Raw genomic sequence first — 144179 nt, forward strand, 5'->3', positions numbered from 1 at the left:
TAGTTTTATAGCCTGCAATATGGGCATTTTTACTCTGATGACGTCGCTTCATTTACTCACAAGAAAAACATCAGATTGAAGCTATATTTAACATCAGACAAACAGCCACATCATAACTATTATAATTAATTAGCAATGCTTTAGTGGATCCTCAAACTTTTAAGCTTTTGTTGGGGCTGGAGGGTTTAAAAATCCCTCCAGAAGGATAGAAGTCAATCTGCAGATCTACTAGTGGATATGCCATGAGCTAGAAATACGGGGATTACCTCAAGATTTTTGGTCTGTATAATTTGATGAGTTTTGTTTAGTTATGAAACAGTGTTATTGACAGGCCTATCAGTATGGAAATGTGCATTTTGAAGATTTGCTTGGTTGGACTTATTGGACTCCAAATCTGCACTACCACGAAATCCAGAAGACACGATAAGATAAGATAAGATAAGATAAGATAAGATAAGATAAGATAAGATAAGATAAGATAAGATAAGATAAGATGGCAGTGGGGATGAAGGACCTGCGGTAGCGCTCCTTCTTGCGCTGAGGGCGTCTGAGTCTCGTGCTAAAGGAGCTGCTCAGCTCCACTGCAGTCCGGTGCAGTGGGTGGGAGCTGTTGTCCATGATGGATGAGAGCTTGGTCAACATCCTCCTCTCACCCACATCCATCACAGAGTCCAGTGGGCAGCCCAGGACAGAGCTGGCCCTCTTGGTCAGCTTGTTCAGTCTCTAAAAACTATAAACACTAAAAAAAATCTAGAAACACTAAAACTAAAACTGCAAACACTATTCTGGTGGGAGGAATGATGTCATTTCTCAGGAGGTCATTCTGGCTCATAAACAAACACAAAACCAAATCCCTGCTTACTACAACAACAACCCAGTCAGCAGTGGGGAGAAATAAACAGACATTCAAGCCCAGAGGCAGACTGGGGGCTGTAGGTGTCAAATTAGTTTTCTTTATCATTTTTACTCTAGTACTAAATACTGGGGGCTGCACAGTGGATTGGTGGTTAGCACCATCGCCCTGCAGCTACAAGTTACCCGGTTCAATGTTCCTGCCTTCGCGGGAGTTTTCTGCACAGAGTTTGCATGTTCTCCCCTGAAATAAACGAGTGTGTCATTTCAGCAAACCAACAGCTCATCCCAGATTGAGGGCACATATCCATAAAACCAGAGTTCTGTCCTAAACACTGAATTTGAATTGTAATATTTCAAATGAAAGAGCTTGACTCAACTATTTAGATATTTTCATAAAAATGCTTATTTTATAGAAGTCTGAAACCACCTATAATTGTAATCTCTTCAGATTGAGTAAATCAGACAAAAATTGTCTAAATTCTTTTAAAAACAAGAAGAGGGGCTGGGACAGTAGCACAAGGTGAAATGGATGGAGTCCATAGCAGATGGATGTTACTTCGCGACCCCTAATGAGGATTAAGCTGTGTATAGATAATGGATGGATAGATGGAAAAATGCTTCCCTCTGCTGGACTGTTTGTTAATCACATTAAAAACCACTTATGTGCAGAATACATATGTACGCTGCAGGGTTTGTCAGTATTAATTCAGACAGAATTCAGGAAATATGTTTCTGTATCATTTCAAATTTTGTTCAGAGTTTAGTCAGTTGTTATTAAGGACCCCACACTAAATACTGTAAAATGAAAAAAAAAGAACAACAAGAAAAAGATGAAAATGTTTTTCACCTGGTAATATTTGTAATTTCACCCTAAAAGAAAAATGTTGTCTGGGAAAGGTTGTCTCCAAAACTTGTGAGGGCCCTGTTTCAAGCAGATCCAAATATTTCAGAGGGTCAATTTTCAATTATTTTGCCTTTGAAAATGGAAAAACAGAGCAAAATTGTCAAACAAGAGTGGTATAGGGATGCATCCACAATTCATGCTAAAAATAATATGTGGTCAACATTTCTCCCATGTTTATGACCTCGAACATCAGCAGAATTTGGTGTGTGCCAAGGTTTTGTTTTTTTGCTAATTTGACATGACAAAATGGTGATGTGGATTCAGGCACAGGGCTATGATAACTGGTGTGCAGAGCGATCTATATGTAGCCAGTTACAAGTTTCTTCCAAATTGTGTTCATGTCACAATTTAATAACATGACACTTCTTTTGTCATACTGCATGTTCCCCTACATAGGCCTACAATTTCTGCGCTAGAAATTAATGATAGTTTAACACACATAATAATAAATTTCATGTTTACTGAATCACATCATGACAAGTGCTAAAGCAGCAAGATAACTGAAACAGGAATTCAATGCTGAGCTAAAAGTGACAAAAGAAGACAATGCAAAAGAGTTATATTTCCTCAATAGATTTATATTTCATTTATTTGCAGAAAGTAAATTCTCAGAATACATTGTAGTGTTTCTTTTAATCTTAACCTCCAGTCTGTATTGTTTCCATTTCTCGTAGTAGTCAAAGACAAAATGGAGTGTCAGAACATGTATTATCGGCATACAAACATACAAACTTCTAAATGCAAGGTGTCTCCTAGTTACCGGAAAAGACATGTCTCTACTTTCAAGTATCCACATTATTCCTGTATAAGTCACATATTGGACCACAGTTAGTTTCCAAACTACAGACGGGTTACAAATGAAAGGAAACCTACATATGTGAAGCCTTTTGTGCCTTTTTCGATACGTAATATTGCTGAATTCAACATTTTGTTTACGTGACGACAGTCTGCTATTCAGAGGTCACTTTAACATGAATGTTCCGCATGGCTTTAATCAGACACAACCAAGACACTGACGGAAAGAGCCATGGCACGTATATTTGTCACACGTGTGAGACTGGACAGTATATCAAGTGACAGATGATGCATAAAGATGTTCTAATAAACAAAAATTTCAGCTAATAGCAAGCTTTTCAAACTGTCCATCTAACTAATAGCCTAGTTTATTTATACAATAAACACTGAAGAGTTTGTCCATGTGTGATGATAATCCAACATCTTTGGCAACAGTGAAATAAAAATATCCTGACAGCTGTGATGGAGCTGAGAACTCAACCTGAGGACGGTTGCTGTATAACAAATGATTTAACAGCAGTTTATAAACTCTGTAGGTGACAGCTCATCTGTTTGAAGTGAGGAAGAGTACATAGTAAGACATGTGGTTCGAACCTGACTAATCACGTCTCCATGTCGGGGATAATTTATTATTAGTAATTATTGAAGTTAGCTTGCTGTTCCATGTGAGGAAATGCTGCAGGTATTTGATGAACTCTGAGATAAGACTCCTAGAAACAGCTGGAAGCAACAAACTCAACTTCACTTCCTTTTTAATTCTGGTGAGGCACAATGCTGGCAGAAAACACTTCTTTCTGGTGGGCTCACCAGAAGAAAGCTCCTGAGAATTTTGGTGGCCAGGATTAGGCAGGAAACTGAAAAAGGTACGCAAACCAAACAATACAGAGCCTTGCTGATATGAGGACCGGCTGGAAGCTAGCAGGCTAAGGCTGGCTAACTCAGAGGTAGGAACAGGCAGCATGCTAGCAGGCTGATGCCATCTGATGCCATGCAGACCTTGGAGATGGGAGGAGATTAGCAGGCTAGTGATAAGCCATCTCAGTAGCTGCAGTTGACACAAGCCTACCAGAGCGGCTGATGACAATTTGGAAATCATGGCCTCCAATGGTCCTGTGGCTTGTAGTTCAAAGTCCTTTGTAACAGTGAAAGTGCTATTAGTATGAGATCAAAAATCTCTGTGTCAGCTGGCTAGATTTTTGGCCACTTACTGTTGGTTGCAATTGGCAGGTTGAGTGAAGAAAAGGTAACTTTAATGAAACTCACATGTGGGGGTGTATAACAAAAACTGACAGGGAGGAAAACTTTTACAGCTGGTCCAGGAATAAACTCAAACTAAGTCTAAAAATTAGGGAAGCAAAGCCAAGAGAAACGGAATCAAAAAGACACGAGGAGCAGAGTGGACTTAGGAAACACAGAAGCACAGACTGGAACTATGTCAAGTGAACAGGGAAGAAAACACAAGACCACATATACAGTACACAGAGAAATAATTAGGAAACAAGACACGGATGAAACTATTGACTGAGGAGCAAACAATCAAAAAAAGGTGGGTAAAAATGCAAAGGGAGCAGGTAAAATCACAAAAGACTAGGTATCTTAACAATAAAAGATCAAGTAACTGAAAACAGACATGGAGTTTACAATGACAAAAAGAGGAAGAAGCACAGAAAGAAACCAAAGGTATGAGGAAAAGGGAAACCGACAGAATGGATTATTGGGAAAATGTTTGCTCAAATCAGTTTTGAATGCTTGTGCAGAATTATTACACAGTCTAGATCAGATTAAAGTAGTAATGTTACATATGTAGTACATCTTGCTACATATGCAGCATTATTATCATTTAAGAAGAGCATCAGAAATGATTGGAGAAATTATTTAGGCTGAAGGTTGTTTATGAAAGCTAGGTCGCTGGAATCGATATGAGCTAGGGACCGAAATGTAAACAACAAAACAATGGAGGCACTGAGCTTACATTTAAATACAGATATTTAAATAACATCTATCAAACTACCATCATAACAATTATCAATGACACGACAATGATGCACATTGAGACAACAAGATAAAACAAACAAAACTGTAAGTGAGGAAACAAGAAAGGAAAGGAACACAATATTATGACATAATATTGTGGTCAATATCACAGTGTAATACAGTGTTCTGAGATGAATGGATTAATAGACCGCACCTGAAAGCAGCTGCTGATCTGCTGGTAGGCTGGTTAGGAATTTTAAAGGAATTTACTTTTTGGACTAAAGGAGAGAGATACACAAAGTTCTCAGTGGCTGAAAGTTACTTACGTACACATCGTGATGATGAGGCGGTGCTTCTGCTGATGGATGATCGGATCGGTCTGTGGAGGGTCGGAACAGTGATGGACAGAGTGGAGCCTCCTAGTTGGTCTTGAAGAATTTAGGAAGAACTTAGGTAGGACTCTTAGGAAGGAAGAATCAAAGTCATGCTTTCAGGTATGGCCTTCTATAGGGACCTTTGCATGACATTAACTCAAGAAGGGGGTCTGGCACAACCTCTGCCATGGAGGGCTGATGCCCAGACATCCCTCGTAGAATCCTACCTCTAAGATATTTTCTGATGGGTCACATAATTTCAAAATAGTCTAAAATGGAATACATCATGTACAGATGTGTACTTTTGGTAAACAGGGGATCAAAACAAGATTATACACATATATGACATAAAGTATTGTTAAACTTATAGTTTGACACACAAACAAGTGAAACAAAAGATGTAAGTGGAGAACATGGTATAAACTAATCGTAGTGAAATCAATGTCTAGCAGCTAATTTAAATTAGTAAACATGAAGAATGGTTGAGTCCAAGATGATAGAATAATTGTCCTTCTTATGAGGAGTTTAGTGTTCCTTGTGGCATTGTTCGTGGGAGTTAAAACATTTTGATGTTGTTATCAAGATTTCTGGCAGCCGTTTGGTCCTTTGTAGATCTGATAGTAAACGGGATGTGAGCCAATTCTCTGGCTAAACTGTAGATGTGTTTTTCATTGTGAATGTTCTTATCTGGAGGTGTGTCTTGTGGTATCCTCTGAATGTCTGCTTTCTTGTGGCCTCCTTCTGATAACACGTGTCATCCTGATAGACCTGCTCTTCAAGGTTCTCCAACTGAAGCCATGCCTTGGTGTGTTTGCTCCATTGATTACAATCAACCATGTCTCTTGTCATTGGAAATGGATGATAGATTGCTCTTTCTCTGCCTAAAAGTTGGTTATGGTTGGTTTGTGCTACAGGATCTTACATAAACAAAACTAAATAACCAAAACCTTAGCAAAATCTGGTGCCAGGAAGGACCACATCCTGTGATTCACATTCATTTCTAATCGCCCCATACAGTGATCCCTTGTGCTCTGTGAATGGGCCTTTTGTCATTCCGGAAAAGACCACTCTTATCAGGATCAAAATGTTTATCATACCCATCAAAATGCTCCTCACAAAGGGTTCAGCGTTTTTTTTAAATTTGTGACTCATTTCCACTTTCACAGTATCTTCATTGTTAGAGACTGAGCGCAACGTTTTCAGATAAATTATGGAATGTTAATTCCCTGTTAAAAGCATAGAAAAACAAACAACTAAGACTGCAGCCACAGCAGAATGTTAGAAAGAACTTGATTACATTACATTTTCACTATTTTTAAATGAAATATCTTGCAGGAAATTAGCTAGATGTGAGTGCACATACAATGTCTTTGCATTTTAAACATTATTAAAGTTTTTTTCATAGCTCTGGCCAGTTAATATGACATATATTCCAGTGGCAGCTATGAGAATGCCAAAAGAGGCCATGCACAAATACAGCTCCACAGGTAGAGAGAAAGTGACCTGTGACCAAAAATACCCCTCACATAGTTCACTTTTAGTTCTTTTGCATGTTGTATGTCAACTGAACAAGTTAAAAGCTCTGATAGGCTCTTTATGGGTTAAATAGGTTATCTGTATCATAACAAAGTTCAATTTCAATTCAGTTAAATTCAATTTTATTTGTATAGCGCCAATCACAATTCAAATTGTCTCAAGAAACATTACAGAACCCATGTGCCAAACCCTTGTATTGTAGATTACTGCAGGGTAAAAAGCTGCAGCTTTAAATGGTCTGTATTTATACAGTGCTCTACTATACCTGAAAGATACCCAAAGTGCTTTATGTTGTACATCACATTCACCCATTGATGGCGGAAGCTGCCATGCAAGGTGCTAACTACGACACAGCAGGAGCAATTAGGGGTTCAGTGTCTTACTCTGGGACACCTTGACACAAGGTCTCCAGGCCAAGGATTGAACTGGCAGCCCTCTGGTTGCAAGACAGCCACTCTACCCACTGATCCATGCTGCCACACACACACACACGCACGCACGCACGCACGCACCCACGCACGCACGCACGCACGCACGCACGCACGCACGCACGCACGCACGCACGCACGCACGCACGCACATATTATGTTTTTCTATCATTGTGGGGACTTACCATTGACTCCCATTCATATCTAACCCCTAACCCTAACCCTAACCCTAACCTTAACCAAACCCTAACCCTAACCAAAACAATGGCTAACCCTAAAGAAACGTTTTTGCATTTTTACTTTTTTCAGTAACAACAACATGGCCAAGAAAACACTGTTTAAACTTGTGGGGCCCGAAATGAGGTCCTCACAAATGTCATAGTTTTCGGTTTTCCTACCGTTGTGGGGACATTTGGTCCCCCACAATGTAGCAAAAGCTAAAACACACACACACACACACACACACACACACACACACACACACACACACACACACACACACACACACACACACACATTTATCAGTACAATTTTAACAGTATGTCCCTATGTACGTCCCTATGAGCTGGACAGGATCTTTAAAATTGATTATTTTTTCTCAGGAAAAATAGACTGCAAGTCCATCAGTGTTATGCACTGTCCTTTAAAGCAGCCAGCCTGTGCTTGTAATAGTTGATAGGATTTCCAAACTGACTTCCCAGGCTCTTGTAATACGCTGTAACAGTGAGTGTCTGTGTATGTGTGGAATGCTTCCAGGTGTGGGTCATTGGTTAGTCACCTGAGTGGGCACACCTGCAGCCGGAAGTGGTCTACTTGTCTACTCTTTATTCCTGCACCATAAGAGTCTGGCTCAGACCACTGCATGACGCAGGACCATTGAATAACTTTCACCCACGATCACTCCTGCCTGCTCTGCTTGCCTGCTCTGCATGACTATCCATCCCTGCTCGTGTTCTGGATCACCATGTGCATGCCATAGACCTCGGTTCTGTCGTACTTCCATGCCGAATACCCAATCAGTCCTGCATCTGCTGACGATGCCATTTCAGCTGCACCTGCCACGCCAACACCACACGCTGTTCACATTGTGTCCACATTCCCTTAGCCTCTCTCCCTCCGCAGTTGCCAACAAAGTTGCCCTCTTCTGTTATCTAGTCCTCATTGTTTTGTTATTTTTTTTAAATGTCTTTATTGAATTTTCAACAATAAAAAGTTATGTAACAGTCATGAAGGCAGTCAACAATGATCAGATAAAGTAGTCCTCATTGTTAGTATTCTGTGTGTAGTAATATTCCTGATTAGTGTTCCTCACCTTAGCTGGCTTGCACTTTCCTAGCTTGGTATTAAGTGTGGGTTAGTTGCTAAATTATATATGACCAATCTTGCTCGTAAGATTAAGACTGTCTGATCTGGTTTCTGTAACAGTATTTGTTCATAGTTGTTCTTGCAATTCAGTTTCTGTGTAATTCACCCACCAGCAGTGCCTCCCATGTCTTGGCCCTGATTAAGAAACTCAGAAGAAAGACTCCTACAAACAGCTGGAAGTCACACACTAAACTTCAGCTCCTGTAGATGTTTTGCCAAAAACATATGAACAACACAACACAATAATTTTTGGTGAACATCATTAAACTGTTTTATTTTGTTAAATTTGTATTATTATGGATATTTCAGTTTGTCCTCAAGCAGATGTGAAATTTGTGAACGAGAAAGGTCTCTCTGCTCTATGTGATGTTTTTAACTCAAATTGGTGGTGAAATGAGGAAAAAGTCTTTCTTATATCACTTCACACAACTTGAAGTACCATTGCTCATGTGTGTCATCCTGTTCATGTGACTACATGCTTTGTGTTACATGTGATACAAAATGTACTAGATCTGACCTAGTGAGTAAGATTCTTAGACATGAAGCTGATATGTTCAATTGATATCAGATTAACCCTCCTGTCGTCCTGCGGGTCAAATTGACCCGTTTTAAAGTTTTAAAAATGTGGGAAAATATATATATATATTTTCACAGTGAAAACTTCCACATTTTCAAATTATTTTTAGGAAATTTTTGAAAATTGTTTGGTGGAAAAAACAAATTTAAAAAAAGTTTAAGAACATTCCGAAAAAAAAAGCAACCAAAAACCAGTGAATTTCGCTGTCAAATTTGGGGATTTTTTATTTAAAAAAAAATAAAACTTTTGAGGGACACTTTTCAGGAATTTTCTTCCTGAAGATTTTGCAAATTTTTATAAATTTCGGGAAATTTTTTCTGAATTTTTGGACTTTTTTTCCAGACAAGGCAACAGCATTTTTTGGTAAGGACAACAGGAGGGTTAGCAGAAATAAGTGCATGTCTTAAAAGGGCTAATAGGTGTTCAACATTTATTATGCACTTTTATATTTTCTATACTCCAGTTTTAGGACTTCGAACATAAGTGTGTTTTATAATAATAGAAATTCAGGATTAATCATGATCATTTTTACATCACTAATTTTCCGTAACTTCTGTTCTGGAGCAGGGGTAGTGATGGTGGTATCTTTGCGCGTTTTCTTAACATAGAGCAGCAATAACTGCTGTTCAGCTCTAATTAAAGTATCAAATGATTATTTACTGCTAAACAGAGGGCATTTTTTTTATTTTTTTTGTAGATTAAACATTTTTATATCTGTACTGTTTTGTATTTTTGCGTTGCATTCAGTGGGGCCAAAGATGTGCAGGACACTGGCGGAGGGATACATCTGAGCACGCAGGCGTCGCTGGATTGAGGTTTCCGGGCAACTCTACTGCAACAGCAGGATACGGGCTGCACAGATTCACCGAAACGTTTGTTTTAGCAGAGACTGGTATCGTTTAATTGCTGTATTAACGTATTTGTCGGCTTAGTAAGTTGAATACAACACCTTAAACTGAGCCTTTTCGCATATTAACGGAGCTTTAAAAGTCAACGGGACAATGGTGAGTATAAGCAAGCTAACGTTGTGTAGCACTGCTAGCTAGTCTTAGCTAGACATCGCTAACATCGATTACTCTGCAATGGGAGAATTTACAGCCACCAAGTGCGCGTTATTGCATCTGCTCTCAAGCATTAAAGCATATAATTGGCTGTCAGTCTAAGAAGCCGACTTAAAACGAGCTAAAGCTAGCTACTGATAATAAAATCTGCAGAAAATCCTGCGGCAGTCGCGCATATGGTGTTACTTTACAGTCGTTTTGTCGTAAAATATAGGTCTTATTAGGGTTTCAGCTGCTCTGCATACTCTCCTTATTGTGAAGCGAAACAGGTTTATCTTATGCTCTATTGCAGTATTAGTCATTTGGCTGATTTGCTGAGTGTTTATAAATAAAGTGGTTTAAACCGCCGTGCCTCGATAAAGGTTTCCAGCATTTTTGTCGTTAGCTTCAGAGTCGGGAGTGGGCGTGGTGGTGTTGAAGGGGGTTGATGTGTAAAAATAGACCTTCCAGTGTGAACGTGAAACCCATCTCGTTAATCTTACAAGAAAGGCATCAGAACTCCGGCTAACTGTCTTGCTAACTACCATTTTGTGAAGCCACACAAGCCTGCTGCAGCAGCACCTCTTGTAGGCACATCAGCAGGGTGGTTTTCAATGTAGTTAGACATGCGCAACAAGCGAGAAAAAAAGCTTGTAATCGCCGCCGATTGGCATTACATAAGAATACAACTCACAGGTAGTAGTCTACTGCTCACCTCCAGCAACAATTGCTTGTCATATTGTGTGCTGTTCAACAAGGAGTTGCAACATGTATTTGCACTGTTTGTCTCGCAGTAGCATCATGACACCATCTCCTGCGTTACGTATTGCGCATAACGTTGAACCGCATTCTGCTTCTGCTGAATGATCCTCTTTGCCACCCCTCCTTTCTCGCCTCCCTTCCCCCCGCATTGAACCAAACCATGCTTGGTGCAGTAGGACCTGCAGTGCACCCTCCAAAATGGGAGCCAACTATTTTAAAAAGCCCTATTACGGCAGGACAAATGAATCCCAGCCTCTGTGCCTCATCCTTTATCTTCCACTGGTGTTCCTCTCTGCATTGCAAAAGAACAGACACATGGTCAGTTATTGTCTTTGCCAAGTGAGGAAACTTGGAAGACACTACAATAGGCCTATTCAGTCGCATGCTGTTCACACATCATTTGTAAATTCAAATTGATTTTCTGATGGAAACAAAACCCTGCAGACACTGTGTTTTTTATATTCTCAAGATGAGATTACATGACACGATCTCTGGTTTACCGATGAGATGGAAGGTAGCCATGCTGTTTTGCTGCACTTATTTCAGCAGCTGTATTAATCCTCAAACACTCACAGCACTGTGTTCTGCTCTGATTCAGAGACTGCTTGCTTCAGCACCACTGAATTGGTTGGCAGTGGACAGTGGGTACCCTGCAATCTGTCTTTCTCCCTTCTTCTTATCCCCCCACCTTTCTCCAAACTAACACGGTGACTCATTGAAATTGACTCGAAGAACACATGGCATTACCACCACCTTCAGCTACAGAAATGTTAGCTTCAATCTTTTTGATTTTGAAGAAGGCAAAAAGATTGTTAGAAACCCATTTTCCTTTATCTGTCCTGCACATGGATTTAATTACAACAAAATTTGTGTTTATGTAGCTCTAGAGCTACATTAGTTTAATTTCTACCTTTGATTGAACTTGAATAAATGAGTCATCAGGTTGCATGACAAATAGAGCATTATCATCTTATCCTCATCACTGAACTAATATCAGTGCAAAATTGTTGTAGACTTTACGAACTTATTGCATGCAGCAGTTACTTCCCAGTTATCTGACAATCAGACAAGGACTGCACAAAGAAGCAAGCACTGTCCAGCAACAGTTGTCACAGGGGTTAGTCTGTGATTTTAGAACTGAGCTGAACATCTGTTCAGTAAAAAAGATGCAAAGAAGTGGTTAGTTGCGGTGATATTCAGTGTGCTACATTGGCGACCCTGTTCGTGTCTCACTAATTATAGCAGGCATGTGTATTTCGGGCTGTGGAGTATTTATACTCGTCCCTCATCACACTTTCTCAGCCTGAAGTAGGCATGTTGACTGACTTAGACAGGTCTGGTAAGACCTCACGTGGAGGGCAGAATGACGTCTCAGAAGAAGTTGAGAAATGAAATGGGTGTATAAATGTAAATTCATGTTTTTGTTTTTTCAAGTAAAAGTGGTAAACACCTCTCTAAAACCAGCAGGGTTGAATGACATTGCCACACGTATGTCATCATAAATGCTTTTCTTTGTATTAAAAAAACGCACTAATAAACTAAATATGTAGCTCCACCCTCTACAAGCAACGCAAGTGTATCCTCATGACTTTACTCCAGTAATGCAACAAGTCCTACATTTTACAATAAATAGAATGCAAGTACTCAAATGTCACGCTTAATAGAATGGCAGAGCCAGCATTGATTTTGTACTAACATAAAAGGGCAGGAAGGTCTAATAGCATTTAAGTCATTAATTTTTGCTTTGCATCTATTAACATAGTCTTTGGCTGGGTCTCATGTAGATGATCTCTTGGTCCAGCTGCATCATGGTGTGTTATGAATTAGTTTGTCTAGAGTGGATTTGCGTCGGCAGATCTGTTCGGGTTTTGTCTACAGTGTAGCCTGCTGCAGGTGATCCACATTAGGCCTGTTTTCAAGTCTCATCCAGCTAAAATTAATCTTGGACAGGTGTCTTTCTGGTCCTTGTGCACATAAGTAGGAGAAACGGTTCCTTTCCTTTCCTTACAATTTCTCTAATTTTATTGTTCATACCATGATCTTTATTTATCTCTAGAGTTTGTTATGCTCCCTATCCACCTGGACTTGCACCACTTTTACTCTTTTTTTAAATTAACAACCACATTAGTTTGTTGCTCTGCCATCTTTGGAATTTTCCACATGTGTATTATTTTGCCCAATCATCATGTCAAATGAATGCATGTAGACCGCTATGTCTGTCTTGAACACATTCTACAATTTAACTGTTATTATTTAGCACTGGCAGGGCTGCAAATAATAATATTCATTATGGACTGTCAGGGTTTTATCAGTGTCTCCTTCTTTTGTCAACAGGCTGATCAGCTGACTGAGGAGCAGATTGCTGGTGAGTGCATACCTTAACCATGTTTGGTGCGTTTAGCTTTAGCAGCACCTTATTTCACCACCAAACCTAAAAAAAAAACAAAGGTGATGCTGGTTGTATGAACCGGAGGTTTTTGGGATTGTATTCTGTTAGTTCAGGTTTGGTCCTGATAATAATCCGATCCTGCTATAAGTAGTTAATGCTATTCACATGGCTTCTTGAGTTGTAAATCAGACACTTGTTGTATGTTTAAAATGAAAATCTGAACTAAACATGTAAGGTTCACACATGCATCCCTATTTTAGAAATTATGCAACATTATACACAAGTGCTTTTATGCAGACTATGCTGTTGTGTTGCTCAAAGGTCATCAGTCTACTGTCCTAACGGTTTTGTTCCCTCTTTGCATTGAACTAGTCACATACAAACCACATTAATACCATGTGTTTATTTTTGCTTCTCAGACTACTACACTAAATGTGAAGTGTTTTTATTGAAGTGAATACTCCTGGTAAACAACAGTGCTATTTGTGTAAATGCACAGAGTTCAAGGAGGCGTTCTCGCTGTTTGACAAGGACGGTGATGGTACAATTACTACCAAGGAGCTTGGGACTGTGATGCGCTCTCTGGGGCAGAACCCCACTGAGGCTGAGCTGCAGGACATGATCAATGAGGTGGATGCTGATGGTGAGGACGGATCTCCATGCCATATGTTTCCCTTGTCGGTAGTATTGTCATTGCAGATTTATTAGTTGGAGTTTATGCTAGACTATCTGTACTTGAAGACACGGCTGTTTTGGTTGTAAAAGAAGTAGTGCTATGTTACATCATCCTGGATCAGCAGTCTGCTTTCTTGTTAAAATTATTTCATGACCAAAATAACATAATTTCACCAACTTATTTCTGTTTGTATGACTATAGGTAACGGTACTATTGACTTCCCTGAGTTCCTGACCATGATGGCCAGGAAGATGAAAGATACAGACAGTGAGGAGGAGATCAGAGAAGCCTTCAGAGTCTTTGACAAGGTACAGTAGGACTGAGTAGACTGAGAACATTAACTAACAACACTCAACGAAACTAGAAAGTCTCTGAATTAGCCACAGATTACATTGTATATTCAGTATATCTATGTGATGACCTAGTGCAACTTTTATTATAATAAAATCCTGTATGTTTGGAGAGAACGTTTTCTAAAAAGATTTGTGCATGATATTGAGCTGTCGCATGTTTTCACATAATTTTTAAATGCCAGTTTTTGTCATGCTACCGTGCAAATGTAAAGCATTTAGCACAGTATAGTTAAAGCTAGAGAAGTGCATATAAATCAGGATTGTGATTTCACAGAGAACCGCAAATTCGTGTTTCTGACACTGCAGTAGCCAGGCAGTTTATCAAGTAACACTGTTCCAGCTGGAAATTCATTATGGAGGCGCTGGGTTCAGTGGTATTCCATTTACAGCTCTTGTATAGAATATATACAGTATCAGTAGTTGTTCTTTTGCCATCTGTAGGATGGTAACGGCTACATCAGTGCAGCAGAGCTACGGCACGTCATGACCAACTTGGGTGAGAAGCTCACTGATGAGGAGGTGGACGAGATGATCCGTGAGGCTGACATTGACGGCGACGGTCAGGTCAACTACGAGGGTGAGCTGTTGTTTGTTTATTAGCTTGCTGTCACTGCCACAAAGCTCTTTTAAGTTTGCTGATGTAAAATAACTGCAGCTGCTGTATTTGTTGCATTGTTTGATTTGTTTTGACTGTCCGACCGTATTATGTTCATCTGATAGCAGCACTGTCAAAAACAATATCTGTCCATTGTTGTCTGTCAGTTAAGTCTTGTTTTCTGCTCTTTTCTTACAGAGTTTGTCCAGATGATGACTGCCAAGTGAAGAGAAGACTGAAATTTCTCTCAACGTTGCTTGTCCTCCTAAAATCACTGTCTTTAAGAACCAAAAAAAGGAACAATTAATCAAATGATCAACTTCCCCCCCTAAAAGCATCACTTATCTGTAGAATTTTGCAATTTGTGCTTCAGAACATCCAACTACTTCTAAGGTATCTGTTTAGCAAACACCAACAGAATAATCCCTAGAGAAGTTAATGGACCAAGCTTTAAGAGGGCCGAAGCCCCCGTACTTCAGACCAAGATTCTGCTGAGTCACCCAGCTCCTGATTAATTTAGAGGAAAGAGCAACTCTGAAAAGGCAGAGGGATAGGAAATCTTGCTACAGTTCGTATAGAGAAGTTGGCTATTTAATTCTTTCCTGATAGTCTTCAACAACGAAAATTGACTCTCTTGCACCAGTGGTGATTCTCCAAATAACTGAATTGAGTACTCTTCTTGCATGCACCCTTTCTGTGGCCGTCTCTTGTGACAACAAGGAGGCTCTGATCCCATCAGAGGTAGTGGTCAGATTGTGTACACACTGGAGGTATATACATAAATATATAGCTATATATCTGTAAAATTTGTGTCACTATTGATTATTGCAAGAGCAAATAGTTGCGATGTAGGGTGTTCATTGGTGCTCGGCTGGAGATGAGCATTCTTTACTCGGAGACTGAAAAGTGCTGGAGGTTTTTCTCCCCAGTGGGATGTGATTTTGTCTTGTTTTGAGTCGTGGGCTTTACATTGCCCGCAGCACTGATTGGCAGCAGGAGTGTGTTGATTTGATTCAGGATGGTTATTGTGAAAAACACACTTGAGGACTGCAGTTAATACATTTGTTCTGCATACAGATATCCTGATGATACAATATTGATGTAACGCTTTATAAATGTGTTCTCAAATATTAATGTATTGATGACAAACTTTGGTCACAAAATATATCTCTATATATTAGTGTATCGTAAAGTTTGCATTTGCCTATTGTTGTAGTAAATGACCTGTGACATGTTTTCTCTTTGGTTTTGAAATGTGCCATAATACTCTAAAAACGCCTCAACCTTCTTGCAAGACTTGTAGTTCATTAGAATATAATAAATCTACTTAATATAATAACATATAAAAATACATGCAGTTGAACATATTTGCACTTTGGTATAAACCATCTGGATGTTAAAAAACGTTTTGTTCTGAAAGAAGAAAAAGAAACCAAATGTCACTGTTGCTGCTGCTATAACACATCATAGAGTTCACTCATTTCTTGTCCTTGTTGGTGTCTGATCTTCAATCTGTAGTCCGGTGATCAAACTTCAGTCTGCTTGCTGTTTTACTGAACAGAATACATATACTGTATATTCACAAATACTTCTTGTGGTGGGGGTGATGTGTTCCATTTGGACTATTAGAGTGGGACTTTGAGACGGGGATGAAGTGGGTTTATAGCAAAGAATTCAGCTTTAGATGTGGTTTCAGCGTTAGGTTTTTGAGCAGTTGGCTAAGTTTAAGAAGCAGGCTAGCTGGGGTATCTTATGATTTCCTCCAAGTGTGAAACCTAAAATACTTCTCTTGTTTGAGGTGTTTTAATTGGTTACCTTTGAGTCAGGTGTTTGGAAGTAACTGGTTGATGGGCTATTAACTTCTGAGGGTATCTCAAAAATGTAAAGATGTGATATATTTTCCATAAATCAATAAATTGACTGAGCTTTACTTCACCTGCGTTTCCTTGATGTGTTCAATCTGACACGAATGTCTACTTTACATGTTGTTTCTGTTTGTTGCAAGCTACAAAGTTGACTGCAAACCACACGTTTCTTTTTAATATTGCACCACATTCTTTTCTCTGGCAGGGTCCCTGTGCTAGAAAGGAGCACTAATCTCATTCAGACAGCCTCAGATTGGGTCAGGGCAGGTCACCCAAGCCCTTCACTGAAGAAACTATCCCAGGCACAGGCTATATTTAGAGGCTCATGAGATTGCTACTGGAGCCTGTGGTAATCCAGGTCAGCAGGGGTCATGACCTCTTGCTCACACAGTCTAAATGCAAACAAGGAACGCCTCCCGTCTCGCCGACGGGCAGCGGCAGAGGCCAATGGGACGGCGCTTTAACTGGGCCAGGTAGCCACGATAGGATGCGCGTTCTCGTGCTAATCGTGCCGTTAAGTAGATAAGGTGAATGAATTAGGAAACGGGAGCGCACTCAGCAGGACACGAAGAGCTGCAGCATCACAGGCCTGAGCAGGTGTGATTATCCCTCTGTTTGTGTAATGGCAGAGCTGGAGAGTGTTACTGCAGTGAGAATCCACACTAATTCATACAGAAGGCAGAATTACATCTTTATCAGCTGTACTTTGAATGTACATTATATGCTAGGAGGGTTTATTAGCTAAAGGTGAGTTATTTGGCCAATACATTTATTTTCCAGAAAGCCTACCATCGGCTTTGTCTCCACCTAAAAACAAGTACATTTAAGTATTATGAGTTTCTTCCACCTCAATGTAATTATGTGCTGCTTTGTCGTCTATGTTTCAGCACGATACTTTCATTCAAATATAACTTTACAGATTGCAACAGTACTGCCAAAAGTGATTATAGGAACAGTATGATGGAACGTTGCATATCAGTCTACCCAGGAGTACAAAAGTACATTAAAATTAGCTCCACTACAACCGTTTAATGCGCTGCTAAATACAGCAGTACATTAAATGTGATACAGCACTATGATAGTAACAGACTGCACTCTGCATCATAAGCACTCAATCATTGGTGCATTACTTACATTTGCTGCTAATGCTTTTTTGTTTTTACTTTGATGCATTTTGCCAGACTTGTGATTACTGTTGAACTATGTCTACATTGTGATAGTGCTGCATTTACTTAAATATAGAAACTAACATGTTGGTATTGAAGTACTGTATTTAAATTTTAATTTTGGAGTTCATTAGTAGTAGAATGTGTACTATAAATGAACGTTACTGTCGCTGGCCAAAGTAGTGCTAATTTAACATTGCATGGTTTAAAAACTTGAATTTTAAAAATATGATCACAGCATTTTATACAATATCATAATCAAAAACTATCTGTCAATTACATTTCAATGGACTTACAAAGTAAAGTATGTTGTAAGTTGAAAATAGCATAAAACACTCAAGTATTTTATACATAATACCTTGGATAATTACACAAATTCAGATTAGTTAAGTTCTGGGCAACATATAGACAGCAAGCTATAAAAATTTGCCTCTACAAGTATTATTTACAGTAGAAATTGGATTTTACTCGAACATCAACACTAGGTGGTGATGTTTCATCAAATTGTAGCTAAACTTGCAATTTCTAATGTGGGTCAAGAACTGCACATTCTGTACAGTGTGGTCCAGACAGAAAGGAGATAGGAAGCTGAAACCAGATGGATAATAAGCAAATTAGAAAGCTTAGTATCAAGACTAAACACAGTCACCTTCTGTCAGGTGGTCCCTAAAATGCAGATATTAAACTGTAATCAGTTTAAAGTGAATAAAGGTGTGTGTCCATGACCTGTAAGTCCTTCATATGTTTGCTTGGGTGCACCACACCCACTGTTGAATAATTGTGTGCACTTTGCAGTGGAACCTAATCACTTCTGTGCTTGAGAAACACTGAGTTCTCCTTTCTATTTTCATTATGCCTGAGGGGGGCGTGGAGAGTTATGTAAACTGCACTGCATGTGCACAGCAGACTCCTGAATAATGAAACTATTTTAGGAATATATGTGTGTTGCTTTAAATATATGTTACGCTCACAATATACTTCCTTTCCAAGATCTTCAAAGAATTTCCTTCCTTGTCCTCATCTCACATCTGCTGTTTTGCTTCGTGACATCCCATCTCACTTTGCATATGACTGAACACATTTGCTTTCGCCTGTAAAATGTATGTTCCTTTCGTCTTCTGAAAATCACAGGACATCCACCAACAATCAGTGCCGTGGCTGTAAAAATTTGGATTTTGAAAATCTTTTCTGTTTTGGAAAAATCACGAAGCCAGCGGTTCTGCTAGCTTCTACTGAAACAAATACGCTGCTTTTAAGATGTCTGTATACCTTGTTGCTGCCATATTTAAATCCACATCTCCAGCTTGATCATCTGCCCAACATGTCAGATATTTCTGTCACTAAACTAAACTGTGGTAACAATGTCCTCTACCAGCTGTTCCATATCCCTATCTTCTTCTTATAAATCCCACCTCAAGTACTTTGTGTTCTACTAAAGTGTCTTATGTCAATACTTTGATAAAGTCTGGAAAATAAGCTGTGTGTAAATTTGAGCAGCTGGATTGTGTTTTTCAGAATGTTAATCATCTCATGATTCCAGTTTAGAAACCACTACTGGAAACCTTCTACCAAGACCACCATCTACAGTACATCAGTCGTTCTCAGAGAAATGAATAAACTACAAGAACTCATCTCTGTGTAGCAGAGTTATATGTTTGGATCTTTTTTTAACAAAACGATCCTTTTACAATTTAAAGTAGCTGAGATGTCACATTTTTACACCACTGCTTCCTTTAGAATATTGTAATTATGAAGTCCTTGCCACTATCTTCACAAGCACAGCTCACCTACAACTCTGCTCACACACTGTGAAACCACTCTCCACTACTTAATGACAGGTTGTAATACTGAAAGAATTCAACCAGAAATTTAAACTCATTGCACCGAAACCAGATGTCCAAGTAATACATTCACCAGAGACTGAGTCTGATAACTCCAATCTGATCTTATCACATTCTTTCATTAAGTTGACCAAGAACATTAACCACTGACAAAAGGATGCAAAGACTGCTCTGCAGAATGCCTGATAAGAAATGTTCATTATGTGTTCGTAATGGTCATCGTGCTCTGCACACAAGTCATCATGTCAAGAGCATAAGCAGGAAACAACTCAGGAAAATGTGTGACATGTCAGCATGAAGTGATACGTTTTGTGAGATCTCGTATATTGCGTAAATACTTTTGCATATCATGAGCTGACGTGTTGTGTTATGACTGTAGGTCGCTATCGCACAGACAAATGCTTACTGAATACTTTAATTAACAATAATCTAATAGACAAAATGTTCTATCGGTTTTCAAGATTAAAGTGGCTCTCAGTTGGCAAAATCAAAAGTTAATAAATCGCAGTACAAGTATGATAGCCTGTGTTTATGAAATGGTGATGGTATCTAAAATGAGATTGTGATTAAAATGTGTGCTTTAATCAATAAGAGACACTGACATGGGACACTTCTGTTAACATCCTGGCTTGTCTTTAACTCTGTTAGACTATACTATCAATACATCAGTGCAGTGGTTTAGATTGAAGCCTCCCACCAGGACCCTTTACTAATTACAAGCAACAATGGATTTGTTTAGTTTTCTTGAATATATACAGCTGTGGTCTCCATCCAGTTGCTTCAAAACCAACCCAAATACTTTTATGGCTGATGAAGAATGTATTTAGAGAAAGGTAAACAGATACTGATGTTAAACATTCATATCACTCATTCATTCAAAGGCTTTCTGGATAGATGAAAAGCCATAGATATTTTGGAGGAGACAAAACAATCTCAAATCATAGCCCGCTGACTCACTTTTTCTGGTGAATTCAACCATATCTCACAATCACAGACTTTTCTTGTAGCCATTTTGATCTGGAATGACTGAATCATCAATCTTTAAGCCAGTGTTGACATGGCAATATCAAAAATACTGAACAAACAAAAACCATCCTCAGATAAGGTGAAGGTCCAAATATGCAGTTCAGTCGACCAAGATTGTTTTTGTCTGCTGTTGTTTTCCACGGATGAAGCTCAACAAACTGTTCACTGACAATTAGTAGATAGATAGATAAATACTTTATTAATCCCGAGGGAAATTAAGTACATTAGTACTAAATGTACAGGATCAATGCTAATTTAAAGACATGACTGATGTCATTTCTTGCAATTATGTTGTAGGAGCCCTTCTGAATTTCTTACTTCACTGATTAGCCACAACAATAAAACCTTCTGCCTAATATGGGAAATGTGTTCCATGATCCACCAAAGCAACTCTGGCCCATCATACCATGAACACAAGACCTCTACAGATGTCATGTGGTGTCTGGCACTGAGATGTTTGGGAGAAGATCCTTTGGGTTGCATTTTGAAACCACCATAAATTGGGTTTGTTCTGGTGCAACCAGAAGATAATAGAATCTGGGGAGTTTGGAGGTCCAGTCAAAGCTCTTTGTCATGTCTCTCAAGATGTTTCTGAACAGTTTTATGGCATTGTTGGGGGCATTGTTCTGCTGGAGGAGGACACTGACCTTTGGTGAATGCTGCCACGTCTCTCTCTTTGTACTGTTCTTTCTGTACTGTTTTTCTGGCTCCAGATTTTGTCTTCGCGTTCAAGGGCCTCACCAAACTACCCAGTCTGTACTGCTCCCTTGTTACCCCCGCCAAAGAGGTTATGTGATACCCGGCATTTGTGTGTCCGTCTGTCTGTCTGTCTGTCTGTCTGTTAGCAAGATAACTCAAAAACGCCTGGGCAGATTCACATGAAATTTTGAGGGGATGTAGACTATGGTAAGAGGAAGAGCTGATTTCATTTTGGTGGCAATCCGGAAAGGATCCTGGATTCTGGATCACTTTGAATTTTTTAGTATGTTTTAGTATGTGGTCCAAAATATGACAAAAACATCATAGGTTAGTATGTCGTCCAACAAATTGGACCAAGGTGTCCAGATAGCTCAACTGGTTAAGAAGGTGATTTGTAAACAGAGATGCAGGTTTGATTCCAGCTCATGATCCTTTACTGCATGGGTTTCCTGTTTTCCTCTCTATCCTTGGCAGAGGTCTGCACTCTCTGAGTGCATTTCTAGTTTGTTGTCTGTTTTTGACTGCTGTAATTTATTGCGCCCTTACCCCAACCGGTCCAGACAGATGGCTTCCCTTTCTGAGTCTGGTTCTGAGAGTTTTTTTTCCTGTTAGAATTGAGTTTTTTTTCTTCCCAGTTTTGCCAAGTGCTTGCTCAAAGGGATTCATTAGATTCTTTGGGTTTCTTCCCATTATCTTAACTATTTAATTGCAAGATGTTGACCTTACTATGTGAAGTGTCCAAGATAATGTTTGTCTGTGGTTTTCATGTTGTGGCTGATGGTCGGATACTTAAAAGCTTTGGAGTGTGTTATTTTGTGTTAATGTCTACACGATACAAGTCTGTCACAGAGATTTTCATCCAAACATGTAAGCTTGTAGGAGTTTAGAGCTGACATGAGGGCAGTGCCCCTGAACAAATCTTGGACTAGTTTCTGAACATCGGTAACTGTTTCTGGTAAGATAATGCCACAGAGAATGGAAAGGGAAGAGAAAACATCCTACTTTCAACAGTACTACAGAGGGGAACTACTGTCCAAGTATACCCGCCTTGTTTCTGTTTGAAAGAGTAAGGGAGGGCTGATATTTCACTTTAGGCTGTGAATGTAAATGTGGTTACCATGTGTTTCTGATGATGAGTTAAGGAGAAAAATGGTCTGGATTTTCCTGAGTATCATCTATTTACTTCTGACAGCGTACTTTAATGGCCTCAATGTGCTTCAAACAAACCAGATCAGTCAAAGTGTTGCGGCATCCCGCTGGCTGTGTTATCTCAATTGTCTCCCAAGAATTTGTTGTCTTTCCTGTGGCTTTTTTTGATGCAATGAATTTCACTAATGTGTACAGGAAAACACTTTTGGGAAGTCTCTCCTCAGAGGCACTCACAATGTAAATTAGCCTGTTCACATGAAAAGTGATAGAAGCAGTCGAATGAATAATGAAGAAGAGAAAATCTTGGCTGTTCTTGTACCTCTATGATTTTAATACTACATTTACATTAAATAGTATTCTTTCAATGTGTGCACTAAAGAGAGTAAAGCCTCAAATGTTCATTACTGTATACCTTGTTGACTCAGTTTGGCGTCATTTATTTCACTCAATGCCAGCCGAGGTCTGTTTATACAGAGGCTACAGAATGTGAAAGTCCTGAAAAGCAACCTCTGGCAGCAGAATTAACATTTTTAAATTCCATTATGGTTTGAATTACGTCCAACAAGGTAAGCTAGCACAGGCCTGGCTCGTTATTTGTGTACAATAGGTGCCTGTGTATTGTCTACTAGAGTGGAAAAGCCCCGTGTGTTTCTGTGTAAATTTCCACTGTACATCTGTACTAAATATGTACAAAATGTTTATTAGGATTCTGTTTGTATGATAATTTTCTATAGAGTTCAATAACAATCATGATGCTATTTTTCTTAAGTCTATTCTTCTCATGTTTGACTATTAGTGTGGACAGAAAGCTAAGAATATCGTTACACTTGAAAATTTGTTCGGTAGAATACTGCCAACCTTTAAATCTTGACTCTAGCAAACTCTTGAATTTTGATGGAAATCGTAATTTGTGCTTTATTCCAGTCAGGTTTGCTGGACAGGTCAAGATGTGCTGAATTGGAGAGATCAAGTTGTACTGCTGCGTATGTAGATATTAAGCGAGTGTGACAAATGCAAATTTATACTGTGACTTCTCAATCTTCAGATAAACATGCTGTCACAATTATAAATGGCACAGATATGGTGTGTATTAGAAGTTCAAATACACTCAGGGTATTTTTTAATTTGTCTGTGTGTGTGTGTGTGTGTGTGTGTGTGTGTGTGTGTGTGTGTGTGTGTGTGTGTGTGTGTGTGTAGGTGTGTGTGGGTGTGTTTGTGTTTTCATCGGTAGTACTTCATCATTTCCAGGTCGAGTCCTTAAAATCAGCGTCAGCTCTGGCTCATTGAACAACATTAACATAATTCGTCTTAAAGTCTGTTTTGTTTCTCATTGGTCTCCCAAATGAAAAAACACAAAGGATGAGTAAAAGACTCGGAATGCAAAAAAAGTCACGCGTTCTTGGATTTCAACAAGGTATGCAAAGCTGAAACTATGTGCTGGGCAATTAAAGAGTTTGGGAAGAATTGACATTTCCATGATTTTCCACACTTGATACGTATCAGTCCACGAAAATATAAGAACAAAACAGGAATTGCTGGACAAATATGACAATCACTATAAAACGATAGAAAAAAATGCAATGAAAAGACACAAACTTTTTTCTTTATTCTCTGTTTCTCGCTCTGTCTTTCACTTCCCTTTGGCTTGTAATGACATATACAGTGTGTGAATCGTTTTGACCTATGATCAAACACACAACGACATGCATGCCACCATGCATACCTCAAATGTGACCCTTTTCTATTTGGATCTAATCTGTGGGAGCTTTGTGGAATCTCTACAGATTTGATTTTACCCTTTAGTTTTCATATTTCCTTCCACCGCTAACATTCTGTTTCCAATTAGGAATGAGAGAGCAGACAAAAACAACCAAGTCCCTGAACTCCATATATTTCGTAAATCTGGTCAAGAGAGGCGAATATCACCCCCTCGAGTTAATGATGACTTCAAAGTATTACTGATAGTGCGTCTCTTCCTGAGAATGAATCAGTTACATACGTGAATTCCTTCACCCCAACTCTCTAGTGACATTCATTGGTCATGTTCATACCAGTGGGCAGATGGTTTCACTGTGAGTGAGGGGCTGAATTACCAGACCAAATATACGGCCTGGTAATTTATAATGAGACCACTTCTGTTCCTGCTCGGTCAATTCTTGAGTGTACTTTTGTATTAGGTACTTCTTCTGTCTTGTGAGAAAAAGAGAAAAGGAAAAATGTTCACTTCATCCATCCATTCATCTTTTTGTCATGCCATCCATCATCCAAAACTTTATATATCTATTCATGCAACTGTCAAACCATCCAGTTATCCCTCTGTCTATCAGTTATAATCTATCATTCTTTACTTTGAGCGTCTATTTTAGATAAGCTGAAGTAAAGGTGGAAATGTCAAAAGACCGCAGTTCCTTGAATGGCCACTTGAGGCTGGTTCCAAAAGTGAGTCAATCCATATAGATACCCATGATAAAGTGCACAACTTTACAGCACAAATAAACATGTTTACAAACTCGGACAAAAAGTAATTTTGGTCTCTATTGCTAATGTTTCTGTTCATGGCATCTGTACGAGGACTGAGTTTTTCTATAACTCACCCGTTTAAATTGTATAAATGCTTAAAGTTATGAATAATTTAGGGCCTGGCTGCTTGTAGTGATAGGTGGGTGCCATCATAGAACACACAAACGCATAAATGACAACACACAACCCTTCATTTCAAACAACGTACCCATGGTTTGCCTAGCGTTTATTGAACGTATGTCAGTTCTATTTGTAGTGCACACGTTTTTTCACCTTTCCTATATTTAGTGTATTGTTAAATTTTCTGATGTAGTAATTCTTCTTTTGCTTCACTGATGCTGGGAGATGTCCATGCTTCTGCTGCCAGGGTGATCTGGCCAGGTTTGATCAAAAGATTAGGGAGCAGCAGTCCTAAGTACCAAAATTGCCGCTGAGACTGCGCCAAGCAGTCATCACAACAGGAAGGGATTAGTTAATTCAAATATATTGTATTTTCCATTGCCTTAAGACAGGTATTTACAGATTCTTTTTAGTACGATGTTATTTTGATTAGAAGCCTGACTGTGTTGTTTTGCTTCCTTTGCAGTTAGATCATGTGGTTGTGTTTTATGTTACCCCTGCTGTGTGTAGATTGGTTCATCAGTCAGTATATGTGCCCCATTTTCTTCTCTGTTGGTCATATTTAGTTTGACAGTTCAGTTGGTCTGTTAAGTTACTTTGACATCACAGTGTGGATGTCGTTCTGCGCATATGAACTCTTTTAGTGGCCCAGAACTGTGGTGTTTATTGTTGTAGACCGCAGTCATCGTTCTTTGGAAAATAAAACCCTTATTTTCAAAATCCACCTGTGATTCCTCATGGTTTTCAGCTCAGCTCCTCACAGCTAGAGGCACTGCCAAGATGACGATAACTGGCACACTGAGGTTGGAAAAAAGTTCAGCACACTTGTGGGTGACATGAGAGGTTTATCCATAAATACATATACAGTCAATACACCAAATGTATCACTTCATTAATTAAAAATGCTCACATATAACCAAACATCAGCAACTTCTCTGGTAAATCGAAACATAGCTGCAACTATTGTAACTGCCTCTGTATCATAATAACAGCTTGTGTGAATTTACTATGTGTTATGATCTTGGTCTCACTGCCTGCTGGTTTGGGGAAAGTGTACGAGTACATCAGCATTGTTTTGTTTTGAGCTCCTGTGTCTGCTGTTTATTTAAGTGTCAGCCTGGTTTGTTTTATGGGCATCACAGCTGTAAACACCCTGTGTGCCATCCACAGATTAAGGTGCTTTGCAGTCGTTAGAAGTAAATTAGAACTTTGTTTGTTAGGGCAGGAGTTAGAGCTGGAGACATGGGGTGAAACAGAGGAGAATATTAAAAACAAATAGGTGCATTTCTTTGTTTAACAATACCACAGTGAGTTGTACAAGCAAACTACCACCCACCACCAAGCTGTGGAACTGTGCATGAATGGTTTCATTTATGAAGAAGGAGAAACTTGATCTCCATTACTCCGTCCAGAACTGAACAGCGGCACTATGCTGTGATCATTACGTCCTGTCAGTTGCAGAAACAGCAACAGGAAGCAGGAGGGAATAGAATTACTCTGAGTGGAATCCAAGCAATGAAATGTAATTACTATGCAGCAGTTTGTATTCATGGTTGCCGGCTGTCATGATCTCATTGGTGGTGCATCTTGCTGTAGGTGTCACAAAAAGAAAATTATTAAGGAGCATGATAATGGCTCTTCAGGAACTTCATCATTATTAGATCCAGTCTGGGGAAATGGCAATGGGTTCATTATGTGCGTTTGTGCCATTTTATATCCTTTAACCAACTTATCATCACAGCAATTTCCCTTAGATTGGTTCTATTTAATAATCATGATAGTATGACAAAAAGGCAATGCAAACATCTCCATTGTTAAGCGCCTGAAAGATATGCTGTTTTCAAACAAATGGCCAAAATGACTCCATTTATATAAAAAAAATATTGGAAAAATAGAAAGAATTGTCAGATTTTTTACTGTCAGATGGGTATTGAGTCTAAGTTTAAAACCATTCTATTAAATTAAAATTACTTTATTCTACATGTCTCATTTAAAAAAATACTAAAAAACAAATCAGTTGCTCCAGTTAGATGTTGTTAAAAAACAGCAAAATCTTGCTCCTTGTTGCGAATAGTGACTTAGTGACTCCAGGTGTGATTAGTTTGTGAGAAGTAAAATATCAGTGGCATATTGACTGGCATATATTGCATTTTTTTCAGTGTCGTGTCACCTGTGATCATTTAGAACCATGCTGATTCCAGTTTTTTTTTTGTTTGTTTTTGTTTTACTTCTAGCCATAGTTGTGCTGTTTTGAATGTGACAGAAGCAGAAAAACGCCCACAAACTGTTCGGGGTTCTGAGAGTTGATTGCACAGGAACCAGGAACAATCTGCACATCCACCACGGCCAAAATGTAGACAAATCAAAACAAAGCAGTGTCTCCCAGAGCACACACCCTGCTGAAGGCTTCCACCTCTCTCTCCACACTGGTACTCCACCAAAGACTGCACAAACACAACAGAAATCAGGTGACAGACTCTAGAAGTGATGAACCAACCAGTGGGACAAAAGGAGCAAAAACAAGCAAGGAAAAGCTGCTTTCACAACCATTGTGCATTGGTTCTCCCTTTACTCAGCTGAGTTGCACCAAAGGCTGCATGAAATGTAAGCAAGCTGAGATTAAGGCTTTTCAAAACACCTTTTTAAAAACCAAGGAGAGACATGGCCAAACCAAATACTTACACAAAAGACTAATTGGGTTACATTTTTTGTGAGCACACACAGTGAACGAGCCAATACTGACCAGAGTGTGTGTGTACGGGGAAGTGGGACCTTGAAAATTAATCATTTCATTCGATTGGTGTCTGTGTTTTGCTATTTTTTCATGTGGTGGTTAGTAGTTCAGTCTGAAAGGAACATGCTTTGACACTGAGAAGCACACAGCTGATTTTTAATGGGATATCTACATAAGGGTGCAGAGGAACATTTCCAGAAACCATCACTCCTCTGTTCCAGTGGTACATTTGTTAGCTGATCGTGTTGAAAGGCTAATTGATGATTAGAAAACCCTGGTAGTGTACATATATATGCATATATGTATATAGTGAAGACAAGAAATTGTTCTATAGATATTTCATTGTGGTTGACAGGCAGCAGAAACTGCTGAAGTTGCTTTAGATTGAAATCTGTTCGTATGTGTAGTTCCTCTGTGAGTCATCAGTATAGTGGGAGGGACTATACATCGATCTGACACAGACTGGGAGGTGCAGAGAGACCAGAGCGAGAAAGTTAAAGGAGGGGGTGGATCGGAGCATGAAAAGTCTTTCCCTCTCCGTCCGTGAGTTCAGTGTTTGTCTGATACCGGCAGCGGCAGTTTCAAACACCGTGTCAGCGCAGGTAGCATTTCAAATTGAACCAGCAAAGACACCGTGAGAGGAAAAACAGAAGAACAAGCACAGGAAGAATCTTTAAATGGTTTCAGTTGCTCCGGTGTTTCTGATTCCTGGCAGATCCAGGTGAAGGTAAGTAATTCTTAGTCATTAAAACTCAAGATAAGACCAGATTTTTGAAAAGAAGTATGAAGTAGTTTATATATTAAGAAGGAAAGACTGTTCATATGATATGATTTGATGAAATATCTGACATCTGTGATTGAGAAAGGTAACCTTGCTTTTTCTTTTTTGTTCCACAGATATATTTCACGGATTCAAGCCAGAAGAGAGACAGGAATCATGAATTTCCTCTTGTTGTCTGGAAATTTGTTACTGATTCCACTTTGAACATTTCTCTTAGTCAGAAAAACATGAACAATAGCATTGTTTCAAATGAGTTGTGTCACAACACCACCCGCATCGTGGGTCGGGATGGCAAGCCATCAACAAGTATCATTATGTTTTTGTCTGCTGTGGTGGGAAACCTCTTGGCTCTCTTCATCCTTGGTGTTCACCGGAAGGAGCACCGGTCCAGGTCCTCGGTCTTCTGCATCCTCGTGACCGGCTTGGCCCTCACTGACCTGCTGGGAACCTGCCTGCTCAGCCCGCCTGTGTTCATTTGCTATGCCCACAACATGTCCCTGCTCAGTCTGGGCAATGAAGAACTGTGCAACCTTTTTGGCTTTGCCATGAGTTTCTTTGGCCTGGCACCCACGCTCATCCTGTGCGCCATGGCAGTGGAACGCTGCCTGGCTATCAGCCACCCTTACTTCTACTCTGTCCACATCCGTCAAAGTTTTGCCAAGTTCACTCTTTTCTTTATTTACCTCTTTTCTTTAGCTTTCTGCCTCTTGCCGTACAGCGGTTATGGCAAATTCAGACAGTACTGCCCTGGGACTTGGTGTTTCATTGACATGGATGCAACAGGAGACGACCAGGCCAACTTGGTGCTGGCCTTCTCTCTGTCGTACTCCTCTCTTATGGCACTGCTCATCTTTGCAGTGTTTGTGTGTAATGGATCAGTGATTGTCAGCCTGTGCCGGATGCACCGGAGCCAGATGATGCGACGTGGCTCGGTGGTGTCAGCAGGGAGAAAGAGGAGGATGAGCCTGGCCTGGTTCGGACAGGGCGAGGAAGAGATGGATCATTTGGTGCTGCTGGCCCTCATCACCGTCATCTTTGTGGTCTGCTCCCTGCCGCTGACTGTGAGTTTACGTCTGTCTCTTTATTTTCCACACCCATTTCCCAGCACTGAATCATGCTATGTCAGTATCTTCTGTGTTCATTACACTGGAAAAGGGAAAAGATGTGACACCCTGATGTGTCAGTTTTGAGTTGTTGAATCATGACCCAGAGCTCTCCGGTGAAATCAAAAGAGGTTAAATAAAGTTTGAATTGAAAGCGAAACAGGAAAGTGGATTTTAAAATGGTTTTGGTACTTTTTTTCTTTAACACAGCTCCTTGACTAGATGTATATTTGAATACTATCAGTAGAAGGTAGACTTTCCAGAAGTGGGTTAATTTTAGGGAGTTTGTGTCTACACCAATAAAATTAATTCCTTCCCCTCATTCTGTAATCATGTTCGCTCGGCAGGCAAGGCGACCGTTGATGTTTTTGTTGCTGTGGTATGTGTTTGTATTCACCGTTGGAGACTTTTTAACGGCTACACTTTGCTCTCCTGGCTGCAAAACCACTAAAGGTGTGTCTGAGAGTGCGGCCTCTGTCACACATGCCATTCTATCACTGCCTGTGTGTTTGTCTTGCGGATTTGTCTACTTAGCTCCATATCTGTTCTTTTTCGAGAGCAGTGTGCCAAAACCTGACAACCCTGGCAGACTGGTCCAGCCCCTCCTTCCCCAGAGGGCAAAACTCTTCTGGCAGGAGGTTAAGCAGCCTCCAGTAAGCGCCCCTAAATCCTGGCCTGGGGATTGTCAAATTTGGCGAACAAAAAGCCGCTGGAGCATGTGATGAATGTTTTGCATAATTAAGGCGCTCTTGCTTTGGTGTATTTGTGTTGGCCTTCTTTAACAGCAGTGGTTTGATGATCAAGGAGTTTACAGGAAGCAGTAAAAGGTGTTTGTTCATGTTCTCACTGTTCACTATGTGCTTGTTCTTTGCATCTGGATGGTTTCTGGAAGCGCTTGGTTGAAACTTTGACTAACTTATAGTGCATGTGATGTATTTCCCCCAAGCTGTGGGTGACAGTGGAATGAACAGCAATGATGGTACATACTCGCCAAAGCTCTGACTAAAACTTCAGGAAATCCCGACTTCACCACATGCAAGAATGTGTGTTGTAGTTGCACTGTACTGCAGCTAGTTTTTTATTTCAGTTTCAGAACTAAATTAGAAAACATGCAAAGGTCATTGCAAAACCCATATAACGTAGGTGGAAAAGGGTTACTTCATGTAGCCACTTCATGTTGCTCTCCATTGTTCCTTGTTTAGTTTGATACCTTTAAATCTAACCAAGTATTAAATTCACCTACAGGCATTCTTAGTTTATGTAGTCAGTCTAGAGTTACACGTTTGATCCCTGTTGTGTATCATTCTGAATAATTTGTAAAGCCCTGACAGATTCCTGTTGTCTCAGCAGACAAGCGTATCCGTGTCGGTGCTTGTTCATTCGTGTCTACGTACATCCTTGTGGCTGAGACCAAACGAGCGCAGACGGAGGTGGTAAAGCATGTGAGCACCTCTAAGCAGATTTGACACGTTTCCAGACAGATGTGAGCTCATGATTCACACCGGTTGGTTTGCCTGAAGCACAGCAGATGTTGGCAAAAAATCCCGACAACTTTAAATCAGTTTTTTTTCTGCAATTAAAATAATGGAAAATTCATCATATTCTTGCAAATTTGCTCCTTCAGAAAGTCCATTTTGTCATTAATTCTTACAGTCACATGACAGCAACGTGCCAAAACAAACATGTGTATCCGGTTAGTCTTCTTTCTCTTACAGCACTTTTATGTAACTGAATATTCCTTGGAGAGGAGAGTTTTCATCTCCAGAGCGGATTCAGCCCGCTGTTTGCTGTCATCAGCACGTTGGTAGATACGGGTGAAATGTAAAAGCAGGCACTGAGAAATGAATGCCTCTTTTTACATGCAAGAAGAGGAATATTTATAGAATCAGAAAACATCAATTTTGTGAATTGTCTTTGGCTTGCAGATACGAAAAATGTCTCCAATCCTTGTATTTATGTTAATCATGTTTCCCGGTCTTGTATTTGCTAAGTGGCTTTTTGGAGGAAAACAAATGAGGCAGTACATTTTGGACATGTACTTGTTTCCCCAGTGCTTCAAGATTTTAGATTTTTTTTCAGAAGGTGAAAGCTCACATGCTGTGATGTTGATGAAGTGGTAAAAGACCACTGCTTGTGTAGAAGTTTGTCAGAAGAGCAAAGTCATTTTTGGAGGTGGCGTGTGTGGTGCGTCATTTTCAGGAGTAACTCATTAGTTGTGAATGTTTGACTTGTTCGCTGTTACCTCAGTCTCTGCAGCTTCCCAGGCTTGTCACAGCACAGCCCTGCTCTTCGATGCTGTATATTACCTGCCGTTGATTTAAACCTGCAGTCCGTACTGTGCACTTACAGTTCCCTGAAAAAGATAAGGTGTCATTAAGCATTGGACACTGATTTGATGAATGTTATCACCTGGGATGGGATTTTATGCCTCATTTGCATCACAATTAAGCACAATTTTGCACATTTACATCACCAATTTTACACTAAATTACATTTAAATGTGTATATTTTCCATATGTATCTTATAGGATCTTCATTTTAGCTTTAGATTTGTCTGGTAAATCCCAATAATGAACTATTCTGTAGGTTCTTAACATTAGCATTGAGTTTAGTCAGGTAAATCTGTGTTTTATGTGATTTTGTAGCCTTTAACCTGCAATATTGAAATTACTCCGATAAATCCACTTCATAGATAACACTGTAACCTTAATATTAAAGTTTAAACCAATCTCATTTCTCTGTTGGAAAGCATTTTGGCTCAAATGTGTTGCATTAATAACAGTGATTTGATAACTATAACGATGTTCAAACTCATATCCCTACAAGAGTAAATTGATTTATATATTTATTTTACAACAGTTTTGCAAATCAATCCAATTACACACACACATTTGAGCATTTCTGACTTATTTTGCGTTTTAAGACTATAAACTAAATATCTTCAAGGTCCAGGTCTATTACCAGTCAATTATGCAATTAGGGTGGATGAATCAGGCCTCTTGTAATAAAAGATGGAAGGTTAGCCTAAAAGTCAATAGTCATTACTTGGTTTCCCCTGAGAAATCAACAAAACTCCTTTCGGCCTTTCTTCGCTTTCCTTTGTCCTGTCGTCTTCAGTTTGTAAGATTATAGCCGTGTTATGTGGGGGAGCAGGTCAGTCCCATCTCTTGGGAGGCATATGTTCCTCATCAATACCTTGATCAATAAGCTGCTGTACTCATGCTGCTACCTTTGGACAAGCTTGGTTTGAAGTTTCCCCCATTATCACACTAATAAATGGTGAATGATGATGAATATAGTTCAGGTTATTTTTGCAGCAGCTTTAATTGAGAGTAGCAGTGTGACCACATCAGGTTTGAAAAGGTCTGACTTAATCATAAAAGGTTTCCATTAGTGTAGATGCTATATCTGGCTCTTAGTCAGCAGACCAGTATTGACGTGTGCGTGTGTGAGGTTGGTTCACAGGAAGTGCAACAAAGATCCATAAACTGAATTCCACCTCCCTGCACTGAAAGCAGTGTGTGCATCATAGCAGCGGCTGTAATGAGGTTTACACTACGTCTTCAGTCAATGCAAACACATTGTGCTGACTCTGTGGTCATGAAAGAAAAGGAAAGTTAAGTGCAAAATGGTCGACTAGAGGTTGGGAATTTGAAAATGGAAAAATAAATGAACTAATGGTGCCCTGCTGTTTTTTTTATTTTTTTTGTAAAACAAAGTTATTTCCATTCAGTGTGTCTCACCAAAACACATGGCTAGACAGACGCCAAATGCATTTCCTCTCTTATAAAACACTTGTTTACTTCCATGTTTGCGTGCCAGCCGTCGTCTTCAAGTCAATCATGTATAAGATCAGATTGTGTAGTAGCTCCCTGTGTGCATGCATAGGAAAATAGTCAAACTGAAACCCACTCCTACAACAGTGCTGCTAGCGGTTAAAAACTCTGGAGAATGAGCACACAGTGCACTCATAACACGCTTTGTTGTGACAAAGGAAGGCTTTAAAATTGAATTCAGATGTCTATATCCAATATCACAGGGTTTTTAGAGTTTTTCAGTTTTTATTTTAGTTGAAAACAAAATGTTTTTGATTTGAGGACTAGTGGAATCAAGGGGGATCAAGGTTGCCCTGAAATAAATGCATCAATGTCTGGGACCTTTGTTGACACTTCTACATCCAGTCTGTCCTTCTGTCCACTGTATCTACCAAATATAGATTCCAGTTAAAAGATCAGAGCACATTATCTTCTGTTCATTTGACTTGAAAATTTCAAATACCAATTCACTTCCAATAACTGTGAGCAAACTAAGCAGGCAGGAATGACTGCCAGGATGAAGATAAGCAACAGACTGCTTTGACACATTTACGGTCATGGGGAACATAAATCTAGGCTTCTGACGGCCTGGGCAAAAAACATCACAGTAATGCAAAAGCACATGGAGTGACGAATGTTTCTGATGTTTAGAAACACCAAAATCTGTTCATGAGACTTAAGAAAGGTTGAACTATCAGTTACTGGAAACAGAAGAGAAATTCTGGATGAGATCCTGCTTTTAAAATGGCAACAACGTCTTGACAAACGTGTGTTGGTTTCCCTGCAGGGCTTCAACCAGAAATCCAACGACTAAATCATCATTACAGCAGTTCCAAAACATCCAGGAGCTCGTAAGGGCCAGTCAAGACCTAAACCTGAATTCCTTTAAAGATACGCAGAATGACAGGATGATAGCTTTTCATTGACACTCTCCCCCCCACCATCCAGATGGATCCAGATGTAGTGAAGTGTGTCTGACTGGATGCAGTGGGAAAGTTCTTTAAATCCAGATAAAACCATGAAAACTCAAAGGTGAAGTCCTTGTAATGCCTGGCATAGACTCAGCAACGTAATTCAATGGGCCTCCTCCCACCTCCTAATTGTAGACATGGTTGTAAGATAAAAACATCAGATTTGCTGATTCAGATAAACATTTTTAGGTCCAAACTACAATTTGCTAGGTTGGCTTCAGCCTCATATCGTGTGTGATTTAAACTCAAATTTCTGTGTTAGCTCATTTAAAACACAGTTCAAGTTGAAGTGACTTGATGAAATTGGTTTTATAACATGTTTTCTTCACCTTGAGTTCAGAATTACAAGTCTATCCCTCTAGCTTAACATACCAGGACAATTCAGACAATTAAGACTGGTTAACAAAAACAAAACAAATTGTGGCTAAATTGTTTTGGTGTGTTTATTTTGCCCATGAGGCTCTTCGCTTCCCCTGCTGGAGTCTCTTCTTCGCATCTCAGCTCCTCCCAGTGAAAATTAAAGACGTGCAAGGAAGCTGTAATAACTATCTGGGACATCTTTGTTCACTTATCATTTTAAAGAAACAAACACCTTGCACATGTCTACTGCAGCTCCGGCACTTCAAACAGATGTGAGGAAGGAATATGAGCAGCAAGCTGAAGTATTCTGAATAAAATGCCTAAATGTTTTGTTAAAGACCACAGTTAAGGCAATGTGCTGTTTGAGTTGAAGATGAGTAATAACAAAAACTTGCTGTGTAACTTTATGTTAGACTGTGGTTATGGTTTCTTCTTTTCTAGATTAGTCATAATGAATTAAGAAAATTACAAATGACGATGAAAAGATTCAAACGGCCTTTGCGTGCTAAAAATCGTACACTTGTATTAGAGTGTAACTGTTTCCACCACTGCCTGGATGCTCCAGTTACTTTCCCACCACATGAGCCGACCAGTTAACAAAGACAGAAAAGTGGTTTCGCTGTCAACTGAACCCTCCATGTAGGAAACACCTGTGCTTTCTCACTCAAAGCTCCTCCAGAAGTCTGATCGCTCCTTAATACTCGTGTCCTCCTTGATTTCCCTGTAGGGAAATCAGTATTCTAATCAGTATTCTAATCTGGAATTCCAGATTAGAATACTGTGAGCTTTGCAAGAGCTTGAAGTGACATGGTGGGGAGGGGGAGATCGATAGATAGATAGATAGATAGATAGATAGATAGATAGATAGATAGATAGATAGATAGATAGATAGATTGATAGATTGATAGATCTGCCTTTCTCATTTTCTCAGTTGGTAAAAATTAAGAAAAAATTATCTTTTTAGACCAAGATAACTTTTGCCAATAGTAACTCCTTTATGTAAAACACATCTGACACTCACTTGTTAGCAGCTCAGTCAGTTCAACTATTTATTATTTATTGCTCCAATAGCGCAGATGTTGTTGGCCGTTGTTCTCTAAGTTGATTTATCCTCCTCCTCCATCCCCCACCTCAGCTCACTAACAATGTAGAAAACTTAAATCCAAAAGCAAAAGAAGAACAAATAAAATTGATCTGTGTTTTGGTGGAATCTTGTTGTACTGTATTGATTTTGACATTTGAAACCGTTTTTTTGTTTCTGGTTTTAAAACAAAAACAACGGATGCATGATTTTTGTTTCTGAATTGTAAAAGAATATCAGATTAACCCGTGATGCCCAGACCAGAATAGTACAATTAAATGTAAAGAGACATGAATTGTGACGGAGCTGAAGATAAGAGGTCAGCCTTGTCTGCAGGGATTTTAACCTCATTGTGAGCTTCATCTAGGTTTCGACAAGGAAAGATGATGCTCTGCATTCAGCAGCTGGCTTTGTGAAAAGGAACAATGAGGATTCTCTTTCTTAGTGCATGAACGCTTAATCCTGAGCTCGGCATACGCGCGTCTAACACACATTCAAGTATGTGCATACATTTACTGTTATTACAGCAGTATGAAGCCTGCAGGGTTTCTAACTCTGTTGTTCTGGTTTGTCCTCACGTTTTTGCTCAGTTCGAGCCTTACAGGAGAAAGTGGAATGATAAAAAAATGATATCAATGAAGATCCTCGAGGTAATCAGGTGTAGATGTTGAATCCTGTAATATGCCACTGAAGTGTGAGGATGCTGGAGGACGAGGCCTTAGGCTCCAGTTAAAGGACAGTAAGAGGTGAGCAGCTGCAGACGGGATTTTTAATGGCTGAGGAACAGAAGGACAACAAGAGGGTAAAGACAGATGTGGAGCGCAGATGGGCGACAGAGAACAAAGCTGTACAGGTCATCGTTCCAGTGTGGGGTTTTAGTAATTCAATTGATAAATATTTCTGAGTCAGTATTCCAGCTGCTTCGCTGAGCCTTCAGCTGTTGTTACCTCATGTAGATCCAGCTCTGTCCTCTGTTAAACTAGTTTAATACATTTTGTTGGTATAACACAGTTGCTTATTTACACATCAAACAAATATGATCTAACAATAGCATCTCTTTTGAAGCTGTGTTTCTGGTAACCCGATAAATGTGAAATATTCTCTAGTCTTCTACATCTCTTAACCCTCTGAACCTCAAAACCTGCTCACTGGTTTGAAAGGCACATTTTATTTAAGATGGTCAGCTTTCCAAAGGTACTTGAACTAATCATCTGTGACATGCTGTTCCAATTGAAAACTTCACTGAATCTAAGCGTAAAATTGTGATATTTCATCAAACATGCATCATCTAAAGAATTTCCAATAATAAGACTTTCACTGCAACCAGATTCTATAAATAACTAATAAAACTTTTTTCTTCAGCATAATTTTAAAGCCAGTCCTGACTTAGCTAGGACTAACAGTCACATGGCAACAATTATGAGACTTTTCAGCTAAACTGGGTGGAGCTGTGTTTAGCAGATAGCAAACAGGTATGGACACAAATTTAATCTGAAAGTTGTAATATAGCTACAGTATGTAAAGTCATCTTTTTTCCAGTATTAGCTACACCTGCGGGCACTTGGATTTTTTTTCTTGTTCCAGGTTTTTGTTGGTTTTAGTAAAAGAAATAATCAAAGAAATTAAACTTTTTTCTTTGTTGTCTATTGCATTATAATAACAGCGACCGTCTCCACCAACGTTTTGAGATAAAAGTCTTTCTTATCAGCTTCTAAATGCTTGACTATGTTCACCAGTCACTCATTTTCTCCATCTCATGTTTTGTGTTGAATATGCAACTCACAGTAGGTTTTTAAAGATTTCTTTTTTATCTGAAAACAGCTAGAGAATGAGTTCAAACCGTACAGGGGGCTAACAGACCAAATACTGAGTCTTGTGCCAACTCTCTGTGGGTTTGTCTCTATGAGCGACCCCATGAATAATCAGTTTAGTCATATATGGAAGTGAAAATGGTGACTTGAGCCCTCTTTAGTCATTTCCTACGTAATGCATTTCTGTTGTGTGCCCCTTAAATGATCTCAGACCACTTCCAGAGAGATGCCTTGCCACATATGTTTCTGCCGGTTAACAGTGAAAACATTACTTTGGTGGTAATACCAGGGCCAGAAATATAGAGACAAAACATGGCACTAAAAACCCCCCAAAAAACAATAGAGGTCTGTTCAGAACCAGAGTTGTGTGCAAGATGGTTTCATGAAATTGAAAAAAAAAAGTCAACACATTTGGATAACTGAGGTAAAAGTTCCAGACAAGTATCTGCACATCTGAAACTAAAGACTCTATTTTACGTCAAGAAGATGTGAGGGATAAGAGAGGCTGGACGTCATAGATCAGCACATTCTAGGGGAAACAACAGCGTAGTGATACATCTGAGGGCAGAAAGGGATTATTTCATGGAAAAAATATGTAACTTCAATAAGCAGAGATGATGTTTTAGTGGTCTGATCAACAACCGGAGTGATACTTTAACTAATCCTGATCAAAATGTGAACTCATGTAAGTAATTTCTTTTGTTTGTTGTAAAGTTAATTAGGTGATTTGTGCCTTTTGTCAGTTTTTGACAGGAGAGCTTACTTTTCCCTACGCAATCAACTTGCCCAGTGGTTTTATGACCAACGTCTAACAGTTTATTGCATTGACCAAATAATAAAATTGCATTGAGCTTGGTAAATGGTATTAGTTGTGGGCCTAGAGCTATATTCTTCGGAGGAGATGAAGAGCCATCAGCCCAGAGTAAATCTGTCTTCTCCAATCAATAGCTGCCTCCAGACTAATTTGTTTGGTTACTCATGATCTCAGTAAAGCCAGTGGCTGGCTGTCAGCATATGTATAACTTTCTGCAAATTGTGTTATTTTACAGTGCTGCTTTTTAAAGATTACAGTTACAGTTTTTTTTTTTCTGATGTGATCTAAGATAATTTGTCTTTCATGTTTCAGGCAAAATGTATATAATCTCTCATAGCATCATACTGTATTTATTTATTTTTTTAAATTATTTAGTCAGTTTGTGGACATGAGGAAAACCTCAAGTCACACCGCATCATCAAACAAATTGCTTGAACTGCAGGAGCTGTTCATGGTTGATGATTGTTGTCTGGTCAAGATAGAAAGAAAGGTGATAAAATAGAAACAAACGTAAAATATGAATGAAAGGACCTTGCTTGCAAAAAAAGCAAAGATTCTTATGTGCACAAATTTACAAAAGCTGTCTCAGTGTCACCGAATCTCTTTTTACCCACAGTGTGAAAACAGTGAGGAGATCCTTTCCCCCTGTACCACTTTCTGGAAGATATTTGGTGCAGTCAGTAGAATTATTAGGAAAAGATGGAAGATTTATTGTAAATATTATTATGACTATAACTATATTGTTGTTTACTGCTGCTCACTGTATGCTGTAACATGGGAAATTTCCCCTGACATGGGGAGTAATAAAGATGATCTTATCTTACTTTGGTGTGCCAGATATTAGTGGGTTGTGTGTGTGTCTGAATAGAGTTTTTTTTTTTTTTTTTTGAGGTTTGACTGAGATAGACCCAGTTGTTGCTAAAACATACAGAAAATATCAGGAAGTCTTTCTCATGCACCTATTTACTGCATCCTCAAATACATATTAAGTGTTGTTCATATTTGCCTTCCTGGTTCTCTTGCCACACAGTTATTTGTGCATCAGTCAGCTTCACTGTTCACACAGTGTTGCATGAGCTGTGCTCCACACCCAAAGTGTAGAGTTTCTCAACTTTAGGGCTGGGACCCCTGATGGAGTCAGTTTAAACCGTCAGGAGGTTACAAGACCCCAAGACAAGGCGCAAACGTATACAAGGAGAAAGTAATATGCAGGCGTATGGAAGAAACACATTTCCTTTTTGGGTTAATAAGTTCAAAACAATATGTCGTCTTTGGTAAAGTTGTGTGGCAGCTGTTCTCTTTGTTGCATGAACGTATAAAAATGTACTCTATGATAAAAACAATCTATTTATAATTTGAAAAACAGGAATAGAACTAGTATCAATTCACTAAAATGCATATTAAGCACACACCGTGCTTTTGAAACATGTTCTAGTACACCATACTAACATTCAAATATCTTCTTAGGAGCAAAGGATTTTTGTTTATTTGAAGATATTTAGTAGTTTGTTTAATGGCTTTTTTTCATATCCACGTTTATTTCCTATTCACTTATCAACCCAAATCCTTTCAAATCCACTGATTGTGTTGCATTGTGTTTCCAAATCTGCAAACACTTAAAATAACTACAACCAAAGACGCCTTATCAACAACATTCACAACTTCTTCTGCTGACAACAATGAAGTTCCTGAATCAGAGTTATAAAGCTGATAAAAAATGTTGAACCAAAATGAATTGAACAAGTTGCAAGAACAATGCTAACATCAGTGAAGTCATTAGGAAACAATATTGTTCATCTGGCTTCATGTTTGTGTCCATCTGGTGAATGTAAGTCTAAGAGTCATTCTCATTTTACTGGTGTTTCTGGGTTTTAACAGTTCCTGATAAACACTCCATTATTCACCAGATTTTCAATTTAGCTTTGTTTCAATGGTGCCAATAACATTCAAATTATCTTAAGATCTTTTACAAAACCCAGAGCCTGAACACCCAAGAGGAAAGCCAGTAGAGACATAGAAAAAGAGAAGAGAGGAGAAAAAAGAGAGGGCTGGCTTGGGTAAATGTTTGCCATGTGCATGTAGCGTGCTGACAATTTTTGGCTAGAAGCAGCCAATAAAAAGCATGACATCCAATATGGAAATGATGTAAATTAGGCCCAGCTGGTCTATGTCCTGTCTACACGCAGATTTTTTTAATTCATTTTGTTAATGAAAGAAGTCCAATCTGGTTTACAAAAGGTTTAATAAATGATCGTTAACATTACAGCTTAACACGTGAATCCAGGTATTTTGCCAACTCAGAGCCAGATTCAAATTTGAACCACCTGCCCTCAACCCATTCCTTGGCGTTAAATTAATTCATACATGCTCTTGGAAAATGCAGGTGCAGAAATAACAACAGGATTCCTATTTCCTCCTCCACCTTGCCAGCAGCGCCAGGTGATATACGACCTAATAACACCTGGCTGAGACGCAGCGGTGAAATACAACACCCTCACATCAAACAAACCATAAGGCCGGACATGGTGATCATCTGTCCTAATGTGCTGAGGGGCATGTGAAAAGGGGAAACAGTTGACACTCTGCTTCAATAAAAACATTATGTGACAGAACACTTGCTGCACCCAAGAAACCGCAGCCATAATTAAGATTACACAAGACGAATGCACGACAGTCTGAACTACGTCAAAAAGATACAAACAAAAGTAATCAAATGAGAATTCAGAATGAAATAATTTAGAGGAATCACAGAGGAAGTGTTGATGTTATCTGAGTCCAGTCATAAATGTTCATTCTTGTTCGATGAAGTGGACTCCAGCTGGCATCACATCGGTTATGATTCATCGCGTTCGCCTTAAAAAACACTGAGCAGTCGCCCTGTGCTGTGGCCTGGCTGGGTGTCCATTTAATCAAAATTAATCAAAAATTCATCCATCTGACAGTGTGACGAATCGCTCAGCTTCATGAGTCAATAATGGATTGTTCCTGCATATCAAAACAACAAAAAACACCCAGTTGTTTCTTTTTTTTCTCTTTTAAATTTTGGCAAGAGGCGGCCTTAATTTGTCTTCGTAGTCCCTACAGATTGTTTTCTGTCTGCTTCAAAGTGCCTTCGCAGATCATCTGAGCCAGAGTATGCAGACAACAGGGACTCAAGAATACAACAAGATAATTGCAACCAGGCAGCAGTGCAGATTTTGTGGTTTGGGATTTTAGGGGCGATCCCCAGATAGTGCTTACTAGCGTACCAAATCTGAAAATATGTGATGGGAAGAAATTTCCACCCCTACACTCTCCTCTTCTGCTCCCAGAGAATCCCATACTGTCCTAAAAATACATTCAGTGACATGGATGCTAACAAAGGTTCCTTTATTTTTGGTCCCTTTACAGTTTTAGATATGTGCTGCTTAGCTGTGGAGTTTGGAACAATGCAAGTCAAGTAGGGAGATGTTTATTTGTATGAAGAGGCCAATTAGTCCTGATGAAAACACGTACGCACTTGGTGGGAATGAAAGGAATCTGTTTCCAGGAAGACAGACGGCTTTTTCCAAAAGTAAGAAAACAAATTTATTTGTGATCATTTGGATCTCCTAATCTTGAAGCTGGACATTTTGTCTGCAGATAAAGCAAAAAACAAAACATTATTTTATCTTAGAAACAGAGACTGAACTGGCTCCTCATATACAAAACATTTGAAGGAAAAGTTTTTCTTTTTTGCTCTCTTGCTGCGACCTGATCGATGCCACTTGAGTGTGTGTGAGAAAAATATGAATGAAGCCTGTTAGACCAAAGAGTGGAAACAGGCAGAACCAGCTTTCCTGGTTCTGTCCAAAGATAACAACACATCTAAATCTCTCTAATTATAGTTATATTGTTGTTATATATGCGAACCATTTGTATAATCTGTGCAATAACCAGCTTTGGGATTTGCATCAGAAAGCTTCAGAGTCTATTTCAGGTGTGTGTTTGTGATGACGGTCCTAATTCAGGCGTCCATCCTTGTTTTTGTCCACTGATTGAGAGAAGTTGGTACATCTTTGCTGCTGATCCGCAGCAGATGGTCTGACGCACAAATCTGTAGTTCCAGCAGCCGAGTAGGAAAAGCTCACAGTTGGGTGATGACAGGATTAATGTTGGACAGCAACTGTACTGACATAAAACAGCCAGCTGAGATAATTAAATATCCAAATGAACATGCAGGCAGTGCTGGATGTGTATCAGCACTCACTTGTTATGATGGCCGTGTGGGTTAGTTGACATCAGCAGCTCAAAGAGGAAAAGAATTCTGCGGAACCACACAATAAATTCAGAAACCCCTGGAGTTGGTGACATTTAACAAACGCTCATCCATGCAGCTTCATCGGGATGTAATTGTTCTGTGCTTAACCAAAAGCAGTCTCCTATTATTGCTGCAAATATGCTGCAAAGCCTTTATATTAGTGTAATGAAGTGCAGCATGTCAAGTTTGTGTTTTAAATCCCAAAATGAAAACATGTACAGACCGCACGACTTTGTCTGGCTCTGCTTTGTTGACAGTCAGTCTGGGAAAACTAAAACTGAAGGCCTGCAGGACATATTAGAACGTGAATTCTTGTCTGCTTGTTCATTGTCATGGTCATGGTGCCGTATGTATTAAGTTACTTTTGTGTACACTGGAAAAAATGCCCCTCCCAAAACAAGAAAAAAAATTATAATTTCAAGGAACTTTTACCTCGAAATGAGTGAAAAAAAAAATCTGCCAATAGAGCAAGTGAAAAATGGCTCGAAATAAGATGTGATATTTAGAATATTGAGATCTTAAAATTAGCTGGGAAACTTATTTTAATCTATATTTTACCAGGACTGACAAGATTAGGTGTCTTAACCCTCCTGTTGTCCTCATTTACGGCACCCAAAAATATTGTTTCCTTTTCTGAAAAAAAATCTCAAAATTTATAAAAATTTGCAAAATCTTCAGGAGGAAAATTCCTTTAAAGTTTCCCTTAAAAGTTTTATTCAAAAAAATCTAAAAACTTGTAAAAAAAAATTAAAAAATGAATAAAAATGTTCCAAAAAAATCCTAAAAATATCTAAAGCTCTAATATTTTCCTTAAGAACATTCAGAAAAAAAATCAACCAAAATCCAGCGACTTTTGCTGGATTTTGGTTGATTTTTTTTCTGAATGTTCTTAAAGAAATTTTTTTAAACGTTTCTTTTTTCCCATCAAAAAATGTTTAAAAATTTCCCAAAAAATGTTGAAAATGTGGAAGTTTTCACTGTGAATATTATATTTTTTTCCACATTTTTAAACTTTAAAACGACAGGAGGGTTAAAACAAGATAATTTCCAGATTGTTTGACTTAAGATATTTAAGATGCATTGTCCTAAAACAAGTCCCTCCATCTGCTGAAATGTCTCTTGTAAGTGAATTTATCTTAAATCCAGTGGGATGAGACATTTAGACTAAAAACAAGACAAACAGACTTGGTAAGATTTGGAGTTTTTGCAGTGTAAATGTTCAAGAAAAGCATCAGGGAAATAACAAACATGAAAAGAAGGCCAAGTATTGTTGTGAGAATTTTAATTTTTGCCATAAAAAATGATGTTATAAATATCCGATATTCCGTTGCTGTTATCTCTTCTTGTCATTGCTGTGTGTAAAGATCCATCTCGTTAACTCCAAATGCCCTCTGTGAACCATAACGTCTTTAAATGAGGTCTAGTTTATCACCTGTCTAGGTGATAAAATTTCACACCGAAGCAGCTTGGAGTGATGCCCTATAAAGCAATAGATGTAATTTGAGCAGCCTTTATTGAGGCTGCTGTAAAGCAAAAGAGTTATCAGCCAGAGCATAAAGTAAACAGCAAGAAGAACCATGAAAAAAGCATTCATCTTAACCCACTGGAATCTTGACCTCAGTTTGCGCTTTACAGGTGCCTTGGATCTCCTACTATTTAAGACAACTGCACAAATTCGGTTTATTTTATTTGACAATGTGTATTGCTGTAATTGAATGTATAATATAGCTTTAAAGTCAGCAACGAAACAAAAAAAATCACTGGAGTATGTGTGATTCAAACAAAGCAACCGACTTTGTTTCCAATCATTAAGACACTCTAGAGGATTACTTCATCATTATAATTACATAAAATTACCACGTTTTGCCACACATTTTACCGCTAAGAACACAAAGCACACATCCAAGCTCTGGCTTTTTTAATTCCTGGAACATCGACTGGAAGACAAGATTTGGGTCATCATTACTGCACATTGTGGGCAACACTCAGCTTCATTTCTGATAAATTACAACCGTCTTACATCACTAGAACGGAGTCCAGGATGCCAAGCAGCACAAGAAGTCAGATGATTAGAAAGGTCATCTGATATGGTTGATTTGCCACTTCAGCCACATTATCCAAACCACTTCTCTCAAGTCGAAAGCCTCGGCCTGGTGTCAGTATCTCTTGGATTTATCTGAGCTGCATGCTGCCAGAGGTTTCCTTTAGAGGAAGACAGAGTCAAAGGAGCAACTAGAAAAGCACTCGGAGAGCGCATACCTCCGCCATGCCGTTTGTCTGTCTGTCCGTCTGTGTGTCCTTCTGTGTGTGTGTGTGTGTGTGTGTGTGTGTGTGTGTGTGTGTGTGTGTGTGTGTGTGTGTGTGTGTGTGTGTGTGTGTGTGTGTATGTGTGTGTGTGTGTGTGTGTCTGTCTGTTTGTCTGTTAACAGCATAACTCAAAAAGTCATGGACGGATTTTCACCAAATTTTTATAGGATGTCCGGAAGAGCAAGAGTAAGAATCGATTAGATTTTGGAGGTGATCCGAATCACCGTCTGGATCCAGGAATTTTTTGAAGGTCAAAGGACAATTGAGAGATGGCCGCCAGAGAGCCGTCCATGACTTTTTGAGTTATGCTGTTAACAGACAAACAGACACACAGACACACACACACACACACACACACACACACACACACACACACACACACACACACACACACACACACACACACACAGACGGACAGACAGACAAATGGCATGGTGGAGGTATGCGCTATCTGAGTGCTTTTCTAGTTTGAAGCTCTCTGTCCAATTGAGAGATGGCCTGGCCATCTCTCAATTGTCCTTGGACCTTCAAAAAACTCCTGGATCCAGACGGTGATTCGGATCACCTCCAAAATCTAATCAATTCTTACTCTTGCTCTTCCGGACATCCTGTAAAAATTTGGTGAAAATCCGTCTATGACTTTTTGAGTTATGCTGTTAACAGACAAACAGACAGACAGACAGACAGACAGACACACACACACACACACAGACGGACAGACAAACAAACTCCGGTGATTACATAACCTCCTGGCAGAGGTAATAAGCAAGCATGCCAGTTTAAAAATTCGAACCCTAAGCAGTTTTTGTGCGCAAGAAGTCTCTGAATTTTTGTCATGACTGTTGGTCACAACTGAGTCAGTCATGGCTTCTTGGCTGTGATGAAAAGCACATAACTTTCTTGTTTTTTCTTCAAAGAAAATGCCTAATGCAGAATTTGGCATGAAGAGAGAAGGAACTTTGAGGAAATATCATGTTTGTAGCTTTAGATTAGAATCATTTTTGGAATGAACCACTTATCAGACGTGGTTTCTTCGGTGACTGTAAATTGAAAATCTGCCGTTTTTTTCTGCTTTTACAGTTGCTGGAGCTGATATATGGTGGAATTTTGCTGACATTTTCAAAGATAACAAGCTTTTCAAATCCAGCAGTGGGCTTTGGGGTTCAGAGATTAAAACCTAATTCCACTTTGTATTGTATCTTAGTAGATGCTAGTGAGTCACTGCAGCCTCCAGTCAGCCCTCAGTCCAACAACTTTTGTTCTGCATTATAGTGGCAAGAAAAAGCTGAAGCAAAACCATATATTATTGTGGTTCGGGGTGTTTATGTATGGTTTGTTATTGCATTAAAAATCAACTTCAATGTGTCCAAACAAGGTCAGTATCCCTGGTTTCTTTTCTAGCAGCTTCTTCATCCTTTATGTTGCGCTGACATCAGACTGGACGCTGCAGTGACTCACCATCGCCTCTTGAAATTTCTGCAACACAATACATCAGCGTCTTTGACATAATGTCAAAGCTGTTATATTTTTCACATTCCGTTGCTAATTTCAATAGTTAATCTCTTCAACTAAAATACTGACATATCGCTCCTTTGCAGTAGGTTTTTATATGCACACTGCAAAAACTCAAACTCTTATCAAGTCTGTTTGTCTTATTTTTAGTCAAAATGTCTCCTCCCACTTGATTTAAGATAAATTCACTTAACAAGTGACTTTTCGGCAAGATGGAGGGACTTGTTTTAAGACAATGCATCTTAAATATCTTATTAAGTCAAACAATCTTGAAATGATCTTGTTTTAAACCTCATGTCGTCCTGCGGGTCAAATTGACCCATTTTAAAGTTTAAAAATGTGGGGGGAAAAAAATATGTTTTCACAGTAAAAACTTCCACATTTTCATATTAGAACTTTTACTGATATATATGGAATCACTTTAAATATTTTTAGGATTTTTTTGGAAGTTTTTTTTTTTAAATATTTACAATTTTTAGATTTTTAAAATTTCAGTTTCTTGCCAAATTTGGGGATTTTTTGAAAAAAATTAAACTTCTAAGGGAAATTTTAAGGAATTTTCTTCCTGAAGATTTAGCAAATTTTTTTTTTTTTATAAATTTGGGGATTTTTTTGCAGAATTTTTGGATTTTTTTCAGACATGGGAACAATATTTTTGGTGCCGTAAATGAAGACAACAGGAGGGTTAAGACACCTAAGCTTGACAATCCTGGTAAAATAGAGCTTAAAATAAGTTTCCCAGCTAATTTTAAGATCTCAGTATTCTAAATATCATGTCTTATTACAAAAAAATCTTACCAAGCCATTTTCGCTTGTTCTATTGGCTGATTTTTTTCCACTTATTTCAAAATAAAAGTTCCTTGAAATAAGTTTTTTTTTCTTGTTTTGAGAGGAGCATTTTATCCAGTGCAGCCCCCTCGTATTGCTGGCCCTTCCAACATTATCATACATTTTACGCATCCACAGAAGCTGTTATGATAACTGACAGGAATTACAGATAAAATCTACAAAAATAAGATGCAAGTTTTAAAATAGCAGCCTGTTTTAAAATGGAAGTTGCTCAGTGCCAATAAAAATAAAAGATGCACTTTATAACATTCAGCTGTGCTCAGCTGCTGATGAAGTTTGCACATGAGAAAGCACATCCAGATGGCTCTCTGTGAGGGGATGTGCGTCACAACCAATTTAGAATTAAGAAAATTGATCTGAGTCGGCTCTAAAAGTGACATAAAACCAAGTATAAGCCAATAATCATTACACTTGACATCAATCTTTCACGTTCAATTTTTCGCGGAGCACAACAATTAAAATCAAGTCTTGTCGCTGAGATGTTTCAGTAGATAATCTTCCACTGATTTCAAATTGCATGCAAGACCTTGTTAGCAATTCATCAACAAAACAGAAGCAACATCAGATGGATGCAGCAGAGGAACAAGGCAGCCTTATCTCGGACGCAGAGGAACCGCAGTGAACTTCTGTAGAGTCTCAGTCTGTTGCAACGGCTACAAGGTTTTGCAACATGCCCACTTGTCAACCTATTTTTTCTTTTTCACATATTGGCACATATCAGCCTGCTTCACAGTCTACATTTTCCAGTTTCAATCTTGGGTTTTCACACTTACAGTTGCTTCCACTTCCTCTTTACTGTTGCCACGTCGATTTTTTTGGTCAGCAGTTTCTTTCTTATTAAGCAAACAGTAACTCCTCTGGTTTCTAATCCTGCACATGACAGTTTTCTCATCAAAGAGGTCACACCAAGACGTCTAGTTTGCCTTGTATTCTTTGACTTACACGACTCGGAAGAAAAAAGGGCTGATAATTATAGATCCTACAGACATGAAGGATCTAACTCATTTAACGTATGATTTTTTTCAACAGTCTGTTCCTTTGACAACTTGTACATTTTTAGAAGAAGGCAGCTGTGTGTGACTAATGTAGAATGTTTTTATTGCACTGTAGTCACTTGTCTGCACAGATATTTGAATGGATTGAGTGTCAGAGCGACAATGACTGTGTGGATTAGTTTCCTCACTGAAGTCTATCCTGCACAATGCTGAAAAAATGTCCAATGGCTCCAGGTAACTCATTTCAGCCTTGGGCATTTCTTAAAGAGGAAACTGACTAATGGACTTTCAGACAATTCCCCTGATGAAACCTGTATGAAGACAGACATAGACTGACTTTACTGCTTCTGCTGCCACATAGTGCTATCTTTCTCCAGAAACACTGAGGACATTTACATTTTTATGATGGTAAATTAACAGCTTATTAGTGATCTCAGGAAGGTAGGAAGAAAATGTGATTATGCGAGAAAGGCCACTAAATGCAATGTGAGGGAAAATTACTGCAATGATTAAACTGATTAAATGCACATAAATGCTCTTGCCAGCGAACACCCACTCATTCTTCTTCTCAGTTTGTTTTCCTGCGTCTCAAATGTCACACACCACCTCCACAGTAACTTAAGTGCACACTGTGGAGTGGTAAAATTCCCCTGAAAATTAGAGACACACTGCGTTACCTTTGCATTTTATGTCTGCACCGTATGACTCACCGCCGACACAGCGTCAAGCCCCTTTGGGAACTTCATCTGGAGCAGAGGCCGGCAGCCTCAGAAAGCCTGGGCAGAAGAATACATATCTGATTCTTTAAATCCAGCTTGAAGCTTCATTCTGCTCTGTTTAAAGGAGCTCGGTGTGTGAAAGGTTTGATGTAGAAGTCACCAATTACGAAAGGTCTGTCTGAGCTGTTACAAGAAATACTATCAGCTTTTGTGAATATTGGATCAACGCACTTAACAGCTTTATAGCTCCCCAATAATGTGACGAACAGACTTTTAAATTTGTGTTTGACTTTTCTCTCACCCTTTGGCTGAGTTGCAAAAAACGAAGGATGTACAGATTATAAAGATACAAGAGGGCAACATTTTGCTGAGGTGTTAAATCTAAAAAGACGTGAGAACTCGATGATGTTATCAGTGTGCAAACTGTTCCTGCAAAGCACAAACATTTAAAGAACTAAAAACACAGTGAGGATGCCTAAAGAATAATACCACAACCATCAAGAGTTTGTTGGTTTTTATGTGTCAAATTGCACATAAAAAGGTACTACAGCATAGGTTTTTTTTCTCCCAACTTCAGATGCATATTTAGTTTTGTTATCATATTGCAAAATGAATTTGGGACCAACCAGATGCCTCCCTGGTAGTGCTGCATGATCCATAAGAATCTAAACATCTAAAGTACCAATAACCTTTGCACAGGACTGTATGCCATCTCACCAGAAACAGAAGAACGAGTTGGTTTCACACATCTTATAAAAAGCAAAGTGTGATGCTCACAGTTTAGTTATTTTTTCCCCCCAAAGTGGTATACAAGCATTGATATTAGCCTCAAGCTTTTAGGTCTGTTAATTCTATCTTAAAGACTAAATCAAGGTGTGAAACAGCAAAAACCTATCCAAAAATTAATTATTGCTTGTAAACCTGTATAACTGTGACACTGAAAGCTTCTTAAAGAGTTGAACTGCGAGTCTGCACTGTACCACATTTCAGGGGAATTTAGTGAATGAATCAACCTGAAGTAATTGACGTTTGTGTGTTACTCATGTTGTGGGGTTGTAAATCTAATTACACATCCACACTGTGGGCGCTTGCCGCCTGTTTGGGGTCAAAAACAAGTCCTTACAGTGGAAATAAATACTTTTAGGGTGAAGACTTGGTTTACGGTTAAGGGAAGCTTTGGCTGAAGGTTTGGGTGTGGCACATATTCACTGTGGTCGGGGTCATGCCAGAAAAATCTGGTAACAGAAGCTACGGCCAACAGTTCTGCTCTACCGGGGCTAAGGCGTTGGATTCAGGGGGTTTGTCAAGGGCATTTAATTAAAATATCAAAATGTGGCAAATGTCATCTCTAATAAGCTTGATTAAACACGTCTTAACTGTAGTTCGACACAAGGATGCTATAAATAATGTTTTTATGTGTTATTAGATTGTATTTGGAAGTGTGCAAAGTGAACGGTGTCACTTGCAGAGACACACCCACGCAGAATGACCCCGTTTAATGATTTCTTTTCTCCTTAGTTTTGTGGCCCACAGCATTAGTATTGTTGGCTGTGGTTTTCTGCTGAAAGACTGACTGTACAACTAGCTGCTATCGAATTATTCACAACCTTACGCAAGCAAAGCGGGCAACTGGTGAACATATCAGAGCATTTGGCACCTAAAGAGTCAGATATTTCTTTAAGGAGTTCATGAAGCTAAAATAAAATTTTTTTGACTTTTATCACTTATAAGGTGGACAAAAACCTGATACTGAATAAACATTTAAGTTATCCATGTCAGCTGGGGGGCTGCACAGTGGAGTAGTGGTTAGCACTTTCGCCTTGCAGCAACAAGATCCCTGGTTCAAATCCCAGGGTGGGCCTGGGATCTTTCTGCATGGAGTTTGCATGTTCTCCCTGTGCATGCGTGGGTTTTCTCCGGGTACTCCGGCTTCCTCCCACAGTCCAAAAATATGCTGAGGTTAATTGATCACTCTAAATTGTCCGTAGGTGTGAATGTGAGAGTGATTGTTTGTCTGTATATGTAGCCCTGTGACAGACTGGTGACCTGTCCAGGGTGTACCCTGCCTTCACCCGAGTCAGCTGGGATAGACTCCAGCACCCCCCCGCGACCCTAGTGAGGATAAAGTGGTGTATAGAGAATGGATGGATGGATGGATGTCAGCTGGGTGTGGCCATAAAACGTGACAGATAAAATAACACCCATCAGCCACAACACTGTGTAGCTCCTTCTCGTGTGGCCAGAACTGCTCTGATCTGTCGGTGAATTGACGGGGACCTTAGGTGGTTTCCTGTTGTGTCGGGTGCCTTTATGGATCAAGCTTTTTCTGGCACATCCCGTGGAGAATCGATTGGATTGGAATCTGGGGAACTTGGAGTGTTACGGCTCCTGGTGGCCTTCCTTTATCTAGTGGACCCTTTGAAGCTTCTGTGTGGGGATATGGCTTGTATGGACTTTTGATAATGGTTGACTGGTTGAACCATCACCCAGTCCTCCCCTTCATTCAAACTGCAGCAATCCTAACATCAGTATTTAAATCTGCAGCTAAACTCTCAGTTGGGGCGGCTCTGATTTAATGTGAGAAGACACACCAAACGTAGTCACTACTGTGTCTTGAAGTTTGGGTGAGGAGCTTAGTTGTTTTATTTTGTTATTTTGTCATAGTGAGTTTGCAGCTCTGTTAGCCCTCTTCTGGTTTTAGCAACACCCAGCAGCCCTGTTTTCTCTGCCACCTTTTGTTGTCCCTAATTATGTCACTAAGCAATAAATTGCTTTACCAAACCTAAAAAACCTGCTTTTATGTTCTGATCTTAACCCTGGCTGTAACATGCTAAGCTAAATGTTGCTGTCATTGGTGAGTGCTGTAGCTATTATTGGTTTGCACCAATGTTTAGGTGGGTGGTACATGTCAAAGCTACTTCCACCTGAACCCAGAACTTGGCTTTGTAATGACATGATCAGTGTTACTCACTTCACCTGTCAGTGGTTTGAACGTTGTGGTTGATGTCAGTGTTGCAATAGCAGCTGTTTTAAGAAACACACAAGAATGATATTGATTTTCTCTTCGTGCTCTTACTTCTTCTTTCTTAAAATGTGAAACTCCCTCAGAGACTGCTGCATTTCACCCTGCTGTAAACAGGCTTCTCTGAAATGCCAGTAATCTCTGCTCCGCTCATCCCTGTGTAATGATCCCACAGTGAAACAGGATCAGGAAGCAAGACTTAGGAAGGGTCCGCCAGGACAACGAGATGGGAAATAATGGGTGGTAGAGTGTAGACGTCCATTACGTGGTCTGTTTCCTGAAAGATGCAGCAGTCATTAGCCCCAAATAGCATCTTGTGTGTCTCTGACAGGATGCACTCATTTACACCAGACAAATCTGGGTCCAGGTAAATGAGGATTCTCAGACATCACAATATCGAAGTGAATCAATGCAGACCTGAAACAAGCCGATTTGTCTGTGTAAATATAATCTGCTACTAATTTGATAACAAATTCTTCCTGTCAGTAAAACATTCCCAAAAACTTCTTGGGTACATCTGCTGAATGGTGGAGGTTTGCTTGTTTTCTTTCTCTTAGGTAAAAATAACAATAATAACAATAAATGTTATTTTAGGGTGCCTTTCTCGACACTCGAGGACACCGTACAGGCAAACATATTCATATAAACACAAAATACAAAAAAAAAATGAATGTTTCCCATTGTTTTCTGTTATCTTACAGACATAACAAGGCAATTATTCAATGAAATAATCAGCAGATTTCACTATAAATGAAAAAATCGTTACTTGCAGTCCAAAAAGGATTTGAGTTTTATTCTTTAAGACATTTTGCTGCTGACTTACAAGCGAAGGAGCTTTTTGGTGTTGAGATACAGTAAGCAATCAAAAGTGAAATAGTTTCATGACTAAAATAACCATCCATCCATCCATCCATCCATCCATCCATCCATCCATCCATCCATCCATCCATCCATCCATCCATCCATCCATCCATTTTCTTCCGCTTATCCAGGAATAACCATCCAGTTCTTTCTGATTCAGTACTTCACAGTTTGCAGGGCTGTACAGGAATGCATCTACGCAACATACAGCGTATATGCAGCAATGTTCTGTTTATGCAGTTCATGTGTGAACTTGTGCTGATTAATCTGTCTATAAGCGTGGTCACGGTATGTGCCTTCAAAGCTTTATACCATTCTCTACTCTCTTAAATATCCACCACTATCCTGTGCACTGTCTCTGGGCTGCTCTTTAACCACTGGCTGATACATTAATATGCTTCTGTTTAAGGAGAGCCTGACATGTCATTAGTTTTGGCCCCACAGCCTGTGGTGCTTGGAGTAGACAGCCTCTGATTTGTGTCCCTATCTGCAGGGCTTAAGGTCTGGCGAAAGGACCATAAGAGGCAGGGTGGCATACGGGAGCACAGTCAGGGTGGTAATGTGGGGGTGAGATAACGATGGCGAGGATGATGGCAGAGCATATGATGATACATATCTGTCTGAAATGTTTCTGGCAACATTGCATGATGAATTAAGTGAGCGACAACTCTGCGCTGAGCAAAGGAGACATTTGTCACCGTGTTTGTTAGTGTGTTTTATGCCAGTAAGAGTAAGATTCATTTTTCCGACCGTATTTACTGAAATGACAAATGGTCGCAAGCGTAAGGTCTGTTTCCTGGTCAAAAGCCAAGACTGTTAAGAGTGTTGTGAGCTTTGAGTTTCATACTTCTGCGGACATCTTTATTTACTGTGGCTTTTAAAACATTTATGTAGTCCGCTTGTTTTGAAGTTACACCTTAAGTTTCCACATCATAAAATACAACAGGCTGCATTACACAACTGATAACTTACACGTGGATCAGTTCTTCTCAAATACAAACACTCAGTAACTGCTAGCTGTAACTAGTTCCAGTTGGAGTTACTTAACTAGCTGATTTCTGCTCCCTTTCTTCACTCTAAACAGGACATTTGATGAAAGGCTGCTTTAAATGGCGAGCAAAAGAACACAAAGTCAGATTACAAAATGAAAAATGGTTGCATAATGGTTGCATAACTTTAAAACTTTCTTTCCAATCATGCATACATAAATAAAGCAAAGTCATACCTGAATTTGCACAAGATTAGTTGCTCAGACATTCTTTTAACCATCATTTTTGAAGTTGTTACAGCCTGTGATGCTGCAGTGACTTTCTCTCTTCATACTCACTATTTTTCATTTTAAACTATCACAGATGTTTAAAGCAAACACATTGCTCATCACTAACAATGTATTTACTAATTAAGAAATCTATTAAGTTTGACCTGATTTAGTTAACTGCCGGTTAGAAGCTGCTAAGAGCTTAGCACACAAACCTAGCGCTGAATTTACAGTTACAGTTGATGGGCAAAAACCAAAGGACAAGGAAGTGGCTTTAGGTCAGTCTTGCAATTGTTGTTGCAATCTATACTTTTAAAAGGGAAAAGGAAGCTGAAGACACGCCAACTCTGTTGTGCGTGCATGTTTGTTCTGACTTTCAGTGTGCTTTTGTGATTCTAAGCTTTGTACTTTTTGTATTCAGTCTGTGAAATCAATCAGAATCCAGTCATAACTCCAACAACACCAGTTGTGCAATTCAAGAAAATTCACACAACCTCAAATAACATGATTACTTCCCAAAAAGTCACAAACATCTGGACATTGTTTTGTTCCACTTTGGATTGTAACCGCTTCAGAGATGATGACTTTGTCTCAGGGCTCAAAGTCTTTCAAGATAAAATCACAAGATAATTGCTGCTGTTTGGGGTTTGCATATTGACAGCTTCTTCCTCTCCATCCGCCTGTCTGTGGGTGTATCTGTGGATCAGCATGTGACCAATCACATCTGTGTGAGTTTAGCCAGTTGATGAGCATGTAGACGACACAATCTGACCTGTGTCTGGTTCCTCTGGTTGTCTGATTTGACCCGGCTCTGGACTTGCTCCCTCCGGCCCCTCTCACATTGTCTCGAGCTCATTAATTTCAGTCCAGGCCCTAGCAACAGGGAAACATTTACACCAATGTACAAAAGCAGTCAATCAGCACAAGCCATTAATTAGGCGACTGTTTGTTGGATATTACATGGAAGAAATGGAGAACTGTTGATAGAGAAGAGGAGCAAGGTGACGAAGAAGCTTAGCGGACCAGCTGCTGTTTCTCTCTGCCCAGGATGAATAAGTAGCCAGCTGCTGCTGCTCTGGCTATCTGTCTGCAGTCTGTCATACCTTAAAGGTCAATGAAAGAAAAAGTTGTGGTTTTGTCATGCAACTTTGCGTGGGTCTGCATTTGGAACACTGAAACTATAGGCGTGCTCACACCAAGCATGCTTCGTTAGAGACACGTGTTGACATTTGGTAGAGCCGAGCATAACCAGATGAACTGTGCTCTCAGCGGAGACTGAAACTGAACAGCACAGTCCTGCTCTCATCTTTTGGCACTTTCATCATTTTAACAAGAAAGTGCCAACAGCTCCATTGCATTTGCCGTTTGATTTGGCTTCATCCCGCAGTTCGTGTTTAATCTTATTTAAACTGAACTTAATTTGTTAATGTTGCTGATTAAGAAGTTGTTTATTTAGTCTATAAAATGACATGCCAGTCTTTAATATCATTACACTGATTACTTTTAAAAGTAAATACTGATCTCATGAAAAAATCTCCAAAATAGCTCAGATAGCAAGATAGCCAACGATAATGTCCACACGGCATTCCTGTAAACACAAAATGATCTTTTACTGTAGAAATGCTAAATCTAAGAGAAGGAGAGAACACAAAAGATTTTCAAAAGAGCAATTCAATTCAATTCAATTCAATTTTATTTATATAGCATCAATTACAGTCAAATTGTCTCAAGACGCTTGACAGAACCCATATGCCTGACCCCCAGAGCAAGCCCAAAGGTGACAGTGGCAAGGAAAACACCCTTTTAACAGGGAAGAAACCTCGAGCAGAACCCGGCTCTATATAGGGGGGACCCATCTGCCTGCTGGCCGGGCGGGTTGAAAGGGACAGAGGAGGGCAAGGGGGAGGGATGGGAGAAGAGGGAGGGGTGGGAAAGCAAGGAAAATACAACACACATTTGGATACATGCATGACAGGATATGTGGCACAGACAAAGTATAAGCTAACATTGAAAACTGACTCATAGTTTACTCTTATGATGTACGGCTCTGACATTAAACATACTCCATATATAGCTAGCAGTAAAATTCAAACAGTATGTAGATTAGCATAACAAGTATAGTGAGGGCAATGCAGAGTTGACTGGTGGAAAAGGGGAGCTGGAAGCAGAGGGCTGGAGGAAGATCAGTGGCAGCATCCCACAGTGGACATGGTGGAGGCTACAGCCATGGCCATAAGTTTGGACACAAGTACCATGACGCTTGTGAATCTTAGAAAATACCACAAAATTGTCACTTACAATACAGTACACAACTCCTGGGAACTATATTAAGTTTCATATTTAAAAAAACATCAAAAGAGTTTGGTGTCATTTTGTTATTCTTGCCAAATTCGGTTGTGAAAGTACTGCATTTTTTTGTTATTTTCTTCTAATATTATGTTTTGGGAACAAAGTTGTTCCAATTGTTGGAATTTATTGATAATATTATATCCCTTGTTGATTTGTTGACTAAACTGGTGCAGTCAAAAAATATTAGTTATGTTCTGTAATAGACATCAAAACAGACATAGTAAGTCATGCTGTGTCCAAACTTATGGCCATGGCTGTAGACCAGTTGGTGGAACATCGACCGCAGATCTGAAGCATCCAACTCTGGGACCAGGGACACTCGGAGAAATAGCACAGAGGCAAACAGAGTGAATGTACTGCAATAACGGTATACATATTAAATGTAAAGGTAGATAGAGAAGGGCTCAGTGCATCAAGAGAAGTCCCCCAGCAGCCTATAGCAACATGACTAGGGCAGCAAAGAGAGGTAGAAAAACAGTTCTTGTGGGTAGTTCCACTGCTCTGGATGAGTTTTAATGGTGAGGATAAGTGATGAGGAGAGAGGAAGGATGTTCAAAACTGTTTTGTGGCTGTAGATGAAGATACATTCTTCCATTGAGTGTAAAGCAGGTCCTTACAGAAACAAAGAGTTATGCTTATAAAACCTCCTCAGGATAAGTTGAAGTGAAACACTGCAGGACAGAAAGTGGCTGAAACATAAATGGCTGACAACCCTGCTGGTGGTTGTTCTGGTTATTAGATTTGCTGCAGTAAACAGATTGAGGATCACTCTTGTAGTATTTTTTTCTTTACATGTGTAATCTGGAAAGAGCAAGGACCGTATCCCTCTGTCTAACTTCAACCCTCTCTTTCTTCAGATTGCAGGCTTCATCAACGCCATCCATCCGTTTAGCAGTGATGCGGCCAACCTGACAGCCTTCCGTTTCTACGCCCTCAACCCCATCGTGGATCCCTGGGTCTTCATCATCTGCCGCAAGTCCGTGTTTCGCCACCTGTGCTCTCTGCTGAGCTGCCGCTTCAGCAAAGGAGCCGTGAAGGCGACGGCGGCGAACTGCGCTCTGTCTTTACCCCTCGACAACGCCATACAGCGCAGCCCCCCAGATGTGGCAGTAAATCTACAAAACAACATGTACCCCAGTCTGCCTCTATGACCCAGAGGAACCTTCAGCTGGAGTCTGAGAGACAAATCTCTGATTTGAAACCAACATGTGAATACAAGATCCCTGCACTCATCATTTTAAGGCACAAATGGAACTCTTCTATGGCTGTTGCAGTTCCCATATCAACAAACTGAGGAAAAAATGATTTCACTCGATCTTAATGTTCCATTGACTCATGGAAGCTGTGTGAGAAATCTTGTGCCATTAAACAAACAGCACTTTGACTTAGCAGTGGAGACCACATCAAACCATATCAAGTCCATGAATAATATACTGTACAATTTATATGGACAAATAATATGCATGAATGTATACTATTCTTGTTTCCTCTCAGTCAATCAACATCTGCTTTAGACATACTGTTCATGGATTCTCTACTTCTACAGCATCTCGAAATGGGATGGAACTCGACATGAAGATGCTCGTACAGCTGATTTCTTTGTCATCGCTGGAGTCGATGACATGCATTTCTGTGTGCTCACAATGATAAGGCTAGCGTGCTGATGTTTAACAGGTACAGTATTAACAATGCTCAACATTTGCTAAATGGCTCAGAACACAAAGTACAGCTGAGGTGGAAGGAATGTAGTTATTTAACAAATATGTGGTCATGAACTGAGATGTTGTAAAACATTGTGATGGTGTTAAATGAAACGTCAAGGAGTCGGCAAAGCTGTCAGAATTCAGTCAGTTGGCACCATAGGGTACGGCCAGATTTCATGGCAATCCGGTACATTTGATAGCTGTCAAAGCATTTCAGTTGAAGTTAGAATACAGGACTTGCATGTACGTTGATGTTGGCTGCTTTCACATGATGCTCATAAATTCTTTCAGAGGCAGGAAAATCTGTCTGTCGTACAGTGTACGACAGTTTTAAATCTGGTGTCATAGCAGATATTCTCACATTAGTGCACCGGTAATGGTGCCAGCAGCAATGATTGGTTTGCCTGAATTAAAGACGGCTGCAACTGTAGCGACAGGTGGAGAAGGCTACAGCAAATAGGAGTATGGTGCAGCAGATGGCAGAATAACCAGCGAACCACAAGAAAATCTTTCTGATGCTTGAGATAAAAAGTAACGGGATAGGACGGGATACAGTCGTAAAGAAAAGAACCTATCGATAGTGACGATACACGTAGAGACATACTGCCAGAAGGCGGAGACAATAGCTCCTCACTGCAGATTTCAGACAAAAAAATGTCGACCACATGGTGACATCAGAGGGAAGCTCAGGAAATCTACAACAGTCAGTAGGGTTCATGTTCCAGAGAACACGAATGTCTGTACAGGATTTCAAGGCTTTCATGCAATAGTTGTTCTTATTTCATTGTGGACCAACGTGGGGAATCAGTAAACCCACATTGCTGTCTCTAGAGTGAAACCACTATGACTAAAAAAGTAGTTTTCCAAAACACAAACTTTGAATTTAGACTGGTTTTCTCTAAGGGTTACAGACTGTCTGACACACAGGGCTGGTTAGTCTTTTTTTTAAAATAGGCCCTGACAGACTTTATCACCCTTTTGCACCCCAACTGCTCCACCTGCAGCACAAAGAGGAGTACCATGAATGTGAAAATGTAGTATATGCATTGGTAGATTAGAATCTTGTCATTTTAGTTGTTGCTCTCAGTTTATAAAACAACAACAACAACAACAAAAAAACAGAAACAACCTGCTAAAAATGATAGGAGTAAAATAAAAACCGTCCAATTGTTTTAATTTAGGTTAACATTAAAGGAGTATTGGAAAGTTAAACCTGATTTCTAGCCTTCTATGGACAAATCAAATCTTTATTTTCCTGAGATTTGCATTAAAAAGTCACTTTATTCTAAAATTAGGCTTATTTGCTGTCGCAGTGCAGCACATAAGGTCACTGCATTGCACAAACTTTATATTGCACCACACTTCTTCCATTTTACTGATTTCTAAGCTACCTACAATGATTGTGAATGTTTATTAAGAGCCTCTTGCTTTGAAAAATCTCTGCTGCTGCTGCTGCTGCTGCACTGGGAGAATTACTCTTTTGTTGTCGTGACTGTAAATGCATTTAAATGTAGCATATATGTACGCCATTTCACTGTGCTATACTGCTGTGAATTCTTCTAATTGTGTTGTTTTGGTTTACGGAATGGATTGCAAAAAATGCAGGGGTAATAGACGTGGTGATTTAAGTTTATTTTATTGGCTGTATTGCACATTCATCATTTGCTTATGCTCAGTCATGCATGACCCAAAGTAAGTCGAACACGTTACCGCCTGCACATTTAGTTCTTTGGAAGGATGAGCTGCACATCCATCAAAATGAATGAAAGAAAACATTTTTAGAAAAAAAAAGTATTCATTCTGTGGTACACATTTTGTTCATGTGGATTAAAATATTTAAAAAAGAAACTGTCTTATAGCTTATGTACTGAAACAAAGGGGCATTTTGCAGATATTTTGATTTTTTTTTTATCTTCCCTTGGGACCTGAGCATATTTGCTGTCTGGCTGCAGTAAGTGAAATGTTAAGCAGTCAAGATAAAAGGCAAAAACCTCTGCTAAAGTTTACCTTATCAGATATTTTTCTGTTGTTACAACCCTTGACGACAGATGAAAATGCGTTTAACACTCAGAGCACCGGTTATTCATGTGGAGCATCTACTTTTTGAAACAATTTGGAAAGATTTAAAAGCAGGTAAAATAAATGGAAACCAGATTACATTATTATTTTTCGGAAAAAAACGTTGTCAAAGAGAAAAGTCTGACCCAACAGCAACACTGAGATTTTATTATTGGGTTTACCGTTATGGAGAAAACAGTCTGAAAGTTTGCAGGGTGTTGTCTGAAAGATCTTGTTTTGGTGAACAAAATGCTTTTTCACTGTGAATCATTTAACCTCTTTTGGTCATCAAATATCTGGATGCAGCCTGTGGACACCAGACTGGCAGATTTCATTTTAATCCGGTTTGACAAAATGTAAAATGTGTTTTTAAAGTAGGCACATGTGATTCAGAGTAACAGAGATTCTAAAAACAGACATATTTTCAAGCCACTTTGTATTGCGTTGTTTACAGTGTGTCAGTAGTGTACTATTTCATTCTCATTCCTCATCCGTGTACATACTTATTTTATTATCATTTTAGTACTATGTTTATTGCTACATATAGGCTGCTGTAACATTCCAAATTTCCCCTGGCTTGGGGAGAAATAAAGGATTATCTTATCTTAAAACTGCTGGGCTGTGGGAAAATTAGGGAGGGCCTCATTTTAACTTAAAAGTGAGATATAATATTAAAAATTATGACAATTCCTTGTATAACATCTCACTCTTATTGGTTTACCATCTTAAATAAAAGCAGCAGAGCAGTGGCTGACACAGCAGCACCACTCTGTGGTTAACTAGTGTACGCTACCAAAACTGCATGAGCAATTCTGAATCATAGTTTTTACTGCAACTGCTCTTCAATGACAATTAAATTAATTGGCAGAAGGAATTAACTTGAAGTGCTATAAATCACTACACACCTTCATTTGCCTCCCAGGCTGGAATTGCTCAACAAATCATCACCCAAGGGAGAAACAGATCACACACCAGAGGAATCCGGATGTGGCTCAGTGTGGTTAGATTGATCAGCCACTGAGATAAGTGACTAAGTGCAACAACATGGAGCAGTAATAATAATAACCAACCATGTGTTTGGAGGAAGGACATCATACAAATTAACCATGAGATGAAATTCCTTGATTAGGATGAAATTGTTTCCATTGACTCTCATTGTTTTTACATCAAGGAAAAGTTCTTCTGTTTGTTCTAGTCTTTATTTAGCAGCTATTCCAGTGGTCTTACCCAACACAAACTGAACTATAAGCTTGGGTGAACATTTAGTTTAAAATATAAAGCATACCTGGAACTGAAAATACACAAAAACCCCAAAGCTTTTGTGGTAATCAGTCAAAATACTGTGGAACTGTTTCTTGTTTTGCAATTCATGCACACACACACACTGCATGAAAAATGTCCGAAATCATGACTAGAGTCCGTTTACATGTAAAATGATTTAATCCTGTAATTTTTTTTGTAACTTGATCCGAAATCTATATATGCCCATAATGTCTTTAATTATTTAGTCCACAGACATGCTTTATGCTCAGCCTATATGAGCACTTTAAAATGGTTTCCTCAGCTTTTCTCTGCATAATTTATGAATGGAGAGATTACACTATAAATAAAGCATATATCCATTTATATATCTGTGAGTACACTGAGGGACGCACCATCCTGACAGCACGATACCACATCAAATCATTCTTTTATTTTAGGTGACCACTGAGCATATATCAGTCAGACCGTTTAAAAATAATTATGCCAGATATTTGTCTGTCTGCGAGAGGAAAACTCAAATCCCACAGAAGCTCTACGAGTAGCTTCCTTCCTTGAACAGTTTGATCACGATGGCTTCATGTGGCTGCAGTTGAAGTGTGTACAGAGACGTAGAGCCCAAGCGATCCATCCCTGTGCTGGTCACAAACACTCCAGCTTCAGGCAGGTTCGAGGCCCAGTTAGGGTCCAGAGGGTGAACCTCAGGGCCGATGTTGAGCAGAACGAGGAAATGGACGCAACCCCAGGAGCGTAGGAAGGCCAGGACTGGAGGAGACGATGGAGAGGAGAAAGTGGAGTTTGAGGTGGAGGAGGTGTTGAAGGGGAGGAAGGTGAAGCTGCCGTACAGGAGAGCTTCTTCTCTGGATCTGGAGCGGCTCAGGGAGGTGAAGAGAGCTGCAGATGAACGCTTGTCCTGAGGGACGGATGTTGGACACACGTGGGAGCGTTAAATATAACTTGCACATTCATTTGTTCAATAAGTCAGAGCACAGGATGCATTCAGAGCCTTCTAAAGCAACAGCTGGTTTTATTACTCACTGCCAGGCTGTCTGATAGATCATCTGGCTCCCCGTCCATTTTTAGACACTCGTGTTGTGTAGAATTTATTTGGCATCATCAGCTTTTAAAAATGAATGACTAATGGATTCTAATATCCGGACAAGGCTCTACCTGTGTTTGGTTGATCTGTTCATGGACCGCAGGCGATCCTGGCAGAGTCATCATCAGCACCATGAGGAGCTTCTTCAAGTCATGAGATGCTTTACCTCCAACCTGTAGAAAAACATTGCAGATGTATAACAATGCCGAAGAGCTGTGAAACTATATTGTTAACGAGTTGTTCACCAAAAGCTATAGCAATTAGTATACAGTGATAAGAAATTCCTGAACTTTCACAACTCTTAAATCTCAGTAAACTGACCTACTTGTCAGTCAAAGAAACAACAAAAACACACTGACGTATATTTAACTTAAAGTGCTTTTACATGAGTAAAATTGGTCAGAAATTTGTGGCATTTCCAGAGAAGGGTGTGAAATTATACTATAAATCAGTCACTATCAGTTCTCAGTCAATATTTACACACAATATATTCTGCAGTTTAAAAATTAAACTCTGTCAAAATTTATACATACATTTGTCAGATATTAATAAAGCCTTGATTGATTTCTTTTCTGCTTTCCTTTGTGTCTTAGAAAGTCTCATCTCAGCTTTCATAGTAGACAATACGTAGACAAATGTCCAAAACACATTATACATAATTCACTAAGCAATAAAGTCCTATTCAAGTGATTCAGGATATTTTAGCATTCAAACTGTACAGATTATATTTTCTAAGACACAAAAGAAAGCAGATATGTAGTCAAATTTCTGTCTTAATGTGGCAAAGTTTCACTCTTAATGTAAAAGCATGTAGTGTAAATCTTGACTGAATATCGATAGTGACTTATTCATATTACCATTTTACATCTCCCCTGTAAATGCCACCTATTTCTTAATTGTGACTAATTTATTGCACATTGAGTTATGTTTTCTATGTCTGAGACGTGTATCTTACAGTCCAAATGGGCCACACATCTCCCTCTGGTGTTTGCAGATGTTTCTGTACCGCGTCGGCCACTTCCTGAGTGGACAGGATGTGATGTGAATACGGCAGAATGGACCTCATGACCACATCCACCATTGTGGCGTTGATCTGGCCGGAGTTGTTCAGTGGACGAAGAACGTCTGCCGTCTGTTTCACCACCATAATCCTGAATTGACACACAGGTAATATCGCAGTAAAACTCTGATGTGTCACTAAATGTAAAAAATAATCTATCAACATCTGCATGTATAGCTCTACCTTTCCTCCTCCTCAGTGCTGAACTCCCTGAAGATGCCTCTCCACTCCAGCAGAGTCTGAAACGTAAAGGTTTCATTGGGAAAATTAAGCTCATGGAAACTCTGCTTGTAGCAAAAATTCAAAACATATTATTTACCTTTTCTGAATATGCTGCATCGGTGTCACAGATTGCAAAACCGGCTACACCTTTCTCCAACCAGTACCTGAGTGCATGCTGTGAGGGGAAAAAGTCACATTTTGAGAAAGCCAGCATCAGTACAAAAGCTGCATGACCAGAGAGCGGCTTTTACCTTCACTGAAGCTGAAAAGTTTGACGGCTCGTGTGAGTTTCTTGTTGCGTCCTGATGTCCCGACAGATCCAGTTCACAGAAGTCTAACACCACTTTGACACCTGCAAGACCATCAAGAATCCAAATAATGAGCTACAATGCAGGACAAATCCAGTTCTGCGGGTCAATTGTCAAAAAGAAGTCATTTACTCGCCTGCTTTGTTGCTGTCTAATAGCAGATGTTGGATCTGAGTCTCTGTATCCAAGTTTCTGCCAACAGCAGTGAGGTTTAAAGGAGATGCTTCCCTTTTAAACAGACCCTCCAAGATAAGAGCTCCGACACCCAAAGACCTGAGGAAAGGAAGCTGCTCGCACACAGCTTCAGAGAAATCAAACAGAGTTACTGACATTTAATCAGAATGTCACTGGGATCAGCTTTTTGTTTCAGTCCAACTTTTAGTTTCTATTCATGTTGTTATTTTTTTGTACTGTGTGCAAAAGGTAATGGTTTTGGATAATAAAAGAGCCTCAAAGTGTTTAAAGTAAATACAATTCCAGTGCTCTCTTAATCTCTTTGTTGCAAGTATTTGCTATCCCACAGTCTGCTAGTGCCACTTCTTTGTGTTGATTACCAAATATATTATCACAGTTACTGAGGTGATGCAAATTCTTTTATTCTACTTTTTGTTTGCTTATGTGTTGATAATATTCAGAGGTTTATTTCAACTCATGTTAGACCTCACACTAGACTTGTTTTATTAGAATATTAAAAGTTTTGCTGATTTAAATAAATAGATAGTAGTGTCATTTTACAATCAAACATTGTAAAGAACAAATAATTATTTGTCAAAGTATAGATTGTGGATGTGGATGACATTTACAGTTTTGGACTGTTTTTCTTCTTCTTTTTCTCCCAGTCAATGTGCAAATGAATGCTTTATTTCTGTAACTTTACTAGATCCATCCATCCATTCTCTATGAACCGCTTTATCCTCACTAGGGTCATGGGGGGTCTGGAGTCTATCCCTTAATTGCCCCTCGGGGATAAATAAAGTTTATCTGAATCTGAATCTGAATCTGAATATATGTACAATAACTAAAGGTAGTATTTATTTAACCACTTTTCTGTCCTTAAAATACACAGGTTTCTTGCAAACCATGGCAATAATGTTACATAGCTGTAAATTTTATTTATTTGTTTTTTGTTTTTTTTTGCTGATGCAAATAGTGTAATTTCATGACTAAGTATTGTAAAAGAATTGCAATTGGCCTTAGTGGAAAAATATGTTTCTGTGATTGGAGCAGTTATTATGTGGAATTTAACAAAACTGAGAAAATTTGGAAAAATGATAGCAAATTGTGGGGGGAAGAAAAACATTCATATTTTACAGTGGACATCCTGAGTATTAACGTTTTTATACCTCCTGACCAGCAGAAGGCAGATATTCTAATGAGGTTGTGCATTAAGATTGCAGATGCATATGCAAACTTTTCTTTTGTGGAGATAAGGCACATTTCCCCCAAATCTAAAATAATGCAGGTCAGCAGTGGTCAGGTTCCAGTGTTGTCTCCTTCAGTCTTACCACTGATGCCCTCTGACCCTCGGGCCTCCAGCAGCAGCTCCGGCTCCAGCTGGTAGAACAGAGACTTCTGCCACCAGCGGAGCGGAGTCACCACCGGCCGGGGGCTGATCGTGATGATGGCGATGGAGACGGCGAGCATGGACACCCAGGTCAACCAGAACAGCAGCACCAGGTAACACCGCACTTTCCTCCACCCAGGGCCACCGGCGATCACTTCCAGCTCCCGCCGGCTCATGGGCTCCCACTGCCGGCCGGACTCTGGCTCCGGCTCCGGGATGAGCAGCGGGGCCGCCTCAGAGCCGCCCGCGGCGCCCTGCAGCCTGGGGCTTGGCACGCTGCCGTAGCCGGTGTCTCCTGCGTTCAGCGGCATCTCGGTCGACTGTATTTGGTGACACAGATTGAGGGATTTAATCACAACATGCAGACGCTCAAGCTGCAGCAGCGTTTGTTTGTTTAGTCTGTTTCAGGATCAGATGGAAGCAGCAGATCTGCTCCTACCTGCTTCACACACATGCTTTAATTTCAGAAATCAGCCACTTTGACATAATACAGGTCAGGTGACCAATCCTGTTTCTATCCCTCACCTCAAACAAAGTAATAGCAGACCTTCAACTGTTGGCACAATAAGATAAGATCAGCTTTTCATTCATCCCACAGGGAAATGTGCAGTGATGCAGCAACATATATAGAAACACCAGGAGAACAGCTGGGACAATATATAACTGAAGGACTTTTGAAGTCCATGGGATATATCTTACATGCATTTTTATGAAAAGTTTAAAAAATGATGTTTTTTTATGCTCATTATGATTACATCTTTACAAATTCCATAATTATTTATTTTGGAAACAAACACTTATTGCTAAAAAAAAAAAAAAGGCTGGATATCACTAAAATATCATCTAAATAACCATCCAAATTTAATAACGACCACCTTCTAATTAGCTAAACAATAAAAAAAATGAGCTTCCACACCTCTCATTCCCTAAATGCATTTTAAAGTTCAGCTGAGACTAAAATGAAGCGTCAGGAGTCTGCACCTTCAAAAGCTACTCTGTAAATTCTTCTAACAGCACTCGATTTAGACGGTTGCCAGGTCGCCATTTGCGACTAAAAACGTCGCAAATGGCGACCTGGCGACCGTCTAAATTGAGCGCTCGATCGAGCTGAACCGCCTATCCTGTTTTCTTCATGGAGGCAGCCACTTTGTATGATGTCATCAACCTCCCATGATTCCCGGCGCTCGCGGCGACCTGGCGACCGTCTAAATCGAGCGCTGTTCTAAATTCATCCAGCTTAGTAATGTAAGTTTCCCCGCTGCCTTAAAAATGTCCGTTAACTGCATTTCAGGTGAATGATTCATTTAAAGTCAACTTATTAGCTGTGAAAGTGTGAAACTAGCTGAGCTGAATCACCTGATCTTGAGAAAACAAGTTCAATAAACTCAGTATCTTAACTTGAACCACTAGTCACACAGACAAAGCGTACAAGACTTGCTTCGTTTTTATTTTTAAAAGAGAACTTGCACCCTTAGATATCAAAGACATTTTGTCATGGTTAAAATAGTCTTTATCATTATGAAAAGAAACAACTTGAACTTAATTTATCATGTATTAACACTCAGTTCCCACCATGTCTGGTTCTCAAACTACAAAAAGTCTCTGGGGAGTTTCAGTTCTCTAGCAATGCATCCTGGGAAGTCTGCTCATATGCTGGTTTAGTTTTTTTTATTAACTTAATTCAATGAGTGAGTGAACTCTTAGCTGCTCATTCATTCAACTTAGATTAAGTCTGGCCTTGCAAAAACTTCAGGTTTTAGGTTGTACTGTGAACACCAAATATGAGTTGATTTGACTAATTTCCTTCATGATGTTTTACAGTGCAGGGAACTTCTCATGACAAATTTCCACCTTAAATTGTGATGCAGCGAGGAAACACTAGAAGTACAAAGAGGATTTTTTTAGAAAAACTCTGTTTCGCTGTAATAATTATGTTTTATGTGAGTATACAAACAAGCAGAATGAGATTTAATTGTGCCTTTAAAGATAATCAAGCAGATTTTATGCTCACTGATAACTTGAATGTGCTACTATAGATTATATTTATTGCATTTTCTACTTCTTGTATTGGCTTATTGCAAATATTTCAGTCTGATATCTGCTTTGGTTGTACTCTCTTTCTTTTTTCCCCACTTTATGGCTCTATTTTCCTATTTCCCTTGGTATTTGTGACCTCTACCTGCAGCTCTCTTGGCCAAGAAAACATTCATGTAGGAAGAAGTGCATATAAATTACCCCTGTTATAAAAATGACAAAAGTGCGTAAACTTTTCTATTAGTTCCTATGAAATATTGACATTTACAAGCTTTACCTGAGAGCAGTTGCGGGTTTAGGGGCCCTCTGGCAGCTGTTAGGCTGTAAACAGCTGCTTATGTTGCTGCTGCAGCTGTGAACTGCGAGAAGAAACTGCAGCAGCTCAGGGAAACTCTGGCGAACTCCACACCGAGAGGCTCCAGTTGTCCAGTTCAGGTTCAAACCTACCAGCCGTGGGGCAACACTAACCACTTATGCAGCGTACTTAGACACGACAGAAACTCAGTCATTACTCACAATTTCCTGACTCCCTTTGTTGCCTTTTCTTCAGCTCTGAGTTCTTTTTCTTTATCTGTGTCCACAAGTGATCCCAGCTGAGCAGAGCTGTCCTGAGTATTTGAGTAATTCTGCCTGTCAGGACCGAGGAGGTGAGAAGGAGGCGCTGTCCAATAAAAACTCCCCTCGGTCAATTAATACAGAGGTGCCGAGGCTCACCACACTCTCACAACACATTCTGAAGAACCCGTGACTGTAAAACAGGCGCTCTGAAGCCCCTCATGTTAGTTTGGCTTTAGTTTGGAGTTGTATTGAAACGGGGACAGGCTAAGTGAGCAAAAGCTGGATGATTTAGAGGAGATTATCTTTATCTTTTGTAGCTTTCAGATTGTGTATTTAGGGTCCTTGACACTTTAATTTCAAGATACTGGTATATAATGAGATTAATATATACTCTATTGTTGTATTTCTTGCCAAACCTCTTGGCCTCCTTTTTTTTGGCATATGCTGGAGAGTGAATCCGAGCTAAAATGACAGAAAATTAATCAGCAACCACTTTTGTAATAGATTCAGCCACTTTTAAGCTGGCATGCCAAACTTTAGCCTGTTTCTTTGTCTGAATCACTAAACTGGGCTGTTGGTTGGAAAGAACAAACGATTCAAAATTGACGATGGGCATTAAAATTTGTGATAAGCAGCAATGTTTTCTGACATTTTATTGTTAAAAAAAAGATTAATTGAGAAACTACTCAACAGAATAATCTGTAATCAGTTATTTGAAGCATTACAATGCTTATAAATGCATTCAAAATAAGCAACTCCTAATGTCACAAATATAACATCGTAAAGTATTACGGCACAGTTGCGTCTCTATAGTAGCACAGTGGCACAAACTCTGCTATCGGTGAGCTCAGTCTGCCTGTATGGATCTGTTTGCTATAAAATTTCTTTCAAGACAACAACTTCTGAATCACGCGGTGACGTAGCATATCACACATCCCCGCCAAAGCGCTGCAGGGTTCACGTTTAATGAGACTCGTGTGCTAATTCCTGGGAACATTTTTATCCTTCTCGGTCCTCCAAGCCCCCTCCATGTTGTTCTCCAGCTCTCTCCTGCATTCTTCATCCTTTTGTGTCTCGCCCTCTGGCTTTCTTCTCTCCTGACAAACATCTGTGTTGCTCTAACAAGTGTTTGTCATTCGTGTCACCTTTGCTCCCTGACAGCGTTGTGCAAACTAATTATTTGCCGAGAGATGCTGCGATCAGTCACGAGACTCTCTGATGCACATGCAGCCACACGTGGAGCGCAAATGAAATCAAAGTTGTTGTCCAGCTGCTCTAGCTTTGCATGATGCATTGCTTTAGAAAGCGGGCTGTCAGGTCGCTTGTTATCTTTATGTTCAGTTTGTATACACTATCACAAAGTGTTGTAAATGGAGACAGAAGCCTCCAGCGTATTGTAGACATCTATCGTTGTCTCACTAAGCATTACATAAATATTATTAAATAGTTCCCATCAAATAATAAATCATATCTGAAGATGGAGTCCAAACATTACAAAACAACACAGCAACTATTTCATCCAAATTTCAGTTTAATCGACCAGGAAGCAAATATTTATGGCCATACTCAAGGAGAATATATTACATGAGGAACTGTCCTTAGCCTGGTGCTCATCTAAAATGTAAAGTTTCTCATTTAAGCATCTTGGTCTCCGTGGAGATGGTGAGGCTGTTGTTGAGTTGGTTTCCACGGTAACGTCTTTAGTTGGAGTCCTCCTCTGATCCTTCGATGTCCTGAAATGCCACAAGACAAGATGGCGCGTTTGAACTGCTTGTCTTTCTACATGTAGCTTTATTTTACAGCTTTACAGTACAACAAGTGTTTTTGTAAGTTTATGAATTAAAAATAAATTGGGTTCCAGCTTCTCACATGTATGAATTTGCTAGCCTAGCCGCACTAGACAACCCACGGCAACAAATTTAATTCTCTGCCAGGGTGGGTCTAGTTACCCTCGGTAAGCCTCGAGGTTGGATGCTCCTAAAACTGGCCGACGAATCACCATGAAGTGTAGAGTCAGAAGGCGGCGTAACTAAGTGACGACAGAGGCGCGACGATTCTGACAGAAACAACCGGAAACAACTAGCCTAGCCGCGCTAGACAACCCACGGCAACGAATTTAATTCTCTGCCAGGGTCGACAACAAAAACGACAACAGTCGTTGAGCTCCATTAGCACCGACTCTGAATAATCTTTCTGTTAACATGTCTGTAATATACTTGAGCTTCACCCATTGACTGTATAAATAAGGCTTCACCGAACTACCGCATCCTCTGATTTCCGGCGCTCCAGGAACTACGTCAGCCTATTCGTTGCCCTGATTGGTTGTATACCTACCCAATTGCTACAGAGTGATTTGAAAGACAACCTTTTAGCCCGCCTCCCTCCCTGTCGAGAGTTCCTAGACCCTTGTGTCTTCAGACCTGGGTCCAGCGCGGCTAGGCTATGAATTTGCAGCTTTGTTCTTGAAATACCAAATAGCTTTTAAAACAAAAGCGCATTTAGGGTTTTGCTTTTGGGAAGCTGAAATGTGCATTTTTCACAGTTTGGCTGCAACATCATGAATGTACTATCCTAAAAAATTAAGAAAAGCTAAAAAATTGCATGATTTAGAAGCTTGTACTTCGTCATGTGTGTATTTTTCTTGAAAAATTACACATCATCAATGATCAAAATGGTTTTCAATTCATTTTATGTCAACCTGCCAATGTTGGTTGTTTTTAAGTTCTAACAGTTATTAGATCAGAGAAAATAATCAAATTATTTTTTCAACTTATTTTTTGTACTTTAAAAAGTCAGAGGTCATGACTTATAGTGCAATAAATGTCAAAAGAAATCCTACGTTCAAATGAAACTTGGTGTAACAGGATAAATCTCCGTATTAGCATGAGTTGCTTCCCTAATTAAACAGCTCTTACCATCGGCTCCTGACTCCTCAGAGCCATGACGTGTTTCTGATATGCTGAGATGATACAGTCTCGCCTGGAAACAGAGAAACATTGGTCGTACATTAGAACGATTTCTTGTTTCATCCCTCAGCCTTTATCCTACTGTAAACTGGTCGGTATTACGGAGATTAAAGGCTCACTTGCTGGTGATGCCTCCTCCTGGTGGGAGTCCAGGCATCTCCTCAGCTGCCAGGAATTTAATCACATACAGAAGGTCGGGGTCCTCTTCTCTGGACCGCATCATCTGGAGAATTTCTGTGGAGGGAGATGGACGAGCCATAGGATTATAAATCAGGGAGGGAGCAGTGATCTAAGGTGTAGTGTGCTTATTTGTGCAGTAGCTCACCTTCCACTTTCATATCAATCTGTTGCTCCAGCTCTGCCTCCTGCTGCAGTGCCTCCTGGGACACCTGGGGGGCGCCAGGGAAGCAGACAAGGATGATGCTGATGTTATCCAAGCTGCCCTGCAGAGGGAGACAGAGCAGGTTTAACACAAGTGGAAATGAAAGAAACAGCTATGGTAAGTACATTTTCCACATCACTTGAAGTTCTTTTACTTTACTTGAATATTTTGATGTTACTTCATAAATTCACCCCACTACAATCAGGGCTCGATATTTGATATTTAATATATATTTGACAGTGATAGTTGTTTGTTTGTTTGTTTGCAAATTTTGATTTTCAAAAGCTGTAATTAGCATATAAATGATGTCACGTTGTAATACTGTTGATCTAACTACCAGAAGGTTTATAAAATAAAGTCATTTAATTTGTGCTACCTCAACAACCACAGACATACTAAAATGATATTGTTGATTTTTTTAATGTTTCAATTATTATCCCAAAATGCCATTTGGAAACACAATACTGCATGTATAATCGGCAATTTTACATTTGACAATTGCGCTTTCAAAGTGTATTTTACTGAAAATGTGCTTTTTTTTCTAGTAGAATTTTGAATACAGGACCATTGAAATGCTATTTTTTTACACAGAAATGCTGGTAGTTTTTACTTTATCCAAATGCTTTCTCCACTACTAGAAGAACAACTGGAAAATATTATGGGTCATATGATCAGATTTATAATATTTTGGCTGATCAGGGGAACCTTTACACGCTGATGTATTAGCAAATTAGTGTTCCAATAAGTTAATAATATCTTCTGATGTTGCACTGAAGTATGCATAAAGGTTTATGTTGCTGATGATTTACAAACACTCCACTGTAGCCTGTCGCTCTGGGTGAGATATTGCAGTTATAAACATCTCTCCATTGGCCGTGACCTCAGAGCTGTGAGCAACGCGGCTCAGTGTGTACTGGAACAAGGTACAGTAAGCCTTTTTAGGTGAAATAAATAGCAGCCCATCACGGTCAGGATAAAGCCTCTGAGCTGATGTACAAGCTCCCGTCAACACACTCACATTCAGCCCTAATCCCGACCATGTGCAGCTCTTCTCCCCTCCTGTATCTCATGTCCCAGGATGCCTTAATACAGCTATTTATAGGGCGGGCAAAGGGTTCGTCAGTGTTTAGACAGACAGATTCGAAAGAGAAGGCGAGCAGGAGAAGTCTTCTTACATAACTGCCTCCTCAGAGAGACCCTGCCCACCACGCCCTCTTCTTAAAGTACAGCCTGCCATTGACAAATCCACCTGCTGGAACACGGTGTGGCTTATTGTTAAGCCCACTGAGTTTGAAGTAATTGGCAGAAGTTCTGCTGAGCAAAGACGACAGGATGATACAGCTGCATGTACACATATGTGGGGATTTATGCAGCTAAATGCATATTTTCCAGTGTCATTTTTGTGAGCTCCTATGCTGTAATCTGTCCTAATTGTGAAAATTTAGGAAACCAAGAGATTAACTGAGTCTTGAGCTAATTCGCTGACAGTTAACACATTCTGTATATCCACAAACAATCACTTTAAATTAAAATGATAAAATATGACTTTTTTGGCCATCTGTATGGGATACTTTGTTTTTTTTGTTGTATTATGATTTTATAATACTGACTAAACTGACACAAATGAAGACCTTGTTGCCTGTGTTGTGGTTAGAACAGAAAATCTTAAGCTTGTTTCTTGTGCTGCTACTGATGATTATTATTAACTTTAGTGAAGATTATCTGCAGATTATTTTCTCAGGTAAAAGTATGGTCTTGGTGTATTGCATGTTCAGCCTGAGAAACAGTCCCATAATATTCAAGTAAATTTGTTTTAGCCTTTTTGTGTAAAAATCTTTTTAGAAGCGTCACAATCGTTGCCGATATCTGAACTACACTGTCGTTCAAAAGTTTGTTGTCACTTAGAAATGTCCTTATATTTGAAAGAAAAGCAGTTTTTCCAATGAAGATAGCATTACATTAATCAGAAATACAGACTAGGTATTGCTAATGTGGTAAATTTACTATTCTAGCTGGAAACAGCTGATTTTTCATGGAATATCCACATAGGGATACAGAGGAACATTTCCAGCAACCATCACTCCTGTGTTCTAATGCTACATTGTGCTAGCTAATGGTTTTTAAAGGCTAATTGATGATTTAAAAAACCCTTGTGTAATTATGTTAGCAGATGAATAAAAGTGAGTTTTCATGGAAAACATGAAATTATCTGGGTGAACCCCAGTGTAGTTAATTAATGGACCAAATTGTTTGACTTTTTTGGTATTTGTTAAAAAGTCTCCAAAGCACTCCAATATGGAAATAAATATCTGGACAGATTCGTATCTGTATCTTTGGTGAAATAGTTGCTGATTTAAAACAAAACATTACTGGTTGTCCTTTTACTCTAATTGAGCAAATGCCTAAATGTTAAATGTTAAGTGTTGCCTTTTATACTCAACTATGGAATACAAACAGTATCCATGGAACATAATGGTCATAATGAAGCTGTTTGTAGTTGCATTGTTATTGCTATATCATTAGTTTCTTCCTGTTTTTCTCCATTAAACATCTCTAGTCTGTTCTGGCATGTTTGTGACCAGTCATAGAAATGAAGGATTTATGTCTGTCAGGATCAGAATACACCACTTTTATCATGGATGTTTCTACAGTATTCTGGCCTGACTTCTCACCTTATAGAGGCAGAGGTCAATGACTTGGGTGCAGATCTCTCTCAGGTCGTCACACACCTGCAGCCGACTGCGCACAAACGCACACAGTTCCTCATTCCCGATGGCGTCCCAAACGCCATCACATGCCAGAATGAGGAACTCATCTCCAGGTGTCCTCTCCAGCTCGTACACTTCCGGCTCCGGCGACACCAGCTGCTCCGTCTGTGGCCTCCAGTCCACCTCTTTGAAGTCAAAGTCTCCCAGCGCTCTGGAGACGGCCAGCGAGCCGTTGACTCTCTGCAGGGTCACCGAGCCGCCGGCATTCTGGATGCGCTCCTTTTCTCTGGGGTTGAAGGGCTTGTGGTCTTCGGTGTAGAAGACCACCTGGCCATTGTGGCAGAGCAGCGTGCGCGAGTCTCCACAGTTGATGAAGTAAATGTGGCGCGGTGAGATCATGACACCGGCTGCCGTCGAGCCGCTTCTGTCCCAGTTGTCCTGGCGAGCCAGTTTGTGCATGTGGCGGTCGATGTCGAGGAAGCCTTCACGGATCCCCTCCTTCACCTGGTCGGGGTCCTCGCTTGCTTTGATCCCACCTGTTGGAGTCGAGAGAGAAACATTTGACCTTAACGCAGATTTACACACTACTAGTTTGTGGTATTATCATGTATTTGGTACCATATAAACTGGGGGACTGTCTTGAGTTTGTTTAACATTCAATAGCACTGTGCAAAGTCATAGTACCGAAACCTCCACAACATCTCTGTTGAGTCAATAACATAAACAGCACAATGTGTCAGATTTTCTATTGCTGTTGACTACAGAGATGCCACATTGGATTGACATTTATTTAATCAAAGAGAGATGTCTTTTTCAAGGATTTCCAATATGTCACAAAATCCAGAATTCTTTTTTTGTGGTATTATACTGTATGTGTTCATCTCTCAGTATGCACTTCTATGCTCTGACGTAGCATGTTAGGTAATCCCATCCCCTTTACCCTCACTCTAGCTTAATCAGGCTTGTTGTGTTTGTGAAACAAGCCAATTTCCCTCCTTTTCAAAGTATTTATTTGAACAATTTATGATAGTTATTCAGTACCATTTTTATTTTTACGTACAGTACAGCCATGGCCATAAGTTTGGACACAGCATGACTTACTATGTCTGTTTTGATGTCTATTACAGAACATAACTAATATTTTTTGACAGCACCAGTTTAATTAGTCAACAAAATCAACAAGGGATATAATATTATCAATAAATTCCGACAATTGGAACAACTTTGTTCCCAAAACATAATATTAGATATTTGTGCAACAATTTGCAGTTAATCTTCCAATGTCAATATTTGCTGTCAAACATCAAATTTATGCACTGGAAATATCTGTACATTTTGGTTGATGGCTATGACTGGTATTTATATTGTAAGTGACAATTTTGTGGTATTTTCTAAGATTCACAAGCGTCATGGTACTTGTGTCCAAACTTATGGCCATGGCTGTACAAAGATGACCACTCATTTTCCAGAAGTTCAAACACTAGGTGTTAGGAAACCTTGTTCAAACAATTGACGTGCCAGTTAGTTCTACCTTGCATGAGATTATATTGCGTCAGATGCTTTGGTCCAAATGGACTTGCAGTTGCAGTTAAAGTCTGTGTGATAGTATTAAATTCATAAAAAAACTGGAAATACATTCCTTACAAACAAACAACCTTAAGTATTTAAGGCTACCATACAGTTGCCTAAAGTCAGAATGTAAATGCTAAACTGTCTTTAATATTTAGGTTTATGTTATTGGTCAGTGATCGTCCTGTACCTGTAGCCAGGATGTGATCCAGCAGGTTTCTGGCGCAGTACTGAGCCACTGTGGTGCCTGCATGTCCATCAAAAACAGCAAAGTATCCCCAGTCCGTCAGCTCTCCTCTCAGCTGGGGCATGCAGGTGTGAGCATCCTCCATCTGAGCCCTCCAGCCCTGCATGCTCGCCACAGCATAGTTCACCCCCAAATCAGACCCCCCCTCCGACACGTGCTTCTCCAGGATGGGTCGGTCCAGGTAGGGGCTCGGCATCGAGTCGTCCTCATCCAGATCGCCGTCCTCTCCAGGGCCCGTTTCCCTGGATCCTCCTTTGAAGAAGAAGGTGACCATCTTCTCAGTCTCTTTGACCAGCTGACGGAGGAAGGAGGGCACCTCCACATTGCTGGCTCGCCTGGCCGTCCTCATCACGCCGCGGAGTCGGTGCTCGAGCTTCCTGCTGGACCTGGCGGCCGCCCGTCTCCTCCTGGTGCCCCTCCTGCGGCCCTGTGTTTTCCTCAGCAGGTCCAGTGCAGCAGTTTAGCTTTGGCACCTAAAGCACGTAAACAACAAGTGACTTTGAAAAAGATCCTGTCAAACCAAAAACTGAGTTGGTTTTCTGTTAAATAATATCTGGGCCATTTTTCTATTTTCTTAGCTGGAGAATCCGTCTTCTGTCCTTTTTGTTATCTCAATATAAGACCATAAGGTGTCTTTCTCTGTGTCTCTCTGGTTGTGTTCCTTCGTCTCCCTCCCTCCCTTCTTTTCCCTCTCACTCTATCAGCCCTACACTTCTATTGGTCCATCTATTTCCGTTGATTTATCCCTCTGCTCTGCCCCCCTCTGTCTGAGTGACACTGCTGGATTATCACCCAACTAGCACACATGACCTGTCTGTACACAAGCGTGGATTATGAGCATCACATTTTACACAACACAGAGGGATCCCATGATCAGTCCTGCACGTTTGTTTGGGGATTTTGTTTCTGACACATGGAATCTTGAATCCAAGATGCATTTCCTCATTCTGAATTTAGCTGATTAGTTTAGAGGCGGTCAAAAAGGCTGTGTTGCCAATGCTGCACGTTTTTTTATTTTGAATAAGAGACTGTCCAGCATTGTGTAAAAATTTACATTCAAAATTAACTGTCAAAGTTCACTCTTGATTTTGAAAACAGCAGTTGACAGAACAAAGTTTAATAGCTTTTTGGGAGCTTTTATTTATGTCAGATGTTTATATGATCAGTGGGAGTGAGCCCTGTTTAACTGCTCTAACTCAAGTCAGGAATATACCTTTTTAGAAATAGGTTTTGTAAAGAATAAGAAAGAAATCCTTACATTTCTTAGAAAAGATGGAAATTTGAGCATCTACCTTTTAATGAAAACTAAGGCCTTTATCATAAAGTCAGATTAGTGGGTTTACCAGCTGTTGTTGTGTGTAACTGGTCGATCACGGTGCTGCACAGCTAGACTGCCCCAGAGCAGATTATTGGAAAAATTAGAGGGATAATTCAGTTTCCTTTAAGTGGCGTTGTGTAAGGCACTTATCTATAGTTCGTATATTGCATACACAAGTTGGTTTGCTTCAGATTTAGAGGAGCACAGAGCCTAAGCAGTGGACTGCTGTGGACAGCGTCATCAGCAAAATACGTTTTAGTCATCTGAAAATAGGCCCAGCCAAATATATCAATATCTGTTTAAGTGTGCACTGTATTTGCAATATTTTCTGTGTTTCTGTTGATACCAGGGAGCCCTTTCTAATGGGGACCCAAAGCTTTAATATCCCTCCATGTTACTTTATCTAAAGCCACCAGACGTCATTGACAAAAACAGTCATTTTACCTCAGGACTAATTTAGCATTGTGACTGGAATGGTATTTTTAACACCACAAAATATGTCAAATGTGTTTAAACTAGCATGTTAAAGAAACAAACAATAGCAAACAAATTAACCGACCGAGGCAGTTACAGACCAAGTCATTATACCCTCATTTTTCCGCACACCCCACGATGTAATTTCTTTTATGAGTCAGCTAAAACTCAAATCATGTTATTTTGAGATTTAGTCGTGTCTTTCTAAAATATCACGAGGCACCGCAAGTTTCTGTTTATAGCAACAAAAAGGCATTCTAGATTGCTTTTCTATGCATAAAAAGCACAAATAGATTTTAAAAATTATTTAGAAATTTTAAATAAATAAATGAATTAGAATTTAAAATAATAAAATGTTAAATATGTACTAATGTGAAACAATACTCAATATAAATGTGTGAAGTTCCAGTGTTGTGTTATGTATTGACACCTGTTCTATATATGACTTGCTGATTCGTACCGGCGTGACTGCTGTGATTCTTAATCCATTTAGCTTTGGGGTATTTCCAGTTTCTGACCCGGTTCCTTGTGGAGACTCCTGCGGTTTAATAGTGTTAGAGACTATATGTGTGACACTTTGTTCTCATCCTGCTTTCAGTAAACCTTTTATCAACTGCTGCTGGTCTCCGCTGGCGTTGCTTCAGGTGATGCAGGTTTGTTTACCTTTATTTATCCAGCTTAGGCTGAACATGCACACGGAAACTGGATCACAGCAGAAGTGATCACCTGCTGGCTGCCTTGTTTTAGCATGGTTCATTTGACAACACCTCAGAACTATCAAGGAACAGTTGTGAAATTAATGTGATGTTTTATTTAGCTGACTGATGGTGAAGTGTTGCTTTTCAAAGTTATCATATAGACGATTAGGGTTTCATTTATGTTTTTTTTTTTTTAATCTTAAAGTGACAACATTTTTCTAGCAAACCAGATCCAATCATACAATTCATTTCTTCCTATTCCTTTCAGCTCATGCAATGCATCATCAAAATACTCTTTGTTATAATAAATACTTTCTTAGCCTCTGGTCAGTTTGGTCTGTTCACCATTCCTAAACTAAACATGTAGAAGTAAAGCTGACTTATTCAAAGCCACTAAGCTATAAGACTGGATGCAATCAATTCTTCTTCTTCTTATTAACTAAAATTAAGTCTGAAAAAAACATTGTAGTTAACGGAACTAAAAATGCAAACTGGACTTTAGGATTAAACAAAAAACATGAAATGTCTTTTGTTTTGCTCGTAACAAATATGGTCCATTTTGACAACACATGTTTTGAATAGTGTTTCTGTACCTATTGTGAACTTTTTGCCCTCTATAATACAATAAAAAAAGAATAAAACTATTGCTGAAACTAAAATAAAAAAAGTTAAAATGAATAATAGGTGCTATTGCTTTAAATTTGAAATCAATAGAAACAAAACTAAAATGAGCAAACCCTCACTGGACACCACCTGAAATTAAACTGGATTAACTAAATAAAAATGAAAAATAAATAAAAATACAACAGTTTAATAACGCTGGTTCAAATGTTGTACACCTTTTAAATTCTTTTTTTTTTGTTTGTCTTGTTTTTTTTTTAAACTGATCTTACTGGCTTTTCTGAGATTTTTAAGATTGTAAAATAGAGAATAGCATTTTTTTTTCAAACCAATTTTTTCAACCACCAGTTTAGTTAAAGCAGCGGCCTGTATGTAAAACTTTATTTACAGTGTTCTTTACAGTAGATTTATGAGCAATATAAAATGTAAAAACTGGCTTTCATCAGGCGGCCTAATAATGTTATTGCAGTGACAATTTGACCTCAAGACAAATACTGAATCATGCCATCATTATTCACTCTTTCTCATTCGTCAGTAAAATGACTCACTAACATCAGTCACAGGTTGTTACTCAACTTAAACCTGTTTGGTACCAAACTGAGAAAACAGCGAAACCCCTGAGTGAACTGCAGTAAGCAAACATCCATTTACTTTACGGATGACCTTTTTTTTGTGAAATGTGATACGTACAGCAGAGCAAGGATGTCACACGTTTTTCTGCAACTCCTTCGTTTGCTTCTTTATTAACTATCATCCCAACAGTTTGTGGCAGCATCAGTGCTACAGTGACTCACTGCTGCCCCCTACGTTTCACTACTGCTTCCCTCCACTTATAAAACCTAAAAAAGACTCAACTAAAAGCTTTTTCATGACCCTTTGCATTATTTATACTGCAGCTTTTCTGATTAAACTTGGTATGACTTATTTGAATGGTTGAATCTGTGAAACGTCATTTTTCTTGAATCTGATGCAGAGCACTAGCACGGTGAAGCTGACAGACCTTACTTGCTTTTCATCCTTCTCTATGCATATGCTCATGTTTTACATTATTAATGAGTGATTCCTCCTGCTCCTATGAGATCCTGAGCTGGGGGTCACATGACGGGGGAGAGATGGGCAGATAGGAACAGGTTAGCCATGAATGGGAGATGACAACATGCTTCTCCCTCTCTCTCCCTCTCTCTCTGTGCTGTAGCGTACACTACTACCCTCTGCAGCCATAACGATGCAAGACGAGATGAGGAGAGGAGGATGGTGGAGTGAGGCAGGGCGGGGCTGCTGAGTGACAGAGGCAGGAGAGGGAGGAAGCTGCTCAACAGACGAGGAGGAGGAGGAGGAGGAGGAGGAAGGGTAAATCCACAGGACCAGAGTGCCGGCAGCAGAGGAGGGGAGGGGGGGCTTCCAGACTGGATGGGCCCAGCAATGCCTTGATGGAGCATGGGCCAGGTTTTAGGATTCTCCCACTGCCGTGAGTCTGCTTTTGTTCTGCTGTTTCAATCAGCTTTTCTGCACAAGAGCTCCGCTGGTCTCACTACATCATCGTCACATGTATCTTCCAGCTCAGCATCTTTTCTTGCTAACTGCTGTGAGCACCGTACGTGTTAGCTCGCCTGCTCCCCTCCCTGCCTCTGCCTTTAATAAACACATGGCTGGATGGATGGATGGATGGATGGATGGATGCAGGAGCAGACTTGTTTTGTTGTCATTGCTTTGCAGATGTTTCTATTTGGCTGTGCAGTCAGGCAAATTAGGAGTCATTTCTCCCTCAGAGCTTCTGTTGTGCTTTCATGCCTGTGTTTTGCATCGTCTTTTTGCCACAGTGTTCTGCTGATATTCTCCACAGCTGAATTAAAGCGGCTGGTTATCTGCATGTGGTCATACAAATGAGAATGTGGTGCTCTCATTGCTTCTGCCTGGTTTATTTATTAACTAGTGCCATGCTGGCTATCTAATGTAGAGAAGGCCTTTACAGCTGCCAGTTCAGCTCTGTAAGGAAATGAATCAATATGCAATGACCTCCAGTGTGCGACTGTAATACTCACATTCCTTCAATCTGTAATTGATACACATAGTTTCATGTTCAGTGGCCTGTGCAGTTATTGTATAGAGAGGTTAATATTTGTTAAACGGGTTAAATACTATTATTACTGTATTTTAATGTGTTTTCTTCAGCCACATGAGGCAGCTGATTGAAAAAATGACTCATAACAAGGCACTGCAGTGTTTGTTGGTGCTACCGTTAGTACACCTACGTTGGATGTTGTGACAGGAACACTAGTGAGATCAATGTGAGGTGGAGGCAAGAAGGATGATTTGCAGCAGCATGGGTTAAAACACAGCAGCAACACATTTCTGTCTGTGTTTCGCTACGGCGTGTTTACCTGCAGATTTACGTCAAAGTGTGACTGTTTTCTTCCAGAGGAATATGGCTCTGTGGCGTCCACCCCAGACTCGACTCCTCCGTGCACTGATGGTAAGAATCAGACACTTAACACCCTGTGTATCGATCCACTTTTGAGATATTTTGCCGTACAACCCTTGTAGAAACAAGAGATTCTTGCTTTGATACGAGTTCATCCAAACACACCTGCTGTTTAACTCCTCTGATACTGACAGTGAAGATCCACAGGAATAAAGGCGCCTTTATAGCAAAGTTTTGGAAGGAGATCTGCTTTTGTGCTTATCAAAGAAAGTTTCATCTTCAATGTGACTCTTTTTTTCTCCCTGACATCAAATCACCCACCTGGGTGCTTTTATCTGAGATATCTTCTTATTAAAAGCAAAAAGACTCTCTGTGCACAGCTGTGAACCAGTTGCAGGAGTCTCTTTCATTGAATCGCCTGCTAATTGTTGCTCCTCTGTCCAGAATCTTTCCTATATTTGCTCCTCACTGATTTCTCTCATGTCTGTGTGTCAGTCTGTGCATCGAGGTGATTGCTCGTCTTGATTTGTCTCCATTCAGGCGGAAATGAGGAGTCAGAGATGTACGAGCTGCAAACAGCCAGAGAGTGGTCCGACGACGACGAGGGGGGAGACCCAGATGATGACGAGGGTCTGGCTTCCTCCCCGTCCATCTGGGGCACGCCTCGTCAGAACTCTTTCGAGCTGACTTTCTCCTACATCGCCATTGCCGAGGCCGAAGCTGTGGGAGCCTCCCGACACCTCCGGGACCGACGCAGAGGAGGCTCCAGGGGAAGCCGAACTCCTCTGATGCGTGCAGACACCCTGGAAACACTGCTGGACTCCCCCGACGTAGACTGGGACCCTCAAGGCTTCCTCGGTCGGGAGGAGGAAGAGGAGGAGGCTTCAGGGAGGAGAGAGCAGGAGAGGGCGGAGGCAAGGACAGCGATGAGGGAAAGGGAGCAGCATGGACAAACTGAGACTATTACAATTCAGCCCTCTCCCCAAAATCTGGACACAGAGAATCAAGGGAGAGACGCAGGAGTCCAAAGAGACGAGAGTGTGACTCAGACTTTCCAGCCTCCCTCTCAGTCATCCCAAATACAGAGCTCCTCACAGACACTCCAGGGTGAGAAAGGGGAGAAATTTGTTGAGAGATGGTTTTAGTGTGGTTAGTAGTAAAAGACTAAAAGATGTAGTCCCTCAAGGCATGTGTCACCACCTTACAGCCGTCTTGATAATGCCCTTGGGCAAAGATTTAAGGATAATAAAACCAGATCGTTATGTAAATAAATAGAGAGCTGTAAAACTACATGTGAAGAGTCGCCAACAAATCTGATAAAAACTCCTCAAAAAGTTTGGTGATGTTGCCCCAGATATGGTTTGAAAAGCAGTTTTTTCCCCACGGTTTACACTTCTACTATGCATTTGTCCAGTTTCAAGACACCATGCCTGAGTCAGTGCAACAACACGGTTTTCTGGATGGTTTCTAGGTTGGCAGATGATTGGCTTTTTGGAGGAGAGTGGTGGGACATGTGTCATTCAAACTCCATAGAATTCTGCCATAGATTTTTATTCCGGATACTTTGTTTACCTAACAGAACACCAAATGAGCCATTTGCACAGCTGACATGACTGCTGCTTGCAGATTGTCCTCATTTGACACTCCATGTTATCATATAGTTTAAATGTCTGTCTGCTGTGTTCGGGTGTGTTTAGACATCACACATAGAAGCTTATCTTTTGGTCAGACAGAACCCTAGTTCTAATAATTTGGTTTTAGCTGAGTCTTCACCGTTCCTGTTGGTACCATTAGTCCTTTATATACCAAGAGCTAATTACATAGTTTAACGTATGACGACCTTTCTATGAGTCGTAGTACATCTGCATTGAGGCAGAAAGTATGACCAAGTCATAAAAATTATGATATTTAGAGGCAGAAGTGTAATAAATATTTTGGCATCTTAGCATCAGAAAGCACATTTTCCAGTTAAAGTATCTGGTGTTACACAAAGCAAAACGACCATAACCCTGTGTAACAAACATACAACTGTCAGTTGTTTTCTTTTTAATCCAGACTCAACGCTAAAGATGCTTTCAGCTGTAATAATAAGGTATTTTCTGCTGTACAATATAAACAGGACATTGTTTCATTATCACATTTTGTAAGGTGACACAACTTATTTGGACTAGTCATTTCAGTCAGTAATAGGTACTTTGAATATGGAGCTTGGAAGACTGCTGTGATCAACATCTGTCTGACATCTTTTGAGTTATTCCATCTCAAATCATCAGGGCCTAGCATCTCTGAACTTTTTTATTATAAACTATGGATGTTTAAAATGGTATCTGTTTCCATATTCAGAGACTACTGGCTCTCCTTGTCTCATATTACAGATTCTGAATCAATGGCATGCTGAGAAATAACGGAGAAAATTTCATTGTTTTGTCTTTATTAGTTCCTCAGATATCATCATTCAAACTTCTCAAATTTCAGTGGATGAAAAAAGTGAGTGATGTTGATTGATGAGCTTTTTTTTTGAAAATTTCTGTAAAAATATTTGATATATAAATTTAAAATTTTAGGGATACTATTGTAAGTATCCATAATTTATGATATGGATTAAAGATGGTCAGCAGTATTAAACTGATTGAAAACTTTAATGATATGAGATGGAATAACCTGTCCTATGGTCAGTTTGGCTTCTAAACAGCACTCCTAAAATGTATTTATGATAATTGCAGAGGAAAGCATATGTTAAAATATGGTACACTTTGCTTTTATTTATGTTTCCTTAATTCAAGCTCAGGATTAACAACATACACTGTATATAAAATAGCATGAAGTGAATCGATATGCCGTCGTCATCATGGTGACATCATCTTCTGTTTCCCGGCAGCAGCATCCTCACCGACCCCTGAGCCAGAGTCTCCCGTCGCCAGGGAAACCATTTCAGTCAAGCTGCTCACATCTGTGCGACCCAGAGGTGCGGCGTCCTCGTCGTCGGCTGCCATTGGCCTAAACTCTCAGGAAGAACTGGTCAGCGATCACTGGTTTTCAGCACTTAACTTAACAGAGGACTCGACAGTCTGCACACACATAGCAGGTACTAACATTAGCATCTCTAACTTTCTTAATCTTTCTGACCTCTTGTCTCTCTGCCGCCCTCCCATCTCTCTGTCTTTGTCTTCTTGCTTAGCAGGATCCTCATCAATCAATACTTTAAATAAAGAAAATATCAGCTTTCAGTTGCAGGGAGACAAAGACAGACCCCCCCTCTGGAAGTCCTCTTCATCATGTCTCCATAGTAACCCTCTCTGGGATTTCCAGAATGATTGGCTCCTTGTAGGGAAAGCATTCCTGATATTTGCTGCCTTTTTGGAGTCCTCACCGCCGATGGTAGAATGCACCAATGTTTTGAAACAGGGAGACTAGAGTGTGTGTGTGCAGTTTCTTTCTGTGCAAGTTTGTGGGAGTTTGTTGGCTCTGTGGGAGTGAGTGAGACGCAGAGAAGTGGTGAAAGAGAGAGCGGCAGATAATATCCCGCCTTCCAACTCGATGGCACTTTAAGTGGACCGTCAGTCAAAGTGGAGCTTGGGCTTATTTTAGTGGATGTAAGGGGGGTAGTAAACCGTCAGACTGAAGATGAATGTGTGGTCAGACTGATGACAGAGTGTGTCCCGAATGAAAACCATCAGATTTCTTTTGGTTTTATTAGTTGTTTTAAGGGCGAATTTCAGTGCTTTATTGGCAAAAGTTTAAGAAACAGTCATATACCAAAACTGACAATGTTGGAGTATTTGACACTTTCTTGAATTAGAAACTGCCTGAATTTTTCCACCTTTAGAGAGGAAGTTTAATTTCTTCTACTGCTCTCTATTCGGACAACATTTAACATATGAAAAACTTCTTTTCTTAAATGCAGAAAGGTGTTTCTGTAGAGCAAAATATCAGGGTATCAAAGATATATGATCACAAATCAGCTCAGTTATGGAATTAAATGAAGACAAGCAGAGAAAATGAAATAAACTTTGTGCTATAACTTACAATAAATACGTGCGTTTGGACATTTTAATAGGCCAACTAACAGTTCATCGTCCAAATGTACAAAATAAAATGATCATTAGTTTCTTAGGCTGGTTTCAGATCTCTTAGTCAGTGCCAGCATTCACAATTTTTGCAGAAATTCAAATAGTGCAATCAAACAAAATAGGTTTTTAGTCTGGATAGCACACTATTGCAAGAAATTATCAGCAGAATTTATAATTCTCAACTGTTAGAAGTGAAAAATGCAACATTTCAGTCATTCAGTGTCAGCAGTGGCGGTAGGACTTAGTGACATAACAGAAAATAGACCCCGGTTCTCCTATTTCAGCTGCCGAGTGACACCTAAATATCAACGCTATGCTAGAAAACCTAATCTGAGTTCAAACCAGCAGCTTAGATTTGTTCAGTTTCACAGTAATTTTTACTTAAGAGGGTTTTGTAAAGCATTGTGTCATAGCTGTGATTCATCTCTTTATGTGTGAAGCTCTTGTAGTCTTGAAGAGTGGTGGGCGGTGCTGCACACCAGATTATTTTGGGCTGTTAGGCTTTTGGACTGCTGAGCGAGCAGGGGGAGGCCAAAAACAGCTCAGAGGGGCGACGGGAGCTCACAGAGAGGGACAGCGGGTGTGAGGGGAAACTCTGGAGCCGCAACCAAAATGGCCAGTAAAGGTGAGACGTTTGGGATGAATGTGAAAATGGATAAATGTGCACCAATGTAGAGCAAGTCTAGCTTACTCAGAGCTGACAGAAAACTCCTGCAAAAAGAGGCTGCGTTTGATTTCAGTTCAAACCGAGCAGGACATGAGACAGAAAAAAAACTGCAGTTTCAAGTGTGAATGAGTGGAAGCCACTTACCGACTTTAGTAGTGGACTCTTCAGCTTCGGTGTAGAGGAGAGGAGACCGAACTGTCAGAGAACTGAAGGTGGGAATTGAGTGGATTTCTCGCTTGTCTCTGATCATTTCACGAGCTGAGTCTCTGGAGACAGCAGCTTCTGTCAGCTGCAGGTCTGCTTGCCTTTAAACTGATTCACAGCCTCTTTATCACGAGTCCTAATTTAAATGAGCACCTGCCATTCAGATAAGTATAAACTGTCCCGTCGTGGTATGCTGCGAGCACATAGTTGTCTTAGTGGGAAATGGCTTCAGCAGCTGCGTTATCTTTTCATTTTAGTGTTTCCTCTTTAGCATGAAGCTCTGGCACAAGTAGAGTTTGTAGTAGGATGAGGTTTCGTGAACACATGATTAAGCTGACTTGAACTGGGTCAAGAGAAATGGATGATGAGGCTAAAAGGAAATGAGATGACATAAAACAGGAGTAAGCACTGTCTTTGGTGTTGTTTATAATATACTGTATGAGTGAGTTAAAGGATTAATGCACTGAAATTCTGTATAAGTATTCGAATTGCATTAAATTTAGCACAACAGCTCATTTGTGGTTTGAATAAAGAACATAAAGGCATATTTGTGCAGCAAAGAAGATAAGCAGATCTACCAAATGTGCCTTATGAATACCATAGTTATGCATTCCAAAAGTGAGAAAAATCATAGTAAGAGTATGGAATGACTGATGGATGACTTTTTAGGATTTTGTTGTCATTTTTCTTTGCATTTAAGGCATCCAATGTACTGTAATGGTCCCTAAAGGTGTAAAAAAAAATGCAAAAACTCAAAATATATCCACTCCTTATGTTCATCTGTAAACTTAGCTTAAAATAATGACTAGAAATGAAGCCTAAATATTTCTAAAGGTAAGCAAATCCACATACTAGACCCTCCAGAAAAACGCGATTATGCGATCGCATGAATTCCCGCATTAATCACCAAAATGCCGCTGATTATGCAGGGGTCAATTATTTCCCAAAAGGCCGCATAATCCCCGCAAAACAGCGCATAATTCCCGCAAGAATCTCACATTTCCACGAAAAAAAGAGAAATATGCGGGTCCTGCTTGATTTCACAATTTCTGCATAAAATGAGAAAACTATAACCAATATAAATGGAGTTGTGAGTGAGTTTTTATGCAACGCCCGGCCTGACGTCATCAGTTCGCGCATTCACACACACTAGAAGCACGACCTGATGCGGAGCGCGGCACTCAGAGACGACAAACAAGAATGGTGAATGCTCCAAGATCACATTTACCTACGAATATTTCAGCCAGAGACCGGGCAAAACAGTACCCAGATTTACTGCACGAAAGTGGGGGGAAACTTTTTTGCACCCCGTGCAACATCGTTCTGGAGCACCGAAGAAAAATCAACAGTGTTGCAGCACTTCTCCAGAGAGTGTGCTGTGTGAGTGAAGGAGTGCACCGGGGTGTGTATGCGTGTGTGTGGTTAAACCCCAATTACAATTTCTTAAAAAATGAATAGGAAAGTGTTTTAACCTCAGAAAGGGATGTGTGTGTCCTAGTAACAGGATGTAGGAGAAGAATCACCTTTTTTCCCAATTCTTACATATTTCGCATCTTTTTGCGTATTTCACAACTATTCGCATACTTTGCAACTTTCCGCAATTTCCCTGCATAAAATGGCATAAAATCCCAGCATATTTATTCGCATAATCAAGGATTTTAGCCCGCATAATCAAGGATTTTAGCCCGCATAATCAAGGATTTTTGCTTGAGTTTTTCTGGAGGGTCTAACATACCATCACCTCTGTAGCTCACTTATTAACTTCTTTATTTAATTTGTACAAAATGTGTCCTAAATTACTTTTTTGTGTAGATTAAGCAAGCTAGCTGTATGGTATTAACTAAAAAGGCTCAAAGGCAGTGGAAGACCATTTCCTCTTTATGCTAAGCTAAGCTAACTGACTGCTGTCTGTAGCTGTATAGACAGCAGCCTTTTCATTTGGGTCTCAGCAAGAAAGCAAATTAGCCTATTTCTAGACCAGACAGCATATCTGTATACTGGAATTTTTATCATCCTAAGAAACTGTATTGCATCATACAGTCTGCTACATTTATATTGAAAGGGGCCAATCAGTCATAGTTTATTAACTTTTCGACCATGTATCTCATAAATCAGTTAAAAATGTACTGAGAAGATAAAGCTTCCCTTCGCATCACCGTCTGCTGAGCTGTGTACGTCCTCTGCTGCATGTGCTGCGTACCAAGCCGATATAATTGGAAACAGTGAAGTCAGAGCTATGTGATGACACTGTTTCTAAATCATCCCAAGCATCTTCTGCTACATAATTTTTGGAAAAGATCATCATATTGGTGCATATATCTGTGATTGACCAATATTAGCTGATAGTACCAGCTGAGTGATGTACTGGTCAGCTCTACCTTTTTCCCAACATGTCACATCATTAGTTTAAAATAAGTGGCTTTAAGGTTTACAGTATGCCCTGCAGTCTCACATGACAAGTCATCCCTTACATTACTCCTGCAGAGTTACTTAGTCGCTTCACCTCAGTGTGTTTAAAAAATCCTGGGTGAGTAAAGTATAAATGCAGGAGGTGGGTCTGTAGTTCAGTATAGTGTGGAATCCAGATTGTTTTGTGCAGATATCATCCACAGGATTACAGCGTTGGTTTCTTACTGCTGTTTTTTCATTATTATTATATTGAATTAGTCACCTGCTGTGCCTCCATGTGCTGCTGAGTATCCCAGAATGACAGCAGCACAAACAAGCTCGCTGGACAGGTGTGCTCCAGGGGCATCATGGGTATTAATTGTGTGCAGTGCTGTTTATAAATAACCCACCTGCTGTCAGTGCACTCTATTCAAAGAGGCTTCCCTTTATTCTAATGCTGAGGCTTAGCATTTCACTGAATGACAAGCACAGAGAACTTTGCCTGTCTGCACAGCATATACTGTAATCACGCAATGCAGGAACTCCGCTTTTACTACAGGCTAGTTTTGATTTTTATCTGATTCCTTTTTGCAATACAACATGGTCCCTCATTGACATTTTACTTCATGATCCACGGGGTGAAATGTGGTGTTTTTCTCTTTACAAAAAGAGCTAAATGAAGGGTATTATGCCCTCCACTGTATATATTAAAGTTGTCCACTCTAGTAAAGCATGACTCTGGACGCCTCAGTCTCCACGGCAGCTGTTGCTGGGTGACAAAGGGAAACTAACAGGGTGTGGAGGGAAGGGGCTGCTGACGGCCTGACATCTGACAGCAGGTGCTGTAAAGGCTGCATTTAAATTCTCCTCGACTGCTCGCTTCCCTCTTTCATCTGAGGGCTAAATTTAGCGAGGCCAGAGCCTGACGGTTCCCTCGGAGCTGCTGTGTTCCGTCATGCCTGAGGCTGGAAATCCCTCTTTGCCTCCTGTCTTCAACCCCTCTGGCCTTCCTGTCCCTGTGTCGGAACTGCTGTATCTTCCTGCCACTCTTCCTCTCTCCAACTTCACCAAAAATAAAAGAGCTTCATTTCCAGCCAAAAGCTGAGGAGTTCAAGTGATGTGGCTGCAGCTGCTCATTTCCCAGTCTATTATCTCTAACCTATGTCAAGGCCTCTGAGGTGCTGCAAAACTGCAAATGTTTTAATCACTTTGCATTAAAATTCAGTTATTCAGCAGCCGCCTGTACTTTTAACCCACTGTCAGCTACTTTTCTAACCTTTCTTATATCTTCTCTCCCTCCACCTGCCTGCCTTGTCTTTCAGTGATGGACCTGATCTACTGGAAGGACACGGAGCGAACCGGCATGGTTCTCACAGGGTTAGTGGTGGGTTTGCTGTCCCTGTTCCAGCTCAGCATCATCACCGTGATCTCCACAGTCTGCCTGGCTGTCATGTGCTTCACCATCTCAGTGCGCATCTACTACCAACTCCTCTACATCCTCAGCTGGGGTGATGGAGAACATCCCTTCAAGTAAGAGGCTGTTTCCCTTTTTGTTTCTTGTTCATATTTTTCTTCGTGAACTTCAAGTGTGGTTAAGACCGAAGGGAGAAAATGACAGAACACATATAGCTGAGTTCACCCCATTAAGTCACAGCATGTATATGTTTTCCAAAGAAAAATTCAGCCAGTCCAGCTTCTTCTCTTTGAGATTCATTTTAACATTTTTTGAGTGTTTGTCTAAAGATTGATTTCTGACACCCCTGTTAAATTATTTTTAAATTAGTCTAGACATTCTGTATGTAACAGGAGGGGATTCATGTTGAAGGACAGCAGCTAAAACGTGAATCACTGTGTTGTTAAATGTCATTATGTGGTATTACGTTACAGTAAAGGAGGCAATAAGAGGCTGAGCAGAAAAAGCAAAACATATATAGAACAGAAAAGCATGAAAATAAACACTTCAGTCTGTTATTAACTTTTTCAGCTTCTCACCTCCTCTGTGTTTTCCCTCAGGTCATACTTGGACTTGGACATCAGTTTCAGTGGCGAGCAGGCTGACCTCTATGTGCAGAAAGCCATCGTCATGGCTCTGTCTGCTGTTGACAGTCTGAAGAGACTCTTTTTCGTTGAAAGCGTTTTTGAATCCCTGAAGGTAAGCAAAGCTAAGAAATGAGGTTAGTTGATTTGTGTGTATGTCTTTTGTTTACCATCTTTAAAGGGGAACTTCGGTTTTCTTCAACCTGGGGTCTGTTTTCATATGTTATTTCATACATGTGAGTGATGGAGAAATGAATTTTCGACATAGCTCCAGTATTTAGCCAGGCAGGCAGCTGAGCAGGTCAGCTAGCGAAAAGTATGGGGCAACTTGCCCCCCCGCGTCAAAGTCCGCCCTAACGTGCTTTTTTTTCCCCCACACTGACCGGCTCGGATAGTCTCAACGAGTGTCCCACAATATAATAGAGATGAGAAGCGAATGAAAACCTCCACATTGCCTACATCTCTGGACGCTAGAAAGCAAATCTCGCTCCAAAACACTGGTTTTGGCGTGAGCTATCGCGCGATTTCGGAACAAGATTTGCTTTCTAGCGTCCTGAGATTTGGATACAGACCACAACAAAGAGCGATCGCCAGGTAATGTGGAGGTTTTCGTTCACTTCTCATCTCTAGTATGTTGTGGGACACTCATTGAGACTATCTGAGCCGGTCAGTGTGGGGAAAAAAAGCACGTTAGGGCGGACTTTGACGCGGGGGGGCAAGTTGCTCCATACTTTTCGCTAGCTGAGCTGCTAGCTGAGCTGCTAAGCTGCCTGCCTGGCTAAATACTGGAGCTATGTCGAAAATTCATTTCTCCATCACTCACATGTATGAAATGACATATGAAAACAGACCCCAGGTTGAAAAAAACCGAAGTTACCCTTTAATGACCCGTCCTCATTTCGCAGAACCTTCCATCCTCATTAAGCCACACATCAGTCCGCCTGCATTCTGTCATTTTGCTCCATCATCTGTCATCTTCCTCCCCTCATCATCCCAGCTCCCTCCATCATTGGGGATGACAGTATCGCTATGCCAACCACCGCTCTCATTATGCCAGCTCCGAGCTCAAGGCTCCTAAATATGGGCGATAGCGCCGATGGCGACTGTCAGTCCCAGTGACATATTTTTGGTAATGGTTTGGAAAGCAGTCTGCCCCTTGAGAAAAAAAATCCTTTCAAATTAAATTGAATTGGGTCTAACAGTGTAGAAGGAAGCAGTGTGCCTTGCTCTTCATGTCTGTGCTGTTTATTCTGCCCCTGGATGTGCTGTTTTTACTGCCAGAGCCCAAAATTATATTAATATTAATCAAGTTTAAATAAATCTGACAGCATCGTACAATTATTAAGTATGGTCTTGCAATCTACATGCATTTTTTTCTGTGCAGCGCCAGCATTTTGCTTTGTTGCAGTTTTTTAGATAAAACTTCAGAGGCTTTAGGTTTGTGCTACTCCTCTGAAAGCTAATCTTTACGCTTGTTGTTGAATAGCCTATAAGGACACAAATGAATTCTTTGACAAGTGTTAGAAATAGCTGGAGCTCAGGTGACGGACTGAGGCAGGATTAATGACTCAGGTCCTCATAGCCACATATTGATGTGTTCTTGAAAAAGACAAACTCGGTCCCTGTGCTGCTTTCACTGCTTTGAATCTGTATGTGAGTGTGCAGGAACAACATCAATACTTTATTCTAAAGCATCTGACAAGTGGGTCAGTTTTTTTAATGCTGAGCATTATGTGCCGTATCTGTATCTGTTTAATGCTGTCTGTGGAGACCGTTAAATTTGAAGGCAATGCCAAGAGTTTTTAAGTACAATATGCATGCCGTATTTAGAGCCTGACCAATGTATCGGTTTGCTGATATTGTCAGCCAATCATGACATGTCACAGACACATTGCTATTGGTATATTTGTTTTCTGATATATGCTGATGTAAAATCTTTTTTGCATAACATTACACAGACACAGTGTGAAGAGATGCTTGGATAACTTAAAAATAGTGTCATCACTTAGTTTGTCCAGTGAGAAGCTCCAGTTCCATTGTTTACAATACTGTCAGCACTGTGCAGCCATAGACTCTATAAAGTGGACGTAGCATCTGGCTCCAAAAATGAAGCCCACCCGGAAGTGTCAAAAACTTGCAATATCCCGCCATCCGCTAGGGTTGGCTCGAAAAAGCTTTTGCTCCATAGACCCCAATTCGTTTTTGGAAAAAATAAAATTTGATAGACTGATGTTTTACAGCTCAGGATTTTTTTCCCGTTAGTTTTCATGGTCAAAATGAGAGATCAGGTGGCCAATCTTAAAATAAATCAATACTGAATTTTAAATAAATCGTTAAAGTTGGCGGAGCCAGGGGGCGTGGCTATACTTGATAGACAGTCCCATTGACTGGTCCTGCCCCGAGTTGCTCTCCGGTCCAGCCTGTTGGATGATGCTTTTTACATCACTGGCTCCAAAAAATCCAAAATGGCGACCAGGAAGTAGCAAAATCCAGGCTTCATTTTCTCGGCGTTGAAACCAACGGGTGACGTCACGGTTAGTTTACGCCTGTGTGCAGCACATGTAGCAGAGTACAAATCACATGTAAGTAGACGGCGGTGCATCAAGCTTGGTCTTCACACTAAGTTACTTACTAGTCTGTGAAATACATTACTGGGGAATTAATCAACAGTGACTCTGTCAACAATATAATCTTATATATAGATATCAGAAAGTCTTACTCTGTGAAATCAGTATCGGCTCCAAACGGTCAGTATTTTCTGTCTGCATAGTCAAGTACTTAAAACAATGCTGAAATGTATTTACACTGTGGTAGCAGTACATATTTAATAAATGTAGAAATATTTGCATGCACAAAATGTATAAAAGTATGCAAAAACTGCAGTTTAAGTGGTTTGGTTACATAAAAATTCCCCTCCTGTACAGTTGTTGTTAATGAGGAAATTAAAACCATGTTCTGAACCAGATTGTAAACATGTTTATTTTTGCTGTAAAATTGGGCATTTTAACATGGGGGTCAACAGGGATAAACTTGCTTTTGGAGCCAGCCTCAAGTGGCTATTTAAGGAACTGCAGTTATTTTGTGATATTATGCAATGGTTTAGTGATGCTTGTAAAATGTCAATAGCTTGGAAATTTTAGAATTAATTAAATTAACATTTTGACAACAAAAAGTCTGACGAATTTTACAAATCTTACAGGAAAAAGGACATTTAAAGGACATTTCTAGAGTCTGCAGAATCAAGAAATGCTCAAAAAGAGATGGAAATAGTTCCAAAATACAGAGCCTGGCAGGGTTTTTACTTTACCGATACAGAATTTGCTAGACGTCAGAACCAGCTATCACTTGTACAGTATAGTAATTTTAAGAAAACTCCACTGTTGGTATTGTGTCAGCATCAATTGAAATATCCATTAATATCCTCCCTAATATAGTTGTGGCATTTTAGTAATTAACCACAGACATAATTAACACCTTTACAGTAAACGGTGATTCAGTGTGAGCTGACTGAGCCCCTAAATCCAAGGCCCTCCTGGTCTCAACCCTGACCTGGCCGGTATGTGACCTGACACACAGAGACGCCCTGGGTTAGTTGGCATCTCTCCATGTGAGACAGGGGTGTCCCATATCCGAGCAACACTGGATCCATTCACAGTGACACTGAGTGATAAATGAGGAAACACCCAAATCCATATTTGGTGTTTTGCATATGGAATGAATTAGGAGAAAGGATAAGGAGAAAAGGATGTTGTGTAAATCATTTTATTGAGTGATTAAAACATTTGCAGTTTTGCAGCACCTCAGAGGTCTTGACATAGGTTAGAGATAATAGACTGACTGGGAAATGATAAGCAACATAATGCAATAAAGGGAAATTAGTTATACTGTAGCATGATGGACTCCATTATAAAAGAGTGAAATTAGAACCACATGGAGCATCGCTGGAAGGTTTTCTTGATGGATTGTTCATGGAAGTTAAGCTAACTCTCTGCAGCTGTTTCTCCATTTCTGTTTTTCTTGGTCTTAGCTCCTGGTTCTGATGTACCTGGTGACATATCTGGGAGAACTGTGCAATGGCCTTACTCTGCTCATCATCAGTAAGAAAAACAAATCACCACTGCACAATTCAGAATTTGTGAATATGCTGTTTATCATATTATCTATTTAACTTTTCCAACTTCTTTCTTTTCCAGGTGTGATCGCTGTCTTTTCTCTGCCAATTTTCTACAGTCGACGCCAGGTAACAACACTTAGTTAATTCAATGTAGTAGTATTTTTTAAATGAATTCTTCATTTCCAAACCCATAAAAATGATTTTTTTTGCCCTGTCTGTAACATCACAGGAAGAGGTGGACGGCTTCATTGCAAAAATTCAGGCCAAGATTGACAACGTCAAGGACTTGTGAGTGTGGCGCCATCTTCTGGCACAATGGTTACAACAACACAACACTGTTCTTACTGAGAAAGTTTTTATCTGAGACTGAGAGTCCGTTGCAATACTCACACTGTATTTATGAGAAATCAAGTGTTTCCTTGTACGATGTATTTACAATAGCTGCCACAATATCCAAGTTCCTGTTTAAAACTGATTTCACTGGAATCTGCTTGATTGATGGGGACATCAAATCAAATCAGGTTTATTTATATTGCTCATTTTAAACCAGCCGGAGTTGTCATGCTATATCATGGGCAATGATAGAAATAACTGCAAAAAAGCAAGACAGAAAAGAGGAAAAAACTTGCAAAATCAGTCCTAAAAAAAATACAAAAATACCGTGACAAATCGGACAACAACTCCTAATTTCAATTTCTAAAATAAAATAATCCTTCCATGCTGAAATATTAGAACCACTAAGAAAAAACAAAATCCACTGAAAACATGTACGTCTTGCTTTGGAACACAAATGGTGTGTGAACATTTAATTAAAGAAGGAAGGAGCTTCTTTACCCTCCAGTCTCGATTATGTTGCATTTAAAATGAGGTCTTCTGAGGATCTTAGAGGTCCAGAGGTAGAATACAGACAGAAAAGTTCTGAAATGTGCCCAGATGCCAACCAATGCGTGGCTTTATAAACAAACAAAAGACAAGTTATTCAGTATTTACAAAACAGCAGTGCAGGGATCCTTGTGTAGTTCCATTTCTTTTAAAAAAAAAACAGTTGGGGGTCTTGCCAGGACTCAGGTACAGAGAGTTGCAGTAATCTTGCATTAACGAAATTAATGCAATGGCCCCAGTCTTGATGTAATTTGGATTTCAATTTGGCTATATTTCTCACTTGAAAGTAGCGTCCTCTGATGATTTAGTTAATGTGTTTGTCAAATTTTGGTGCTGAGTCAAAGATGACACAGGATTGCTGGCAATGGCATGAAGGTTTACTGTCAGTGGCTCTAAGTTGCTGCTGTGGCGTTGGAGAAGGCAAAAACAATCACATTTGTCTTATTGTCATTAAGCTGAAAACAATTTTTCATCATCCAGCACTTCAAACCAAGAGGCAGTTTGTGGTGAATGTGACAAATTTAAAGGCAGCACATCATATAACTCACACGACAACATGGCTCAGTGGAGCTCACATGCTTTACTTGGGTTTGTTGAATTTTCGCATAAAGATAATTAAGTAGATTCAACAACACTGTAATAACATAGCAATTAAATAACATCAAAAAAGACGTTCAGAGGAGGCTGCACAGTGGCTTAGTGATTAGCACTTTTGCCTTGCAGCTAGAACATCCTTGGTATGCGTCCAGCCTCCCCTTTCTGCATGGAGTTTGCATGTGCGGGTACTCCAACTTCCTCCTACAGTCCAAAACACGCTCAGGTTAACTGGTAACTCTAAATTGTCCATCGGTGTGAATGCAAGTGTGATTGTTTGTATATGTAGCCCTGTTATAGACTCCAGCCCCTCCGTAACACTGATGAGGATTAAGTAGTGCATAGATAATGGATGGATGGAAAACGTTCAGAAACAGGGAGGAGTAATGCAATCAGTAAATCGAGTTTTCTTACAGCATGAAGACCCGCAAAATGCCGTTTTGTTTCAGTTCATTTGTTCATTCACTTACAGCACAAACTGGAAATGTTGGCAACAAATCAGAGGTCAAACAGGTTGAGACAACATGATGTTGAATCATTTCCGTCTGACAAGGTGTTGAGAGAAGGAGTGTATTTCTCTTTTATAGTCTAATCACCACAAGTAATTTCTAATCATCTGTGGAGGTTATGCCATGGCTGTAAAGTATTTAGACACAATGATAAAAATGTTGCTGACTGCAGCTTATATATTCATTATCTGACAGCTGTTGGCCTCATGTTGCCCAGCAGATAGTGGTGAATTGTGGGATGCAGTTGGCTCTGAATAAATCCACCAACAGCAAATTCCATCTGCTGTTAGCGGTGCGCCAGAAAGCATTTTAAGGTCACTGACTGGATGTTTTTTGTCATTTGTTAGTTGTAGTTAACATCTACCTTTAGGTTTTTCATGTACATAGTCCACTACCTTCAAATTTCTGCAAAAAATTATATTTTCATAGCATATGTCTTTATCTCTTGTAATCATATGCTGTGTGTATCACATTGGTGAAGAATTATAATATTCAAACCATATTTATATGCAATTATGTTGGTGATACCTTGAAAATAACAATAAAAGCTTTTTGTTTTATCTTTTTTGTCCAAACTGCAGGCCTTTGTTTTTAAAATAATAGCAAATATCTGTAAAATAGCAATCACTTGGGCTGATTTAATTATGAATTTTTTTATTAACAGTTTATTGTTTTCCAAATCAATACAAGTGATATAAAGCACAGATAACCAAGTGAAATGACAGAAAAAACAAAAGACAACAACCCAAACAAAAAAATGAAAACGCAAAAGCACACGCCACCACACTGACACCGTTCAACAATCAGTTACACACCAAATGCAGATCATAGTCACACCAAACTGGCCATCAGTTCAGAGCCAGCCAGTCTGTAAAGGGGTTCCATGTGAGCCTGTGTTGGTCCAGTCTGTCTAGTAGAGAGTACGTCACCCTCTCTGATATACAGCTAGCTGTGCCATTATTGTCATCCATTCTTCATAAGGGGGAGGAAGTTTTCTCCTCCAGTGTCTTAGCAGTATCCGTTTAGCTGTTGTGAGAGCCAAAATAATCCACCTTTTTTCAAAACATGAAAAGTCATTGTCCTGAAGCTCCGTGGTCGATCCCAACATAGACAGTTTTACAGAGATTTGAAACTTTTTGTGCTGGACTTCAAATATAATCTGCTGAATGTTGTTCCATGAGTCTTTAAGTGCAGGACATGTCCAGAGTATATGGAGTATAGAGGCACCACGTCTCCACATCTCCAACAGGAGTCTACTGGTATCAAGCTCCATTTATGAAGTTGTTCTGGTGTCCGATGCCATCTGTGTATTATTTTCAGTTGAATGAACCTATTACCCATTTCTTTGTACATTGTGTTGATCTTCTTTAAACATGATTCCCAGTCCTCAGGAGATATGTCCACCTCCATGTCCCCTGCCCAGTGTTTCTTAACCTTCAGTAAAGGGTCACATAGTTGTTCCTGTAACAGATCGTTAATGTTACGGGTAACGCTCCTCCCTGAGCTTGATTTTGTCAGCAGCTCTTCAATTGGGCTACCTGCAGGGCAGGTAAGCTGGCCTCCTAACCATTTAGTGAGGGCACTTCTTATTTGGACATACTTCCAGTATTGATTATGTGGCAATTTATATTTATCCATTACTTGGTTAAAGCTTAAGTTAATTATGATTTTTTTTAAAATGACAATTTCACACTTAAAAACACTTGTAATTTGCTGTGACAGTATGGAGGTTTTGTGTTGATATAGTGGGATTTAATTTAACACGGGTCATTTGTAATTTAACTTTTTTGTAATTTAAGAAAACAGAAAAAATCTGTAAAAAAAATTTAAAATAACATGAACTTTTTTTTTTTTTTAATTCCAGGTCAAAAATGTTGAATCATGTACTTTTTTTTTCACAGTGTAAGATCAACCTACCTCACTGCCGACACCCAAAATAGTTTGTTTACTTTGTACCTGTCTTCCACGCCAGATGTCACCATCTAAAAAACAATACTAAAATTGATGCTAATGAAATAAAATCAGCTGATTCACCCCCTGAAATCACTCAAAACAATAGAGCAAAATGAGCTAATTCAACCTTTTTAAAACAGTGTAACCACAAGTTTGGCAGTGAGATAACCATCAGGATAACAGGAGATTTCCTGGTCTACCTATTTTATCCAGACCATAGACAATTACAGCACATTTGTGTTGCATATTTCAGACGTGGGACACACCTGTCTACTACCTGCGAGCACATTATTATGCACGTCAGACCTCAATATTGCAATCTTGGTATGGTGGAATATCCTTAAATTGTTGAATTGCACAAGCGCTAACCTCTCCTCTGTCTGTCTCCTGCAGTCTGCAAAGACTTGTCCAGGGTGGCGGCCCTCCTCCTGATCCAACTCCTGGTGGTGCCAAACCCAAAACCCAATAAACACTCATGGACACCAACTTAAAGAGACGCTACCAGAGTCACAGACTGTCACTCAGATGTCTTACTCAGCGGTCTGTGCTCGGAGCTGCAGAGGACAGAGCTCCAGAGACTAGGGAAGGGAAGGGAGGTTATTTAAATGAATGAGGATTGCGCATGGTACTTTATACTCTAACTGTATCTGGGGTCGGAGGATGGGGTTGAGATAATTCTTCTTCGAGGTGAAATCGAGGTGTAGGAATCCTGGATGACACTGATTCCACCACACAGCTTGACATGCGCGACCATCTTTGGAAATACTGTTTTTAACATGTAAAAATGACTTTGAAGGGGCTGTAGTCCAAATGAGGTACTAAGACCATAAATGGGAAGTTCTCACACCGACAGCTACACCTGAGAAAAGAGAAGCGAGTTGTTAAGGTGATTTATGTGAGACGACAAAAACAGGTTTCAATACTGATCATGGCAGCATAAAACTAGCAATTAAGGATGCACGTGTCAGCATATGAACATTTCTGATTATTCATTCTCATGACTGTTTATCTGTGTGTGTGCAAGTATGGCTGTGTCTATGTTTGTGTGTGCGTGTGACATTCTTGACATGCAGCTTGCTGAGTTGAAAATGTTACCCACAAGCAATTAAAGTCACATTTCTTCTTTATTTTCCAAAAACGTTCTGTTTCTTTTCACCCCCACTGACTTTCACTTTGATTCACCACATCACTCATTTTTCTTTTTCTGTACTCCATCGCTTACACCGACGGCTGCTGCTTTCCCTCATTCCTTTGATGCAAAAGGAAAGTTGAAACACAATATTCAGAAAGATGAATGAGCTCCGTAACGCGTTTCAGTGCATCGTAAAATGGAAACACGGCAGGCGGTCGGTCTTTGACTGAGCATCAGAGGTGTTACTGAGGAATTTTATGGTCTAGTAGCCGGGCGATGAAAGGAAAAAGTGCTAAGGTTTCAAATAGACACGCTCTCTGTGCTCTTTATGTGTTTATCTCCAGCCTGGGATCAAACATGTGAAGGAATGTAGAAGTGAAATTACAGCAGGTGCCTTTCTAACTGCAGGTTATAGTGCATGATCTGATTCACAGTACTTACAACTGCTTACAGCGACTTTTCCTCCCGTAACAGACCACTTCTCACATTTACCCGACCATTGCCTTCCTGAGAATGATGTTTTGTATGTGTACAATACTTGTGTGATACCACATGTATATCCTGACAAGGTAACGTATACAGAATTGTAAGTAGATCAATTTTAGGAATAATAAAATTTCATTCAGGATTCTGCTGCAGTTAGAGTCCACATTTCCCTTCGGCAGATGCTTTTTTTTTTTTAAGCTTGCACCAAAACGCTTCCGTTCCAATGCCTTATTTGTTGCATAATTTGTGTGTCTTACGGAGAAAGCTTGTTCAAACAGACATAATCAATGAAACACGACGGCCTGTTGACATCATGTGCTGCTTAGTAATGGACCTACACACCTCCCTCTGCCTCCTGTGTTAGTTGTCAAAGCTAATACAAATGAACTTCTGTCTTATATTTCTTCCAATAATGAACTTAAGCAAAGATAAATGGAATGTTGCTGAAATTAATTTCCCTTTCTAGCCTCAGGGCTTGGTATATATTCACTGAGGTCTGTCTTGTCCAATCATATTTAAGGAAAACTGCTGTTCATGTAGTCAGACGTCTCATTTTCATAGAACTGTCTCAATACCTCTAGATCACCGTTTGTTTAGGTTTTTATATTTGCTGTGTGGATGAAGGAATAAAATAAACAAGGAATTAAGTTGGAATTAGCTGCATTGTAGTGGTACACTGATTATTTTGTATTCTTCAGGAAAACTAGAGTTTTATCCTTGGAAAAATAAACACGGTGAAAAGATAAAACAAGCTTATAGTGTGACTTTTTCAGACAGATTATGAGACAGACTCTTGCACAGATAAGGGAACATTTTGTTAATCTACCAAGTTTAAATTACAAAATTATTGCTGGATTCCCAACAATGAAGGTTGAGAGACCTTTGAAGGTTTTAACGTGGGCTCCAGGTTAGTGGAAACTGTACTTTTAAGATAAGATTTTTTTACTTTTTGGGATCCCAGGATGGTCCGTGTATATTTTGGCAATTGGATTTTCCGTTCTGAAACGGGTATTGAAAAACAAAAAATGAGTGGTTATTTGATTTTTGTGATCAAAAATGAAATACAAGGCGTTTTTCCCTTTCATGATCAAAAAGGGATATACGAATTTTAAAAATGCTTTGATTTCCATTTTATATTTCGAATTTTAAAAAAGTACACGGATTACCCAGGATCAACTTCTTCTTTGTCTACGTGAGGAGGTGTTATGTCTTCAAGAACCTAAAAGAGAAGTCTAGTTGCTTTTAACTGAAACTCCGAGTATCAACATAACCTGGATGACTGAGGATGTAATTCATTTTGGATAGTTTATTGTGTTCAGACCAGAACCAGAACTGACCTTCATCTATTGTAAAGATGCTACATGTATATTTGCATGTGAAATCTGTGTAATTGTGGGCCACTTTAACCAGAGAACATTCAAGTATTTCTGTTTCTTGCAGCCAACCACAAGGGGGCGAAACAAGCCAAGACATTCTTTAAATTTCTCGACGTGTTTAAAGTGTGGCAGGCAAGGAAAGGAGATCACATCAGCTACTGGACCGTTAAAAAAATCTATCCAATCAGAGGACGAGTTTTTTTGACTTTCTCCATTTGTCATAGAGTTACCCACTGACTGATCTCTCGTCTTCTAGTTTTATTCTAAGCATTCTTCACGGTGTGGCTGCTCCTTCTCGGCTCAGATCACTGGGTCCAAATTAAAGTAGGTCAGGAGGTCTGAGTGAGGATGAAATTTCAGCACTTAATGTTACATGTTAAAAATGGACATGAAGGTTGTCTCATTGTTCCCGGTGAGGACAAGTCTAGACTCGCCTGCTCTGGGTCAAACACACTGAGGTCATAGAAGCAGGCCTGTTGAGTGAAAAGTTTAACAAAGAACAAAATTATTGACTGGATCAAATTGATTATAAAAGAAACTTGCGGGGGTCGTTTCTGTTTTCTTGTCAAACCACCAAGAGTTATGTTTTGGATGTTTGAAACGTTTTAAATGCGCATTTTGATCCAGATTTGACAACTCCTATCCGCTCAGCCCCTCTGCTGCTGGGAGGTGAGGTGGGTGGGGTTAGTCAAATTCATCTGAACATATAACGCCTCTGACCCGCCCTCGCATCGTAAACTGCAGAATGTGGAGTTGTAGTCGGATGGTAATCTGCCACACTGGATTTGAAAGCGCGCAGGAGCAGAGGAGAGGTTTTACGCACGAGTCCCGCTCGCGATCATAAGGGTTTGGCAAGCTCGTATTAGAGAAGGAATCCTATTCTCATGGTGGGTGCTTCATTACTTTGTCGAGGAGTAGTGTTGGCTGTTTGAATGTCCCCTCCAGTAAACATGGATTACGGACGGACCATGGCCCCTCCGGTGCCGCCGCATAAACCCAAAGCTGCCCGGCCAGTGCAGGCGCAGGAGCGGCTGCTGAAGTGCGTCCTGCTCGGCGACGGAGCGGTGGGCAAAACCAGTCTGGTGGTCAGCTACACAACGAATGGCTACCCAACCAAATACGTCCCTACTGCATTTGATGACTTCTCGGGTATGTAAAGTTAATGTGGTGCTTTTTTTTTTGGTCATAGATTTTGTGGACAGTGGGGGGGAAAACTGAAACTGAAAAACTGAACAAACCCAGTGTAGTTATGCAGATTTGGATTGGATTCTCTGATTCAATTGAGGTTTATCGAGTGAATTCAAACCAATTTCAACTGTAGAATCTAAATTTCCATTCTAGAAATAAATCACTTCTACCCGCCTGCCTGCCACTGTCACTAAACTCTTCTCCAACTCTGCATGCCTTGAAACACTAATTCTCCCCCACCCCACCCAAATCCTCCCATTTCCCCCTGTTATTCTGCTGTTATGATAGAAGTGTTTGTGTTTCCTGTTATCTGCCTTCCATCAGTGTTAATGTACATGAGGTGTCCTCCCAGGTTTTCCATTTGGCCCGTTTCCACTTTCCATACAGTCTCACTAGTCCCAGCAAGCTTTGCTTTTGCAAAATAAAGGGAGAGAAGAGAAGAAAATCCCTCTAAGTGGGTGTTTGTTTGAAACTGATCAGGTGTTGACCTGGGAAAAAAAACACACCTGTGACCTGTAGATCACCTTTATTGATTTATGATCAATCTGTCCCTCTAAAGCTGTCTTGAAGAAATATTTCTCCACAGGTACACACATCAGCTGCTGGCTGCAGTGTACAAGATGAACTGATGGAACTAAAGTACAAAATGACCCTTTCATCATGACTAAAATATATTTTAAACAATTCTTTACAATGTTTCTCGCTAAAGTTACTGGCAATCTTGAGCATTTTGGCATTAATCTTCTCTGAAATGACACTGATGAGCAGTAAAGGTACAACTTTGCCAACACAAATCCCATAAAACACTCACTGAGAACACACACACACGCACCGCCCTGTTGGCTCAACCCTCCCGTACTGAACAGAGAGCATCTCTGGTTCATGGGTTTTGGATTGCACAACTCTGCCTATTGTTGTCAGCCTTGACCCACGAGCCCTCTCCTCTATACTGGAATGGGCACATCTGTCGCAATGGCTCTGAGGCAGAGATTGTCTTTCGCTGTGGCCTGACAGAGACTGATTGTGCAGTTGGGGGCACTCAGTAGTGATGATGTCATTACTCTGTGCCTGAAATCACAGCGTCCCCTTGAAAAACGGACTTTCTGAGCAGTTATGCAACGCCACAGGTGGCAGACATGCAGGGAAGCAGGGAGCTGGGGAGACTGGATGATAAAAGGGGTGAATTTTGGTCCACAGAATCAATGCAGTATCAAATGTCAGGTATTAGGAAATGATTGCACAATAGCAGCTCTCTCTTTCTCTCATTTTCCTTTCTCTGTACATCTGGTAAATCACAATGTCATGATAGCTGTCCTACTGCATGAATAGTTCCAGCAAACTCTTTGATCAGGTGGCATGACCGACCACACACTCTCGGGCTTATTGTAAACGTTTCCATGTGCCTGCCGCTGCGTTGTGTTCGGTCTTCTGAAAAGAATAAATGGCCCTGTAATGAAACTCGCTGTAACATGACTCATCCACTTTTTCCAAACTGGAAATGAGGCCTATTGGAAGAGAGGCACTGAATAAACAAAATCTGCTTCGTTTCTTACCCCCCACCCGCTGCCGCCGCCACCCTGCCATTAGACAACCTTGGCGTGGCCGCTGCCAAAACACAGCACAGAACAAAGCTCACCGAGCGGTCTGAGCGACAGTAAAGTGTTATGGTCTCGACAGTAACTGGCAGAGTGGGTGGGCGAGACAGAGCAGGCCGTCTGAGAGCTGGAAGAGCAGAGCAGGGGGTCTTTGTGTTTTCAACTGGCAGCCTTTTGTTTGTTTCTGAGAGTATTCTGGTGGGTAGCTGTGTGCGTCAGCTGGGGCCTTATATGCAGTCTTGAAACCATGCTGACAGCTGTGACTTATCGTCTCTGTTTGTTTCTGTGTCTACAGCTGTGGTTCAAGTGGATGGCAGCCCGGTTAGACTGCAGTTGTGCGACACGGCGGGACAGGTGAGTTTTGTTTGCACCACATATCGTGTGACCATTTGGCACCTTGTCTGGATGTCTCGGGATTTGCTGCACATAACTGTCACGTTTCATAGGATGTCACCTTGTTGTTTGGTTGGTCCTTTATTTTGGTTAAACTTGACATATTTCAGCAACATTTAGAGCATTCATGACTTCATTTACCCTCCTGTTGTCCTCATTTATGGGCACCAAAAAAATATTGTTTCCTTGTCTGAAAATAATCCAAAATTCAACAAAAAAGTTCCCCAAATTTCTGAAAATGTGCAAAGCCTTCAGGAAGAAAATTCCAATAATTCCTTAAAAGTTTCCCTTAAAAGTTTTATTTTAAAAAAGCCCCCAAATTTGGCAAGAAAATTCTAGTAAATATTTTCAAAAAATGAGTAAAAATCTTCCCAAAAAATCCTAAAAATATCTAAAATGATTACACATAAATCAGTAAAACATCTAATATTATCTTAAGAAACATTTTGAACATTTCTTTTTTTCCACCAAAAAATGTTCAAAGGTTTCCCAAAAATCTTGAAAATGTGGACATCAGAAATTTCACTGTGAAAATATATTTTTTTCCCCACATTTTCAAACTTTAAAACAGGTCAATTTTGACCCACAGGACGACATGACGGTTAAGGAGTTACGCAGAAACATTTGCCTGCTACAGCCTCTCACATGATTTACTGCCTATTCCTGTTTTATTTCATTAGAAACTGAAAATCTTTAACTGTGGCCGTTGATCTAATAAAATAAGTCATCTGCAGACCAAATGCTGAGTACGTTCTCAGGGTCATTTTGACAATTTTTGGTGTTTTACAGATGAAATAAATGACCACTTGAATTTAATTTGCTCATTATGTGATAATGTTTATTGGTTGCAACCTAACTGTTCTGTCAGGAACACCGTGGTGCGCAGAGTTTGCCAGGTAAATTTATTGACTCATTATTATGTTGTTAGGGCGAACTTGGAAGGAACAGGTTGTGAAACAGTGTTTTCTATTTCTCTGAGGCATGAGCGGTTGTTTCATAATCCCGCTCAATGGAACCCTGCCCTGTGAGCAGCATATTTGACATTCACAAACGCTGCGAGGGCACTGCCAGTTCTACGCAGAATCAAAGACAGTTTGGCCGTAAAGTGGAATGAGGCATTTGAACAAAACCCTCTAAAGTGTGTAAAACCTCACAGCGTGTTGCAAGCTGCACACACACGCACACACACAGGCAAGCTTGGGCAAATATAGGTAGATAAAAGTCGACAAACACTTACTGTACTGATGCAGTTTTAGAAGAGGGGAGCTTGTGCCAGAAGCAGGTCGGGGTGTGCCCCAAAAAAAAAAATAGAGATGAGAGAGAGACAGGAAGACACAGAAGGTCTGGAGAATGATGATAGCAGCTGCCGCCAGAGCCGATAAACAAAGTTGCTCCTCACTCAGAGATGTTGATATGTCTGTATATTCTGCAGATGGACCTACGTCATCAGATAGCAAAGCACAGCCAAAGCTTGTGTGCGAGACTCATAAGCTGATAAGTGTCCACTTTGTTTGCTGGGCTTCAGAGCCACATGTTAGCTGTTGAAGTTAAGATTGTTTCTGCAGATTTTGGCTGTGTTTTAAGATCAGAGGGAGCTGGTTTAGGGCATTGTTTAGTCAAGAAAGGGATCAGGAGATGTGCTGGGAAGGAGTGGGTTAAAGGCAAAGAAGGAGAGGTTTGTGTCAAGTTTCTGCCAACCTTAATCTGCCTGCTCAAGGGTGTGGGAGGCCCTTGTAAGTTAAAGCTGTGCGGCTCCAAAGTGTTAATTTAAGAGATTTACTGCAGATGATTGAAATGAGAGGGCAGGACTTGTCTGTACTGTATATTAGCACAATATAAACACTGTTTAGACAGTTTGTTATTGAACAGTTATTGGCACAATTCCCACCCCTGTGATGTGACAGTGCTCAGGTGTGTTGAAGTACATTTGTTAGTGGTTGGTTTGAAGTGAAGGGAAAAAATTCCAAATGATTCCACAAATATTAAACTCTTCCTTTGTCTCTCCATCAGGATGAGTTTGACAAACTTCGCCACTTCTGCTACAGTCGGACCGACGCCTTGCTGCTCTGCTTCAGCGTCGTCAGCCCTGCCTCCTTCCAGAACGTCTGGGAAAAATGGGTCCCCGAGATCCGCCGCCGCTGCCCTCTGACGCCCATTCTCCTCGTGGGCACCCAGTGTGACCTGCGGCAGGACGTCAAAGTGCTGATCGAGCTGGCGAGGCGGAGAGAGAGGCCGGTGCTGGAGGAAGACGCCAGAGCGCTGGCGGAAAAAATTGGGGCGGTGACGTACGTTGAATGCTCGGCGCTGACGCAAAAGAATCTGAAGGAGGTGTTTGATGCAGCCATTTCTGTGGGGCTACGGCAGTCTGACCGCAGGGTGAGACGGGAGAGAAAGGTCCGCAGCACGGCTGATAAGATGAAGATGCTGTCCAAGTCGTGGTGGAAGAAGTACGTGTGTGTCCAGTAAGCGAGGGAGGAGATTATCTCTCTGTGACTGATACGAAACTGAAACTGCTGATTTATTTGGAGGGACTGAGTTGGATGTAAGGACTTGTTTTTACGTTCACATGGATTTCCCCAGATGAGCTGATCTGAATGACTTTACTTCAGTGGAGCAACAGTTGAACAGAGTGTGCCTGCCTGAGCTGTGTGGTGTCTGTGGGTTTGGGATGGTTTCACTCTGACCAGAAAAGACCCTTTGTCGACGCCTAAGAGACAGAGAACACAAGGCTGTAACCACTGTCTGCTCCTCAGAGCCAGTCCCTTAAATATGACTGTGACCAGCATGCAACCAAAAATTATGGCGCTAATAAAACGTTTATGGCACATGGACTGCATATCATAATGGACTTATCCAAAGGAAATGTGAGCTGACTTGGAGGGGAAGTGTTAAGAGGGTGATGTTGAGTACTACAGCCATGGCCATAAGTTTGGACACAGCATGACTTAGTATGTCTGTTTTGATGTCTATTACAGAACATAACTAATATTTTTTGACAGCACCAGTTTAATTAGTCAACAAATCAACAAGGGATATAATATTATCAATAAATTCCGACAATTGGAACAACTTTGTTCCCAAAACATAATATTAGATATTTGTGCAACAATTTGCAGTTAATCTTCCAATGTCAATATTTGCTGTCAAACATCAAATTTATGCACTGGAAATATCTGTACATTTTTTTTGATGGCTATGACTGGTATTTATATTGTAAGTGACAATTTTGTGGTATTTTCTAAGATTCACAAGCGTCATGGTATTTGTTTCCAAACTTATGGCCATGGCTGTAAAAGTATGCTTCTTCTTTTTTGTCTAATTTGGTTCCCTTCTTTAGCAAAGCATTATATTTTATGTATTCTACCTTGTAATTCAGAGCCTAAGATTTTCAACAGATCTAGTTAAAATTTTAACTGATTACAAAACATGAAGTTAATGCGAACTGCTCAGTTAAAACCTCAAAATCAAAGATGCAGTTATTCTACTGTTAAATCCAGTCCTGCACCTTTTATCCTAAATCAGAAGCATCTACAAGTCAAATGACAACTTAAGAATATAATCAGTAGCTTGTCGGATTTATGTTAACTCATATTTTTGAGATGGCAATCTAATGTATGAGTAAAAATTTTCTGTGGAATCAGTGACATGTAGAGGATGTGTATGCTTTGAACGGTGTACGAACTGCCATAGTTATGTCTGTGCCACATGGTGAAGTGTTGACACAGCTGTCACACTGTTACTCAACCACATAGATATCTGTTAGCTCCTCACTATTACATACATACTACAGTAAATGACACATAGCATTAACAGAAATAACTTCTCGTAGATAAGACGTCTGCTGTAATTTCAATTGTTCACTTTGCCTGAAAAGCTTCATCTGGAATGTTAAAGCCAACTTTTTGTTACTGTTACAATAATGCAGCAATACATAGGTGGTGCCACTGAACATTGCACTTATTACACACAGTCCAAACACATCACTTAAGTCCTGCCATGCAATGGCCTTTGGACCAGTGTTGGAGTGGAAATTTTAATAGTCCTTTAAAAAAACCTGGGTGTCAGAGCAGGTAAAGGTCTCCCATTCTCTGCACTACGCCATCAGTTTGGATGATCACAGGGTCTTTTATTGCCACTCTAATCAGGGCCTTAAACAGATAATTATCCATCTTTGTCGGTCAGTATATCGGAGCTCTCTCCTCTTTTGAATTATACAGTACATGAGGTGAAATCACCACAGAGACTGATTCTGTGTTTGCTTCTTATTTTTCAGAAGCCTGTCATTCAGCTCTGTCTATTTATCTGTTCCTTCTGGGCCAATAGCTGATCAAAGAGCGATGCAGAGCAGATGTATGAAATATCGTATGCCGTTATGTATGTTACATAGTATTCATTTATGATGTTTGTAATGCCATCGGGATAAGCCTTCATGTGCATATAGAAGTGACTCGGTCATCGGCTGTGCTGTCCAACTCTGAATGGTACTTAACAGCGTGAGTGTCTCAGTTTGTGTCTGACTCTGGCATGAGAAAAGTTTGTTGAGCTGTATGAACGGAACGAAATAAAATGTGAAATATTTAACCAGGTTTTACGGTTGACTCTTCCATGGAGATACCGTATGTTATCTTGACAGTCGAGCAGAAAGAGAATGTTTCTGAGGTCAGTGGTTGTTGCAGTGTGAAGAGGTCTTTTCACTGTTGTTGTATGCTTTATATGTGTCAACAACAAACAAAAAAAATAGGGGAGCTTGGCCTAAATTCAGATGTTTACATCCAGACCTACTGAATTTAGTTTATGTACCAAGAAGAAGGACCTCACACGCAACTGCAAAAAATGTCAAGGATGGCCTTTTTTTTTTTTTATTGCAAACCTTTTTAAACCAAAATATTCAATATATAGTCTACTACATTGATATTGTCTGGACATAAATGAGGAATTATTGTACCTAACTGGCTTAAATTGTGGGAAAACTCCCATCATGCATTGCTATATATCATGTACTGAAGAAAACTTTAATCTTCTGCATTCTGACTAGTGAATAAATTAAAAAAAAATTGTCTCTAAAATTATCCTAAAACTCCATTTTTATGAAGTTGGGAAAGGGTTAAATGCGACTTCAAAGATTTAGCCTAAGAGGTTTTGTCGGCACCAAGACTTCTAACTATGCAGGATCAGATGAGTATAATTGCCTGAAATAGGCCTTTCCTCCTATTCATAGCCATGCGTCTACACCACAGTATACAACAATGGGCAGAGAATGACAGTTAGCTCAGTATCTTGTACTTGTTTAGAAGCGCTAATGATAGGGTAGACGGCTAAAAGGGAGTTTTGTGTCGTCTGGCAGGCTGCAGATGAGTATGTTGTCCAGCCTCAGAGTGGGTGAAACTCAGGCAGGAGTGGTGCCAAGTGGTCTAATTATGATAGTCAGGATGGCTCCACTTTCTACCAGTATTTTAGCAGGAACCCCCCGCTGTTGTGTCTCAGCGAGGCAGCCATCTTGTGAAACGTCCTGTGATTTACCATTGTGGCTTGTGTAATGTCTACCTGTCTGCTGGAAGCGCACATTATTGTCTGTGGCGAGGACTCCTGAGCTGCCAGTCATGAAACCAACAAGCAGGAAACATGTCAGAGGACGGGCCTGCAGATCTCTCGCATTTCACTGTGAGATTGTTTTTACTCTGTTTCCAAGTGTCTGTCCGCTAATTTAGACTAGACTGCTCAATCCAAATACCGAAACTGTCCCCGAGGTGGAAAAGTCAATAAATACCCCGCTGTATAAACCAGGCGAGCTCAGTGTAAAGCAAACATAGGTGGCGGTGTTTGTGTAACCAAGTGTCAACAAAAAAATACGTCAAAGAGTCAATATCACCAAACCCTTGAAGACAATGGAAGTCATTTGGAACTGACAAAATGTTATCATTTCGTGGTAGTCTGACTGTATGCATTGGAAGTGTTTCACAATCACAGGTTCGTGGAAGCCAAACAACATTTCAGTGACCTTTGTGACTTGATCTGATGGATTCCAGTAGGGGAGATACCAGGTTCAGTTGAACAGAGCTAATCAGTTTCTGTCAACAGGACTCCCGGCTGTCATTGATATGATTGACTTGACTACAACTGCTCATGAAAAACAAGACCACATAGTTAAACTGACATTGTTTGTCCAAATTTATCAGCACAACCACTTCAACATAAAATAAGTTTGGACTATGGCTACAAATGAAATTCTATAAACATTTTTTTAATGTTTCTTCCCTACTTTATTCATTTAACAGTTTCTCTACACATTATGGTTGGAAATGTTAATGTTTTTGCCAGCATATTTTAAAGAAAAAGTTAAATTCAACTGAAGTCAGTATAAGCGTCAGCTCCCAGTATACAAGGGTACTTCAAAATGTTCTTCACCTCACCAGAAAACATCACAGGAGAAAGATTTTTCACAGTTTCCTTTAACTTTGATGCACTCAGTCTACCAATGTGTAAGCCTCACTATCTCTTCATGAAAGAAGGTCTCATCTTGAGCCTCCAGATACTCCTCAGTAGCATGCATGACTTTATCATCATTCCAAAAATGATGATCAAGCAAGTGGAATTTCAGTTTGGGCAATCAATAGAAGTCAAAAGGGTGCATCGCCCTGGAGCAACAGCACACCAACGCGAAGCTCTCCTCACTATTTTTTCTCTGATAGCTTCAACATTTGAGTTTATATGGAGAGGCTTTTAAGTATACGATTATGCCCCAAAACAAGAGTTACATTCCTTGTTTCCGAGTGAGGCCAAGAGCTTTTCGAAGTACCCTTGTAAGTTACACTATATTGCCAAAAGTATTCGCTCACCTGCCTTGACTCACATATGAACGTAAGTGGCATCCCATTCCTAATCCATAGGGTTCAATATGACATCAGTCCATCCTTTACAGCTATAACAGCTTCAACTCTTCTGGGAAGGCTGTCCACAAGGTTTAGGAGTATGTTTATAGGAATTTTTGACCATTCTTCCAGAAGAGCATTTGTGAGGTCACACACTGATGTTGGACAGAAGGCCTGGCTCTCAGTCTCCGCTCTAATTCATCCCGAAGGTGTTCTATCAGGCTGAGGTCAGGATTCTGTGCAGGCCAGTCAAGTTCATCCACACCAGACTCTGTCATCCATGTCTTTATGGACCTTGCTTTGTGCACTGGTGCACCGTCATGTTGGAAGAGGAAGGGGCCAGCTCCAAACTGTTCCCACAAAGTTGGGAGCATGGAATTGTCCAAAATGTCTTGGTATGCTGAAGCATTCAGAGTTAGTCTGCATGTCTAGGTGCTTGATTTGATACACCTGTGGCCATGGAAGTGATTGGAACACCTGATTGTGATTATTTGGATGGGTGAGCGGATACTTTTGGTAATATAGTGAGTGAGTTCTGTAACTGCTGGAGTTTGGTCATCAAGGGCTTATATGCAAGGAGAAGTATTTTTAAACTCTATTCTGGATTTTACAGCATTTTGGATCAAATGGAAGCTTTTTACAGAGTTATTGGGATGTTGTCTTTTTTCTGTTGTCTTAGCTGATAAGAAACTGACAGAGATCTTAAATGTGTAACTTTAACATGAGCCTTCAACCAGTAGCTGGTAGGCCTAGCTTAGCATAAAGACTGAAAAGTGACAGAAACAACTTTAATGGATCAACAAAATCCTAGTTTTTGGGATTTTGTTAGTTATGTATATCATGTAGCTTTGTCCCCCGTTTACAGTTTTTGTGCTAAGTTAAGCTAATCAGCTGCTAGCTAAGCATCATATTGAATGGACAGACAAGAAATGTGTCAATCTTGTCATCTACCTCAGCAAGAAAGTGTGTTTTCTAACATGTCAAGGTATTCCTTTAAGATTTAATTTTAACAATGGTCAGAATAAGCCTAAAATAAAATGTGTGTTATCAGAAAACCAATACTCCCCTTCATGCTATCAGATTCAAAGAAGCATTACTGTAGTGTTACTGGTAGCTGAATGGAAACGACTGCAGATCCCTTTCACATTGCAAGGTTGGGTGAGCTAGTGGTGTGAACTGGGTGGCCCAGTCAACTGTAGCCGTCTTCAGTTGTAAAAACTGAAATGGTCATTGAACTTTTCAGTCTTTTTAACCCTCTTCATTATGTAACTTCTAAGAATCATTTAGGTAACAAGTGAACTCTGACTCCACATGAAAGCGCAGCTCCATAATCAGTTTTGATGTCTTAAAGTTGATGAAGGATTTCTCTGGTACCCCTTAGATAATTGCCTGCATAATGACCAGAGCTCAGCCCACGGGGCGGGATTACTGAAAGACATTAACCATGTTAATCGGGTCTGTGGGTTGGGAAGGGATCCAACCAGTGGACTGTGGTCCACTTTGTACATTGTCTTTAGGATTAACTATTGCCCAAGCTCTTGTAATGCGATGCAATACGTCTAGGGCCCTGATTAAAAGACACCCACACACAGACTGAGTACAGTTCATTATTCTTGACAGAAATCTGCTTTCAAAGTATGTTTATAAGACCTCATCGTCTCTCTCGTAACCCTCCTGTAACAAGTTTCCTCAGTGACTGGATCGCATACGCTCACAGGGTTTCAAGTGTTAAGTGCTAAATCTCAGTGTGATTATGACAAACAGAGAAATGAGGGTAGAGAAAAAGTTCAGTGGGCTTGACATGAGGGTTGCGTGATGTGTTCTAAAAGAATTCCTCTGGCTATTCAAACATCACTGTGGTTCTGGCTGAATTGTGCTCTCAAGGAGAATTTCATACCTTTACCTCTTTGCTGTTTGCTTTCATGGGGATGTTTAAATGTACAAGCATCAATCAGACACCTGCCTTGCTCGACATCAGACAGTATTACTGAAAACCCTCATCCAAAATGCACCATATACTAGGGGGAGGGATTAAAATGCAACTTCACTAAGATTTTGAAGGAAAATCTGATGCAAACACACACTTTTGTGTGTGTGTTGTAAAACAAGGAAATCAGAGCTGAACATGTCCAGCGGGTCAGAAGAAGAGGCTTGTGTAGAAAGACCCTCACATGGTGGACCCCCTGATATACAAGAGATATTGATGCTTTATTTACTCACAGAGGAGTAAAACATTTAAGACATTGGTGGATTTTCCCCTGTTTTTTGACCTGTTTGTCTTGAGTACAGGTGTCACAATGCACCAGCATTGACGATAACCATGACATTTTAAAAATGAAATATTTTCTATGATGTTCATAATAATACACATGCAACAATATCATAAATAATCCAGTACCAGTAACTATGCGGTCAACACAGCCCAGTAGTGAAGCAACATATAGTTCAGTTATGCCTGCCGACTCCACCTGCACACTCATATTTTGAGTGCATTTCATTCACCAAAAAAGGCAAAAGACAGCAAAATAAAGTTCAAGATGAATTTGACTGATAGCATAGATTTTTTTCAAATTTCCTTGAGATGCTGCAATACTGTAGTTATCAGCAAATAATTCACTTACAATAATATTGTGGTCAAAGTCTGATATTGTGACCACTCAACTTTTGATTTAAAGTTGCTCGAACCAATATTTTGCTGTAACATGGGTCAAGTGATTTTGTTAAAAGCAGCAACAAACTCTGCAGTTCACCTCAACACTGCCAAGCAATTTCACATCTTTCAAGTCACTGATTTGTTTTACGGCATGCAGCTTTTGTTGTTCACTGTCACTGCTCTCACCACTATCTTCCAAAAGCATGTAGCTGTTTTCAGTAGAAAAAGCTCCAAATAACCTATTTTACAATTTTTACCTAAGGCCAAACAACACAGACTGGTGAGCATACTGATCCAAAGACCCAGACAGTTCCCTAAAGGGCAATAAAGAGAGCAAACACGACCAGAAGGATGTCTAAAAATGAAAGCTAATAGTTGTTCTGTGTCTGCTGTATGTGTAAATTGGTACATATTTGCATTCAACACATTTGCTGATATGTCAGTGTTGTGTTTCCAGCGTGTTGCCTGGTCCACAGGTGGCCAAACAGTGATGAGGCGGCAGGTAAATAATATGCTTGTGAGTACAAAAAGCAAATGAACAGTACACAATGTGGAGAATGCATAATACAAAATCAAATTTCTGCTGTATAGAGGATGGTAGCCACTTGTCCATATCATATTTCCTGGTCTTCTGACTTTTTTTTTCTTATCTAATAAATAAGGGCAATGAAACCGTCATTGAACAGTCATGAATATAAAGTTATCTGAGTCTGTTACAAAACATGTGTTAAGTAAAAAGAGATTACTAGAGAGAGATGAAGTGTGGTTTCACCCAAAAAAGGGGGAGTTTTGGCTGAAATGTTCTTATATCACCGAATAACATAGCCTCTCTCTTTATATCTGACGCCACCAACCCGCTGTTAGCTAACACTGTGGTTGCAGCAGTGGCCTGTCTGGCATGTTGCAGTATGGCGTTGCTCGCAGGATTATGTTTTAATAAGCTTATATAAACACCCCCCACAGCGCGGTCTCATTATGGGGAGCTAATTGAGTTGCGCTGTCCCGAGGTCAGTCGGGCCTCTTTGAACAGATCTGTGTTTTGCTATAAAGAGGCCCATCTCTGCCTCCAGAACATCTGTCCTGTGGTCTGTGTCTTTCTCTCAGGCGAACTGTTTGGACGTGCACATTTACGCACTTTATACACAACATAAATGAATATGCAGCACTTCAACTGTAGCCTCCAGGTTAATTCACATCTTGACAGCAACTGTAAAAAAAAAAAAAAAAAAAAAAAACTATAAACTTTGATAGCTTGGACCTCCAGCTAATTCTTTGTAAAGTAGTTTAGTGATTTATCAATCTGACATAGTACTCTGTCCTCGTTTCACACCATTTTGTTGCTCCTCTAAGTTTCTTGAAGCCTTGCCAGTGATTCTATCTGTCTATATGCTGTTATAATTGATTCTTTCTCTTATTTTTAGCCATGTTAGCAGCATGAAATACCAAATTAAAATACCTCAACAACAGCTGGGTTGGATTGCCATTAAATTTGGTTGTGATATTCATGCTCCCGGACTGTGAATCCTACTGACTCATGAAATCCTGTACTTTTTTTGTTAACTACATTTAAACCGCATGCAGATTTTCACATGAAGTTAATTCTACTGACTTTGTTGATCCCATGACATTTTTAAGCTTGAGGATCAAAGATTCACTTGAACAATGAAATTACCAATTTATTCATTTTCTTTCTTTTCTTCAGAAATTTGTGGTCCTAATAGAAAAAAAGTACACCAATTTTACTGTGAAGTTCACCTTTAAAGATTTCAGTTAAATAGTTCTCCAACTACTGATGCATTCCCACTAAATTCTGCGAGAACATTCACGCCCCCAGCTAGTATGATTTGTAAAAACTCTGGTGATCCCATCTTGAGAAGTGCTATCAGGTTAAAAGGAAATATGGTAAACATAAAACTTACTTAACATCAGAATAAGTGTGAGCTTGTTAGCATGTCCAGTATTAGCATTTAGCTCAAAGTACTGGTCTCCATAGCTTTACAATTTCGCATGGAAGAAGTTTTTTTTATAAGCTTTTAAGTTGCAAAATTAGAAAAAGGCATCTATTTTTAGTCTTCAGCATGTGGATAATCCAAGTTGCAACATCATACACAGATTAGCCACAACATTAGACCTACTGGCTGGTGAGGTAAATAACATTGATCATATTGCTAAAATTCAATGTTCTGCTTGGAAACCTTGGGACCTGGCATTTGTGCGGATGTTACTTTGACGCGTATCCAATGGAACTCCCTACCACACTGCAAGAACTACCCATGAGCGGCTTGAGAAACACAACAAAAAGCTCAATGCATTGGCCCCAACTCAACAGGTCCCAAAAGGATCGAGCATCCATGATACAGCCATGGCCATAAGTTTGGACACAAGTACCATGACGTTTGTGAATCTTAGAAAATACCACAAAATTGTCACTTACAATATAAATACCAGTCATAGCCATCAACCAAAATGAAATATCATTTTGGTTTCAAATCATTTTGGTTGATGGCTATGACTGGTATTTATATTGTAAGTGACAATTTTGTGGTATTTTCTAAGATTCACAAGCGTCATGGTACTTGTGCCCAAACTTATGGCCATGGCTGTATGTGCCTGATCCACAGAGGCCTCAACTAGCAAACTGCTGGACTGAAAGGATCCTTTGCCAATATTTTGGTGTCAGACACTGTAGGCCAACCCCAGGGGTTCTGTGTCCATGTCCTGATGGTAACGAGCTGTTTTGGCAGCACAAAGTTGACCTACACCATATTATGCAGGTGGTTTTATTGCTGTGGCAGTAGAGCATTACAGAGCTATTTCCAGTCACCCTCCTTTCTGCCCTAAATTTGGCTGATTTTCTTGTGTAGTCCACACAATTGACATCAAAAGCTGAGAGATCATTTTTGAAAATATGGGAAATCTTATAAATTTTAATCTTAGAGATCCAAATTTTCTGTCATCACGGTGATCGTATTAGTTACAAATGCAAAGAACTGAACAAATTTGCCAGTTCATACGGCTCATTGTTTCATTCACAAACACACACCTGCATCTGCATGCTTGTCACGTGTGCCCTTTCCAAGGTATTGATTGTTAATGAGGTAAACACAGGCAAGGTTGTGTAATTTCTTTCTATTTATGGCTGACCACACAGGTGAAAAGGTAATTAACCAGTCCCAGATGTAATAAAATGACAGAAGTGGCTCCATATCTGTTTCTTATCTGCTGCTCATTGACACAAAAGGAACTCCTCATTGAGGGCTACGGTTAATAATTAACTGGAATTATGTCAGAACTTTACATGTTGTATCACATCTCAAAGGTTCAGAGGTAAATATTTTGGATTGATATTCACCAAAGTTCAGACACTAACCAGATGCTGTGTGCCTTCCTGATAAGAAGAACATCTGCTGTTTGCTGAGAATCTCAAGTTGCCTGCACTGTACTCGGTTTCGGTGTTTAATGCCAAATTGTATCTGGGGCATGAAAAGTAGCCCTTCCCCTCCACAGTAAGTGATATTGCTGCTGAAACTGGAACACGGGAGTACAGACTTCAGGGTCTAATTCAATAAGGTTTTGATTTCCAAGCAGAACCACTTTTTAAATGTTTTTTTTTTCTTTCCTCAGTTGATCATATTCCCTGGTTTGAATCCAGCTGAATGGCTGATGTCACTAACAGAGGTTTTGATTGGCTTACGGCTGCGGCCCACTTGGCTGATGCTATCTGATTGGCCTCCAGAGACATATATTGTTCTGTGTGTAGAAATTGCTTATGGGTTTAGTGACCTCATTTACTCTGAGACATATGTGAAAATGCTCTTCTCTGTTCTTCCTTGTCTTTCCTTTTTTTTCTGCTCTTGTTTATATCACTTTACCCTGTGCTTCCCCTTTCTTTCTGCTGCCTCTATCGCCTGCTTATCAGTTTATTTTGCTGGCGTTGCCTCATTCTCTGTTTGACTGCTGACAGCCTGCGGTGCTTTGATCTCTCATATGGGACAGATAAGGCTACAGGGTGTGCGTGTTTGTCTATCCATATGCACGCACACACATTTGGGTCCTGTTTTCTCTGGCCTTGCTGTGGTTTACCGCTGCCTGGACTGGGAATCTAAGAGCCTTCAGTTTGACTGATTTACACAGCACAAAGACACCTCAGATAACATTCGAGTGATTAATTTAGATTACACACCCGGACTGAGCATTTCCAAACATCCGTGCTGAGCTGACGTTATCAAGAAAAGTGCAATTTTATTTCTGAGGTAAACAAACGTCAAAGAAGAGTCTGTCCACAGGTTTAGTGGTCGTTGATAATGTCAGAGGTGGAAGCTGATTATTTACCCACCCCTGTGACTCATTAGTGGCCTAACCAGCTCAACAAGACCGTTGGACCAAAGTGTCCCTTGTTGCAAAGTAAACATAGATAATTCTGATCTCACAAGCAAGACTGACTGAGCTTGTGGTCATCAGATCTAATGAGAAATGTTAAAACTGTCCTTTCAAGGAAGAAGGATTCTGTCAGCAAATGGTTTCAAGTGACAAAGTCATCAACCTTTGCAACCAAAGGAGAAAATCATGTGATTATGATTATAAAGCAGTGGGAGGAGGTCAGGCCAGCAAAATGTCTGCATCTGACAAGAAACACATTTATTTCTGACAATCACCATTTTTTCAACCATATCTACAAGTAATTGAACCATTGAAGTATTTTTAGCTGTTCTGGAGATGTTTGCGTGTTGGTTAGTTAGTCTACTGTGTTTGTCTAGATTGAAGTATGACATAGGCTACTGTTAAGAAAGTTTGCAAACACACCAAAGGCCCCCAGAGGATGAAACCAACTTGGTGACCCCATGACCTCTTCTTGGCCACAATCAGCATATCAGAATTTACATGTATGCCTTAACATCACCACATGTACCTTCTGGATTGGCAGAAAAGTTGACATCAACCTTGCAAATCCTAATGAGATTGCCTGTCACCTGACATTTCCTTTATTGGGCACTATTAAGCTGGCATGTGTGCTTCTTAGAGTTCAGGAAATTAGATTCAGACATTCACATCCCCAACAGGATGAACTAATAATAATGAGTCTTGTTATAACCATGACACCAGAGTACTTTAACAAACTTGTAAGCAAATTTAGGGAAATACCTAACCATAATATTCCACTGATCAAAACATGTAGTTATTATAATCCCAAGAAAGTTCTACTTTGAAGTAAGTCTAAGTATGAATTCCACATAGTCCTGGTAATCTTGGTAGTTGAAACAGCATCTAGTTGAAGCACTACTTTAACTAGTTTAACGGATTTACTTTCCTCCCTGTAGCTTTTCTTACATCCTCATTTCTCATCTTCCAGTGGTGCATCAAAGATAAACTGTTTATCTGATGTTGAAACTCTTTAATGACTGTTCAGGACCTGATGCTTGGAAGTGTTGCATTGCATCATTATTTGTTTGAGACAGTTTGAAAGCGTACTAAAGTGACTGTGGTCTCTTGCGCACTTCTTGGCCCTTGATCAACACATATGCTCTCCTGCTCAGACTGAGGAGATGCATCTTGACGGGAAACAGAACCTCTCATGTCCAGGGACACTCTGTTCCCCTCTCTGAGCTAATGTACTTACTGATAGACACATGAAATCTGGATCTGGACTCATAGAGGCTTTAGCACTGCAAGCCCAGACCAATCCAGCTGTTGGCAGTAACGGGGCCAGTTATGTAAGCTTGTCCTTCTCTCCCTATGCGGCCAGGCTCCGTTGCTTGATGCCACGCTGTGCCTAAAGCTCTTTATCTGAAACTGAGATAACACCTGCAGAAGCGCTCCACTTCGCTGTCCTGTTTACAGTGGAGCAATTTTACTGCTGACTGGAAAACAACATGATTCAACATGCACGTCTGACGTTCTTTTAGTTCTGCTGGTGTTAGTGCTGCTTTTCCTTTTGTACATTTTGTTGCAGCTTCTTTGATTTGTGCCCTTCTCACCCGCTTTGTCCTCCTCATTCTTGGCAGCGTTCCCCTTGTTTTCCTTTGTGTTCTTCCACACCCACACTCACTCCCTTATTTCACCCCCTACTCTGTTCTTTTTCCCTGAGTTACCCTTTATTCCTATTCTGAATATATGCATTCATTTTTCCCAATAGAAAACAAAAAACAATGCTTTATTCTTCAGTGCATAGCCGCCAGAGTGACCTTTACCTTCTCCTCTCAGACTCCACCTCCAACTTTCATAACAGACTCATTTATTTTTCCTTTTTTCCCCTTTTTCTTCTTTCTACTTAGTCAGTCTCTGTTGTCTGAACTTCCGAGTGATACTTCTGTAAACTAAAAGGATATATACCAGCCCACTCTACATCACCACAACCAGTAACGCACGCACACACTCCTAAATCTGCCAGACGTAGTAGCCTTTTATTCCCGGCAGTGAGCTCACTCTGACGCTGAGTTTGTCCACTGAAGTCAAACGCAGAGCAGCCCTCAATGATTGATTGCTTGGTAATCCCACAGAAACAACACAAACCACACTAAAATCACTGTTTGAGCACATGCCGCACCGCACAGCAGGTAAGGAGCCCCAAGAGACGGACCACATGTTTGGCCGAAACAGCAGCAACCCCGACGATCACCCTCTTTCAACAGAGGATATAAATGCTTCCATTTTTAGTGTTTAATTGCGGAAGCCATTACCGTGATGCACAAAGACACGGCGGCCCTAACTAGAGCCGAACTACCCGCAGTGACCCTGCGACCTCAGCCCCCAGCAAACTTTGAAACCTGAGAAAGCAGCCCTGATCTCTGACCTCCAGCCTCCCACCTCCCACGGCAAGAGGAGCCCCCTCTTTCTCCCCCTTTGGACAGGATGTGACCTATGAGAGCGGCTCTGTAGGAGGGCCTTGACCCCAGACACTGTCCAGACTAAGCGTCTGGACCCAAATGATCTGAAATCGAAGGCAGGACCTGACAACAAGATGTAAGCAGCTCAGATAAGAAGAATCACTGTTTACTTCATATTGTGTCTATTAGAGCTGAAACCATTAATGAATTGACAGAGTTCATACAAATAATCAGCAAGTGATTATGTGACAGACCCAAAACAATTTCTGTCACTTTTTTTGAACAAGAAAAGCAGAATACTTTCCAGGTGCGGTTTGACTTTGTCCTATCTTTCTCTTATGATTGCCAACTCAGAGGTCAACCACCTTGCTCTCCCTCGCTGATCGGTCAAAAGTTGAATCTGATGCCCTCACTAGATGCATCATGGGATAGATCAGCAATTAAAAAAACTAAACTAAACTAAACACGTTTGCATAATCCTGGCCCAGAGGAAATTATTGCTTTTTTGTGTTTTCAGACATTCAATTAATCTCTATAATAGATATAGGCAATATAAATGTTGAATCTATCATTTCTAGCAGACATAGTATCTTGTGCTTTACTTACTTTCCCACTCATCTTTTATTATTTTCATTATATCATTATTATTATTTGTTCTATATGTTACTTAAAACTGAGTACTGTTGCCATTGTGTCTCCTTTAATTGTATTTTTTGTTTGAAGTTATGTAATTGTTGCATAGTTGAGCAATCGAAAGTGACTGATGGAAAGTATCTGCGCTTCACTTCAAGGCAATGAAAATGTATGTATCTCTGACAGCAGGCAGGCATGATGGTATCTGCTGTGGATGACTGATCTTAAGCAGTTTTCAAGTGACTGCAAGATGATTTAATGAGGCACTAAAGTAATGGAAACTGGGTCCTGCGTTGCGTGCAACAAAAACACTTCCGGAGATCTACAACACTGGAGTATGGATTCACTGACAAACTGCTTTGTTGTGTCAGTTATTCTTAGTTACCCAATATAACTAAAGTTATTTGTCTTGGTAAATGATATTCATTTTTATTCTACTTTGGTGATCACTTCCCCCTAATATTATAATTTTCCTTTCTTTTCAGTGTCCTCCTCCACCCATTCTTTGCCCTTTCCCATCCTCCACTTGACATTATCATCGTATCCCGTCACTGCCAGTAAAGTTTATAAGAACAAACTCTCTTTGTGATGCCACAGAGCGAACGGAATCCACATCATCCATTGGCTTTTGTTTCTCTATTTAGCTAAGGTTTTTCTCAGAGAGCACCACTCAAAGGTAGTCAAACTGCCGTCCAAGCTCCTCTATTGAGTTCTGGAGGCTTTGATGCTTTTTGAATGAGTTTTTGTTTTTCAATTCCTTTTCACTTTGGACTGGTGATTCTTTTCTTTGTTGGCCTGCTGAGCGTCAGCCAACAAAACATCAGGAAGCGTTGTTAAGAACAGGGAGAGCGTTTGGACACGTTGCAAACGGGGTCATGACGTCTGGTGTGGCTCCTGGTGTGTGTCAGCAGTAAAGCTGCTTTCACTTCTAGAAGAATGAGAACAAAAACCTGCTTCAGGACTTCACCGAGTCCAAGTATCTACAGTTCAATAATATGATGTTTTGTCTTTGTAAATAAAAAATTACCGGCTTAATGGTTTAACTTTTGATCTCTTATTATGAATAAACAAGTAAGTATTGCTTCTACAGCAGTCGGGCAATGTTGCTATGACTTGTTCACTTGAGTGATTGCTGCTTGAACAAAGCTATTTTTTGTACGGTTTAGTTCTGTATTTTGGGCCCTTTAAACCTTTATTTAAAAGCAAGAACCTTAAAGTCACTTTGCAAAGGGTGAGAGTCATTTATTTTAATTGAGGCAGCCAAAAGGACGTGGAATGAAGCTGTCACTCACCGATCGAAGACATAATAACTAACTTTTTAATTCGTACTTTTTAACTTTGTTCCTATTTATATATTGACTTTGATTGTTTTTTTATCTTGCACTAAATTTTAATTTTATTTCGGGTGTTCTTTTCTTTTGTATTTTATCCTGTACTGTTAGTGCTATGTTGTCACTGGAACTACAATTTCTCTGAGGAACTTTCCAAAGGGATCAATAAAGTTATATCTATCTATCTATCTATCTATCTATCTAATATGTATTCATGCTCAGTCAGTTGTTGGCATTGAAGCACAATGTTTAAATAAATGTCTCCTCTCCACTGGATTTTTCCTACCTGTAAATCCTTGTATACTACATCAAATACAGCACACTGTGGCAATAAATTATCTTTAGAACTACAGTGCAACAGTTAAAATGAGCTTATTTAAGACGAGCTACAACATCAAAATGTTACTTTCATAGTAAAGGAAAAACTAATGTGAAAAACAAGAACAGAATCTGAAAAGTGAATATAGAGAGTTAAATCTCAAGTGAGAACTGAACACAGTTTCAGAACAACTGAATTCACTTTCAAAATGTAAGATTCAGTTTCAATTGAGTTTAAATCTAATGAATTCAAATTCAAATAGCAAGGGCTGAATTCATGTTTTTATCACGATTATTCAAGTTGAGCAATTCAAATTCAAGCATAAATGATTCACATTCAGTGCATAGTTCTGCCCGGAGTTACGACAGAAGAGGTACACACTGAAGAAACAGTTCTGACACTTTGTAAAACCACAACCTGTTCCTTTTGCAGTTCAATTGAGCGAAGTGAACAAACATGATACAACATGTTCATTGGCAAACGTCAGAGGTGCCAGTCGGTGGATGGGTTAGACCTCCACACAAGAGTCAGAGTTTCTCCTGTTTTGTGTCTTTGTTGCCAAGCTAACTAGCTGCTAGAGTACAGAAACTAAAGTCATATTGAGCTTCTAAATCTTGGAAAGCAAAAGATAAAAAAAAAAACACGTATTCCCCCAAACTTTATGTCTATTCGATCAAAAGTAATAAAAATTGTAATATATAATGATAGAGCACTATTAACGAGCATTTGGCCGAATGATGACTTATTTTTCTTTTGATACTTCCAAGAAAATTTTTCTGATAATACTTACATTCAATGGAAGATTAAACACTGAAACTTATAAAGGTGTCTTGTCTCCGCTGCTTGATGAAGTGAGCAGGCAGATGCTCATTATCTCTGTCAAGGTTGAACAGTTCACATGGTCCATAAACAGCATGGGAATCGAACCGTGTGTGTGTGTGTGTGTGTGTGTGTGTGTGTGTGTGTGTGTGTGTGTGTGTGTGTGTGTGTGTGTGTGTGTGTGTGTGTGGGCAATCTCCTATATGAGACACTGCTGATGGGAGTGAACCACAGGCAGGGAGGGAAGGATTGAATGAGTTACACAAGGTCTGGGAAAGACAGAAGGGAGGGAGAGTCAGCGCAGGGGAGACAGTGAGGGAGTGTGATGTGAGTAAAAATGAAAGGGTGAATGGAAAGCACTGCCATTTTTCCCGGCTGTGGGAAAAGAGTCATATGACAGCTGCAGCCAACAGCCAAATCCACGGAGAAGCTGTATTTATTGTTTTTTAAGGTTCTTGTAAAATTGTGGAATCGTTTTCGAGGACAAAGTGAGGCTTTATTCCTGGTGGGATTTGAGAGAGGGATGGAGACAGAGAGAGATTGAATACCTCCTTGCGGCAGCCTCCTAATTGGTCTCATTACTGTGTAACTTCCTGGTGAATACAGGCCGCTCTGACCTTGGCCTTTGAAATATAGAACCATGGCGTCTCAGAGCTGCAGGCCGACTCGGAGGAGGACTTGGAGGAACAACCAGTCTCTCTGTCAACCAGTGTGTGTGTGTGTGTGTGTGTGTGTGTGTGTGTGGATATAAGTCAGATAACATAATGTGTGTGTGTTTAGATGCGTGGGAGCTGGTGACGATCCATCCAGCATAAATGTGGTACACTGACAGAATGTGTTTCCATGTCCAGAGTATAAGTGAAGCTCAGTGGGTCTGAGCCCCGGATTAGACAGCTGGGAAGACCAGTTTGTGTCTGTCACTCAGTTTTCCTGACTGATTTATATTATTAACTGTTAATACACTCCTTACTGGGATCTGCTGGAACAACATGCACTTTCCTCCTCACTTGTCTTTTCAGTGCAGCAGCTGCAACAGGAGCAACATATGCACGAAAAGCAGTTTCACATCACTGTCACACACAATAGACACTCATCACTTGCTTGAGTGAAGAGTAAGAAAAAGACCCTCGGGCCAGTCTCGTACACTGCTCTGACATTTTCAGCCCAGCATGAACAACCTCTCTGTAATCACACGTCATTCACCGCATTCTTCTAGATCCATCCATCTTTCTCAATCTTTGCTCAGTGCTCTGCCGTTTCCTTTTGTCTTCCTTCCATTTTCCCTTTTTCTCTGGATTTCTTGTTGAAATCTTGCTTTTCTGCCAACCTTCTGTTATGTTTGTCCTTGGGAAAAGTTCTGGTAAATTTGAAGTGGAGTATGATGAGTAGATCTCGCTTATTAGAGTGCAGTTTTGAAATGTACACTAATACACTGTGTTTTGTGACAAAGATGATTTAAAGGGAATATATTTGCTGTCTGGTTCATGTTCAGTGCCGGTCTTTTATCCCGTAAAGTAATTGCTAACCTTTGCAGTGCACACAACCCATAAGAAACTGATCAGTAAAATTTAACTAAGGAAACACAGAACTGCCTTTTGTTTCAAGTAACTGCTGAATTTTTCAGTATTTAGAGCATAATATGATCTGTATCTTAGCCAAGTGCTTTGAGTGGTTACCACACAAATCCGTTAATTGTGCTTCAGTTGCTACAAATCCATACTGTGTTGCAAGATCATACAGTGTAGGAAAACAAACAAAATGTGTTGTCTATTTCAATACTTAACTCTTTATATTGTAATGTTAGTGAACAAATCTGCAATTCTGGCTACTATCATTCATCAAAACGCATCTACAAAAAAGACGTGGCCATTTTCATATTTATTGTTTGACAAGTGATCAGGTTTTAAACATTGCAAGCAATAACAGAACCAGATGGAGCAGCTGCAGTGAGCTGTTACATGAAAAGCTAAAGTTAAGAAGCAGCAGGCTGCAACTCCTCTACAAGGTGACCCACTCCCTTTACTGTGTCCTGCTGCTGAGTGGAAAACTACTGACACAGTGTGCAGCATGAAATCAGGCCACAGTTAAAATACTGACCAGCTTCTTTATTAAATCAACATGAATTTGTTTGGCTGCTCTGTAAACAAAGCTGCTCTTACTTGGCATTTGTGAAAAAGTGACTGTTCAACGAGTGCATCACGAACTATTAAACTGCATTTGCAATGATTAAATAAATAGAAACCTGGACTGAACCATTATGGAGCAGAGCTTTAAAATGTCTTCTCTATATATTAACAAAGACATTATTCATAAGGCCTTAGGCTGCTCACAGATTTCTGTTGCAAATAAAATTGCTTTGGTTTTCCAGCAGTTGGTCATGTCTGCCCACTGCACTGCTTCAGATCTCATTAAATCAAATATACAGCACAATTTGCAGACCTTGTGCAATTGAAGACACCCCTTTTATTTGCCTAACTATAATAATTATGTAGTTTGCAGCTCATTCTATCTCATTACATACTCATGCTCATTTCCTAGTTTGCCTTAACAGTGGGTCTTCACATATCTCATACCTCCCCTGTCATTGCCTGACAAGAGCACACTTATTCTGTCTATTCCTCCTCTCTCATTATGACATCCTCACATTCTGTGTACCGGTCTGTTGCAGAAAATGAATGCTTGCCCGGCCCAGTGCCTGCATTTTCTAGCTTCTGCAGATGTCTCAGAGGGCCCATAGATAGACTCACTCGAGACTGGCAGGCCGTTCTCTGGACTGGAATCAGTGTTTAACTACAAACACACACTGTGGAAATGTGGCACAGTCAGGCAGCAAAATATAGACGGATTGAAGGCTGCTACACAGACCGCAACTCACAAAAACCATGAATGAGTGCGTGCTTAGATGGCATTACTCTTGATATTTTATAACTCTAACATTAAGCAATGATTTACTGCAGTTTTCACATGGCAGTAAATCTAATGCCATAGCAACCTGACTGTTGTCATTAGAATCACGTTGCTAGTCTGAGATAAAATCGATTATTCATGGAAAACCTGAATCCAAGTGGCACCTGACATCTGTTTACACAGCGTTGTCATCACAGCATGTGTCTGCTTTTCCACCTGGATATGCATGAATAACAATGTGTCTCTAAAGCAGCAAACCAGCTCATAATTGCTAATCTGAAAGAGTAAAATCCCCAAGCAACCAGCTGGTGTGTAGTAATTAGGAAAACAGAAACCAAAAACATCCAGAAATCATGAGTAGGATGCTATTTATAAATAATAAAAATATTACATTCAGCATGTCCAGGGCTTTTAAATGAGGGTTTTGTTTAATGGAGGTGGAAGGCAGATGGGAGTGTCCAGGGGTGTAGGGGTCAGCTGGTGGGAGTGAGAAGCAGGTTGATGAATGACATACAGTGTATCTGTGTCTCTGTCAAAGAGCCGTATTGATGAGTCGAGGAGCGTAGTTTGCAGATAAACAAGAGGCGGCATTCTCTTATATCCCGACATGTCGCAGCATGGTAGGACAGTGTACTGTATGTCCGCCCTTATGCATCACTGTCCTTCCATCACCCCTCCCCCAGTTACATAACCCACCCCAAACCTCACTGTAGCGTCCTGTTCATCCACACAGACACGCTCGAGTGAACAATGGGCTGACTGACAACAACTCTGGCATACAACCCACAAACTTTTGCACACAGAAGCCAAAGTGCTGCACACGTACTGTACACATTTTGCACAGACTTCACTCAGACATTTATCCAACGGCAGCACTCGCAGCTGCTGCAGACCCCATTGACTGGAGAGGGAATCAGACACTAGAAACACCCAGCAATGTAAATATAGTAAGATAAACGGACCCGACAAGCTGCCGGATTGGGTTTCTGTGTTATATAAAGCCAGTGGTCTATTTGAGACTAATGCAAACGCCGTCACGTCTCATCACCTGAAATTAGACGTGCAACCGCGCCAACTCGAAACCCAAGGAAAACGTAGAAAAGAGGTCAGAGCAACAACAGTGACACTTTGTGTGTTTCTGTCTGTGAGCTGATGGAAAGTGGGCTGGGTGGGATGAGTGCTGTTTTATGGCCTGTTGACTGACAGAAGCCTTGGGGCTTCAGACAGCAGAGGATGACATAACCAGGGGGATGTAGCAGAAGTAAATGATGGGCACAATGGAGCAACTCCAGGCAAGACAACCTGAGCTTGAGGGGGAGAAAAGGGGTGTTTAAAGAAAGGAGACAGAGGAGGGTACAAGGGGGGAGGACAGCAGACAAGAGGGCACAGCGGGAAGAGATAAGGAAGTGGGAGGTGAGATAGAGTCAAAAGAAAAAAAACTGAGTGGAAAGTTAGGTGGAGAGTGTTGAGAAGAGGAAGAGGAGTGGGGGAGAGACGTTATCATAAATCTTCCGTTAGAGAAAACAGATACAGGCAGTAAAATCTGTCCCCGGAATTAATTGCTGTGAAAAGTACACTTCAGCCTTGTCAGTGTCTCTGCAGCTCTGACGTCAGCAAGAGGGAGAACAGTAAATATGAAGCCGGGTTTGGTGAAAAAAAAAGGTTTGTGAGGATTAGGCCTAACAAAGGACACCTGCTTACCCTAGCTGTTGCTGCTGCGAAAAGGCCTTTTACTGGAAGTCAAGCACACATGCACACACTCTCTCACCCTCTTTGAAGGGTTATTATGGTGAAACTAGTGGACTTTGTTCTCCTATGGAACAGAGGGAGCCCCTTCCAGCAGTATAGATAAGACCGGAGAGGCCTGTGTGTCAGTGTGATCATGGGACCATGTAATAAAAACAGCCCTGGAATGCATGTGGATGTATGTTTGTTTATTTAGGCCAACTCTCATACGCATATATAGCACACCTGAGCAGCCACAGAGGAGCAGTGGCACAGTTCAGCTTTACCTGATGAATGCATTCAAGTAAATGACTTCTGTACTGAGTGTGCTTTTGTGTTTGTCCATGCATGAGATGAAGTCAAGGAGATGTGAGGTAACCAGTGTCATAAAAAGACTTAAAGAAATGAATAAAAGCTGGCATTAAAGGTGAGCCAGTGGTCCGTTAGACACAGTATGTCCCATTAATGAATCATCACAAACTGATGGAAAGAAATATGTAGAAGAGGAGTGACACAGCTGTTTTTTTGTGTGTCACAAACTGGTTGAACAGTGGCGTCATGCCTCCAGTCAAAGTGACAAAATTCTTAGAATTAGCACGTGAAACCAAAGCTAGAGTGGCACACCGCTGGTATGCCGGTGGACAGCATTGTCTGCCTCAGATGTGGCCCAACAACATGTCATACGATCCCGTTGTTTGAAGCATACTGAGCCTTTAAGCCGCCTGAAAAAGCGGTTTAAGTGTGAAAACAGTGAGCCTTTCTGGAGTGTTTTTTCAGAAAGTCCCTTCTGAAAATGACAACACACAAGCAAAGTGTTGCGATCTTTCTCTTATTTTGGCTGGCAAATAAGAGAGATGTGCATTACCAGCAGCTTTTGTTTTTTATTTCTGTTGTCAGGCAAACAGAGGATGCAGAAAGCAGTAATTTGATTTTGGCTCGTAAATGTTGTTTAGGAGTTCAGCTTGATCAAAGCACTATTTTATGATCACAAACTCGACTAAAACAACACAGAAGTGAGAATGCCAACAAAATGGGACAGACTGCAGCAAAAAAGGCTGTTATAGTGTCAGGTAATGTGTGCTGTGTTGATATTCAGACTAAAAACACAATATATACAGGCAAGGGCGTCAGTTTGTTTTTAAAAGTGGGGGGGGGGGACGGAGACCACAGCACTTTGAGAAAATGTCGAAGAACGGCGGCAAAATGCCACAAGCTGGGCTCCAACTCACAACTACCGCATCAAAGGCGAAGGCTCAAGCTGTTGAGCTATCGGTACAGGCGGGTAAAGAAGTTTGTGGGCCGCTATCATACTAATTCTCCCGGGCCGAAATTTTGCCCCTGCATGCCTCTGGTCGGAGCTTCCACTTGGCACAGGAGCAAATTTAGCATCTGCGCGTTTTTTTTTTTTTTAATCTCACGAAGGTGTGCTACGTGTCTGTGCAACTCTCGGCCGAGTGCGGATGGTGCGTTCAGGAGCATCGGAATTTTCTTTACTAATGAAAATAACTGGGTTTACAACGGCTTACATGTGAAGAATTTGAATGTGTTGGAGACAAAATGACCCCTGACAAAAAGTGGGGGGGACACGTCCCCCCCCCTAAACTGACGCCTATGTATACAGGGGTGAAAGTGAGCCGGAACGGTCCGGAACTGCGTACAGGCAAAAGATCTGGTGGCGGTATGCCGCTCTTCCACCGGTATCTATGGGTACGCCCATAGACATAATAAAGAGTAGACGCCGCATCGATCGCTACTGCCTATTGGGGCTGACGAGCGGTGGGGCCGCCGTCTTGGTCCGGTCAGCCGCTCCACTTAGCGCTGTTTGACAGCGCATTTAATCCATCTTAACTCTGAATATTAAACTGATTTTCATGTGTTTTTTATTTTTATTTTTTTTGCTACAAACGTCATACATGTAGCTAAGATACAGGACAAATGGTTCGGCGTATTTTAATATTCATAGCGGGAATAATAGATAATAATAATAATAATAGGTAATAGAATATTCTGATATTAAGCTCAACTGTAGACAGGTATTTTGCAACATTGTAAACACACACACACTAATATATGTTAGAGAAGCAGATAATGGCAGTAAAGTCAATTATTTTAATAATTTGAAGAGACAATATATGATCACACTATATATACATATATAAACAAAATACTGACTAATGAACACATATTTTTATATAAAACAATAGATAGAAGTGATATAAATCATAGATGGAGTATCAACATCATTCACATATATATATATATATATATACTAGATATATATATGTGTGTATATATATATATATATATATATATATATATATATATATATATATATAGACTATCAATATAATTCATACATATATATTAAAAAAGATATGTCAGAAAATGATATTACATATTTATATTGTCAAAGATTTGGAGATCAATTTTTATGTTATTCCTTTTCCCCATTTTTAACAGGTGATTAAAAAAGCAGCAGTTTCCATTATGAACTCCTGCTTTCCACACTGTGCCAGGTGTTCTGCACCTCCACATTTGCCGCTCAGCTGTGGGTTTTTTCTCATGCTTGCTGTTGTTATTTTACTCTCCAGTCCATTGGTGACACTGCTGCCATGAGCCGGGGCCGATAAACCATCTGGCCGGGCTCCTGAAACAGATAGCAGCCTCTTAATGGAGTGAAAAAGTAAAAGCAATTAAAGCTGCAAGCAGCGCTGGATGGGTTCTCGCATTCTCGCTGGTCGGCAAGTCCATGCATGTCCACCAGGTGGCGATTTGACCGAGAGTGCATGTCTAACTGTAAACGTGATGAAGGTTGGACTCTGATCACACATGTAAAATTTCAGGCAGATCGGAGCATGCACAGGCTAGTTTTAGAGCATTTCCTTCCATCCAGCAGGTGGCGCTATGACTATGGCTTTAAATCAGCACGTGAATGTGATCAGGGCAGGACATTGATCATACATGTAAAGTTTGAGACAGATTGGAGCATGTTCAGGGCAGTTACACAGCATTTCCTGGTTCATGTCGAATTGTAAATTTCCAGGGGTCATCATTTCCACGTCCTCAGACTTTTGCAAAGCATTTTGATAACTTTTGATCAGCCATGCCTGCTGTACATCCTGTCACATTAAAATGTGTAAAAATGACCAAAAATCCTCAAAAATATGACACATAATTCAAAATGGCCGACTTCCTGTTGGTTTTGGGGAATGGGTGTCAATTACATTTTTGTGTGTCTTGACCAGTTACATACGCCTACCAAACTTCATAACTCTGGATGACACGCACTGGCCGTAGTAAATGTTTGAAATGTTCCAGATGTCGCTGTGGAGCCATTTTGCCAAAATTCCCCTAAAATGTGAAATGGTTTACCAATCCAGATATGTGTGTTAATTTGTTTTATATATGTTGGTGGGATTTAACTCAGATATTTAAATTACTTAGGTCAATTCCCGGAAAAAATCACAACGTATTGTGTTAACTTTAACATTTAAACTTCTTTGGTAAACTCCAATTACATTTCTGGACTCGAAAGCACTTCGGATCAAATCCTATTATTTTAAATGTGCTCTGTAAATACCTTGACCTGATGTATTTTCATGCATATTAATTCAATTCACTTTTATTTATGTTGTAGCAATTTGCAATTTAAGTAATCTCAGGGCTTTTCACAAACTAAGGTCAAAACTTTACAATATTATTATTATTATTATTATTATTATCATTATTATTATTATTCCCTTTGTGTGTGTGCACTTCACGGCAGCGGGAAGAAAAAGTTCCACTTTAACAGCACCTGCATAATGTGCTCGGTCACACCGATTACTGAGAGGGTTAGAGGTGACCAAAACTGTTGTCTTAACTTAGTTCACACACAAATCACTAGTTTTCTGCTGTGGAGACACTGGGAGGCGGAGAGAGAAAGCAAATGAACACGTTTTCAAAATTAGCAGTGTCAGTATCTAGATAATTTCTACATGAAGCACTCGATGGACGTCACTCTTTCTTCCCTTGAGAAGAGGACAGCACAGGCGAGGATGGCTGGAGAGAGGAGGGAGATTACACCCCTGCTGGTCCATGAGGGCAAATTAAGTGGCATGTTACACTGCTGAGAGCAGAGCCCCTTTAAGCCCAATCTCAAGGGTTTATCTCATAGCTCAGAGCATTAAGCCACATGTAAGTCATCCTTCCAAATATCAGATTTAAGGCTATATAGGGCAAGCATGTTACCCAGCACGTTTTGTGATGTTTTTGCCTGGATGATCTTATCTGTTCGACATCTAAATGTCACACTGGACAAATTTATCAGGACTTTCTGTCTCCATCTAAAGTGATAGGAGCTAAAAGTGAAAACTGTGCTACTATTTTTGGTGATTCCTAAATAATGGCACTATAATATCCCCTACGCCCCACACAGGCTTCACTGTATTTGGCGTAAACACCCACACGTGTCTGACGTGAGCCAAAATACTGCCTCTGGTCAAATATGGTTTCAGTTCGCTGAATGTCAACAGGAGAACGTGTGTTGCTTACAGGTTTGCGGGCATTTCAGGCAGTATTTTTGTTTGAGCTCCTGAACCCACAGTCTCCATTATCCCCTCAAAGCAAATAATCTCAGCGGACAAATTATTTGCTCTGTCATTGCGCTGTTTGGAAAATAAAGATTTCGTCAGCGCCTTCCTGTTTGCAACGTGACCTCCTTCTTATGGGACACACACAGACTTTGCGTTTGTGGAAACATGCAAACACAAACACAGGCACGTGACGACAACTGCACACACAAACAGGCGGATAGAGAGAGACAGATGCTGGAGGTTACATTTGTGTTTGTAACATACTTGAGCCAGCATGAATCAGCGTAAACTATCGGTGTTGTGCAAGATTTTTTTTTTTTACATTTCTCACCCTATAAACTCTTCTTCGCTGTTATCATTTGGCATCATCCGGTTCTGACACCTTACACGTGCTCATGGAATGACAAATGCACTGACTTTTCAGAACTGTTAAGCAACTGATTTACAGAGCAGCTTAGGCTCAATGATCGATCCTTCATCCTCCTCAGATTTCGCGTGGGAATCCCCGACAACTGGCTGTCTCTGTGTCAGGAATCTGCCCCGTACACTATCATGTGTCACACATGTATGCAACACGCATAACATATACACACATATATGACAAAACACACTCATACCATGTTTCCCCAGCTGCTGCGGGTGACTTGTTTTTTTCGTCAGTCTTCTGTCACACGAGAGAAAACCAGAGCTCGGTCTCAGGTTACTTCCAAACATCTGTCACATTTGACGCACACATTTCCTTCCCTGTCTTTCTCTCTTTCACAAAGACACGCTAATAGTCTCAATTTGTCCCAATCGGTGTGTCAATTGGTTGAAAATGTGTTCAGACGCTTCAGTTGAGTAAAAGCAGCAACAGCAGCTTTGAAATGTAGCAAGTAAAATTCCTGAATCCAGTTGCCATAGAAGTAGAGAGAACTGTAACCTTAAGGTACCTTCATGTGATTTTCTGATGATCTTATCCTAAAATTGCTTTTTACTTTGTCTGGGAAGGCTTTTCCGCAAGATTTCGCAACCTGGCTGCAGGGATTTGCTCCCACAAGAGCATCAGCGAGGTCAGCCGCCGATGTTTGCCAACAAGGTCTGGCTCACAATTCATCCCAAAGGTGTTAGCTGAGGCTAAGGTCAGCGTGCTGTTCTTCCCCACCAGACTGGGAAAACCATTTCATTATGGTCCCAGCTGTGTGCTCAGTGGCATTGTTATGTTGAAACAGGATAAGAACCTTTTCCAAAATTGCAGCCAAAGAGGTAGAATATAGGCTCATCTGAAATATCATTGTACATGGACGTGAATTTCCCAAAAAAAAAAAAGATGGCTACAAAATGTATAACATTGGAAGTTTAAATACTGATGGAAAATGACACTTTAGTAAATGAGAAAGAGCAATGAGAGGATAGAGAGGAATAATAGAGAGGATCTGTTTGTACGAAAAATTTGTAAAATTTGAAGCTCCAAGGAGTTAACACTGATTTACCTCTTAGGATTTTGTATAGACTTTCCAATCAAGATATATTATAGTAGTCAGTCAATTAGTGATTTGCTAAATGCTCTACTATTACATTACCAGGATTATTATTATTTTTATTGGTGCATTAATTTGTAAACAGCATTTTAATGTAGATGAAAGCAATAGAACTAATGTTTTAAGCTATTTTATACACGGATGGATTTTTTGAATTTTAGCAATGCGTCATATCTAATAAGATTATATGTTTTGTATGTGTCTTAGTTTCAGTTACTAAAGTTAATAAAACTAAATGACAAAGGTAGTGTAGGAAAAAGATTAGATATTTAAAATGTAGTAGGATACAAGTATAAAGTGGCAGAAAATGATGCTCATGTACCTCAAAACTCAAGAGGAGTGTATGTTAATATTAGCCATTTGTACAGCACCTTTTAACACAAAGTTACTTGTCTTTATAACAAAACAAAGACCAAATTAGATGAAAATGAAAATGAATAAAAAAAATTAAGATAAGATAACAAATAAGACTGCAAACATGCGACATTACAGACAAAACAGTCAGGTCAAGCCTAGACGACATTTTTATACAGCACGTCTGAGAAAGCACAGCGCCTTCCAGTAAAAAGGATTATGATTGGCATTATAAGTCCCCTAATAACAAGGTAAAACATTGTAGTTAAGACCCTGTAGTGCCATTTAAGGTGTGATTATGCTTGATTACTTTACATAATGGATTAATTCCTATTAAAATAGCACAAAATAGTACTCTACCTGACTCTCACATAATAAGACTGCAATCCTACAGTGTTACTAATCATGGAGGAGAATCTAACCAATGTATTAATAAAGGTGGGCTTTTAGCTAATATAAAATACAGAACTTAACCAACCGGATATAAAAATGTGGCTAAAACATGACAGTATTTATATATTTATGAGATACATCTCGCTAAAATTGAGCCATTTTTGGGTCTCTTTTGCTTTCCCAGTGTGGCTGTGAGGATGAAATCTAAACTCTCCATGTGTCTTGTTTGTGAGGGATTTGTTTAGGGGGATTCATACTAGAAATTCTGAAGTACCTGTGGTAAAATATTGGAAACACAATATCTCCCTGCTGTCAGACTGATCACCAAAATCCCCTTAAAGAAAATCCCCCGCTGGTGACACCAGATGTGTTGCTCACAGAGACTCATGTGATATGAACACTAAATAAGATGCCGGTACGCGATAAAGAACGTCACATGATCTCCTTGCATGTGATTTTGTCTAATTAAAGAACAGCTCACAGCTCATTTGAAGAGAGGAAATTACATTGTTTAGAGCTCAAAAACCGCACAGGTAATTCAAACACTGGTACTTATTGCAGAATGCAGCTGACACAAGTCTAAGAGGTCTGCTCCACACCTTATCTCTTCATCAATTAATCAACGACTCATGTCTCATGCAGACATGCACACACACGTGCACACACACATACATGCATTCCTGATATGAATAGCAGCTATTGATGCGTCTCCCTTTGAGGCCTGCTTCCAGCGTGAGTGTTGTGCTGAGCAGGTAAGTGGTGGCGGGTAAACCGATCTACCCCTGAGCTCCGCTGCCCCCACCTCCAGACCCAACCACAGACACACACACAGACACACACCTGCACACACACCACTGCTATTGTCTCCCCCTCCACTTTTTCCCATGTCTCCTTGCTTCCTGGGCCCCAGCGCTACCTGCCGGCACATTCCTGCCCCGGCCCTGTCAAACCTTTTTGTGTTCACACTCTTTGTTGCTCTGCTTCCACTGTCGCTCTTTCTTTATTACCTTGTTTGCTTGTTCCTCTCTCCTCCTGTGTTCCTCATGCATGTGTTCTCAGTTCTGTTCCGTCCACGGCTGACCTGCCACAGAAGAACAAACATGACATACGGTCAGGACAACAACTTATCTGCAGGCTCCGATCAAATTGGATGAGTGTTTTGAATGATCGTATAGTCAGCAACACTTTCATGTGATCTACACCTTAAAATGCTCTCATCCTGTCTGTATTGTCCATGTGTAGGAATTGCAGGTCTAAATTTTAAGTGATATTACCAAAGCTGGACACCTGGCTAACTGGGACAAGCAAGCTTTGCAATGACTATCTTTTCAAGGAATGCATAATGGAACTAAAACCACTGTTTATGTTGCTGAACAGTCCTTCTGATCAAGAAAATAGGGGTCAGGTGGATACAGCAACAGTGGCTCTGACATCACATACAGTGACACCTGACAGCAGAGTGGTAAATGAAATGATAGCATTCTGGCATTAAAATGGTTCCACTTCTAACAAGCTATAATTTGTTCTTTTGTAATGGGATCTAATTGTATATCAAAACTACAAAGAAACAATCCTGTACTTCTTTTGCCCTTTTAAAATTCTTGCCAGTTGCATATTGTTGCTATGGGACACCATGATACTGTCAAAATAAGACACTGATCTTAGTCATTTTTCTTTTGAGGAATATAATTTATATGCTGTCCTAAAAGAACCAAATGTCTACATTGGGTGAAATGTAACTTCTTTTAAATGTTTTATCAGGCAAGTTGTTGGAATTAATACCTTTTAGTGAATGAATAAGCAGGCATATTGGGTGACCATGGCTAAAATAGTTTTGAAAGTTCTGTTTGAGTAATCAAGAAAGAAAGAAAGAAAGAAAGAGAGAGAGAGAGAAAGAAAGAAAGAAAGAAGAAAGAAAGAAAGAAAGAAAGAAAGAAAGAAAGAAAGAAAGAAAGAAAGAAAGAAAGAAAGAAAGAAAGAAAGAAGGTAAATACTTTTCACCACTATTCTCAGTATTCCGATCATGCTGTTGTTTTGTCATTGACTGGTTATTTAGTCTGTTTCAAAATATATGGTGTCCCATTTTGTCAACAGCATTTTCTTACGTATATCGTAGTAAGGGGGTTAATATTTATCAAAAATGTATTAAGTTGGGAGCTGAGGTGCTGAAATGATTCTCTAAATAGTTCCAGATTCATATTTTCAGAAAGTGTCCCAATCTAACAGTATTCACTGGAAGAATTTAGACTGTACAATTTTGTGTTTTTTTTTTTTTTTTTGACATTTTTCGAAAGTGATAAGTCCGGCAATTTTCAACAAAACTTAAAAAAAATACCAAAACTAACATATTTTTTTTTATAATGCACACACAATAGTGAATAATTTAATTGCAAAATTAGAAATGACAATAAATCCTATTCTATTCTATATACAATGATTATATAATCAAGCGGTGTCTGTGTGGCCAAAGCCTGACAGAGCTCCTCATGTGTCATGTATATACATGGGTTGGGGAAATGCGTCATCATTGCACAGAGTTACATGTTCCTTTATTACCATAAACATGCTCATCGTACTTTCTGTCAATACCACACATTCCTGCTGCTCTGAAGGTTCATTACATCACCAAATGTGTGTTAACACCACCTGAAAATAATCTCCAAGAAATGATTTTTTGTTTCCTTTTTGGAAACTATAGTCTGTGATCAGCAGTTTTATGAAATTATTGAATTTTTTTCTTTTTTTAAATGAAACAATATATTTTTGAGGCACTTAAAAGATTCATTTGCAGTAGAAAGTAGCTTAGTGCAACTGAGAGGCTAAAGAAGTCAGACAGTATTGAGATAGACTAACAATGGGGCAAATTTTCTCTTCAAATGGTATTTGTTGACAAGAAGAAAAATGTAGAATGACATCAGCCTTTTTTTTAGTTTTAGAAAACTATGGGTTCTGGTGTAGCCCATTGAGTAGAAATTTTATCGGTATTACACTGACTTTTTCAGCTTTTTTCAGCAGTAGAAATAGTTCTTGTTGTTTTTTTTTCATCAAATTTACTAAATTTTGAGGTTTATAAGGTTTTTTTTATGGAATGGTTGCTGTCATTCACATCTTACATGCTAAGAATACATGCTGGCAGTACTACAGTGCAATAATGGCAAAAAAATAGCAATTGTCAACCTTTCAGTAACACCAGTGAGGCTCCACAACCTGATGATGTGTCGGAACAATCTGGCACTTTTATTGGTGCATCCTGCTGCCTGAGTGAATGCTTTAAGATGGTGATTTGGTGAGCGATAAAGAGAGATTTACAGCCCAGTGACTCCATCAGTCTATCTTCACTCCATCACTCATACTCACTCCTGTGCTAATGTTATCACTTTGCCCTCTAGCATCGACCGTAATTAACTTCAGTCAGTGCTGTTCCTCATCTCTCGGATACGGAGCAGCAAAATGTCGCAAATCAAGTGAGACCCCTCCTCCATCAGGTGTGGTTATTAGAGATACGAGCTTTAGGACAAGCATTTTCCCAGATGTCAGTGTGTTCCTCTGTCTGTCCTGTGGTCATTTAGTGAAGCACTTAGTGTCCCCAACACCCATTCACAAAGTTTAAAGCCCCTTTCACCCCTCCTTCACTGTTGTTCCCCATCCTCCGCCCAACTCCGACCCCCCTCCACCAACAACAAATACATGTCTCTGATCTTCTTCTCCGTCCCCCTGAAGTCTCAGCCCCACTCCCCTGAGCCATCCCATCTACAGGGGCCCCCTAAGAGCCTGACTGGGTGGTCTCCTCTCCATCCCCCCACTTCTTCAGGGTCAGAAGTCAGAGGTGAACCCCAACAGTGTGTGGGAAACGTGCTCCACCGTGTGCTGGGCTGAGGCAAACAGGGAGGAGAGGAAGGAGCTGAGGCTGCCGTGTTTCCTCCCCTGGACCCAAGTCGAGCCGGTTAATGGGGCTCTGGGGTCAGTGGGACAGAGAAACACAGGCGTTGTGCTGGTGTCGGTTACAGTTTTGATTTATTGGACCAATTTCTTCTCCAAACGTGCACTTTGTTTGGGTTGAGAGGGAGGCAGAGCAGACTGGCTTAGGCTGAGGGGATCAAGAGTGACGCCGTACAGGATGATGGGGGGAGATTGTGTGTGTACTCGTCTCTGTTTGTGCGCTTATGTGTATAAATGTGTCTGATGTCTGTATATGTGTGTGGCAACCTAGATCCCTCGCTGAGTGTGTGTTAACTTGAGGCATTTATTAGGGACTGTCTCGCCAGTGTTGTGTCAAAGGAGCTTAAAGTGATTTATTCAGAGGGATCGTAGAAGCTGGTTGTTTTACTGGCAAATTGCTGTGTATTTTAAAAATGACGGCCTTGATTCTGTCCAGCAGAGACCTTGTTGGAATACCGAACTTTAAAAACACATATGTTTTTTAGTACAGTTTTTTGAATATCGACTAGGGGTTCATTTTCTGGTCTTTGGTTGAAAGTATTGAATACATTGACACTTTGAACAGTACGGATAATGGAAAACTGGTGCAACTAAATCACACCAGCATCAAACAAAGCAGTACGCAGGAGTGTTTTTTCACTCAAGTATGAGACACTAATTGACTGAAATTGGGAATGTGGCGAGACGGTGTTCTACTTGGTGCATATTTATACAGTGACGTTCAAGTTCTGACTGTTTGCTTTCTTGTGGTGGTCCATAAAAATCCCATGATATGTGCATAATTGCAACTGTAACACATACTAATTACAAAAACTCAATTACATAACTTCATGTAATGTTTTTAGTATCACCAAGCACTGATTAAACTTTAAAAAATATTCTGGTCTGTGTCGCTTTCATCCTCTTTTAGATCATTGTTTTAGTTTTCTGGTGGCTCACTTCCCAACACATTATGTTCCTACCATACTGCAGGTAACAGACCAACTTAAAGATTCCAAAAAAGACACTGGAAGATAGATATTATTTAAAGATTATACGTCAAAATGCAGACTTATTTTTGACATGTAGTAAGAATAAGAACATTAATCACACACTGATGCTACAAACAAGGAGCATTAAGCAGGTTTTTTTGTCACCACATCACCTATAAAACTATGATATGTTGCTCTTGTAAGTCTAGGTGCGCCATTGTATTTGTGCGAGAGTGTATTTCTGCCCTCCAGCAGTAAGTGAAACATCAGAACAGTCTCTCTCTCAGCACAGCTGTGTGCATTTTTTTAACTACACATACACACACATACATTGCACGCACAAGCAAACCTATAAACATACTTCAATTGAAAAACACATGCTCTCTTTCCAAATGCATATGTGCTGATAGATTTGTGTTTTGTTCCGTGCACATGCAGACAAAAGGAGCATTTTTGGCAGCAAAGCTCCACTCCTGTTCTGCAGGTTTGTTTACAGTAGCACAGCCCTGCAGGGACATCATTCATTTATAGCGTGCATTGTGTTGTGTTGCTGTGCGTTAAAAGATCAGAAAAGAACTCCATTTTTTCAATGTTTTGTGGATGATGTGATATTTCTATAAAAGTTTCCATGTTTTTGAGGCAACAAAAACCTTGTAGAGAACCAGTAAAGCAAAACAGGTGTCCTAGAGTGAGTGATGTTTACAGTTGTTTTGCAATTTTAATGTTCTCAACTTTTGTCCATTTCTTATATACATGTTTTTTTTATTGGATTCTGAGTCTTCACACATGTGATTACAAGCATGACAAGTAGAAAACTGTGTGTAGAAAAATGTATATGGATACATTTCGAAATGTTTCAATTGGTATCTAGATTTTTAACTTTTTTTTAGATTCTTATTTTTCATGTTAAATTCAAACTCAGGTAGGAATTTGTGTAAACTGTGATCACACATTGCATGATCTGTGAGATCTTTGTCATAATTTATACACTAGTGCATGTATGTGGACGAACATTTCCAACAAAATCAGGCAATAACAAATTACAGATGCAGTACCAGCTTGTTTTGTAAAAATTCTATTTATTTACAGTTAAATTGTAACAGACAATCAAGTAAAATAAAAGAAATGTAATTCTGACAGCATTATGTCTTCCACTGACATTGGGAGGAAACATTGTTAACTAAGGTGTTGGCAAGTTGCAAATAAATTGATACCAGACATGTCGATTAGACATTTGCTAGAAATGTGTTTGGTTCACAACAAAAATTGTGATATTGTACAACAATATTGTAGTAAATACAATAATACTCAACCTTTATTAGGTTGTGGGACTAAATACTGGGGTAATGTTAGGGAAAGATCATGGGCTGCTTCAATACACAAATAGCGATGTAAGGCACAATGTGTTTATTTTGATTTACTTACAAGCACAGTCTGTTATTGCCTAAACCAAACCACAGTCAGGACTCTGGATGTGAACCACAGTCACTGTTTAAAGTATGCATTTTGTAGGCCCACCATCTACCCCAACCACTTCCTGTCTCTATTGCAGTTTTTAAATGTAGTTCTTCATTCATTCACAAGAAAACATTACCTTTAAAAGTAATCCAGTCACAAATTACACTATATCCCAATATATTAAGGAAATAATTAAATTGGACATTAACTGAATTTCTATAACATATGATTGTCTGGTATCATTTTTGTCTGACTTATTATCTATCAGTGACCTAGTTTTGATCTTTTTATATTTCTTTAGTTCTTATGACCAATTGTCCTGGTGAGTTGAATCCCAATAAAGCCTTGGAGATGAATACAATCCGTGGAAGTCCAGAGTAAACTTCCTGAGTTTCTCTCACTATTCTCTTTGTCTCTATTGAAGGCCACAACAACAAACACTTAAAAATAGAAAGATGTTATCTGAGAGTCTTGGCAGCACTCTTCTCTCACGTGCTGTCTTGTGTTGTTTAACCTCTAATCAAACAACACGTATGTTTCAATAAAAAGTGTCCTTCCTTAGAGTTTAAATGTCCATTCTGAAGTCATCATGACTTGGTTTGTAACTGAGCTTTTTTTAAAAAAACAGAATTATGGTTAAGTAATATTTTGATTGAACTGGGTATTAGTTGTGTAAGTGTGTGTGCAAAAAGTGTGTCTGTGTGTGTCTGTGTGTGTCTGTGTGTGTATTAGGGGTAAAGGGGGGGATTCTGGGAGGGGAAGTGACATCATGGAAAGTGACTGCTGTGCAAACAGAGGCTGCAGCCCCCAGGTGGGCTCTATGATTAAGAGATTACAGAGGAAATGAAAGGGCTTCAAACGCACATACACACCCATGCATACCCGTGTGCACATGCAATAACTAACCTGAGCTTTGGTGTGTATGGATGTCTAGAAAGTAGAAGATGTGTGTGTGAGTCACTATTTGTCTAGAAGGTGAAGGAAGTTGGGTCATCGGGGTTGCCTGTCCTGGCCGGCAGCCACTTGCAGCTCTGAATCAAGAATGGATGGAGCTGATTCAGCATGCCTACAGGCAAACAAACCACAAATAAGCCTCCTCCTACGTCCAAGCTGTCTCCACGTGACTTTCCTAAGACTTTAATTCCATTTTTAATCTTTGACAGTTAAATTTCACCTGAGAGCACCACCCACATATGATATTTTCCACCTGAGCAACCTTTTTCTCTCCATTGTATGAAGACTAATTAGTTCCACATGCTGTGTACTCTTGCTATTGGTTACATCTGTAGTGATCAAAGAGGAAACCTAACACACTTTTCCACTGTAATCGCAACATCATGGCGAAATTTGGCTTGGCGTCTAATCAATACCACATTTAGATGAGAGAGTAGTTGTGTTTTC

At 40.0% G+C, this 144179-nt stretch overlaps 6 protein-coding genes across 10 annotated transcripts; 4 read left to right on the forward strand and 2 right to left on the reverse strand.

Annotated features, from left to right (window-relative positions):
* Positions 1–9595: 9595 nt before the first annotated feature.
* On the forward strand, positions 9596–16558 carry calm3a (calmodulin 3a (phosphorylase kinase, delta)). The gene is made up of 6 exons (XM_022220930.2): positions 9596–9812; positions 12945–12975; positions 13499–13642; positions 13877–13983; positions 14470–14605; positions 14822–16558. The coding sequence occupies exons 1-6, from the start codon at positions 9810–9812 to the stop codon at positions 14848–14850; spliced, it is 450 nt and encodes a 149-aa protein (XP_022076622.1). The 5' UTR covers positions 9596–9809; the 3' UTR covers positions 14851–16558.
* An 11684-nt stretch (positions 16559–28242) lies between these two features.
* ptgir (prostaglandin I2 receptor) lies at positions 28243–60168 on the forward strand. Its single transcript, XM_022220919.2, has 3 exons — positions 28243–28470; positions 28641–29585; positions 57488–60168. Exons 2-3 carry the CDS (start codon positions 28752–28754, stop codon positions 57779–57781), a joined length of 1128 nt encoding a protein of 375 aa, XP_022076611.2. The 5' UTR covers positions 28243–28470; positions 28641–28751; the 3' UTR covers positions 57782–60168.
* A 1963-nt stretch (positions 60169–62131) lies between these two features.
* On the reverse strand, positions 62132–66215 carry si:dkey-202g17.3 (4F2 cell-surface antigen heavy chain). Its single transcript, XM_022220808.2, has 8 exons — positions 65846–66215; positions 64477–64641; positions 64290–64384; positions 64130–64207; positions 63994–64049; positions 63706–63901; positions 62822–62923; positions 62132–62564 (listed from the first exon to the last, which is right to left on the reverse strand). Exons 1-8 carry the CDS (start codon positions 66213–66215, stop codon positions 62187–62189), a joined length of 1440 nt encoding a protein of 479 aa, XP_022076500.1. The 3' UTR covers positions 62132–62186.
* Positions 66216–70009: 3794 nt separating this feature from the next.
* On the reverse strand, positions 70010–77031 carry ppm1na (protein phosphatase, Mg2+/Mn2+ dependent, 1Na (putative)). 2 transcript variants are annotated; one of them, XM_022220767.2, is made up of 6 exons: positions 76312–77031; positions 74517–75088; positions 71788–71905; positions 71582–71696; positions 71412–71475; positions 70010–70229 (listed from the first exon to the last, which is right to left on the reverse strand). In XM_022220767.2, the coding sequence occupies exons 1-6, from the start codon at positions 76715–76717 to the stop codon at positions 70197–70199; spliced, it is 1308 nt and encodes a 435-aa protein (XP_022076459.1). In that variant the 5' UTR covers positions 76718–77031; the 3' UTR covers positions 70010–70196. The 2 variants fall into 2 exon arrangements, with proteins under 2 accessions (XP_022076459.1, XP_051813744.1); XM_051957784.1 differs by lacking the exon at positions 71412–71475.
* A 3558-nt stretch (positions 77032–80589) lies between these two features.
* rtn2a (reticulon 2a) lies at positions 80590–101594 on the forward strand. 4 transcript variants are annotated; one of them, XM_051957782.1, is made up of 10 exons: positions 80590–80947; positions 81867–81952; positions 82442–83008; positions 84780–84986; positions 90553–90760; positions 91244–91382; positions 95295–95364; positions 95461–95507; positions 95611–95669; positions 99713–101594. In XM_051957782.1, exons 1-10 carry the CDS (start codon positions 80910–80912, stop codon positions 99786–99788), a joined length of 1497 nt encoding a protein of 498 aa, XP_051813742.1. In that variant the 5' UTR covers positions 80590–80909; the 3' UTR covers positions 99789–101594. The 4 variants fall into 4 exon arrangements, with proteins under 4 accessions (XP_051813742.1, XP_051813743.1, XP_022076590.1 ...); XM_051957783.1 differs by having other exon boundaries at positions 80591–80947; positions 84783–84986; XM_022220898.2 differs by having other exon boundaries at positions 80591–80947; positions 81899–81952.
* Positions 101595–103034: 1440 nt separating this feature from the next.
* rhoub (ras homolog family member Ub) lies at positions 103035–110070 on the forward strand. Its single transcript, XM_022220890.2, has 3 exons — positions 103035–103462; positions 105392–105450; positions 107500–110070. Exons 1-3 carry the CDS (start codon positions 103246–103248, stop codon positions 107953–107955), a joined length of 732 nt encoding a protein of 243 aa, XP_022076582.1. The 5' UTR covers positions 103035–103245; the 3' UTR covers positions 107956–110070.
* Positions 110071–144179: the final 34109 nt, after the last annotated feature.

The sequence above is a fragment of the Acanthochromis polyacanthus genome, chromosome 13 (assembly GCF_021347895.1).
Source record: "Acanthochromis polyacanthus isolate Apoly-LR-REF ecotype Palm Island chromosome 13, KAUST_Apoly_ChrSc, whole genome shotgun sequence".
Lineage (NCBI taxonomy): Eukaryota > Metazoa > Chordata > Actinopteri > Pomacentridae > Acanthochromis > Acanthochromis polyacanthus.

Excerpts from the sequence above, each read along its gene's own strand:
- rhoub (XM_022220890.2), top strand. The coding sequence starts at position 103,246 with ATGTCCCCTCCAGTAAACATGGATTACGGACGGACCATGGCCCCTCCG. Across the intron at positions 103,463-105,391 it reads TGCATTTGATGACTTCTCGG|CTGTGGTTCAAGTGGATGGC; the intron begins GTATGTAAAGTT and ends CTGTGTCTACAG. Across the intron at positions 105,451-107,499 it reads TGTGCGACACGGCGGGACAG|GATGAGTTTGACAAACTTCG; the intron begins GTGAGTTTTGTT and ends TCTCTCCATCAG.
- calm3a (XM_022220930.2), top strand. Across the intron at positions 12,976-13,498 it reads GACTGAGGAGCAGATTGCTG|AGTTCAAGGAGGCGTTCTCG; the intron begins GTGAGTGCATAC and ends GTAAATGCACAG. Across the intron at positions 13,643-13,876 it reads CAATGAGGTGGATGCTGATG|GTAACGGTACTATTGACTTC; the intron begins GTGAGGACGGAT and ends GTATGACTATAG.
- ptgir (XM_022220919.2), top strand. The coding sequence starts at position 28,752 with ATGAACAATAGCATTGTTTCAAATGAGTTGTGTCACAACACCACCCGC. Across the intron at positions 29,586-57,487 it reads TCTGCTCCCTGCCGCTGACT|ATTGCAGGCTTCATCAACGC; the intron begins GTGAGTTTACGT and ends CTCTTTCTTCAG.
- ppm1na (XM_051957784.1), bottom strand. The coding sequence starts at position 76,717 with ATGAGGACGGCCAGGCGAGCCAGCAATGTGGAGGTGCCCTCCTTCCTC. Across the intron at positions 71,697-71,787 it reads GATTGATATGAAAGTGGAAG|AAATTCTCCAGATGATGCGG; the intron begins GTGAGCTACTGC and ends CTCCCTCCACAG. Across the intron at positions 70,230-71,581 it reads GGAGGAGGCATCACCAGCAA|GACATCGAAGGATCAGAGGA; the intron begins GTGAGCCTTTAA and ends GTGGCATTTCAG.
- rtn2a (XM_051957782.1), top strand. The coding sequence starts at position 80,910 with ATGGAGCATGGGCCAGGTTTTAGGATTCTCCCACTGCC. Across the intron at positions 84,987-90,552 it reads AGTCTGCACACACATAGCAG|TGATGGACCTGATCTACTGG; the intron begins GTACTAACATTA and ends CTTGTCTTTCAG. Across the intron at positions 95,670-99,712 it reads ATTGACAACGTCAAGGACTT|TCTGCAAAGACTTGTCCAGG; the intron begins GTGAGTGTGGCG and ends TGTCTCCTGCAG.
- si:dkey-202g17.3 (XM_022220808.2), bottom strand. The coding sequence starts at position 66,215 with ATGCCGCTGAACGCAGGAGACACCGGCTACGGCAGCGTGCCAAGCCCC. Across the intron at positions 64,208-64,289 it reads CGTCAAACTTTTCAGCTTCA|CATGCACTCAGGTACTGGTT; the intron begins GTGAAGGTAAAA and ends TTCCCCTCACAG. Across the intron at positions 62,565-62,821 it reads AACAGATCAACCAAACACAG|GACAAGCGTTCATCTGCAGC; the intron begins GTAGAGCCTTGT and ends TCCGTCCCTCAG.